We start from the raw sequence: 121,896 nt of genomic DNA, 5'->3' as shown, positions 1-121,896 counted from the left end.
ACAAGATTGCTGAGCTCCAGTCATTTTTGTATGCTGGCATGAGTCGGATGCAGCTCCATGGGACTTCAAAGAAAAGTACTGGCATAACGCTAGGAGAGGAATGGGCTGTCATTTTATTAGAAAAGATGCAGATTAGATAAAATTGTGAATTGATATGATTCCAAGTATGTGGGGAGCTGGCATCAAGGGCTGAGAAACTAGCAAATTAAAAAGGCCCAAAGAGAAATGAACTGGATCCCCAGGGACTGCTTATTCTTTCCTGATAAAAATGATCATTAAGAAAGATAAACTTCCTAAAACCAGGCAGTAAATATAATTCTGGGCAGATTGTAGCCAGCAGTGCTTGTGGCCTAGTTCATGTATGTGTGAATGGGAGATTAGGAGCCTAAATGCCTTAGGTTCTTTAATGCTGTATAGTGTAGTAGCTGTGGGTAGGTCAAGCTCGAAGAGTGCCTGGCTCCCTCCAGCACCCCCGCATCCCTTTCACTGGTATGGCTGACCTCTTCAGATGGTGAATAGTTTCACATGTCCTTGTCAAAAGCTGTTCTGAGCATTGGTAAAGTTCTGCTTCAAAGTTGGTGTTGGATAAAGGCAACATAGCAGAGAGGGATGAAGGATGTTAAATATGTGTCAGTACTGCTCTGAAGGGCTGGGAAGGATACAGTGCACAGCCTTTCAGGGGCTCCTGTTTCATGTGGCTCCTGCCTCTTCTCTCAGTAAACCTGAGGGACACCATGTTTAATAATTTTGTGTTTCCATACAATTTGATCAGGGGATGCATAGTTCCTGCTACAGAAAAATAAATACTATTCAGATTGACTCTTTCTAGGCAGGAAAAGCCTAGAATCAAATAACAGTGCAAAATCATTGCACTGTTTGAAAAAAAATATATATTTTTTTGTTTACAACAGGGGACATCAAGGAGGATGCCTGATATCTACCTCCAGAGGTCCTAGAATCGATTGTGGAAGTTTCCCCATCATGCATAACCTTGGACCAAGAATCTTTACAGTGAAGCTCCTGCAGCCATGCCAGCAGACCCTGTTTTGTGGTTTCACGAACGCTTCTGATCTTCACAAGTGTTGAATTCAGAAATTCTGCTGGAACAATGATAGGTCAGTGTGATGGGGATAAAATTGAATCTAAAGTTGTTTTGATGCACAAAGATAATTGGGTGATTTGTTAGTAAAACATTAAAAAAAAAAAAAGGAAGAAAAGTTACTGAAAAAACGTGGTTAAAACTCTTAAAATGGGCAAAACCTTGTAAAATTTAGCAAATTGTCCATGTATAATATTAATACATGTTAAGAACACATTATACATTGTATGCATACAATCAGCTGTTTGTGTATTGTAAATATATCTTCAACAAGGGGTCTTTGTAAAATTTTAGTTCTGAGCAAAATTATTTCCCACTTGCTTTTATTGACAGCTATGTGTCAAAACCTCATGGTTACTGTCAGAAATATCAAACTTTACCACTGTCTTAGAGCATAGGTTTATTAATTTACACAAATAAAGAAGTGAGGATGGAGGAAAATCTGTAGCTAAGATTTTTAAAAAGTTGGAGGTCATTTTGCTTTGTTCCAGGGCTGTGCAAAACTGTAATATGCTTGTCAGTTAAACTGGCTTGGGGTTGTTTACCCATTCCGGGCACCTAGCCAGCCCGACTTACAAAACTGCAATTATCATGATTGTTAGGAATAGTTCCACTTCTCTAGGATTTCTTCTCCCTTGCTTCTTTTCTTCTTTGAGGAAGTCTTAAATTTTCCTGTCAGTTCTGAGGAGACCCTAATTTTCCCCTCAGGGGTTCCCACAGAGATGCAGAGGCTCTCCAGCTCGGTGACAGACATCCTTCCAGATGCAACAAGCAAGAGTGTCAATCCTTGGGATCAAATCCCTGCTGGCCCCGGCCAACAAAGCCAGGTCTTGCTGCTAGGAGACCCACAGTGTTCACTTTTTTTTTTTTTTAATTTTATGGTTTAATGCAGAATTTCTAAATATATGTCTAATTTGAAGGCTGAGAGGCTTTGGCACTTGTGTTGTTTCTCATTTATGGCCACACCGTCCCTGTGGCAGTTGCTGGTGGTTTGTCCACAAACGCTCCTGGGGTATTTTGAGGCCCCTCCACAAACACGAATTGGGAAGACAGAAGGGCACCAGGTGCTGGGCACCCAGCAGCTTTTGGGCTGCAGGTGCTGTGAAGTGCCCACCGTTTGAAGGCGCTCGGGTAACATGGTGTTTACTGCGCTGTTGCCTCCGGCCTCGCTGTCTCCAGGAAGAATAAGCAACCGCTTCTGTTGGGCTCCTAGATAACTCCTTTCCAACTCTTCCCAGTCTGCCGCGCTGGCTAGACGTAGCGGTGGATGGCTTTCGTTATCAGGCAGAGCACGCGGGAAGGTGCAGTTTCATGTTGCTGGTGTGAGCTGGGATCGCGGCTTCCTTCACAAGAAAGCCTGCGAGGTGGTGATAGCGTGTTGACGTAGCGGGGAAACCGGGCAAGTCTGTAATCTTCGCCGTGTCGTACTCTGCTGTTTTATCGTCGGTGATTTGCAGGGTCAAGTATGGCCGCAGGCCAGGCACGGCGCATGGATGCCCTTGCGCAGCTCTCGAACGGAGCTCCTGTTGTGCACAAGAGGAAAAACAGATGTAAAAGACCCTTAATCTCAGCTGTCATCCCCGCAGGGCAGCTGTGCCTCTTCCGTGTGTTCCGCGTAGGTTTTGGGTGGGATGCTCTGATTCTCCTTCGTCTGCGCAAGTGGTTTTAGTTTGTGATGAGGCAGTGGTCAGAGAGAGAAAATCCAGGGGTTATCTTGCTTGTGCCTTGTGATGCTGGGCTGCTGCTGTGTCTTCAGTGATAACCCGTTTCTGGGAGCTGCTGTGGGTCCCTGCTGTTACTGCCGGAGCCCTTCCCAGGTTGCAGCTGCTCTTCATCACTATGAACTTAGAGGAGCACTAGGAATGGTAGAGACAGGACAATAATGATTGCGTGTCAGGTTATTGCGGGTTGCTGGCCAGAAATTTTCCGTCAGGATGTTTCCTGGGTTCAACTTCTTGGGGTACACAACTCTGCTGAGGATTTCTGAAATCTCTGAATGTAAAGTCGGAGGCTCTGTGTATGTCTTTTTCTAGACACTGGCAATATTACATTTATTTTCAGCCAACCAAACTCTCAGGAACTTCTAGATGATTTTTATGGCTAATCTGTTGAATTATTTGATATACGTTAGTGTTACGGACTGCTGTATTACTTGCTTACTTGCTTTTGAAAGTTCAGTAATCAGGTGATATGCTGAGAATCGGTGATAACCGGTTCAGTGGCAAAATTACGGTTTTAATGCTTCTGTGTCAAGAACAGTCTAGAGGCAGATGTGCCACATCGCTTGTTCAGCAAAGGTTGCTCCCAAAGCATTAACTTACCACATGAGCATTGGGTGGACCTACCCTGTTAGGAAGTGTAGTGGAGGAACCGAATGGCATTTTAATGTAGGCTACCATATTTTACCTACATATAATGTGGGCTACCAAATTATACCTACATATAATGTAGGCTCCTCACGTATTTTTCAGGTTTTGAGGTATTTCATGAACAGCAGTATTGTGCGCTTACCACTTTTTTTCAAAGCTGTGTTTACAACCAATTATGTTTAAACTGTTCAATGTCTGTGAAAAAACTGTTTGCTGCGCCACCGTGTCTAAATCTGTAGCAGAACCTAAGAGGACTGAGTGCATGTGAAGAACTGCTGTCACCTTCATCTGAAAGGCTGGTAGTAAGGCTGGGGGCGTCTGCTGGAGCGGAACATGAACTGTAGGCCTTGGGGTTGCATCTTTTTAAGGATTAAGTGCAATAGCCTATCTTCATGTGCCAGGACCTTCCAGAAGCATTTGGGATCTTAAATAATTAATTGTTTATTCTACTTCAGAGCTGGGTTATGTAAGGTCCCCAAATTTCCTGCTTTATAACATTAGGATTAACAATTTGCAAAGATCTTCTGTTGAAGGATTTGGTAACAGTTCTGCTGCGCCACGGAGTAATTATCAGGAAGTTCAGATGCTTATGATTCTAGGGGAAAATAAATCCGTTCTCACGAGCTGAAATAGATTGTCCAAAATGCCCAAAAGATTGTGGAGTTGTTGCCCCTGGTTCTTCTATCAGACTGGCTGTTGTGTTTTATTTTGCTTCAAGAAAATTGATGTCAAGACCTGACTTTTTTCTTTCTCTTCCCTTGGATGCATGGACTTGTGTCATTTCTATCCATAATAGAATTTTCTGTCAGCATGAATTGTAATTCCTTTAGATACACTTTCAATTTTTAATGTAACTTCAATTTTATTCCTAGATACCATATAATGCTGGCTTCAGAAATACTTCTGTGGATGTTACGGCCCAGCTCTTGAGATCACAAAGTTAAGTCTGCAGACTCCTATTTTGATGTGATCAGTCTTGAGACGCCTACTAAGAAACAAGCAGAAGTGGATGAGGTGCCTTCCCTTTGCTTTCTTATTTTCATCCCCTTGATTCAAGGCGTCATCCAGTTTAAAAACTCTCAGCTTCACATTGTTTTAATTTTTAAAATTGTTATTTAGCATTCAAAATAATTCTTCCAGCACATAAATTCAGGATTTATCAGGTTTCCAGCTTAAATCCCACCACCCCCTTTCTAAGCACAAAGCCCATGGAGGTGGAGGTGTGGTGGAGAGAAGAAAAAGAAGAAATATGGGGATGTGCCTGTCTTTTGACATTTGAAACATGGAAAGGAAATTGTTGTTTGTTGATTTTACTTTACATCATGTAGTGCAAGCATGATTTCTGTAGAAGTGTGTGTCTCAATTATTCCTGGCTTAGCAGGTGGTTTTAGGTTTGTTTGTTGGTTTGGTATTTTTTTAATAATACTGTTTGATTTAAGATCCCAGTCCAACCTGACAAGCTCAATGAATTCCAGAAATGTTGTTTTTGTAAGAAGCAGTATCTGCATTTCACAGAAGTTGCTACTGGCAGCAGCCAGTTTACCCAGCACATGACTGGCGTGACTTTGAGGGTGGCCTCTGTGAGTGCCTTTTCTTACTGAGACAGATGGTACAGTGAATTTAGTGAAAATTAATTAGTAAGGGGGAGGCAGGGAAGACAACCAGGACTTTGAAGATTGTTTATACTCTAGGTTTTGTTTAGCAATAAGAACTTTTTGCTGGAGATGGAAGTAAAGGGTTATAATGAATGGGTCTTGGAAAGCAGCATCTAGGAAACACTCGTTTATTACAGCATTATGAGTTGACTTCTCATCCTGCAGAGTTATGTAGTTGCTCTATAGTGGTGTGTGTTTAATAAGTTATATCCAGAGGACATAGTAAAGATGTGTTACATTTGACCCAAAGGCTCACGCTATGTGCAGTCATCTTGAGTAGCTCACATGGTTACATTTCAGTATGACCACTGGTGGCTGGGTTACTGTTCAGCTTGACTGATTGAGGCAGATCTTGGGAAAAAAAAATTCAAAATTTCAAGGAACTGCTGAGACCAAAGCAAAGTTTCAGGTACTGTAAAAGGCATGGCTTTGTTTTGGTTAACTATTGCAATCCTGTTTATCCTTGAAGAAATAAATTCTTCTTCTTTGAACAAGTAACATTATTTATGCTTTTTAACAGACAGGGTAAAGATGATCCCCATCTTACCTGAAACTTGTATGTCGATCTGTACTTCTCTCTGTTCTGGGTGATTTGGTATCACCCAGCACAAGATGTTGGCTTCTCAAAGATAAAGGATTGCAGAGCCTGATGAGCCTGCAGTTCCAGCCACAGAGGTTGTTTGATGGATGACTAGCTAGCTAGAAAACAAATGCAAGTTGGTTGGGTTTGGTTTTTTTTTTCCACACATAGTGGTAAAGCTTAGAAGGGATCTCTGGAGGTCATCTGGTCCCACCCACCCCTACTCAAGGAGGGCCACCTACAGCTGGTTGCCCAGGACCATGATCAGAAGCTTTTTGAGTATCTCCAAGGATGGAGTCCCTACAGCCTCTTTAGGCAACCTGTGCCGGTGCCTGTCACCCTGACAGTAAGAAAGTGTTCCCTGATGTTTAGAGGGAACTCCTCTGTTTCTGTTTGTGCCCATTGCCTCTGGTCTTGTCACTGGGCACCACTGAGAAAAGCCTGGCTCTGTCCTCTTTGTTTTCTTCCTGCAGCTCCTTTTGACTTCTTACCTGCTGTTTCTTGGTGGCTTCTAATTCCCCTTGTTTGTTGTATTTTTCCTTGTGCAGGAGGGATGAGGAGGACCAAAAGAACTCCGTCACCATCATCTCATTTTCTATTGCACTTCAAAATCTTTGCATATCAAACCACTCTCCATCCTGTGAGTACCTCACGAGGTAATTGTATTTTGGATTTTGTTTGTTAGTAAGTCTGGTGCATGGCTTGCCAATCATGTCCCTCGCAAGTAGGAAAAAAAATGCAGACTTGTGAGCAAAGTATTTTCTAGAGAAATCAGAGTGACTGTACAGGACTGGACCATGATGATTGTGTGCTATACAGGGCCTCTCCTCCTGATACTTCTTCCCTTGGAAAGAAAAATTCACCTGTGTGCCATCTTCAGTATAACTGAGTTCCCAAGCTGTGTGACTTAAGGTTGCCAACCCAGCCTCTGCTACAGCCTTGTGAGACTGCCTGTGTGTTGACAGCTGCTGACAGTTCCTTTAGGATGGAAAATCATAATGCAAACTGTAATTGAGTTGAGGTATCTCCTCCTTCCTACTCTCTTCAGCAGCATACTTGTCGTGTTCCAGATGAACGTTAAGTGCCTCAACTTCCACCAGCAAACCCAGGGAGAGTACAGGCTCTATTGAAGAAAGTCTCTCCTGTCCACTCGGCCAGAAATGGTTTGTTTGCTGCCCAGTTCCTTAGATGCCTGCAGTCTTGTTTTATCCACTGTTTGGGTAAAGTATGAAAAGTATCGGTGTAAAGTTAAGCAGTTTACAGCTCAGTATGACTTTAATCTCACCTAAAAAGATTACTTAATTCCCCTGAACCTTGTTTTCAGTATAATGGTGCATGGAGCAGTGTCTTTTAGCAATGTCAGCAATCCAGTGAAGGACTCACTGAAGGAAACTGCTTCACATCCTGGATTCATGCAAATTAGGAAGCTTGAACATGGAAAAGACCTGTAGGTGAGTTCAGATCTTCAGATTACCTCAAAATACCTTTTGTTGTAGGTTGGCTCTCCCAGTGCTAAGACCTTGCTGTGCTTTATTTACTCAAACTAACATATCAGCAGAAAGTGTGGTCAAGTGTACACAGGTGGCTTTCAAACAGTTCCAAGTACATTCAACCCGTGGCTCTGTGGTCCCGTTTCTTGACCAGGAGAAAAGTTCTTTCATTTACTTCCAAAAATAAACTTCAATGTGATGGAACTTTTGTGAGGAAGGCATACTTTATGGCCTCAGTGCAGTCCAGTGGCCAGTGCTGGTCAGTTTGCTGTTTGCTAGTGCCTGAGATGTTACCTATTTCAGGAAGAGAATTAGAATGTCAGATTCCTACACTGCACTATCAAGGCTCCTGTGCTCCTTTAAGGTTTTGGCACCAACACTGACAGTTGCCTTACAGTGTGTCTCTATGCTCTGTAAATAATTAAGCAGATTGTGTAGTACAGGGATGCAATCAAGCCAGTCTTGATAGGAGACTTAGGGGTCAGACTAAGAAGGCTAAGCCAGCTGGATTTTATGTTCCAATACCCTTATTACTAATTCTACTAGCCCCTGACTAGACTTCTGACACCCAAACAGATGTGATTTGCCTTCAGGCCTGAAGGAGGAAAAAAATGAGGAAAATTTCTCCCTTGCTGGGAAAAAAACCCCAAACAAACAAAAAATCCCAACCATACAGAAACTTTCTGTATCTTCAGAAAGATACCGTTTCTATGTTCTTACATTCACCTGAACCCAACAATTCACGATGCTCCAGAATTCCCCTAGTACAAGGTGTTCATACATCACTACTAGAATCAATTGCTTCTGTGAGGCTGGGACTCCAAACCAGGTGCTTTAGAAGTGATGGTGGCTTCTGCAGCCTCCCCAGCCTTCTCCTTGAGCCCAGTCAAACCCCTGTGGCTACAGCTGCAGTCAGTCATCAGAAGCTAAAGCTGATGCTTCAGGTTAGTTTATCTATGCAGTACTGCAAATTTATGTAGGACAATACAAGCATCAGCAATGAACCAGGCTGGACAAAGACCTATGTCTCCTGTGAAGAAAAGCTTGGAAAACACTCATGTAAAAAATGTCCTAAGTCATTTTTTGTGATCTGTCAGGCCTTCTTGCTTGCTAACTTTTCTGGCTTTGTTCTATTGTGGTTTTGCAAAGACTAAACTAGACTTAACTGTAACTGTCACACCCATCAAAGGATACTTAGTGACCAATCCTGAAAAGAACAGGGCAGTATTTCCTCCAGAAACAGGGTATCTCTAGTCCAGTATGTAGGCAAAACGTCTACATTACTTATTCATAAGGACATAATTTGTTAATAGTGTGAAGTTAGTTACTGCTTTTAATATAAAGGTTGGGCAATTGCACAGTGACTCTGATAGTGTATGTGAATTTGTCTGAACTAAGGACTTTTTCCACTGAAAGGAATTTACGTGGTCACCAACTTACATCTTCAAACTGTCAGCAGCAGCACAACAGCCTGACAGATAGTAACACAAAAAATGAAGCAAGTAGAATTTTTTCAGTTGAATTGCCTGCACCTTCAACTGATTTAATTCTAAGTATCTCTAGACCCAGTCTTCTGTTACAGTGAAGTTCTTTCATGTTTAAAGAAAGCATAAATAATCCTCTAGCTGAAACAGATGCAATCTATGCCCAAATACTTCTTACAGAGGCCAGAAAAGGGACCTTTTATATAAATTTGAGTTGAACTCCAAAAGGTTTCCCATTACAGAACTGTAGGTAAGGTATCTTTCCTTCTGCCTTCAATAAAATCGAATTCAACTAAGGAATTTTCACTTTACCACATCACTGTAGGAAAAATGACCCATTTTTAAGAGATTCCAAAGAAATAATTACTTGAATTTTTTTTTTTTTTGAACTGTAACAAAATAATGAAGAGTAGAATGACTTCCTATGTCATCTTCTCCCATCAACTTCCTCTAAGAGAAAACTTCTACACAGTTTACAGCAATAAACTGATTTTCAACTTTTCATTTAACGGAAATTAAGAGCTTATAGAAGTTTAACAAAATAAAATATTGAAGTCTTTAATTTGAAAGATTTGTTTCAGCAACCCTTAAATCAGAAGTATCTTTGAAAAAGACAATTATATGAGAGAATCACATTTAAAATGTGTTAAGAAATATTAGTTTTATTTAACCAGTTTTCACAGCTGAATATTTATTCTATAAAAACTTTACAGATTGTACAGTTTATATATAGTTCAAACTACTAGAACAAAGAAGTAGGTCCCACAGATGCAAAAATACTGTACCAATCCAAGGTAAAGGCAGATTTACACACTGTACAGCTCTCCACTGGGAAGGGGAGGTGGGTCAGTTCCAAGTAAAAACTTCAAAACTGTACAAAAATAAGGTTTGATTTCTTTTTCATTCTTCATAATACATTCATTAAGATTGCAAGCACAGATACCCAAGTAATAATAGGTATCTGCGGTCAGGAATCAATAACCACTCCTGAAAGGAATGCAAAATAGGTCTATTTACACAGGGCACTCTTACACCATACTGTATATAGTGTATATTTAAAATAATAAAAAAGCATAGACAAAGAACATTAAACATCTAATATAAGGTAGTTTTTTTTTTAAAAGGAGTTTTTTTTTTTTTACTTAATAGTGTGCCAAAAGATTTTTAACTTATTAAATAATATATTCTAAGTGAACCTAAAATCTATGAACATAAAATGCATTTTTGGTGTAATACATCAATTAAACCAGCAAATAGGAAAAAAAAAAGAACCGAAAACAAAACCCAAACTGTATATAAAGTAGTATTCTCACCCAGCAACAGAAGCACTTATGTAGTTATTTAAAAAAGAACCAAAAAACAAAACAAAAAAAACCAACCAAACCCAGAGAGACTTTTAAAAAACCCACTAAAACTAACTTATAACTTAGGATATTCATACATAAGATATTCAGTGATTCACTAATACTGCAAAACAAGCTTTTTTTTTTTTTTTTCTTTCTTTTTTTTCCCTTCCCCCTTGCTTTTCCCTCCCACTTCCCCTTATTCCCCTTTCCCAAGAGACAGTGGTTTCTTCATGCTATCTGGGTAAGAATTAAACATATTCCTGCCCCCTTCCTCCCACCCCTCTATACCTCCCCCCAAAAAAGGACAGAGTGTTTTCTTAGCATTAATCCTGAGCACACTCTCTTTTTGGGGATACGTGTGATTTAAGCTTAGGGTTTAATTCCCAAAAATTTTAGAATGTTCCATTACTTGAGGTATTTTAACCTTCTTCTGAGACAGTGCCTTGTATCTTAGCTGACTCATTGGGCAGTGAAAGTAAGGGCTGGCTAATACCCGTTTCAATTCTGTATTCTAATGAAAAAGAAAAACATGATTCCAGACTTCCCTGCCACAGAAAATAATGCAACACCATTCACTTTTTAATCCATTCTCTATTTGATACAGTACTAGCCAAAGATAACAAAAACTAGAGCCTTTAAAGAGATGTTTGGTAGTGCACTCTATCTTTTTTTTTTTTAGCTTGTGTGTGTGTGTCTACATACACACTGTCACACACATACTACCTTTTATATATATATATATATATATATAAAAAAGAGACATATATATGCACACACATACACACAGGTGTGTGTATATATATCTATATGTAACAATCGGGGAGAAAGGAGTTTTGTTCAAATTTAAGTGATACAGTACTTTTAAACCCCTTGACAATAAAAGGTGGGGGGGGTGTCCACTCCTGTTCCCAAGCTGAGCAAGGGGTTAGTTTATATAGGTTTTCCTAAGATGGGCATATTTTGCTTGCCCTGATGTCCAAAGAAATACAATTCCAGTGTCAACGGGCATCTCATCAGAACTCATCAATCTTCTTCTGCAGATATTTTAACATTGAGTCCATCCCTTGTGCTGAGCCCCAGATTTTCTTCAAAACTTCACACTCCTTTTCATTTGCTTGTTCCAAGTCCACCTTCATGATATTACGTACTAAAGCTTTGGATTCTTCAAGTACCTAGGCCAAAAATGGAGTTGGCTTAGTATTATGAGAACTGAGCAACACGTGTACTTACAGGTTTATATGGATGAATCCTGAAGTTGGTCATGAACTTTTAAACTTATCAATTCATGGACATACTATGCCCCTAGGAAATGTTTCTCAAGAGTATTTCTCATAGTTTCACACAGGATTTCCTTTATGCTATACCAGCACAGTTTACAACTGCATAAAAATGTGGAAATAATAAAAAAATCTAAATCATAACTCTCTGTGTGTGTACATATGTATTTTTTTTTTTACTGATAACTAGAGAAACCTCCAACTCCATTTTGGTGAAGGCTAATCATAACACTGTTATCCAGAACTGCTCTAATGACCTTGAAATTCTTGAGCATTTAAAACAGACTGAAAAATCTCGTTTGCTTTTCCATTTAGAAAACTATTAATCTGTTTCAAAGTCCAAAATTTCTGATGTACAGAACAGTTAATTTCTGCTGCATCTCTTCTCATAAGAAAGCACTGAACACCGGTAGTTTCAGCTACCTTGTGCAACTGCCAGTAGTGCACACAGCCATGAACGCACTAGGCTTTACTCATAAAACTAAGTTCAACATAATGTCAAAGACTGCATTTATTTCCTTGGTAATTTAAAATGCAACTCAAGACATTAAATTATAACTCAAGATTTGTGTGTTTCTGTGCAGTTCTTAGGGCAACTGTTTACACTGTTGATTACAGTAAGTTGGACTTACACAACTATGTTAAAACCAAAACACACTGCAGAGTCCAATGCTGTTTTAATGTTCTTAACCACAATGTGCTACGGCATATGATAAAGAAGAGTTAGATGCAAACTTTAAAAAACATCCTCAAAACCCCAGAAACAAAAAGTTGTATAAGAATGTGTTAAAAGACATTGCTATACTAAAATGTGGTCCTTATTTCATGAAAATGGTCTTTGTTTAGGACATAATGATGTAGAATAATAAGAACTAATCTAATCATAAAAACGTTTTGTAAGAAAATGAAGGAAACTTACAACTGAATTACATGTGACAAGTTCCTTAATTCGAACCATTACTTCTTGTGTGAATGTTCCTGGCCAAAACACTTGAGACACGAGTCCTTTGGCACAAGCCTCCTGCGCAGTCAACTTCCTTCCACTGAACAACATTTCATTGGCCTGAAGGGATAAAAAGTTACTTCTGGTATGAAATGTAATGAGACAAAACTCATTAAAGGAAAAATGTTCAAAACAAATAAGGAAAATGCCTGCACTATTTGAAATAGTTTTATTTATTATAGCTCTTCCAACTTTTAATTAAAGAAAAATACTTGCCTACAGATAGCTGGTCAGTGGTGTTGACTATACTACATGTCAGTAGTTATAAAAATACAGAGGTCTATGATTAAGGGTTAAACATGAAAAAAGTCTTTTGTCATCTCCCATTCATGAATGTTCATTAGCTCTAGCTTTCTTGCAGTATTACTGACTCGTTAACTGTATATGTGGTAATACGTTATAAAGCCTGGCAGATCTGTAAAACAGCAATGAATACATCAGCTTGCCATTTATAATTACATTAGTTGCAGCACTGAAATCTTTGCTAAAAATCTACTTTATCTGTAAGTTATAAAGATAATCCAGTTTTGGTAGTAGATCTGGGAACTTCAGTTTTCATAGAAAGGAACAGTTAAATATTTTACAACTAAAAATGTTTTTTAGTACTGAAAATGTTTGAAATCTAAATATATGGTTTATTTTCAGCACTTCTCAAAAGTCTTCAGCAGTATTTCATTTATGATGCAACATTTAAAATAGCTGGATCATCTTAGAATTTGACCTCCAAAACTCACCGGTTTTGGAGCGGGACATGTTCCAATTTCTGATTAAATTCATAGAACATAACCATTCCCATCTTATTCAGGGGTTCAATACTGAACTGCCAAAATCTTTCAAAAGCTGATTTAGCAGTCTTATTAAAAAGAAACACCAGTATTTAAAGGATCTTGTACATAGCTTAAAGGTACAGAACAGTACTACATTCTATACAATAAGGAGATCTCTAGTTCTGTAAATCTTTTTCATCTGTAATCAACACACACCACTATTTATCAGCTTCCCCATTAAAGCTTCATCCCACAACTACTTATGCTTTAATTCTACCTATAGTGAAGTTTCTTACAGAGTCAAACTTTTTGTCTGCAGTGACATCAACCACAAAAAAACCCCCAAAACTTTTTACTGTTTCTTAATGACTAATTTACATTGAAAATATGGCAAAGCCATTGCTGGACTCTTGAAATAGGGAAAGTAAGGCTCTTATAAAACACCCAAACCTGACACGTATAGTATTTCTGAGAACAAAATTCTGTGTTTCTTCATTTTTTCTAATACTGGAATTCTTGGTAATTATTATAGCAACTTCAAGTTACCCAATTACTGTAGGTACTGTTCTAGTATTGCCATTTCACACAGGAAGAAATCTGAACTCTCAGAAGTCTATTACTCGCCCTTTTGTAATGAAATAAAAAGCCTGGGTTCTACGGCAGTTTAGTTGCTGACTCCCAACGTGTTAAAATAAAAATGAAAAGAGGCTTCCTAGGATCTTTTACATAAATTTTATCAGCAGTACATCTCTCCTAAGTTAATATGGGAAGTTGTGATTCACATATTTTAGTTAAAAAAAAGAAAGCCTCACACTAGAGGTACAAATTATATACCCCTATAGTTGTACCTTCTGTGAAAGCAAAAATCAAATATACAAGGTTGATTAACTATCACAACTACACCTCCTGATTTTCCAGGATATAGGTGAGTAATACTAACCTGAAACACTAGCGAAAAGATCAGTGACATACACAAGTATGTCTAAAACAAGGAGTCATTTTCCTAAGGAAAAATTCTTCCAAAAATAATTTTAAAAGATACTTAACATTTATATCAAAGATCAAAAATGTGAAGTCAATCTAATTGGGAGTTAGAAAAGTCAGAACTTTAAGTCAGCTGGTCAGGTCTACATATTCTTCACATGTATCTTTGGTAGCAAGGGTGAAAACAAATGCTAGAAAACCTTAATAATCTTTTTCTATAACTCAGTAGCAACTCTTGAGTTCTCCTGAATGTGAAAAACCATGAACGATAATGGTGCAGTTATCTTATTTCTGCCAGCTGTAACACTGCATTAGCAGAAAACCTCACATGAAATGAGCACTCCCATTACTGTTCTGTTGACAAGTTTTGAAGGAAAATGTTTTGCTCTGGCATCTTCACTTTTGATCTATACACAATATATGCTGGAGTACACTGCTAAGTAAGTTTTAATCCTATAATCAATCACAAATTGTATCTGCTGTGAAAGTTAACACACTTGGTGGTTACTTTCCAAGAAATGCAATACAGCAACAGAAACGAAGACAAAAATATTTCATTAATACAAGACTCTCATTAACAACCTACATTTTCTACTCATTCTGTCTTACTCCTTTCACAGAGGAACATCCTACAGCCCTTCTCTTACAGTGAGTGCTTTGAGGCTTACAGGAGACCTTTACGGAGCATCTCAGCTCTCGTGCACTATGATCAGGAGGCAGCCCGACACCCTGGCTGTCATGTGGACTACAGGCACGATGGGATCGTGTATCCCTCATCACTGACACAAGGGCGTAAGAAATACTGCCAAGCGTGCTGGAGGCTGACAGGGAAACCCAGCATGTGAAGCCTGATCATGCAGCTCCTGTGCTTTGCATCCAAGACCAGAAAGCCAGCCGAAGAACTCCACAGCAGACGCACAATAACGTATCTCCCCAAACAGATGCTGCCTTCATCTCTATTCTAGATTATTTTCAAAACTCAAAAGCCAGGTTTAAGAATCCTTCCAAAATTCTTGGTATTCCCAATACAGTATCGGTTTTGAATCCTAAGGTCTGGGCTTCAGCTTTCCTGTAACAACAACCTCTGTTGAATGTGGTCTGTGGAAAAAACCTCCCTCCATGGCAGACCTGCTCACCAGCCAAGACTGACCTGGTAGGGAAGATTATTTCCAACAATCTTGCGACTGAAGATTTTTACGTAACTGCTGATTATAAAAAGAATGCACCGAATCTGACAAGAGTTAAATGTAGGACTAATATTGCCAAGCTAATACACTTGCAGCAAATTTTAGGATGCATTCAGAGGCCTCCATTCCTTCTTTTGTGTATTTTTCCCCCCCCCAAACACTTCTCATATCATTCATACCATCTCTTCTTTCTGCTGACTTCTATCTCCCTTTCATAGATAGAAAGCACACTATTTGATCAAAATTTTCAGTATGGATTCTGAACATAATTAATGAAATCTGCTGATTAAAGTCCAACTTTGTCCCATACAGCACTGACATTGCTACATTGCAGAGGGTTGAAGATAGTATGCAAACAGTGGCCTTTCCTCCCCCTCCCCTTTTGCACTGAAGATTCTGGAATTGTTATCACTAGAAGCTTTCAATTTAAATCTTTATATTTTAAACCAAAAGCATTCACACACATGAAAAGAGTTTACTAGGGAAGAGCTTCTTGGATTTTTTTTGTACATCTAAAGAAAGTAAAAGTAACAACCACAAGTCTCTAAAGGACGGGGATGGATGGAATGGATGGATGAATGGATGGATGGCCAAATAAAAAGGGAAAGGAACAATCAGTAGTTTGAAACATGCTAAGATATTAAAGATACTCTTATAATTATTAATCTATTTCAGTTACCTTTTCTGTTCTCTTCTAATAACTTAAATCCAGACATCACACAATTAGTCATTAGATCTGTTCAAACTGATGTTTTTAATATATCAAAGTCTGTATTTTTACATTGATAAATACTTACAGGGAAAAACTGACTTTTATAATAAACAGTAATTTAGAAAAAAAAAGGTGTAGCTACAAGCACTTGTTTTATACTGTTACTGTTTAAATTGGAGTGGGACGTAGGTCAGTTTTCAAAGAATACAGCATAAAAAAATAGTAAGAAACATGAAAATAATGTAGGTAAGATATTTTAAAATAGCGTTTTGTTACATTTGCTTCTTTCATCTGACTGGAAAGCAAGAAAAGGGGTACTAACTAACATGTAGTATGTTTTCAGCAACAATGCAAAGCGTTATTTCCCCCTCCCCCCCATCTTGTAAATTGAGTGCAAGACAAAAAAACCCAAATCCTTCACAAAGGTGGTCTGGGTTGAGTATTTCTTGCATAGCACGCTAGCATTAAACATCAACAGAGAACTACCAAGCAAGGAAGTGCGACACGACTTCTTGAGAACAAGTGCACGAAAGCTGACTTGCTTTGCATGAGACTGCTAATAGCTGGTGACACAGTGCTCTGCTATGTAACAACACTGAGTGCAGACCAGCCCGTTCTGTGCTGAATGCAAGACACTGGTGTGGCTGGTCCTCATAAGGCATCAGCTGGGAAGGTGTGTCCTGGTATGCAGGACACAACCCTTCTGCCACTGTCACAGGGCTAAGGGTGCTCGTGACGCGGGATTACGTCCCATGCCTGCTTTCTGTTCTGTGCATGCAGGTGGGGGCTAGTTTGTAACAGCATGGAGCAGAGAAACTATAAATACTTGTTTCTCATGAAAGTTTTTCATGAGAGAAAGAAAAAAAAAAATAAAAAAAGACAACACAGCAAAGGTAAAAAGTCTTAAAATCACTATGGATTATCACAACTGCATTGTGAAGCTGTCAGCCCCTACCCTTCAAGCTACTTACAGAAGCCAGGCCCATTATCCGAGGGAATGTAAGGGATGAACATCCATCTGGACTTTGTCCAAAAGTAGTGTATGGTGTCTGAAACCAAGCCTTCTCGTTAGCCCAAACCACATCACACAGAGGCAATATAGATGCTCCAAGTCCAATGGCTGGGCCATTTACTGCTACAATGATAGGCTTCTTAAACTGAATAAAAGTATTCACAAAATTCCTGAAGAGAAACAGAAACATGCACTCACTACATGAGTAAAATACACCAGCCCTTGAAAACTCAGTAATAATTCATCTCCACAGTAACATCACTTTCAAACCCAACCTGATCACCCTCCACGATGAGGTGGTTAGCTTGGTGGGCGAGGGGAGAGCAGTGGATATTGTCTAACTAGTCTTCAGAGTGAAGCTTTCAGCACTGCCTCCCTCCACAAGACCCTGAGAGTCAAGCTGTTGATGTATAAGCTGGATGAGCAGACAGCAAGGTGGACTGAAGAACGTCCGAATGGCTGGCCCAGAGCGTGCTGATCAGTGGCATGAAGTCTAGTTTGAGGCCAGCAATCAGTGTTGCACCCCAGGGGGTCAGTGCTGGATCCAGTACTGTTTGTTCAATAACTTCATCCATGATCTGGATGATGGGGCAGGGTGTACCCTCAGCAAGTTTGCCAATGATACAAACCTGGGCTGATACACTAGAGAGGCATGGTGCCGTCCAGAGGGACCTCGACAGGCTGGAGAAACGGGCTGAGAGGAACCTCATGAATTTCAACAAGGGGAAGTGCAAAGCCCTGTATCTGGGGAAGAAAAACCCCAGGCACCAAATATATGCTGGAAACCAAACAGCTGGAAAGCAGCTTGGCAGAAAAGGACCTAGGGGTCCTGGTGGACATCAAGTTGAACTTGACCCAGCAACATGCCCCTGTGGCAGAGAAGGCTTACAGTACCCTGGGCTGCATTAGGAGGAGCATTGCCAGCAGGCTGTGGGAGGTGATTCTTCCCCTCTGCTCAGCACTGGTGTCCAGCCCAGTGAAAGAGAGATGTGGAGCTACTGAAGACAGTCTAGTAAAGGGCCACCAAGATGACTAAGGGACTGGAGCATCTCTCGTGAGGAAAAGGCTGAAAGACTGTTCAGCCTGGAGAAGAGCAGGCTTGGGGGGGATCTCATCAATGTGTATAAATACCTGAAAGAAGAATGCAAAGAGGATGGAGGCAGGCTCTTTTCAGTGGTGCCCAGTGACAGGACCAGGGGCAATGGGCACAAACTGGAACACAGGAGGTCTCCTCTGAACATCAGGAAACACTTTCTTACTGTCAGGGTGACTGACCAGGCAGCCCGCAAGGTTGTAGAATCCCCATCCCTGGAGATATTAAAACCCCCTGCCTGGACATGGGCAACCTGCTGTGTGACCCTGCTTGAGCAGGGGCAGGTTGAACAAGATGACCTCCAAAGGTCCCTTCCAACCTCAATCATGCTTTGATTCTGCAAAAGCCTAGTATTTCTCCCAGCTCAGCAAAGCACAATATCTGGGCAGGTGTGGAATTAACACCCCTCCTACAAGCAGCAGCTGATACGGCACTTGTGGTATACGCACATGCCTCACAGCCCCCTCTTAGAGGAGGCTGCAGTCAAACCTCACCTCTGGGCACCAAAACCACGGTTATAGCCCTGCTTGGTCTTCACTGTGGTTATGTATGGCACTGGTATAAGGTATCCATCTACATTTTTTTAAGTGAAGGTTTATAGATATAAGTGAAGATGAGCAAAGCATTAATGAATATTTCTAGGAGACAGCGCTTCTTAATAAATAAATTTGCCTTTTAAAATTATGAACAAGCCATAAATAGTAGAGTATCACACACATCTGTAAGACTTCCCCGCCTTCACCTTCCCTCTCTTGGTTGGTCATAATGCTACCGGTGCTAGCCTATTAACTTACAAAAGCATATTCCCATCCTCATTAATCAACACAAAAATCACAATTCATTCCAGTACTCACAGAGCATGGATGCTTAAGTGCTTCTCTGTTCTCAAAAAGCAAATGCCTTCAGGAAAAAGTAAGCATATGTTTGTACATACGTACATGTACACATGCATTAGACCAAACAGAGACTTCTAAAACCTCAAAGATGAGGTGCTGACATTTGTCAGTTAATAGCTACCATACATAATTAAGAAGTTGTCCATATTTACTTCAAGTTCATGACAAATTCTGATTAGAATACAATGTACAACACACAGTTGTCAGCACTTGTAAAGCACTCCTTTGCTCTGAATGACAGATGATTTTTCATTTCATTTTTTCAGTATTAGATGCTGAAACATGGGATTTTCATCAAAATCTTAAAAAAAAAAAGGGATTTAGTGGTAGTTTTAAAGTTTGCTCTTTATCTGCACTACAGGTTTTTGTATTTCTGCAAAACAGGACATTTTTACTATATTGCATCCATCGCTAAAGGTTTTCATGCTGCTTCTTAGCTCATTCTAGTGAGCCAAAATTGATGAATGCAAAAACATTTCTGGAACCATCTTATTCAAGCTGTCATACAGACATCCCACTCAGAGACTAAAGATAATTTTAATCATATCAATATTCCAGAGAGGACCATCTCCAGCATATATATGAAATATACCATTATTATATTTGAAGACAGGATATGTAGGTGTTTTAAGTTATCTTTATCCATTTTATTAACAATGAATAGTAGGTGACAAATCAGGCTTCTGGAAGGGCCTGAATTAAGCTAGGGACAGAAGCTTGGCGTTAAGAACCTCTGTCCCCGGCTGCATCTGAAGTCACTGCGTAAGCAACTTTTACATGGAATGATTGAAAAATTTCCTTTGAAAAAAAGAACTATTATCATCTCTATGAGCCAACTGTGCCTCCAATGAAACAGGCTTTTCACATTACAAGGTCTTTTTTAGCGACATTAATAAATATTGATAATGATAATAGAACATAGGTCTCTGAAGGAATATAGATACTCTGGAAGCATATAAGAGATAATCCAAGACCGCAGGTCCTCAAAACTGATGTTCAAAAGATAAGCTACTTGTTTGTACTGTTAAAACATGTCTCTAAGATCCATACGTTTTTCCATATATATTCTTCTAGTTCGTAGTAGTTCCGCTCATTTTGTTTAATTGTTAGGTTTGGTACCTAGCATTGGGATGATGTTCACTACTATTAATCTACTCCTTTAGAATATCCATCGTTCCACTGCTCTGAATGTACTACGTGAAGTTAACTCATGCGATGCACACCTTGCATTTGTGAGATGTTTCCTGAAACCCTATGGTTGTTTAAGTCTTCAACAATTAGTTTCAAGTGGAGAAGTATTACTACACCACCAATTTTCACAGTTAAATTTTAGTAGTAAAAATAGTGAATGATGTGTGAAATGACAACCCAAATAGAAAGGGACAGGGAGTATAAAAGAAGTGTTGCACGCTATATCACGTAACAGGTAAATGTCTTAGATCTTGTTGAATGACAGGCTTTTGAAATAAGATAAACCAAGGCAGACTACAGTATGAAGAATACCCACTCAGATGACTGGAGATAATCTTACATACCTAATAGCTTCTGCCATCTTAGTGCTTTCCTTTTTTCTATCATCTGTTAAACGTCGTATAAAATAAATAAAATCAAGACCACAGCAGAAAATGCTACCAACTGCACTGAAAAGCACAAGTTTACTGTCATCTGCAGCTGCTGTGTTCAGTGCACTTTGGACTTCCTTCATTACCTGAAAAATCAAAAATTCATTAGGATCTTTGTATTCTATCATTAAAAAGTAATATACTGTTCTCCTCCTTCCCCTCCCCCTCCCTCCCCCCAGATCTTCAACATCTTTAATTTTTACTTAGGATCCACTCAACCATCATACTGGAAAAGTTAAACGGTTTTTCATTATCCAAAAATAAGAAAGTTAAAAAAAGTATTAGAAGCTTTGCATTTCAAAAAATGTAATTAGACTAAGATAATGAAATCATTAAGAAAAGATCTATTAGATTTTATCTGTAACTAAAACACTCATTCAGCATTTCTGTAATTCGGACAGCAGATGGCATATGCAACCAGTTCAGAAAAAAAGAAGAGTAATTCAGGCTAAAGCTTGTTTCAAGTTGCACTATGTAAATCACCACATCTCATAAAAGACAGAATATCTGCATGTTCAGATAACGTAGTTCTTAAACTCAGCTGAATTACACTTAAAGTCTGTTGTATGTGTAAAATCTTGCAAGCAACAACCTGAATCTTCCTGTGTGTACATCTGTGCATACGTGAGTCATAAATAAGGCAAGGATTTAGAACTCCCCCAGCACACTTCCCCCCCAAAATCAGAATTGTTCTGACCTCTGGATTTAGTGAATTATTTTCAGATGATTTTGTTGATAGCAAAATGTGTGTGAATCCATCTTGTTTTCTGACAACAATGTCTCTGTACCGGTACGCACTCTCCGTTTGTCTCACACTGAAACGTAGCCTTTTATCAAAAGGTTGATCTCTCCTGTCATCAATAAACCTTCGTTTGCTGGCTGTCACTCCTGTTACAGATGTCTGTATGTTGGTTGTACCATTGGCTGCTAATGCTTCCATAAAGGTGGATGTACCTGGAAAGGGTTTAAACAATAGCATTCTATTAATTACATTTTATTAGCTCAGCAGTTTAAAAATCCGTATTAGCATGAAAACATGCTAGTCATATTGAGAACACAGTAAATATGAAACTCAGCCCCCTGGAAGTTACTGTAATGCTACAGAAATAGACACTGTGCACAGAGCAAAACTGAAGTGACAAAGGTGTCCAACAATTCATTTTACAGTTGTAAGACAACACATGTTAAACAAGCTTAATAGACCACATACTCATTTTTAGAAGGAGGGAAAGGTTTATTTAACATTTCTAATACCAATGCACTTCAGTAGGTTAACACTCTGCTTTCTCCTTTTTACAACATCTTTCAGTCGTCTAACAGCATCAAGACTGCAAAGAGAAAGCAGGTGGCTTTTGTTTAAAACACCGTGAGAAGTTAATATATGAAAGAAAATGACACAAAATAAGCTAAATAAAGACTCTAATTGACAAGATCATATAAAACATAACACTCCTTAAAGGAAAATGGAAATGAAGAAAATACAGACTATATGTCTTTTGAGAGGGAAACAAGACCCATGCAGTAATGGGTATTTTAATAGATCCATAGACAATGAGATATTTCTTAAGTCTAAACAATTTTTGCTATTAGAATTGGCAAATAGAGCATTATGTCTTTCTGGTTTTGTTCCCAGTCACTTAAACAGACAGAATCTGAAGGCATGCAAGTAAACAGGCCATTCCTCATGACACAGAAGGGACAGGTTTTTCCGTACTCCACATTAGAAACGGAATACAAAATAATTAACGTTCATGAGAGAAAATAAGAGAACATATTGGATCTAGAATCCATCTCTATGTTAAAGTCTTCATGTAAAATCTTCATAAAGTTTGTCAGATTAAAGTAATGGAATACATGTTGGGGGGAGGGGATGGTAGGGTTAAAAAATGTTGGAAAAACATGTTACAGGCCAAGATGGGAAAGTTTTGAAAGCCTGTTCTTGAGAACTGAGGTCTGAGACTTCATTAAAATCTACTGGAAACCCACAGCTCTTATCTCACTAACAGGTACTTCAGAACATCATGCTATGATACCTTAAATTTTTAAGTACAGCTAAACTGCATATAAGTTGTTAATTAAATGCCATCAGTGGATCTTGCTTAAATTGTCATTCTCTTTCTGAATAAGCTGTGGTTTTAAAATTCTAATATGCAATGCTATGATTTTTAATTTTTGTTTGTCTTTACAAGATACTACAAAGACTTGTAGGTCCAGTGAAGACATTAAACAGGCTCACTTATATCACTGGAATATCCCATGTCTCCACATTTTAACTGTATTCAAATGTTGCTTACTTTGACCTGCATGAAGCATGAGAGAGATATTAAGAGAAAGGCGAATGAAATTAAAATTTAGAACATTATACATTTTTCCATTTGTATTTCAGAAACTGCCTTCAGCTATAAATGAAGTCTCCATATCAAATATTTTCAAATAAATCTTTGATTATGAACCTGTTATGATTAATTAGGCAAGTTGTCTATCAAAGGAACTATACAATAATAAGGTTTTATTTTACTTTTTAAAATCTTTCTTGTTGTACTAATGATTTAATTCTCTTACCACTTTTTGTGAAGTTAAAAGACAACAAGATTTTTCAATTGTTTCAAGTGAAAAGTAAGAAACTCAATTTAGTTTGTGATCAGAGGTGAACAAAATGAAATGGAAAGTTAATATTTGATGTTGTCACAAGTTTCACATTTATTCCTAAATTTTTCACAGCCTATCAGATTCCCTTTTTCATTTCAGCAGAATAAAGTTTTTATTTGATGCATACCAGAGGAAGTTGATGAGGGATGCTTTCAATACTTTTCCCTTGTAAGCCACACTATGTTGATTATATTCCTTTAAAAGAATTCCCTTCAAAGAGAATTTGCAGGAACACCACTGTTGCCCCGTATTTCATCAGCAACACAAGGTGAAATGGTATCATTGGCTGCAATGGTTTGATTTTCCATAGGAAAGGTAAATTAACACAACTGAAATCACCTCTGATTGCTATACCCTGATATAAGACTTTATGGCTTCTCCCCTAGCCAGAGTGAAAAACGTGGAGAACCAGGACAGCACAATAAACTAGACTAAGCCAAAAAGAGTCAGTAAACTTGTGTAAGAGCTTTAAGTAGATCTTTTCCCACGACTCATACTTCTAAAGACTTCCTCAAATATCAGAAAATTACTTTTGAGATGTAAGAGGCTATTATTATACACCTTGAGAGATAAAACTTCTGGCAAGAGAGACAAAGATGTAAGCACCACCAGCCGCTTTTCATGCTTACTGAATTGGCAAGAGACCACCTGAGTTTTTACACAAACTCTTGTCTGCACTTGTCAGTAGTTGCAGTTTCAAACCCCAAACAAGGGACAGCTGCAGTTCAGTGGAAGAAATCTTCTGCATCCAACTCTGAAGCACACTTTTATCACACCTTAGACTGGAATCATAAACCTGTTGTTGGCTTTAGAAACGGCCTCTGTGCAGGGAGATCTGCTCAGCTGGTGTGGATTAGAAAATGGCACCAGCAGAGTTAAAATACATTTGTTAAGTGTTTGTCCGTATCGCTGTAAGTTTGTGACCTTCTACACCTTAAAGCCTAGGAGGCTTGCTCTTTTGGCATTCAGTACTCAAATATGAAGAGACAACTCAGCGATGTAAAGCAGTACCTTCGTGCTGTATATAAATAGGCAAAGGTTGCATCACTGGGCAGTCTCAGACACGTGCTGCAGCAAGCGAGGATGAAAATAAATTATAAAAGTGCCAGAGAGAATGAACTGCATTGCCATAGATCTCCTCACATGAAAATTTTGTCTTGAGGTTACTTATTTTCAGGTTAGTTACAATTATATTTTACAATTTTAAAATATAGATTTCATAAGAAACCAAAGGCAGTTCTGCATTTTAGTGCATGAATGGAGATAGCATATCAAAGACTAACAAAACACCACAGCCCTCTCTTTCCAAGCCCTTTTTGTTTTTGGAAGGTTCAGTTTGAAAGAACAGTCAATTTACCCTGGATATTGTCAACTATTGCAGAACTATGTTTAAGAGGTAAACAAACAGCTCTTACAGTTAAGAAAACCCTTCCAACTGCAAACTGTTAATTAGTGTAATGTGGTCTTCTCCAAGGTGAAGACATACTATTACTGTGCAAAGCTTCACCATACAGATGGAAAATGAAATTAAGAGGACTATTTGGTTTCGCAGCTGCTGATCAAAACGCGGTTAACAGTCACCATTTTCATGCAGCTGCTCTTAGAGGGATAAAATAAGCTCCATGCAACAGATAAGAAAGGAAATAGTCTTAATCAAAAGGAAAACAGATACAAAATACAGAAGTTGGAAAAGGTGCAGAACAGCAAAGGTATCATCAACCCCATTCCACTGGCATATGACAGAAAAAAGCCACCTCTTCAAAATACAAAATGCCAGACTTCTAAACAGAGTTAAAACCCAAAACAAGTAACACACAACTTCACAGCAATCCAAAAGCTAAAATCCCAAGCTCTTCTCTGAGCTATTCGTGCCTCACTGTTATGGTCTCCCACATTCTTGAGAAATTCAGTTTAGCTTACATAGCAAGCCTTAAACACAAACACTCCCCCTCTCTGCAACAATACTGGGGACACATCCAAACAGGTGCTCTAAAAACAGCCAAGCCTCTTTTGCACTCTTCTTTTTGAGTACACATGAGGTACTTTTGTGTACATGAGTACACAAGTGGTGGTACTTTAATTCAAAGGTTTGTCTGACAGCGTATGCTCTTTCTGAAAGGCTTAGCACAGATGTCTAAGGAACAAGCATAAAATGGGAGGCGTGAACGATGCTGAATATTTTTCCCAGCTCCAGCCACCAGAAATTTAGCAGTTCCTCAAATCTGCATGCCCAGAACCATAGATTGCACCCAAACCCATATAATTAAATCCTTATGCCCCATGGAATGGTCCAATTTACTTCTGAACCCACTATGGTTTTGTCTTCTGAAATATCTTTTGGCAGTAAGTTCTGCACCATGCACCTTTACTTTCTTCATCCTTTTCATCACATCACTTCTCCAGATTGATTAGTCCCAATCTATTTACTCTCTCTCCCTCCAGAGGCCAGCCCAAGCCTGTCATTCTTCTCTGGGCTTCTTCTTCCTCTTCTACTAAATCTTGGAACAGGGTCAAAAAATAGCACACAATATTTAAGATGGGGACTTATAATGTGGCATATCTGAGTCTTCTCTTTTGTCCTCTACTCTTTTTCTGTAATAATTTCTAACAATTTATTTGTTGGTTTGTTGTTTTTTAAAAAAAAAAAACCTAGCAGTGAGCAGATATTTGCAGAAAATGACCCAAAACAAACCCAATGCCCTTTTCCTGAGTAGTAACACGAGTCGGGAACCAGTCACTGTCCAGGCACAGTTTTGCACAGAAGTGTGTTTGTCCCCTCCTCAGCACTTGGCGTTCATCTGCACCGAAAGTGATCTCTCATTCCAATTAAGTCTGCAGTGGTCACCCACAGGGAGCTGCAGGGACCCTTACACCTTTCCTGTACCCCCATGTACCAACCACATCCTCTCCTACACTAAGAGACGAAATGATTAATAAGATGCTTCCCACTTGAATAAGCAAATGAAAAAACACCAGCAACAATAATTTCTTAAAAAGTGTTAACTGCAAAAATAACACTGCAATTGTAACTGATTACGATTCAAGTACCAGAGAGGGAAAAAACTCTGACCTGCAAAATGGATTGGGAAAAAAAAAAAACCCAAAACAAAAAAGAAATCAATTAGTGGTAGAAGCTGCTTTTTTCCAAAGTCCTTTCTTTACTTTCACTGCTTTATAGTCCCCTGTATATATAATCCACAAGTCTTCATGTCAGTTGTCCAGTGCAGGTTGGTTTGTTGGGTTGTTTTTTTTTTTTTTTCTTGTTTTCCTTTTGTTTTCTGCCTACAAACAGTGGTGTTTTGATGCATGTTCATATGTACTAGCAAGCCCTAACTGTAAACACTGTAACACTGCACTACATCAAATACTTCACACGAGAGGCCAACCCCAGACAGTGATATCACAATGTAACATAGTATGTAACAGCTTCCAGTATTTTTTCCACTTCTGCATCAGCAATTACACAGAAAACATTTCTTAGGATTTCAGTGTATTGGCACAGATTATAGAAATTAAAAATGAGGGTTCTAAAAAAACCTACATATGTGCCCATTTTTTGTCTGAGTAGATGTATTTACGGCATTTACATTTTGGAAGCAAACAAAAGTTCCAGCTTCCTTTGAAATGTCACTATAAATATTTATAAGAAGACAAAAAAGGTCCAAATTTATTGTACATTTCACCTAGCATACTGTTTTGCCCAGTGTTTCTGGAAGAGGGTGCAGAAGGTATACATCATTTATGAAAGAGACACTTCAGTTAACTCCTTCCAGATTATGGTATTACAGCGATTCAGCAGACAGAACAGTGCAACCAGTAATAAACTGGGCACCCCCCAGCATTAGAACAGGCATCCCCCAAGATGCCTGGGAGGAGGGGTGGGGAGAGGGTGATACTCCTCAAATTATATGGCTGCTGATCAGAGATACCCTGCTGGTGCTGAAACCTTCTCAGCTGTTGGGAGGGAATGTGTGTGCGTGCACTGTAACTTTTCCTTTTCTCATAAAGTTAAGCACTTCTTGATTCTGTTTCAAGGACACAGTTTCAGAGGGAACCATTAGATGTTCTTCAGTCACCTTCTGTTCTTTTTGCAAGTATGTCACCTTTCCACACACAAGAATGTAGGTTTTGAGCACAGATTAACCAGCAAATTATTGCAATAGTATTTGGTGGAACATCACCAACAGGTAACTACAACTCATCAGTGCACAGTCCTGCAGTGGCTGGCAGGCTTGATTGTCTATGTCTATCTTCAGTTACTAGAAAGCCCTTTCTCATACCCCTTAATTCCCACTCTCTACCATATATTTTGTATAGGTGTTAATTTTAAATGTCACTTTGAAACAATGCTCCTATAAAATTGACATTTCTTACAGGACACTGTTGTTATGGACAGAATTAACACGAGAAGAGAAACACACACACATATTTACCCTTGAATTGCAATATTTCTCCACTCAAAAGTTTTTCCATCCTACACCAATTTTTATCTTGGCTGCCACATAACATACAGAGTACTAGGATCTATAGTAGTCCTTTTTTCTCCTTTTTGTAGATGTCCTGGTTTTGGCTGGGACAGAGTTAATTTTCTTCCTAGCTGCTGGTACAGTACTGTGGTTTGGGTTTACTGTGAGAATGATGTGGAGAACACACTGATGTTTTAGTTGTTGCTGAGCAGTGCTTACCCCAAGTCAAGGACTTTCCAGTTTCCAATGCTCTGCCAGCGAGAAGGTGCACAAGAGGCTTGGAGGAAGCAGAGCCAGGGCAGCTGGCCTGAACTAGCCCAAGAAATATTCTATACCATAGAACATCATGCTCAGTATATAAACCAGGGGGGCTTGGGCCTGTTGATGGCTGCTTGGGGACTAGCTGGGCATCGGTCAGTGGCTGGTGAGCAACTGTACCGTGAATCACGTGGTTATTCTTCGGTTTTATTCCTCCCTCTCCTTTTCCTTACAATTCTTATTACCACTACTATTATTATATTTTACTTTATTGCAATTATTAAACTTCTTACTTCAGCCCATGAGTTTTACCCATTTCCAATTCTCCTCTCCCAGCCAGGGAGTGAACAAGTGGCTGCATGGTACTTAGTTGCTGTCTGGGGTTAAAAGACAGCCAATAGCTTTCTCAGTTTCTTTTTATTACTTACAGCATCAAATACATATAAATGTGTACAATGATACTGTTAGGAAGAGGGCATATTACTGGTCATAATGAACTTTAGTAGGGTGTAGGCTATTTAATTATTTTTGCTTTTGAATGTCTTTCCTTCTCAGAGCATGAACATCCATGTAAGAAACTCATAATGCCAACTAAAAATGCAACTAATCAGAGAGTAAAATTCTACTACTGTAGTGGGCAATCAATACAAGAGAAAATGTCATTCCTCCACCCTTCAGTTAAATAGCTTTACTTTAGTCTGATTATTTTAAGTCATATCAATGGAAATAAAAGACATTTTACACACTGTAAAAAGATGAGACTAACGAAATACTAGACCAAACACTTGTTAAGACCATGCCCATAAAAACAAGGATAACATTAATAATATGTAGTTTGGTAACAAATATTTTTAAAAGTCTGGTAAAGTTTTACTGCCTTCAAGGAGGAACTATGCATTTTTATGCATAAGGTGTTAAGGAAACTTTCCACAGTCTTAGAGTGGAAAAAACCCACCCTCCTCCTAACAATAGCAAAAGGCTTTCCAAATACATCTGCATTCTTATTATTTCACTGGAAATATATAAGCAAACACTCCTCAGGTGAGCAAATTACTTTCCTCCTCTATCATGGCATCAATATAAGTCAGGATTGCTCTCTTCCCTTCCACTGCAGTTTTCAGCTCATTTTGGAGTGATTTTTCTTTCATTGACTCTATAGTTGGAATACTACTGACAAATAGAAAACAGTGCACATGACCATTATCACAATTTTAGTTGTTATTCAAGGCAGCTATAAGGAAAAAATATATATAAAAACTCCTAAACACCTCTGATATTACTCCAGTCAGGAGGTCTGAGCCATATTTCACAGTAGCACACACCAAAGTATTTGATGGGGGAAGCAACAAAAAAACCCAGTATTTCTTTTCTCACAAATACGTACAAATAAGAAAAACCTTCCCCAGGTTACAGACTTCTTTTTGAGCCTTTTTAATACTGGGAACATTTAATCAGGAAGAACCCTCCTATCTTGATATTCTTGCAGCTGCAGGTTATGACACTGCAGCGTTCGTTTGAAATGCTCTCAAATTTGAGAGTTAAGTAAGGACATCTCTTGGGGCTCATCTACAGAGGAAAGCTATCGCAAAATAGGCTAAGGTTTAAACCTGAAGTATACCCAGCTATTTCACACTAACTCCTAAGGTGAACACATTCTATATTAAGGGCACTTCATTGCAATTTAATCCAATCCCCAAAGTAATCGAAAAAATGGCTCTCTTCCTGTGGAGTAAGAGTGCCCTAATGTAAGGCTAGCCTAAAACAGACACTGCCAAAAGACATCCCAGGCAATTTCCCGTATAGACAACATATGCCATGTACATATGACATAGTTCTTGTAAGGACATCAAAACTTTCTGAAACATTCTAGCTAAATTATTAATGAGATTTAGACTGATGGGTATAGCACTGCTACGTTGGCAGAATACTCTCGTTTACCTTCTTTTTGAACACAAGATGTTAGTAAGTATTCACATTTCATTCTTATCACATAGATGAGGCTTTCAATACCAGAGTTTGCAAGAGCTCCACTCACAACTGCCCCCCAAAACATTTGGGATTTCAATGCAGAAAAACAATGGACAAAGATGTCTAGAGGACTATCAGAGGTTCAGGACGCTGACGTGTATGTATTAGGCTTTACTGAAGACCCCAAGCTCTGGTTATACAGAGTATCTGGCATGAGCATCCCTGCTGGGAAGAAGCATCTTTGTTTTTACCATCTACCTCAAGGAGGTACCTGTGTCTTTCCAGCCACTGTCTAAATGTCTGCTATTAATAGAAGATGTCTCAACATCTTGAGGTTTATTCACCAACAGGTTCAGGAAGAGACGGCCAACGAATACATTACCTAAAGCCATATGAGATGGCAGCAGAAAGGCCACCTCCAGTCACAAGTACACACAGATGTGTGCCTTAACATGGCCAGCTATACCCTACACTTGGGTGACCTGCAATACGTAACGTTGCTGGCTGCTACTAACATGAGCAGCAGCACCTCCTTAACAGAAATCACCAACCCTGACAGAAATAACTGGCTGGGGTGGGATGGGGAAGCACAAAGATGCCTCTTGAGTCTCCACCTGAGGCCTTTGGGTACCTCTTAGAAAAAAACCTAAATATTGTAGTGCAGGGTGTTTAGTCCTGAGCCTTGCACTTAAGCAAGAAGGCCACTAGCTCCTCCAGCACTTCTGCAGACTGAAAGTCTGAAAGTTGTGGAGGAAAAAAAAAAATATCAGAGCTGGACCTTGACACCATGGGGAGAAAACATGGATGAAAAGAAGGTTAGAGGTCTCAGGGAAGTGTAAACACAGCTCTAGACTCCTCTGACAAATGGCACATTCAGAAATGCATAGGCCAAAAGCAGGTTCTTAGTTTTGATTCAGAGGTACTTTCTGAAAGACCCTGCCCTTAGGCAAAGCGCACAACTGCTATTTACACCACATCTAAAGAGGCATTCTGAAATTGTTCTAGAGGCAAACTCTCCGCCAGTTTTCCCAATATTCTGGGAAATAAGTCCACATTAAAAGCAGGATGACCAAAGGTATTTTATCTCATGCAACACATGCTAGGTATTTAGATGCTCTGAACTAAAAATGTAATTCAGAACAGTGTACCACCTTGCTGAATTTGCCGTTTCATACTGATGACGAGGAATAAATCCCAAACATGATCTATTGGCAAGAGCCGAAGTGAGGTATGATGGAAAGGAGTAAGTAAATACAACCTGTGCTCTAAAACTGAACCTGTTTTCTCCTGTTTATTTTTTTGGCAGTACTGGCTAGCATCAATGAGTATGTGAGGACATGCCTGAACTGCAGAACTCACGGAGAATATCCAGTATTCTTTATTCCTCCTATAATAATAAATAAAATTTAAAAATAAAAACCAGAGACAGTTCTAAAGCCAGCAGGAGTCTACAAAAAGATTTGGATCAGATGCTTTGCATGAGGGAGACTTATACGATATCCTCCCTCAATTAGGCTTTGTCCTGTATCACTGCAGGCAACTGCTAGAAAACACTGGAGGCATTTGTCTTCACATCAGCTTGCCCTCCAGCTCGACCCCAGTACAAATGGTATGGTTCTCCACACTGTAGGATTTGCAGAGATAGCAAAAATCTTAAACATGGCCATGAGTCTTCAGAAAATGCCCATCATAAGAACACATTTTCATCAAATTTTGACATCAAGAATATAACTGTAAACAAGCAAATAAAAACCCTCAACCCATACCCAGGGCAAATCACAAGAAAATAAGCACAGCCGAAAGCAGTGAGCAGAGAAGGCAATGCTCCCATCCCAGCCAGCAGCTGGGAGGAACCGGGGGCAGTGAGCTGCCCTTGCACAGCAGGACGGGTCACACACACGGGCAGTGCCTCGGTGCATGCTCCTCATATCGCTGAGGGAAGCAGTCAGCTTCTCCTCAAGACCTCAGGCTTTCTACTTCATTGACTGTTGTCATATTTATGAACAGTCTATCAAAGTGAAAAAATATCTCGCAGACAAAAAACCTAAACTGATAACTTCATAAAGCACTAATTAAGTAGTTAACACATGCTGCCATACATAGGAAATGGTGCAGAGCTGTGGACGTGGCTTGCCTCTGGCTACAGAGCAAGTTAGTATACAAAACTGGAGTTACAGGTGGTCCCAATCCCCAAAAGCTACTTTCCCTTGTAAAAAAATGTATTTCTTCTTTTATGAAGTATTGGATCCTTTTTTTTCTTCTTCTTTACAGAAATTACTGGTATCTAGATTAAAGTACAAGTAGCAATACTGATACTATTGCTAGACAGAAGAGATAGCTACAGAAGCAATGGAATAAACACTATGACAAACCAGTTAAGGTCTATCTCAGAGTAGGACTTCGCAACTGCTCTCAACTGTGCCAAAACCAAGGGAGGCTTAGTTAAGTACCATAATGCTTGTTGCTACATAAAACCAAAGTACGAAGTGTATCATATCCAATGTTTTACACCGATCAAAGTGTGCAGTGGCCTCAGAGAGAATTTTATAGCTTGTATAGCTGGCAATAGGTAAGTAACGTTTATTTGGCTACTTAGATATGGAGGTAGGAGCACATCTTTTCACAGGAGTCATACTGGTGTGATCACAGTTCAAGAGTCAATTTGTAGATTTTTTAAAAAAAATATTATCACTGCAGGTGCACGGAAAGAGTTGGGTCCATAACCTGATAATTCGAGAAAGCAGGGGAAAAGAAGTGAAGAAGAAAACCTCCAATTGCTACAATTCTGAACTCCAGCACTGGAGCCTCAGCTGTTCAGCTGCAAGTCTGTACAGCCGTGCCTGGACTTAAATTTACTAAGAGGTGGTTCATGGGTGACAGGCTCCAAACATCTTTAGATACAGCAGGCACCCAAAATGCTGAAAGTTGCCTTAGGAAACAATCCATTAAGAACACACAGAGAAACCAAAAATATCAGAGGAAGTCACTACATAAAAGAAGAATTACTATTGAGTAAAGCAAAGATCATGTACACAAAAATAATGGGACTAGTACATAACTAGTCACAATTGTGAGCTCAATTTTAATTTGGAAACCATTTAAAGCATGTCATAGATGACACAAAATAATAGACTAATTACATGACTGGTTGTTTCCTGAAACCTGCCAGGAACCCACCTGTTCAAGTCAGATTCCAACCACTAAATAAACAGAATGAAGAAAATAGAAACAGGACAGTATTGGCAAATGGAATTTAAATTTAATTTCTACCAAGATGAACACTGTGCAATTTTAGATAAATGTGTCATGTAAAAAGATTTTGCATTAAATACTTCATACAAATAGCAAGATACCCCAGTCATAAGGAGAGGATGTATAAATGGAGCTAAACTTATACAGTAATTGAATTATTTTCTTCAGGGGTGAGATGTAGCTTCAGTTAACTCCACATGGTTAAACAGGTCAATAGGAACTGAGGGGAAAATAGAATATGCTATACTTACAAGAAAATAGGAAGTAAAGAACACTGGGAAGAATACAGGGAGATGCTAAAACAGATAAAGAACGGGTATTAGAAACGCAAAGTAAAACTCTAAAGTTATCATAGTTACAGATGCTAAACATAAATTATTTTTCCAGTGTTATAAAAAAAGGAGAATTAGACCAAAAATAAGAGTGAAATGTAGTGTAAAGTACAAAGTCAGTTAAAATATTAGTGGGAAAACCAGCATGCCATAAAAGACCAGAAAAGACATTAACAAATGACAACTAAAAGGCTTGAACATGGCGAGATTGCTGACAGTATTAAAAAACAAAAAAAAAAAAGAAAGAGACAAATGTGATAAGTCTATATGGGAAATGTTTCATAGTAAGTAAAATACCTCTGAGATTTGCTTGCTTAAAGACTAGCCAATTTGGAAGGTACTGTGAGTACTAAAATTTGTATTGATGTAGTTTCAGACAGAGTTGGAAAAAAACTTAAAAGAAAAAAAAAGAAGCCTTAAACCTCTGCAGTTTAATTCTGTTTGTAAACAACACTGCTTACAAAGTCGTGTTTCAGAAGTGTCCTTCCAATTAAAACCTGCTGGATATCCAAAGCAATACTCAGGAGAGCTATAATGGATACTGCAGAGACATTAAATCTTCTTACAAGATATATTTTACCAATATTTTGCAGTTTCATACCATTACAGAACATGCATCAGAAGCCTCCATATCATATATACTTACATCAAATGTAAATTTCAGGATTTTAAAATAATATCTCAACACAGGAGCAATCCTATTTTGCTCAGTATTGAAGCTGTATACATAGAACTATTCTTAGCGATGCAAAGTTGGAAATACATCAAAAAGTATTTTTTTTCTATCTAAAATTAATTTTACTTTAAAAGATCCTAAAATGTGGAAGTTTCTATTGATGTCAAAAAGCGGAAGCTCTTAACAACAAAGATTTTAGGGTCACTCTATGATATACAGAGTTCTAATAAACTCCGCATCTCCATTTGATCCCAGAATACGTTGCTGTATCACTAGTATGTTGCCATAAGGTTAACTGAAACAAAAATACTGGTTATAGTTTTCTATTCTGTTATTATCTATACACCAACATATTGGTTATTTACAAACCCAAACACCTTGTCCATTTTTAATTACTATGGTATATGATTTTTCCAATATAGCTACATCACAGAAGATACCACACCATCAGATGTTTTCCCCCACAGCTCAGTTAAATTAATACCTCAAAGGAATTGATCTTCAAGGTGTTCTTTTGAACCATTGTACTTAACAAACATGCTGCAGTAGAATCTTTTCCATTAATTCTTTAACAAAATTACATGCTTACTGAAATTTATAAGAGAATCAATGTTGTGTTTTGTTTAAAAAAAGAAAAAAGTTAACATTTTCCTCTCCTTCCCACCGCAGCCCTTCCCGTTTCTTTCGAACCAGGTAAGAGACTACAAGCAAGCAGCAGCATGATGATATGCTGGCTGAGATCAGACCAACACTGAAAACCTATTAGCTAAGTTCACCCCTGCTACAAGGGGGAAGAAGTCCGCTGCACATCTGTCCTTGGGCTTGATTGCTTTGCCAGCAGACTGGCACTCCACGTAGCAAGTTCAGGAAAATCAGCCAAGGAGCTTCCATGAGCCATGATCTGGGCAAGCAGCACATACTGAATTCCTTATCAGCATTTAAGTACCAATGTAGTTTACATAACATGCAAATTAAGATTTGTTTCCCTTCACTGCAGTTTCTCCCCTATATAGTCTGTCAGACCAGAAACAAGTCACTTATCACAGTTATTTCTGTCTAACCCAGAAACAAGGCAGCTGGGTTCCTTAATACCTTCCCTCCCTCCACTGATACACCCGCTGAACAATTCCACAAGAGTTTCCAAAGTTAAACCAAATTCCAGTTTAAGACTGTTTACCATCATCAGTGTTTCGACCCCTTCTGACTTTCCCAGACTTAAGACAACTGGAATCCTAAATCAAGTTTACGAAAAACATTAACTTTAGTTCAACTACAGCAGAGTATCTGGGCAAAAGTATTAGTGTTTTCCTACTCTGGGCTCATTATTTGGACAGAAATATCAACTTATGACTAAGTAGTAAGAAATGAGTAATAAACTGACATAAACAAATGAAGACATGCCAAAAAAACCCCACAAAACCTGACAAAATTAATTTAACAGCAGGAACAAGCCAAACATCTATGCTGGGTGCACTGGGTTAGCTTTCAGCTTGATCAGTCCCTGAGCGTTGCTGCCGCTGACCAAGCAGGGAGGCAAGAATGTCTGGGGAGGGGGTGGTGACAAGGGGACAGGAACACGGAGAGCAACATGAAAAGCTTGTCTAAGGACAACAGCAACACATTTCTCTCCAGTTTAAATAATATACTGACTAGCAGATAACAATTACAGAAAAAGAGTAGGTATTTCCTCACGCAAACCATTTAATTATGAGATTGAGTCCCAGTATTGTGAAATAAGCTACAACATACTGATTTATCTGCATAGGAAACAGGCAGAATTGGAGTCCTCAGAGAACAGGTCCCACTGTAGTGCTACGTACTCTTTCATGCTCTACAATCTAAAGCATTTTAAAAAAACCCACCTGCTGTGAATCTGTCTTTTAATATTTCAATTACGTGCTTACAATAAACACTGAGATTATGAACTACTTTTGCAACCGTAAGGTGACTTGTAGTTTAGAACTGATCTGTGCACTAGTTTCTTTATACTGTAGAAAACACCCCTGAGATGTAAACTAAACTTTCCCAAACAGAAAAAACATGAGAAAAAAAAAACGGTTGCAGGTATCTGCAAGGGAATATAGCACAGTTCATTGCTGCCATCAATTTGTAGTTTATCAATGCTTACCTGGAGAGCAAAGCAATGAGAAATGTCACAGAAAAGAAAATGGCATCAGAAGCGGGCAGGATGCCCTGCTGAGGCACGAGCTGGAGCGGGCGGTGGGAGGTAAAGCCACACAGCCGCTGAGCCTGCCAGTCTGCAGTGGGATGAACGGGGACAGTCAGAGAAGCGTGACTATGCATCACCTCCTCCTCACAAGCAGGGACTTCCCTGCCTGCTAGGTCCAGCACGGTCCCAGCAGCATGAGTTTTGACTGTAATAAATTCTAGAGTAAACTGCGTGGAATAGGAAAGGAGACTAACGTTCAAGATGAGGCTCCACAAACCAGTCCAACAAGTGCTCCACTAAAGCCCCTGGAAAATGTTGTTAGAGAGTGCCCTGACATTTCTGAGAGTTACATTAGTGCAATACGTACTCAAAAAGCCAATTTGGGATTGTTTAGTTGCCGAGTTTTGTCAGCTTTTTGAAGGACACAGAAAACAGTACAACTGATACAGCCTCTAAAGCTGTTGGGAAGGCGTTTTTTTTCCTAAACCAACAGCTACAGTAAATAGTAGACTTCATGTCAAAACACATTCCTCCTCCATGCCATGATGCGTTGCCCATCATTTAAGACATGCAGATGTGGTGGTGCTGAGGGACATGATTTAGTGGTGGACTTGGCAGTGCTGGGTTAACAGTCGGACTGGATGATCTTAAAGGTCCTTTCCAACCCAAGTAATTCTATCTTTACCAGCCCACAGAAGAGCTTGTTTTCAGAGAGAGACTCACACCATGCTGCTCTGCGTGGTTCTCTCACAACTGCTCCTTTCCAAAGGCAAGTCTTTCACCATGCATTGCTCTGTGCATACCAGCCAGCAAGCAATGCATTTCTTTCTCTTTTAGGCTGGCTAAGGTTTAAAGTTTAAAATTTCCTCTTCCTTTTCATCTAGCTTATGTATGTTCCCTTAACATACAAAACCCAAATATGATGATGACCATGAAATAGGAAGCAATCAAGTGGATTTTGGCTCTGTAAACTGGAGACACTGGTGGCTCTTCTGCTTTCAGATTTACTCCTTCTGTGTAAGATCTTTCAAACTGTTCTGACCAAAATAAAGAAGCTGCTTCAAAATAAAGTCAAATGTGTATTTAATAAATTGGACTAATTTGTAAGTTAGGATTCTGCTCTTCCCTGCTCTAAGCTCTACTTCTGTGGCAATATCTATTGTTAAAAAAAAAAGAAAAGTTGCCCATACCCATTCAGGAGTAATGTAAGTATAGTACTTATTACTAGCAGTAGTTTTAATTCTTTTGCTGTATGAACATAAATATGTATTATTCATGTTAATTGGAGCAAAGATAAATAAGAAACATAAAGTTTCCAAACATTAATCCAGTATTTAACTCACTAGATTCTTGAGGAAACTTATAATTGAACAAACCCAGCACTATATCCTACAGGTTGATTTAAAATTAATCGTAACTTTAGTCCCATGTGTTTAGCTAAAAGCCAGAAATTGTTTAATCTTAAATGCTAAGATTGGAAATATGTTTCCTGCATGTGGTAAAGGGAAACCAATAGTTTGAATTAATGCCTAGGCTGTTTCAAGATCACTCTTTGAAAGGCTCTATCAATTATCCAACTCTGCTTTGCTAACTTAAAAGAACTGCGTGTCAATGATCACAAGGCTATTGAAAACAACTACTTTCACAATAATTGCCTTTCCAAAAACACTGCAGAACAACCATTCTCCAAGTCAGGATTCCTCTACAAAACACAAAACATTTGTACCATACAGGATCACTAGTGAGCAAGTGCTGATTGCCCTGTACAGTCATGCTACACAACCAGGCAAAAAACCAGGACCCATAAACAAAAGAGCTGCAGTATGGTCCAGTTAAAATAACATACATCCACTGCCCTGTGTTGCAATTTTACCTAATCATATGCCCAAGTGTCCTTTAATGTTCTGATGCAACCAAATTAGTCAGTAACAAGTAAATTCAACCTAGACTCAAAGCAAAATGAAAATCCCCCATTTTGCAGTCCTCACAGGCAAAAACAGCGCAACAGAAAACCAAGCATCTCCAGAGACACATGAATTATTTTCACTGAAAACTCCCCATATTAAAACTCTTCCCCTACAGCCTTGACTAGCTAGAATTACCAGTATTTCTGATATCCCAAGAGCACTGACAAAAGCAGATGGTATCCTGACTTCAGCCCACTACCTAAACCACCTTCTGCGCCACCGGATGACCCTCAGGGAGAACCTACCTCCATTTTGCAGTTTCTCACTTTTATTTCTGCACAGTGACACAACAGCTACTAGCCTTTTTACTCACTGGCACACGCTTTAACCACAGAGCTACAGGTGTTTCCCAGTGACTCTGATGGATTCCCCTGCATGTGAACACGATTTGACTGAATCAACAAGAGCATCTGCAGAGCAGTCTGAGGGGAGGGGGATGGATTGGATGACAAAGGTTTCTTCTAGCCCTATTTCCTAGCATTCTGTGATGCATATGTGATTGCGTAATGTGGCATTTACGCCTTTTTGTTCTACCTAAAGGCAATTGCTTTTCAACAAGCTAGAATACAAATACAAAGGTAGCTGGACCAAAGGTACCAGGTGCTGATTAGCAAACTGTGGACAATAGTAGTCGGATTCTCAGCTAACTGCTGCTTTCAGTCCTGATGGGAAGCAATCTGTCTGCGTCCCTTAATGAACCCTGGGGGGGGAAAATTCTCTGCTGTGGAGATGCCTGAATATTTGTTTGGGAAGCCACAACCACAGCTCCAGAATGTCCTTGTACTTCTGCTTGTAAAGCTTAGGGTCTCGTGCAATGTAAGGTCTTCATAAGAATGTTCCTATGGATTGGAGTCTCCATTCTGTTTCTGCAATGACCTCATTGATGTGAAAATTACTCCTGTTTTATACATTATTTGTAAAATACTTCCCCATCAGGAGACTAGACTCTATGACTGGGTACAAGAAATGATAGCCTTCTAACAGTTTCAAAATAGTAATGAGAAAAATAGCCTGTAGTAAGGAAACTTCTAAATGATCAGATTGAAAATGACAATCCCCTTTTCTCCAAGGGTAAGGAACGCGAACAGTCATTCGTCAGGGGAAACCATTAATGTCCTTGGTTTCAGCACAACCAAAATACTATCTAAATTAAATATGGATGCTATTATTGGATAAACTTTGTGCAATACCTTTTGGACTGCCCAAGGGAGTTTATGGCCAACTCCAGGAGTCATTCTCTGAGATGACCTTCTGCAATGCTTGGTGTTAAGCTAGAATTTGGAAAGGTTGCAGCAAGAGAAGTAAGGCCAGTCTGACTCCTCTGATATCACTGGCATTTAAGCGTGGACCATAGTAAAATCACCTTTCCCCTGATGTGGGTGAGCCAGGAAGATCTGATAAAATAATAGCAAGAGCGGACATAAAGAGTTCAAGAGCACGATGTTGCCCTGGCTTACTGCATTTATTGAGGGGGGATAACAGTTACTTTCTGAGGGTATTTTTTCCCTTTCTTGGACCTACAGCAGTTTTGCAACCGTCTGTTTTGTCCAGATTTGTGAATGCTGAAAGTTACCGAATCATCCAAAGCATATTGGGGTGGTGGCGGGGGAGGGAGGAAATCAGGTTTTCCATCAGTCTCAGCTGAAGGGGAGCCAGTTCCCTCTTGAGGGGCTTTCAGGTTCCTCCTTTTTTTCCCCTAAATCAAGCAATACTTTGTCAGGGAAACATCACCATGAGCCAGAAGAGCGTTCAGTAGCTGAACAAGAGTTGCAGGAGGGTCTTCCACCCTGGCAGTGCTTTTGGCCCTGCACCAGTTTGCAGCTGCTGTCCCAGGCTGGCAGGCAGGAGGTGGCAGACACAGAAAGGATGCCGCAAGGGCACAGAGTCACTCTTCTACAGTGAAGCACTGAATTACATTACAGAAAGATAGAAAAGGCTGATGAAATTTGTCAAGAAGGAAGGGGGCGGAGGGGAAGGGAGTTGAAGCAGAAAGAGTCTTTAGCTGTGTGCCAGCAGAGGCAGCCACAGCTGGTTGTAATTTGGTGAGCAGCCCCTTCCCCACCTGGCCTGCCCAGACCGAGCCTCAGCTGTCCCCGCCGCAGCCCGCACAGTCCTTCCAACACAAAAGAAGCTGGTTTCACAACTCACTCCCCCTAAAAAAATAAAATTAAAAAATCTTTTTAAAGAAGTCTAGCTAGTGGGTGCAGTATTTCCATGCTGAGGAGATGAGTTCACTTAAAAGGAGACTGCTTCCTCTGCTGTTAGCATCGTTAGTGGGAAACATTTGCAGGCGCTGTCACAGGCATTTGCAAGCCACGCTATGCTCAGTGTGGGCGATCTTCAGGCAATGTAATGGATAAACAACGAAGAGGGGTTTTGCCGAGTGTGCACACAAACATTTTTAGAAAAACTTAAAAGGTGGCCAAGTCTGAATGGATTTTAACATGATAGCATCTCTGACACAAAGAGGAAAGCTCTGTTAAATTGCAAATCACTGCACAAAGGCTTGTGTGAGGCGCAGACGATGCCTCCTTCGGCTGTTAAGATATTCTGAAAGCAAACTGCTGAGCAATGTGTGACAGAATATGGGAATTCCTGTCAACCCATACATTTCTTCCATATAATTTCCTCTGATGCAAGCCCAATATTCACCACAGAACTTTCTGCTATTGACTTTTTTCTTTCCTTTTCCTTTCCTTTATTCTTCTGGTAACAAGTTTAAGTTTCAATGATAGATTTTTCTTCCCAAAAAGCTAAAACTGCAAGCCAATAAAATTTCATTGCTGTCTCAAAGTTTAAATACTGCAAGTAAGATGGCTAAAAACAAATCCAGCCCCAACAAACATGACATATAGCAATGACTCCCTGTTACATTTTCAACGGAAATCTACCCATTCATTAAACACTGCTGTCCACTGAAAGTTAGCCTGTGTGAACATACGCACACGCTAAAAATTCCATGTAAGAGTTTGTTTTTATTTTGTTTTAAAATTTCTTTCTGGAAAGGATGTTCCTTTATCTATCAAAGTAAAACATGTTAATTTGCACTGAAAATTGCTCCTTCTCATCTTCTTAGCAAAGCTGCATTTCTGATTCAAGAGTATCAATTATTGTTTAATTCAATTTTTGTATTTTTTTGGCCAGTGTAATTGATTCTTTTACTACGTAGATTTTAGTATTAAACTTCATCAATATCATTTAACATTGTCTTATCTAATTTACATCTATAACCTATATTTCAAAAATTGCTTTTCTTATCTCTTGGCAAAGACTCATTTCTTGGTCAATTTAACGATGTGACCACATTAAGACCTATTTTCTTTTACAAAATATGACAAAGTACATATTCTTAAGTATTACTATAAAACAGCAAAAGTGAAATCTAATCAGACATGAACAATCAGAATGCTTTCTCCACATATATATATTTATCCCAACCTTGATATATTGTGAAAATCAGTCATCCAAAGCAAGTATTCACATCCCTACTGGAAGTTCCAAGTGCTGAAGTTTCATAAATAAATAATAATGAAAAACCCATTTAAGAGTAGTCCATGAACATCAACATGAAATTTAAGAGTGAAAAGGGCCAGCGCAACTTGGAATGCACTAGCCAGACTGTATAACCTTAAGAGATGAGAGGGTAAGAATGTCAATGTTATGGCTGCATCAATATTATGGTAGTCCTAACCACTACAGCAGTGGAGAATAGATGGAATATTACTTCTGTTGTGCCTGTAAAAGCTGCAATAAAATTTATGTAACAGAATCCTGGGCATTTCAGGCAAACACATTTGGTCACTGTTTGTCTATGGAATTCCTTTGGTTTATAACAATGTACAATGTTTTGAAAGAAAGATACACAGACAAAGAAAATAAATACCCTCTAAACTTTAAAATATTTGTCTTCTAGCTGTTAATCTGTTCCACAACTTAAAATGCCTAACAACAGTTGTAAGACGGGGAAAAAAAAAAGTTCCTAAACCAACCACAAATACTCAAATTCTAGAGGAATCCAAATATTTTAAAGATGGAACGAAGACCAAAAAAGCAATGTAAAAACCGTCCTTCTGTAGGCTTTCACGGTAAAATTAACTGGCAAAGAAAGGGGGCTGTGGGACAGTAATCAGCAGATGAAGCCCAAGTATTTTCTGCTCAGGAAACTTAGGTAGATTTGGGGGAATAAGCTTTTAAAGTAGGAGTTGTTTTATTGAAATTTTTACTTGGTGAAGCCTGTGGCACTCTTATTATGAAATGTTCCTTCTCATCTTACAGAGTTTTACTGTTTAAATCCTTTCAAGTAAGCTAGAAATTTAAGATTAAAACATTATCTGTAGATTCATTTCTATCCCGCTACTGTTCCCTATGCCTTTTCACTTCATAGCAACTGAAAAACTGTTACACAGTAAGGGCAAAAACCAGACAACCAACCAGCACCAAAAAGTAAAACCTTACCATGGAGATTGTATTGAAAAGCTAAAACAGATAGATAGAAAGTGTAAAAATAACGTACAGAGAAATAAAAAGGATAAATCTGAATTTAGTATTGAGGTATCAGATAAGGGTTTTTTTTTGTTTCAGTAGCTATAAGCATAGGACAGTATCATAGTATCTGCCTCTACTGCAAAAGAATAAACTGACAAATAAAAAACACCCACCAGGACTTCCAAAAAGCCCCTAAAACACATCTCCATGTCTTCACAAGTGAAATCTAACTTTTTTAAAAAAACACAAAATAGACTTTTGAAGAAATATTAACTTTAATGGAAAGATCAGAGTATGGTAAACTATTGGAACAATTATAAAGCAATTCTTTCAAATCATTATATAATAAATAAATAAATAATATACATAAAACAATTGTAAAGTAATTATTTGGAATTAAATCTGATAAGGGATGTCAACGACAGCAAAAAGGGCTTCTTCAAGTACATCAGTAGGAAAAGGGTGACTAGAGAAAATGTGGTCCTGCTGCTGAATGAGGTGGGTGCCCTGGTGATGAAGGACAGAGAAGTCAGAGTTACTGAATGCCTTCTTTGCTTCAGCCTTTTCTGCCAAGGCTGGCCATCCAGTTTCCCAGACCCTGGAGGCAAGAGAGAAAGCCTGGAGAAAGGAAGACTTTCCCTTGGTCAAGGCGGATCACATTAGAGATCACTTAAGCAAACCTGACACTCACAAATGCACGGGCCCCGGTGGGATGCACCCCAGAGAGCTGAGGGAGCTGCAGATGTTACTGCTAAGCCACTCTGCATCATCTTGGAAAAGTCATGGAGGACGGGAGAGGTGCCTGAGGACTGGAGGAAAGCCAATGTCACTCCAGTCTTCAGAAAGGGCAAGAAGGAGGACCCAGGAAACTACAGGGGTGACGGAACAGCTCATCCTGGAGGTCATCTCTAAGCATGTGGAGGAAAAGAAGGTTATCAGGAGCAGTCAACCTGGATTCGCCAAGGGGAAATCATGCCTGACCAGCCTAACAGCCTTCTGTGATGGAATGACTGGCTGGGTAGGTGAGGGGAGAGCGGTGGATGTTGCCTACCTTGACCTCAGCAAGGCTTTTGACGCTGTCTCCCGCACCTCCCTCACAGGTGGGCGCAGGCAGTGTGGGTTAGCTGAGGGACAGCGAGGTGGGCTGAGAACTGGCGGAATGGCGGAGCTCAGGGGGCTGTGCTCAGCGGTGCAGAGCCTGGCTGGAGGCCTGCAGCTCGCGGTGCTCCGCAGGGGTCACTGCTGGGTCCGGTCCTGTCCAACTGACTCATCAGTGACCTGGACGAAGGGGCAGAAGCGCCCTCAGCAAGTCGCTGACGATACAGAGCTGGGAGGAGCGGCTGATCCACCCGAAGGCTGCGCTGCCATTCAGCGAGGCCTGGGCAGGCCGGAGAGCTGGCGGAGAGGGACCTCATGGGGTTCAGCAAAGGCCCGTGCAGGGTCCTGCCCTGGGGAGGGACAGCCCCGCGCACCAGCACGGGCTGGGGCTGAGGGCTGGGAGGCAGCTCTGCGGGGAAGGGCCTGGCAGTGCTGGTGGGCAGCCAGTTGCCCGTGGGCCAGCAGTGTGCCCTGGTGGCCAAGAAGGCCCACGGGACCCTGGGGTGCGTGAGGAGAAGCGTGGCCAGCAGGTCGAGGGAGGTGATCCTGCCCCTCTGCTCGGCCCTGCTGAGGCCGCACCTGGAGTGCTGGGTCCAGTGCTGGGCTCCCCAGCTCAGGGGAGACTGGGAACTGCTGGGGAGGGGCCAGCGGAGGGCCATGGCGATGGTGAGGGGGCTGGAGCACCTCCCTGGTGAGGAAAGGCTGGGAGAGCTGGGCCTGTTCAGCCTGGAGAAGGGAAGCCTGAGAGGGGACCTTATCAAGGTCTGCAAATACCTCAAGGGCGAGTGCCCAGAGGCCGGGGCCGGGTCCTTTCAGTGGTGCCCAGCCACAGGGCAAGGGGCAACGGGCACAAGCGGCAACACAGGGAGCTCCGTCTGAACGGGAGGGAAAACTTCTGCACCTCGAGGGTGCCGGAGCCCTGGGACAGGCTGCCCAGAGAGCCTGTGGGGTCTCCTGCTCTGGGGACATTCCAGACCCGCCTGGATGTGACTGTGCAGCCTGCCCTAGGAGACCCTGCTTCAGCAGGGGGTTGGACTAGATGATGTCCAAATGTCCCTTCCAACCCCAACTGTTCTGTGATTCTGTGAATTAATGACCAGAATTACGCAGCTTTAATCATGAGAAAATCAAACACCTGACAGTGACTTTAGTGAATGCTTTATACTGGAAATAAGCAAAAAACCTCTGTAAGAAAGAATATATCCACATGTGCCCATAACATAAGATGACCTATGTGATACTGAAAGAGTACCATTTCCTTGGCATTTGCTTGTTTTAAGTGAAAAATCTAAATCTCAGGAATGCTACAATTAATTGCCTATTAATACAGGTTACTGGAAAAAGCTTATAAAATTGCTAACTTTATATTCTGTAATGCAAACAAGACAGCTCTACCTCCTAGCTGGAACCATCTTTTTATTTGTATTACGTACTGGAACTATGTCCAGAAAAGTAGTTTCAGATGTGTCATGGGAAAGGCATTGATGATATGCTCTCAAAAAACAGTGGTCAAAATCTCTTTTTTCCTTTTTAAAACACTTTACATGTTGTAGGCCACAAATCATTCCATGATTTGCTACCAAGCCTTATTCCCACAGACTGAATTTTACAAGAATCACATAAGAAAACCATGAGAAGACTAAAAGAAATGGAAGAGGCAGCAAATCCCTTTAATGCTGATGAATGAAATTAGTCTTCACTGAGCATAACTGTCTTCACAAAACTTAAGGATTTACATCAGCCTGGTACTTCTGCAGCATTTACTTCCAACCTAAAGAGCTGTCCAAATGAGTTCACACTGAGCTTAGGTCCCTGGCATGACCAGACAGCAGAATAGTTGAGAAGCAGAGATTTTCCCAGCACTTAATAAACACAGTCTCAGAGGATCTTATTATCCTGACCTTTAATCAAAAAAAATTTATGAAATAACAAATTCATCAAAATTCTGTAGTTTTAAATTTAAGGTAGAGATACGGAGATTATTACCTCTTAGATTTAATCATGTTATTAATTCAGAGCAACAGGCTCAGGTGATAAAATTTGAATTCTTCCTAACTTAAGAAAAAAAACCCAAACACTTGATCCTAGAGTCTGACCAGTAGATTTTGTGGGCCAAAAAAGCCTGTTAACACTGACAATAAAAAAACCAAAGAATATGGCTTAAAGAGGATTTCATCTTAACTCAGATATAACACCCTCCTCCCCCAATTATAATTTATTACCTATAGACCACCAAAATTCCTAACTAGTTTGAATATGTATTACATCTGTAGCATTGCTGATCTGTGAATTTACAAGGCAGGAGTCCCTGAAGTGCAGGAGTGATTACAGAATTGGGCATCAGTGCTGCGAGTTTTATGGGGCAGATAATATTAGCATACTTATTGTTAGACACAAATTCATTCTCAGCATCATGTGACATACACTTCTAGTGGTATATGTGCACATCACCACAAATTACACCGAATAAATATATGAAGAAGTCTTAGAAAATCCACATTTACGAATTATATTATGCCACTTCCCTCAGAGGAACACTAGAAGAAAGTTATCCTACTACAGCTTTCACATAGCAGTAGTTACGATTTGCCACTGACAAAAGCAAAAGCAAAGCTACAATTGCATGCAACCACAAAAGATCCCAAATTAAGTATTTCGAGCCAGTCTATAAACTAAGACAAGTTTCTTATTTGCACAGTGAGCCAGGATACCTCTCCTGTCACTGTCTCATGTCAAAAGGATCACTCTACACTCCAAATTTTCCAGACTACAGAAACTCTTAGAAAATTATATTGCTCTTGAAGGTATATTGCCTCTTTCTTCTTCCAAAACTTTACCTCTTACAGAACTATAAAGATCCTTGTAATCATGCTGTGATAACCCATAATCTGAAGCATATATTTAAAACTGGAGATGTGGCTTTTTATTTGTCAAATTGTTGCACAAACATTTGAAATCTGGGTCTTTATTGGTACCTTGATGAAAAGAAAATAAAAAAGTACAGGACAAAACCTACTAATTATTTTTCTTAAACACAGACAATATGTCATTAAATTTAACCGTAAAATATTCTAATCATTCTGAGTGGTGACTCCGTCAAGGTAGTTCTTAAAAAGGTTAAAGTCACATTTACCTTGCAAACAAGAAAAACCCAACATGGGCTATATTTGTCAACTTTCTACAATATGTTTAAAACCAGTAATAGTCAAAGGTTTTCAGGAAAGTCTTCAGGTAATGCTTCATTGCTTATGACGTTAAATAGATCTACAAAAATCATTGTAACAGTCTTAAAGTGAGAAGCTTGTAAGGCAAAAAGACAAATGGGTTTTGAGGATATGCATGCTGTTTCTTTAAGACTGAGACAGGAGGCCAGAGCCTGAATAGGAAAAATTCTTAGCAGAAATTCACTTAACTGAAGCACTGACAATTTATAACTAGTGATTTCACTTATTATGCCTTTTTTTTTTTAATCTTAACTAGGTATTTTTTTTTAACACAAAAAAAGTTCATAATTCTTTACAGTTAGCCAACAATATGGAGCTAGATGCTGATTTTCTTGTATTATTTCAAGCTAGAAGTGATAAAATAAATGCTGAAACGCATTCTTTCAGTACATACTGTAGTATTATTTGAATTTGTGAGATATTTTGAGAGAATTTTCCCCTAAGCTCTGAAGCAAAAACCTTAATTTAAATGAGCTGAATCCCTGTAACAGGGCTACTCATTCACGTACTTAGAGTCAAAGTGATTTATAAATCATTTACCTTCACAGAGAAAAAGAGATTAAAATAGCTATGGCACTGTATTTAGAAAAAGGATGAGGACTACCATCTGAAACAAATACAAAACATAATAAATTCCCTGGTTTTACCTACAAAGTCACACCCAAAAGACTGGGAAATACTTGGGAAAATAAAGCCTTGTAACTGTGATGAGGAGGAACAAGCATAAACCCCAAATAATTCAAACAAGTAATGCATAATTTTCTGGAAATTTCTGGAGCTAAAAATGAAAAAAAAAAAAAAAAAAGTGCAACTGGTTCAGAAGTGTCAACTACTGAAACTGCAAGTCACTGTGCAATGAAAGAGTCAGTGCACTATAAACACTGGGATGGTTTCCCATGGAAAAGAGAGGCACTGCAAATCACTCCTCCAAAATCAATACTTAAAGTAACTAAAATTACAGAGTCCCTTGGTCAAAACATGTAGTTAATGCTACCAAAAGGAAATTAAACCAAATAAAGTTCAACGGTCCAAAAAAATGAAAATAAAAGTATGTGTGGAGTAAAAAAAAATTTAAAGGAAGAAAGAATTGAATTTGCTGTGTTTTGCAAATATATGCAAACGACATCTCCTGACCAGACTGAGCAAACAATGCACTGTGTAAAGACATTATCTACAGATCTTGGGCTGCTAATATCTAGAGTGATCTTAAAAATCTGATAGGCAAAACATTCTGCATTTGTAACTGATTCAGGAACAGCACACACTTTGATTTACAAAACCTGATCAAAATGCCCAAACTCATAAATTAAAGCAGCCCAAGGTCACACTTGATAGCAAGATGGACAAACCTTTCCTGTGGCAGTTCAGAGGTTGTTATCACACACAGTCCACCCAGAGGGCATGCGAAGATCTTCTTCGGGAGAGGGGGGCACAGCTTAACAGCCCACAGGCACTACTCCTTCCCACTATGAAGGGGAAGGTAGGACTGAGCTCAGCCCAGTCCTGCACGTAGGCAGTGAAATGCTGGGCCTTTCTGGTGCTGGTCAAAAACCACAACCACAATCTAGCAATCTCACTGAGTGGGGGTGAGGGAGGCAGGGGGGGAAGGGAAACAAAAAGAAGGAAATAAATTTTCTTCCCGTAGTGTGATATATACTGGTGTATATTCAAATAGGGTATTAAGCTGTGCTGTGAACCGTGTGACTTGCCTTTAGCACCTTCCTTTTTAGCTTCACAAGGATAAAATTAGGAATTCTGCAGAATCTAGGAAGTGTCACAGATGCTAACATCACCCCTAAGTTTGAGAAACAGCAGAACAAGGCTAGGAAATCTCAGAAGGTAATCATAGCTCCTGAACGAGACAAGCAGAAAAAGGTATGCCATGACAGAGCAGGAGGGTTACTGGGGCAGTGGCTGTAGGAATAGATGGGGGATCTGATGCAAAAAACCCAACTTAAGTATTACACTCCCATCTGCAAATATACTTGGACCACCACTGTTATTTTTTCAGTAAAATTTTGGCTCCTGCTGTTGGCCACCTGATTTTGAAAACACCCCCCCTGCTCCCCCCGCAAAAAACAACAGCAAACCAACAACCAAAAAACCCCACCACAAACCCACCCAAAACCAGCCGCCACCATGGCCACCCCTCACACAGGCTGCTTGAAATCAAGTAAATGATCTATTGATGGGGGAGCCAGGTAGATTGAGTAGCTGGCTTTTGGCACCGGTGGCATAACAAGATAAGAAATTATTGTCTAAGGGTGATAACCACTGGGAGGTGAGAGAAGCTAGCTAAATGAATGGTTGAAAAAAATATATGCAGAAACATTATTACTCATACACTGTCAGACTAAAAATGCTTTTCAAGTAGAAAGGTCTGCCTTGGGCCCAATTCTAGGCAGTATTTTTTATTCAAGACTTGGGTAACAGAAGAGAAACTATACTTACAAAATGAATCAAACTGAAAGGACTGCAAGCTTTCAGAAGGGGAGGATCACATTTCTAAATTATATTGCTGAATTTGGAAGATGGCTTGAAAAGTGAATTTTTACTTGTACGGAAGAAAAAGAAAACACGCACTGAAAATGTGGAATAACAGACTATGAAGCAGAAGAGAGAAAAGTTTATTGGGTTACAATCAATCACAAAGTGTACAGCAGTTAACGATGTAATGTAAAAAAGGGCAAAACCCAATTCTGAGGCACATTGGTAAGGAAACATCTCATGTGCAATGAGATGATACATTCTACGAAGTACTTGTGAATTATCTGCTGAAACAATCGTACTTTGGGCTATCCACGGTTGATCAAAAATGGCAAGAGATTTAAAAACAAGACATACGAGGAAAGATGAAAGGCACAGGGTCTTTCAGTCCTGAAGAACAACTATGGAGACCTGACAGCTGCTCTACAGCATGTGCAAGTCAAATATGAATTGTTCTTTGGAAGTGACTGGCATTGGTCAAACCTGTATTGGTTAGAATATACTGGGGAAAGAAAAGGAAGAGGACTTTTCTAGTCAAAGCAGTATGAAAGGTGAGTTAGAGGTGGTTTAATCTCCATTACGGATGTTCCTTAAGAACAGCTTATAAAACCCCTGTCAGGGAAGAAAAGCACTCGCACAATTCTGCCTCAGTACAAGGATGGACTAAGCCGATCAGCATCTCCTTCAGTCCAAGCTGCAGCCCTAACAACATCCCTGAGGTTTAAAAAAAAAATATCTGCTTTCCACATGCATAGTCCTGGTTTCAATGCTACCATATTTTGAAGAAAAGCTAATATTTACCGCTTCAGTGACACATTGTTCTACATGGCTCTTAAACTTAAGATGTTAGGTATTTCTAAATGGAGAAAAAGTGTTTGATTAACAGTCTTACTATAAACACATACCATCTTGCTAGTTTGAAGCTGTTGGTAGAAACCTGTACTGCTAAAGACAGAGCCAATGAGGGCATTAACTCTCTAAGAGATTTAAACCAGCTCCAGAACACACATCACAGAATTCCCATCTGGTAACAGCATCTACTTTAGCAGGGCTATTGATTTCTCAAAATCTCCAGAGTTGTAACAGAGACTGTGAGGTTACATGTCCACATAATGAAATGATTCAAACATGACTAATACTGAACAATTACAGGGTCCGAATACAGTTTACAAGGTTAATTTGACTATTTGATGAGGTCAGTGGGAGATTCTCAGAACTAAGAAAGTCCCTCTTTGCCCCCCAGAATCAGACTCCCAACGGTGAAAGTGAACAAGCAAAGACTATTCAAATTTTGGTTCCCGCAGTCTACATAGGACGGCATGACACATTAGAAACAAGCACCTAATGAGAGCTGATGATCTTACTTGTGTCGTATTTAGCTACCTAATGTGTGGCATTGCCGAAGTATAACCAGATTATTCTTGGAGATGCACAGTAAAGGATGAGGGGCAATGGAAACAAGTTATAACTAGGGAAATTCTGATATTCTGACATCAGGTTAAAAATAAAGTTCATCAAGAGGTAGTTGGGCACTGGAACAAGCATCCCTAAGAGGTGTGGAATCTCCACCCTTGCAGCTATTTTAAAGAAGCCCTGAGCAACCTTTATAAGGATATCCAAATGTCTGATGAGAAGCAAACCAAAAAAATAGGACGTTAAGCACAAGACTGAATCACGTAATTTTTTTGAATAACCAAATACAACACAATATATTCTGTTCATTGGACTACCTGCTAGATCTTGGTAATGATTCCTATTACAGAGCTCAGTAAAGAATAGGGACATATTTGTCTGTTAAATACTGCCTTGTAAAATTTGTTTAGCTTCTGTCTTCCTGTGACCATCGGACATTAGTCTAATGAAGTCAAAAGGCATCTTCCTTCATCAGGCAGTTCCAAAAAGTCATACTGACTAATGGCCCTGGCCATATTTTGCTGGGTCTGAATTACAAACTTTTGGCTGAAGCAAAGTTTCAAGTCAGTTACTTCCATTCTTACCATCCTCAGGGACGCGGCTGGAAATGTGGAGAGTGGAGATGACTAAGGGAAATAGTTATTAACAAGGCTCTGTATTAGCTTAGTTGAGATACAAAGCAATCTTTCCATTGTCGTAAAAATCAGTTCAGAGGTTTTTATGTTCATAGATTAGATACTGGCTGTATTTGAAGAAGCTGTTTAGTGACATTGCTTGTCTCTGTGAGGGGGGTAGCAGGCTGGTATATTGCATAAGGGTTGTAAGCATCTAAGAGATCGTTAATTAGGGGACCTCAGAGTTACCTCTGTATCTCTACTTGTTGTAATAAGGGCTTTTGCTCAGTGGAGAAACCAGCTCTGAAATACTTTCCCCATCACTTTAGCAGATGGCTTTAGCAGGAAAAAATATATAAAAAGAAGTATTTTGAAAATACATCTAGGGCATGCTTCAGTAAGCAGCAGTGCCGGTTTCAAGATCCTCCTCTGCCCAAGGGCTGCTGTTTCAGCCCCTGCTCAGCCCCTTTAAGTGGGCTGGCATAAATTAGAGGATATGGACAGGAACAAGCTGCCAAAACCATGGAGTGATAGGAGGGACAGATAGAAGGGAAAAAGACATTGTGCAAGCAGGTATAGGAAGCATTCTATTTAATGTTTAACCACAGTACTTAATTGGAGGAGAAGTATAGCTGGCTTGGGCTAGGTTGCCAAATAGAAATCCGTGGCTGTATTTCTCCTTCCCCTCAAGGAAGTAGTATAGATTGAAGATTCTGAAGAAGCTGCATTCAATAAACAGAATGAAACTGGAGAAGACACTTATGCAAGGCACAGGAAAAAGAACCGGAACAATTTTAGAGAGAAAAATCCATTCTTTTCGCCAGGACTTTTCCCACCTTTGCGATGGTTCAGTACAGGGAACCTGAGGCATATTCCTGAAACCAACTTCTAAAAATTTTAAGTTTAAAATATTTTCCTTACTTTTGCAGAACCTCATAGCCTAGACAATGCAAGTAAAAAGCAGTGTGTGAGACCCTATCTTAAAATCTATCTGCACTGGATCACTCTGTCTTGGATCTCCTACAGCTATCTTTCCAGACTACAGCTCAGTTTGAGACATGTAAAATTAAAAAATCTGCCTGGTCATATGCTACTCTATAGGCAATTGCAACAAAAACAAAAACCCCACAAAAAGACCAGAACAAACCAAATCAACCCCAAACCCTTTTTTGTTAAAAAGAGAAACAACAACAAAAAATACTTTCTATAATTCCCTTGTATTCATAATCCCCCCGTATGCCAACCCAGCTTTCACATGAAAGAGAAAGTCCAGAGTTTATGCTGCAGAGGTTTAGCAAGGAATCGTCTTGAGCCCACCTCTATGCTTTTCCTCAGTTGAGAAGGACACTAAAGGGAGAAATTGTTAATAGTGAAAGCAAGCCCTTTACCAGGATGACTGCGACAGAAGTTTTAATAACCAGCCCACACAGTTTGTCATTGTCAGCACACTCAGGCATTCAGGGAGGCATAACAATCTGCATGGGTCTTGGTGGGAAGAGCAGAGGTTGCCAGAAGGAAGTGTTTGGAGGGCACATTACCAGGGCTAGGCTATGTGTACATGGCTGAAACATAAGCTGCTTTTCTGCAAGCAAGCTCTTTTAATAGGAATCCAGTTTATTTATTCAGAAGCAGATGGCATCCTCTCAAGATGTTATGCAGAACATGACACACAAAACAAGTATTTTCATCTGAGCATATTTTTTCTAATCAACTCCCTGCTATTCAGCATTAAACGACAAGCAAAAATTTAGTCTCTAGAGTCTGGTAATACTCTAAGCTAACTCAAGCTAACTCAGGATATAGCAGTAAGTGATGAAATGTAATGACTTGTAATACACTGGAGCGCAGTCTAGATGACCCCAGTGTCTTTTGACTTAAATATTACATAAGAAAAGCATTCCAGCTGTGGGGGGAAAAAAAAGACAAATTGCAGCCTCCATGCTGATGAGCACGTTTGACAAACAAACCCCATGACCCAAGGTTAGTCAGAAGTGCCTAACCCAACTTTTTGTATTTATACAAAGTAAAATATAAGGCAAGAAACCCTGTCATAAAATACATTTGTAATACTGCTATGCAATCATTGTATTGTAGGGTTCTGTGTGACATTGCTGATAACTTCCATAATATCTTTTTATGTAATTCCTCCTGAATCATGACCTTTAGTCTCCACTCATTGCAGGCCTAAGCAACGACTACAAAGACTTGTGGAAGGATATCATGTAAAAGAAAATGTTACCGCTACACACAGACAAAACATAACTTGGAAGGAAGCCAAATACTACACCCTCTCTTGACCCTCCCTACTCCACACCTCAAGTCTGAGACCACTGTGTGCCACCTGCATGGTTTCCTTTTGATAAGGAAGTCATACATATCAAAGTGTTTTGATACACAGAGGTTCATTTACCACACAATAGTACAATGCAGTACACCAAAAGTGACTCATCCTCTCATTACAGCCTCATACAACACATAATTAAAATATAAGGGACTCCTACAAACTAAAGTGATTTTAAAATTTTTTGCATTAAAAACATGCATAGTCCTAATATTTTCCAATAATTTAACAATTTACTGGTTTTGTTTTTAAATAAGAGCACGCTGAAAGAATACTAATAATAACTCAAGGAATTTCTATCTTATGCACTATACCAGGATGGTCCAAATCCAGCAGTCACTGCATTCACATCCAACTTTTAAGGTCCCTTTCCTCTCCTGCCAGTGTGTCCGGCTTCTTTTCAATGCCTCCCCTGCACCCCTACCCAAGATCATCACCTTCCACTCTCTGTGGAAGGAGGTCCTTCCCCCTCCTCTCCCTCTCCCATACAAATACCTCTGCTTTCCATTTCTTCCACCACCAACAGCTGCTCCTGCACACACCATCCTGAGACTGCTAACCCACCCCTCGGGAGGGGACGGGCCTGGCAGAGCTGCTGCTGCCAGGCAGGGCACCCAGTTGCTGCAGGAGGCATGGGGCAGCTGTAGCTGCTGCTAGCAGCTTCCCCCCCACAAGCAGGAGCTGCAAGCCTGGATCCCTGCGAGGAAGGGGTAGGGAAGGACTTCAGGACTCTGACTGCACTTGCTGCTCAAACGCTTCTCCCATCTCCTTTGGGAAAGGGCAGCAGACCCCAAAGATGGATCCTCTGGGATTAACTCCACCTGTGACCTGCCTGTTGGAATCCACTACTATGTGCAGTTAGAGATGTTAGGGGGAAAAAAAAGAAATTATATCTTTTGTCAAATTTACTGCATGTCAAGGACACATGTACCCAAAGTTCTCATGATCAAGAATGATAAAATTTACAAAATCATAGTTGTATTAGCAAGAAATTTTGATATCCCCTTTCTCTTCTTATAAAGGTAAATTGAGTAGGTAAATCCACAACAGTTTTAGTGTGAATACTCCATTTCGTACCAATGACTTAGTCTCACTTTACTGTGTTGTGCCTGAATATGGGTAAAAGCAAAAGAAAAAAAGTTAGGCATTGTTTAAATGTGTAATTCTTATTTTTAGAAGAGTCTGGGCCATTATTATTTAGATCATTTTGCCTAGCTCAAGTATCCTTGAGAAGATTAGCCTGCATCACTACTTCTCCCCTCTCTGCTACATCCAGAATGCTGAAAAGACTTAGCAGATACATAAATACCATTGGAGGTTGCCAAGGAAAGTTGAAACTCTAATTGTTCGTATTTGTGCAGTTTTTCTTCTTTAGTTTTTCATATTGAGGTGGATTCCCAGACACTCTTCAAACACAGCCAGTCTGATTTGATGTTCTTTTTCCCTTTTTGGGGATGTATAGCTGAGATGATAACTGAGAACCCTAAGCTCTAATAGCTCTGTATGAAGGAGCTGCCAAGCTTCCACCTCCCTCCTTAGTCTGGCTCTCCCACAACTAACCCTACAGATATTCTATATAGCAAACTAGACACAACACTAGTGAAAACCTAGCAAACTAGCTGGTAAGAAAGAGTTATTCAGATCTCTCTTCACCTCTTAGCTTTTTCCTACAAAAACCCACAAACTCTGAATGTGCATCTCATGAGATACTAAGATAAAAAAAAAAAAAGGTTTGGGGTCTGGGCCTCCTGCCTTGAAGTAAGTAGTAAAACTAACTTGTGTACTGGGCCAGAGATTTTGTACTTTTTCAGAGGCAAACCTGTTACTATTGGGGGGGGGGGGGGGGGGGGGAATCATGGTTGGCGTAAGTGAATGGTTACAGCAATTGATGTAACTTGGAGGCACACCGGAAAATGTAATCACTGAGAAAATACTTACAGGTAACTGGAATGATGCTGTCCTGTCCAATACTGTAACTGAAAAAAAACCCAAACCAAAAAACAACACAAAACCCCCCACATTTCCCCTCACTTACTAAAAATGAGAAATAATGTTATCAAGTTAGTCACTTTTTGGCTTTAGTCTTTTAGTTGATCCCTGATGAGGATAAAAGTCAGTTAGGATCCCTGTGCAAACTAGGGAGCTTACAATTCACCAGGGTTATGAAAATTCAGCAGTGGAGGAGGGCCTTACTCCCCCCCGTTCAGAGAAGACTAGCGTACTAGAGACTAGAGTACACTCCCATTCTCATTGATGGGCTTTACCTCAACTCTAGATATTTTTTTCCATGAATGTAGATACAACGCGAACAAAATTTCAATTGCATATTTTTCTTCATAATTCTTCAGCTTGTTACACCACATTTAAGTATACAAATTAATTTTAAATGAATCAACTAAATGCCTAAGCATTAGAAACTTTAGAAATCACTGAGACAGTGTCATAGAATCACAGAACGCCAGGTTGGAAGGGACCTCAAGGATCATCTGGTCCAACCTTTCCTGGTGAAGGCATGGTATAGACAAGATGGCCCAGCACCCTGTCTAGCCAAATCTTAGAAGTGCCCCATGTTGTGGAATCCACCTCCTCCCTGGGAAGACTATTCCAGTGGCTGATTGTTCTCATTGTGAAAAGTCTTCCTCTTTTGTCCAGTCTGAATCTCCCCAGGAGCAACCTGTAGCCATTACCCCTCCTCTTTTCTTCGTGACTCCTTGTAAACACGGAGTCTCCATCCTCTTTGCAGCCACCCTTTGAATACTGGAACACGGTGATAAGGTCTCCCCCAAGCTGCCTTTTGTCAAGGCTGAGCAAACCCAGCTCTCTCAGCCCTTCCCCACATGGCTTCCTGCTCCTCTGATCATCTCTGTGGCCCCTCTCCAGCCTGTCCACATCTTTTTTTGCACAGCAGGGACCAAAACTGAACCCGGCATTCCAGGTGCGGCCTGACAAGCACTGAGCAGAGTGGGATAATGGCTTTTTATCTCTGCTGGCAATGCCCTTGATGATGCAGCCCAGCATCCTGCTGGCTTTCCTTGCCGCGGCAGCACGCTGTTCACTTGCATCGAGCTTGTGTCCACCAGGACCCCCCGGTCCCTTTCCACAGAGCTGCTCCCCAGCCTGTGCTGCACTGCTGGATTATGTTCTCCCAGGCGCCAGACCTTGCACTTGTCCTTGTTGAACTTCCTCATTTTCCTGTTAGCCCACTCTTCCAGCCTATCCAGGTCTTCCTGCAGGGTGGCTCTCCTTTCCAAAGTGTCCACTCCCCCACGCAGTTTGGTATCATCAGCAGACTTCATCAAGGTACACTTGATCCCATCATCCAGATCACTTCTGAAGATACTAAGCAGCGTTGGGTCCAGCACCCACCCCTGCGGGACCCCACTGGTGACAGGGTGCCAGTTTGAGCTATTATCACCAGCCCCTGGGTGCAGGCAGCCAGACACTTCCCCCCCACCGCACCGACCACTTGTCTAGACCCTCACACATCGGTGTCTCTAGGAGGAGGCTGTAGGAACCTGTATCAAAACCCTTGGAGAAACCCAGGTAGACATAGTCCACTGCTCACGCCCCAGCATCAGCCGAGCAGGTTACTTTGTTGTAGAAGGCGATCAGGTTTGTCAAGCACCATTTGCCCTTGGTGAATCCATGCTGGCTATTCCCAATCACGTGCTTCATTTGACTTGTGATAGCCCCCAGGAGGATTCATTCCGTAACTTTCCCAAGGACACAAGTAAGACTAGGGGCCTACAACATCCTGGATCCTCCTTTAAGCCCTCCTTGTAGATGGGGGGTGACATTAGCTTTCTTCCAGTCTTCTGGAAAGTCCCACAATCTCCACAAATTCTCAGACATTATGGAGAGTGGCCTCGCAAGGACGTCAGCCAGCTCTCTGAACACCCGTGGGTGGACAGTGGCAGGGCTGAGCTCCTGTAACAGTTCCCACACCAACTCTCCCTTCGCTGATGGTGGGTCTGTGTTTGCATCCACCTGGATGTTTGTTCCCAGGGCCTGGGGCCCAGCAGTGCCGGGGAAGGCAGAGGGGAAGAAAGCATTGAGAACCTCTGCCTTCTCAGCGTCGCTGCTGACTAGTTCACCTCTCGCGTTCAACAGTGGGCCAGTATCTTCCTTCTCTTTCTGCTTGTGGTTTACGTACCTGAAGAACCCTGTCTTGTAGCTTTTGACATCTCTGTCCACCTTCAATTTGACCTGAGCTTTTGCTTTTCTAACTGCATCTCTGCAAGCCCTGGCAAATGCCCTTGTAGTTCCCAACCGGTATTTGTCTGCTTTTCCAGCGCTGGTACACCTGTCTTCTGGTTTTGAGCAGACTCAGAAGCTCGCAGCTAAGCCAAGGGGGTCTCTTGGTCCATCTACTTCCCTTCCCTTTAAAGGGCATGAACTGGTTTTGTGCTTCCAGGAGAGATTACTAGAAAAACTGCCAGCACTCGCTAGCTCCTTTATCCCCCATGGAAGCTTCCCATGGAAACCCTCCCAACTGAGCTCTGAGCAAGCTGAAGTTTGCTCTTCTAAAATCTAAAACCTTTGCCTTAGTACCAACCTTCAGCATGCTCAGCAGGATCCCAGACGCCACAATACTGTGATCACTGTAGCCAAGGCTACCACTAACGAGATACTACGAAGTAGTACTGTAAGTAATTTGTCGGATCAAAACGTCCATTTCACAGTATCTAACTGATGTAAACAAGACCAATCTGAGGCGCAAACAAACATTGGGCAGAGCAGTTCTACGATTTCACAGCAATTTCTGCAAAATCTAAATGTAAAGAAAAAAGCACACTAAACCAATTTACCTACCCAACCTCACCCCTACAAAAAGTTTTTACTCCTTCTAAGTGAAGCCACAAAACAACTGGAGCAGAATTACAAGAGTATCTGTGAAAACTGGACACATACCAAGGAACTTACTGACCTATAAACAAGGTCTGTAAAAGTACACAACTAGAAAAGTACACATCTCATAAACATCCCTCTGCAACCAACAGAAAACCTCCTTAACTGCTGAGGATTGCCAGGGATACTGGAGTATCTCAGTTATCATCTGAAGGCTCCAACAGCCTCCCCAAGGGCCTTCCCTAACCCTGATGCAGTGCTGCCAAACTCACTCCTGCGCACATCCCTCCTCGCCGGGCAGGGGGACAGCGGGTAACGTCCCTTAGGCGAGGGTGCTAGGATGACAGCAGGGCTCAGCCAGGGGACAGAGAAGCCAATGAGCCCATACAACTGGGGGGGAGGGGGAAGAGAGAGATAGATATAGAAATACATAGTCAAACTGTAATTAAAACCCGTCAAAAATTGCCCCGGTATAATGGATTTCTCTTTTTGGATTCTTCAAAGAATGTAAAGCCTATCCAAAGAGTATATGAAGTACTTATAGCAAGAAAATAGGCTAATATTTAAGTATCTTAAAAATATATATTTAAAAAACTAACACATAAAAGGCTGAAACATTTGAAAATGTGACCATTGAGTTTAACTAAGTTCTTAGACTGTCATAGCATAGCTGATTCTTACACTGGCTAAATATTAAAATATTAGACAAAATTACAGAAAAAGCATAAAGATGTTAATGCCAGGTCAACTACAGACCCACCTACTGACCTTTACACCTGTTTATCCTGAAGTAAATTTTGTTTAGCATTACTCCCACCCTTTTAAACCTGAACACATTTAAGTATATGGCCTATTCGTATTACACTACCCAACTAGGTTTGTAATTTATAATACACAATAGTTCAGTAACAAGTTCTTCATATTACACTTTAACTGAAAAGAATCTAGAGAGCTGTATTACTTTCACTGGGGCCTAAATTTCACCTGCCACAATCTAAAACAAGTATGATAGAAGAAATTAATTTGGTATCAGACTTCATACCAAGAATCTGAAAACAGAAAACAAAATAATTAAAAAACCCCTGAGAATAAATGCAACTCTATTATAAGAATTCACTGTCTTCAAAAAGAAAGCTCACACAACTGCAATTATGTCTTCCATTATTTTGTTTAAAAAATTATCTATTATTTATATGCATAGCATCTAATAGAGCATGGAGTGCTCCTTAACATTTCATGCATGAATCACTAATCTACCAATATATCTTTTTCAATAATAAGATGACATTTCAAATTTCCAGTTTGAAATGCCAACAAAACATAAACAGGGAACCCTTAAACAAGAGAACAAGAGGAAAAACGATTTCTTGAAGATGACCACTGTGCCAGAGTAAAACTTAATACCAGAAGAGAAAGGACTTAAGAGCAAAGTATCTTAGCATACCACTGTAACAAGTCCATTTTCTTCTCAAAGTTTCCCAGCAAGCCAAAAAATAAAGATCAGCGAGGGATACCGATTGTTCTGGCTTGTATTACTTTACCAGAAGACTTCTAGATTGACCTTTAATGTTAGCTAGCTACACCTGTGTTTGGAAATGCCAATCAAAAGAATCTGATTTCCAAAAATGCAGAGCATGAGCACTTCCCCATGAGGTCAATAAATACAATAGGTATCTAAACTGTCAATTGGGAGGAAAGAAAAAAAAGTATACCATTGATTTCTAATGTGTCTTGAAGGCACTCATGCTTGAATAATTTTACCCCTTGCTTTCAAAGCTTATTAAATATAATATACTTGTTACTTTTTCCTTTTACTTTACAACATCTAAAGGGTCTGTTGAATCTAGCATTCCAGAAAGAGAAAGAAAACCTTTGAAATAAACATTTCCTCTGATTCTCAAGAGCAGAAACATCAAGTAGAACTAAATCAAGCTTGGAAACCCCTCATTTCAGAGTACTTATTCCAGAATAGGTCCTGGATCCTAACCCACAGTTTGGGCAGCCACTCCATTTACTGTCATCACTATCTTAATACCACATGATCGTTTAAGAAAATGTATTCTCTGACAGTATAGTTATTACAAAATACACAGTTTATTATTAATGGTAAGATTTATTTATTGATTGATTTTTACCTTTTTTAAAATGGAAAACTCTCTGCTTCCTACAATAACATGAGATAAGCAGTATGTTTAAATTTTTTTCTCCTTCTACCATACTTAAAAATTGGTTTTGCTGCTCCATTGTGCTCAGAAGGGCAATTTCTAAAAACAGCCCCAACTTAACTGACTATACATGATGCAATAAAGCTAATGGAACAAAAAGCACCATCAATGTGCAAAGCAAAGCAACAAGAAAACAAAATGTCTCACTAGCTTTCAATAATAGCAATCAAAAATGTAACCTGTGTTTTGTACAAACTTTTAAATATTTAAAACAGGTTTTCAAGCTAATTGCCTACACAATACTTAAGTAAAAATAGATGATTCTCTAAAGAATGCAGAATAATCTGTCATCCTTTGTATTCAGAAATGAAAACAGAAAAGCACAAAATACACAGTGAATTGTTCGAAATGCCCATTATTGGCACATTTTCCTGCTTGTACTAACATAAGAAAAAACCCTATCTTTGAATTCCTCGGTGAAAGGGTTTTGTCAAGCACTGCCACAAACACATCTTCACACCATCACCAACTTTAAGAGAAGCCCTAGCAGGATATTCTTTCCATATGTGGAAAATTATTTTAAAATTACCTATGTCAATGAAGTTTTATGCCTGGTAAAATAAGTTAGCTGTATATTTACAGTTGGTTCCAACTCATTCCTGTATCTCTCAAAAGTGCCCACGGAATTTGAATCTGTCCAGCAAGCAAAGGGATGAGGGGAAAATACAACGTAACAGATCTGTTTACACTGGAGGGCTTTTTTGCGCTGACTAAAAGAATGACTGAAAATCAGTATTTCTTTACTTAAAGCATCCAAATTGTGTGGTGTTTTTTTTCCCCCAAATGATTGTTTTATACAGTTCCCTAAGCATTTTTTAAAGGACGTCATATATGGAACTAGAATAGAGAAAGGTACTTCACAGTAAGGACCTCAGCAGGAACCAGACCAGATCTCCACCTTATTACTGCTTTTCCAATGCTTGTCTTAATATTCTAACAGGGCAATGGTTAGAATCTCTGAACGACTGCACAGTATAAAAGTAATTTCATAAAGAATAGTTGAGTGAATTAATCCATAAATAGTAGTGTCTAACAATGCAGAAAGAGCTATAAAACCCCCTGAATTACAAATTTCAGGTATGTTACAAAACGTTTCCTTACTTCTAAAGCAAGTGAACTTACATTTTTTGTAAAATTATACCATTCCTATAAATACAGTTAATTCCCATTACGAATGCCTACCATTTTTCAAAATGGTCATTATCTCTTTATGTCTTGGACTCAAATCTGTATTAGCAAACAGTTCTCAGGACTAAATGGAAGCCACATCAAAAGCTATTATCTTTCTGGTTTGAATGTGACACCCTTTGATTTCTTTAGATGTCCCCTTGTCTTAATCATTCAATTCCAGAATAGAAATTTCCAGCTATATCAGTCATTATTTCATTGTGTCTATAATTGGTCTCTTCTCTAAGTTTTTTTTCAGTATTCCCTTCAGATACATTATTTATTATCACTGTTACTACTACTATTATTATTTATTATATACTTCATTCCTGTTGTACCAGTTTTCACCAATGGTTTCGCCTAGATTCTCCAACTGTGTATACATTGGAAGTCCACTTCCACACATCTCACATGTTAGTAGCCTGACAGGCTGCCAGCTGGTTTCTCTACTCCCTCTCATTCTAGCCCAACTTAAGAATGATACAGCAATCCAGGCTGAAATCTGAGGGACGGCAGTGCGAAGGCATGGAAGACACAATGCCAGCCAATACACCAAACCTGACTGAAGAGTAATGACGAAAGTGTGTGATACAACAGAGAAACCTTGAGAGCTTCCTAATCCAATAATAGGCCAAGCCTTCTTGGACTTGCCCTTAGCAGTGTGTAGGTAACTCCTATCTGCATCCCAGGTTCAAAACTCTGTTTAGGAGCCAGCAAGGAAAACAATCAGTCAAGTTATCTTCCTGCTGTTCATCACTTTACTTAGCCTCCCACTTTAGATATGCTCCTCTAAAGCTTCTAATTTCTTACGTCTTCAGGAATAAGTAAGTGTTTCTTCGCAAATTTTGAATCTTTTCTGCTCACTGCAATTTAAAAAGATCACTAATAAATATAAATAAGCACAGATGCTATTACAGAATCTTATGACACCCCACTGTTAACCTTCTGACACAACTACAACAAACCATTAAAAGCCTTCCCTGTTTTCCACCTTCCCAGCCAGTTTCTCAGTAGCCTTTCGAAGCACAACTACTTTCTTCAGTTGCCTCTTTCAAGGAATATTTTCAAAGAAAATAAATGACAATCTGTACTTCTTTATGAATCTTTCACAGAGATGTTCAAAGAACTCTTAACACAATAGTAAGATGCTCTCTTTCCTCTGTTTCTTCCACACTAAATCTGAAGACCTTCCCAGTTTTCAGTTGTGTTCAAATAGATTATGCTAGTTCAAAGCACTAACGTTTATGATTTTCTTTCGTTTCTTTAAAGGCATCTAAAATATAATAAACTCTAAAGCATTTTAAATTAAAAATACTTGCTAAAGAAAAACCAAAAGCTGTTCTATGTATTCTAAGATTGCAAAATTAAGAAAACAGTTACTAGAGTAGAATTAACTGTTTGATAATTTGTGGCCTAATGCATTTTAATGTGTGTTCTTAAATACTTATATATGCAATATAAATGGCATGTATAGCAGATAATTTAGATATCTTTGTTTGATTTGAAAATATGCGTACCGTATCACAAAAGTATGGCCTCTGTATTAATTTTCTTTTAAATAATAGTACTTTGCTATGTTATTATCAATAACTCAAAGCAGCAGGTTTGGATCATAATTATGCCAGTTTGAATGCTGCAACTTGTCTGGCTGGGTAGTAAGTACAGCTATCCCAGGGCAACACAGGATCCAGCTATTCATTAGTTCTCATAAAAATGATATTTTTGTAATCACCTGTAAATCGCAAAGCTTTTTTTTTTTTGTTATCCAAGCAGCTAGCTTTAAATTTATTTATTTTTTTTAATCTCAGTTTTGCACCTCCTTGAATCTAACATTTTTCTCTCTTTCACAAGCATTCATGGAAAATAACTGAAAGAGTTTGTTTACTAATTCTATGATATTTTATCCCACCTGTAACAGTCTATTTGTGGACTTTTTATTTTAAGTAGATACTGTGATCTAGGCAAATCTTCCCTGAACCATATTACGATTGTTTTGGTCCGTTATTTACGGATTTTTGTATCAGTCTATTAAGACTGATCTTCTTTGCAAGACAACACAGATTCATAATGACAATCTCCTTAGCAAACATGCATTCTATCCACTTCACAGCCTTAACAGAGACGGGAGATGTAACTTTTTAAAAAACTGAAACAGCAAGAGACAAGAAGTGTTGCTGGTTACTCTGCCAGGCACAACTGCAAAAGGCACAACATGAGTATTTCTGATTGCACTTCACACTTCTGCTGTATTATCAGAAACTGTTCTGAAGTTCTACATTTTAAGAGCGGTAGAAGAAAAAAAACCTAGCTCGAGATTTTTGTTCTATCATTCAGTCTGACCTTCAACACATTTTCTCTGTGCAGATTTGCATGCAAAGTAGGTTGAAAGCCAGCCTTGTCAACAGAGCCTTTGCTTCCTTGTGCTTCACCTTTCCTAAGTTTTTACATAGCAGGTATGACAAACGTCCTCAGAAATTACTTTTGTCTCGTGTTGGTACAAGTACTGTAGGAGGATGTGAAAGCTGATAGTTACTGACCCCATCTGAGTAGTCAAGAGAGATTTAGACTCCAGATCCTTAGTCCATGTAAGCCAGTGCAGTGTCAGAAGAACGGCACAGCTAAGAGCTCTATGTTTACCACTGGGCCAGGAGGTGTAATACAAATTTCAGTGAAAAATGACAGGGGTTTTTATCAACTTAGATTGAGGATTTCATGTCCAAACTGAGTATTTCTTAAGAACTCCCCACCCCTACCCCCCCAGCCCTTTTTTTTTTTTTTTTAACATACATTTTATCCAGAGTTTCTCTATTAGTTATTCAGGGACAGAATTAAAACAAGGAAAAAGCATGCCTCTGTCTCCCTCCCCAGGGACACATCCTTTCCCTCATTGTCACTTCCAGAAGGCTGATAAAAATAAGCCTGTACTTAAAGGAGCAGTTGACTAGGCCATATTATAACCGGGGGTTGGGGAGGCAGGGGAAAGGAATGGGACCACTCTTCTCAAAGTAGCTACATTTTACACCAGCTTAGCTCTATCAAAAGCTACACCAATGCAGCATCCCACCGAAGCATCTCTGTCCTAAGTAGTGGAGGATGGCAGAAGGCAGAAAAAGGAAGAAAGCACTCACTTATGTTCTTATGTTATGAGCACTTATGTTCTCAAGAAAACAGCCTTAAAACTCAAGCAAACGCTGCACTTAAATCCTCAATTATGATGATGGTAATCTCTTGACATAAACCAATATGCCCCTGCAGAAGAGAGATTTTTCACAAGTTCTCAATCCTGCAGCACCATGTAAAGTAACAACAATCTGGACCAGAAACTGCACTAGCAACAAGGCAGAGGGGTGACAAAACCCAGACCAGTATGGAATAACAGATCAGTTTTCCACATAATACCGACTATTCGGTCTACCATATCACTTAACACCTTTGCATTTATATTGAGCCAGAAAAATACAGATAAACAAGACACTGGCAATAATTTCAGAATATTATTTTAGTTAAGAGTAAAGAAGCTGAAGATCTTGAAAATGACTTAGTAATACAGATGGAAAATTTGACAGTAGGTTAAAATGTTGCAGTACAGTGCATAAGGGAAGTATATAATGTGAACTCTTAAGGAATAAGATCTAAATGAAATGCAACTTCTGAAAAAAAAACCCCACAAAGGTGTCTTTAAGGTTGATTAAATGAAAACTGGTTTACTTTTTACTCTTAAGTGATTTGCTAAATGCATACACAATCAAAGATAGAAAATTACACACTGCTGCATTTGACGAAGAAGTTTAACCAGTGATTTCAGAAGTTAGGCAGGGTTTACAAGGATTTTAACTCATTTCATAGGCTTTTGTTTGTACTCATAAAACACTTGGTTGCTTTCCAGATCACTCAGCAGAGATCAAGCCACCCTTCAAGTGCAGTATACAAACACTGAAAAAGGAAGTTCCTGTCTTAGGGCTCTTTTGCGATTACATTTTACTACCTAACCAAAACAAAAACAAACAAAAGGAGGGCTCAAAGCTGCTTCTATCTTTCCAGGATGCTGAAAGGAAATCTGAAAAACTTTAACACAGCACCCCAACTTTCCTTTAGTTGTACTGTCCACTCTAATTCACAGAGCAATGAATTTCTGCAACTCTCCTCTTCATTTTGCTTTTTGAGAGGCTTATGTGCATAGCTTGTGGTCCCTGGACAATTAATGTGGTTCACACCCAACGGCACCTTTGTCAACTGCTATGCTCTTCCCATGGGATTCTATTTAGGGTGGCCTAATGAGTTGTGCTGGTGACAGTAGTCTGCTCTTCATGGAAAGCCCAACACCCAGGCACATAGGGGGAGAGGGAAGAAAGTAACTGGGAGAGCTTGGGAGGGAACTGGGTGAGCTCCCTTCACCCTAAGGAACAGGCGGTGGCTGAACACCTTCCAGCTCAGCTTGGTATTGTATTGAGAATGTATGTTCTCCCCACTTCCAGTTGCCTCCATAAGCGCTTCTACACTTGCTTGATTCCTATTGAGACTAAAGCTATCAGACGCACTTAAACAACAGACGCTATTTTCCTTGGGCGTTAGAGCAGCTTTCGGTTTTCCGAATCTGTGGTTTTTAATCTCATAAGCTGCTTTGGGTAAGGCACAGAACAGGTAACAAACAAAACTCAATTTCAGTCATTTTTTTTTTTCCTGACGCCTGGCTTTTCTTTTGGTGCTAATACCATTGTTTTGAGATAAAACCAGCACCATTATCCAACTGAAAAATCAGCAGACACCCTTGTTCTTTGTAGGGTGATATACCGCAATAATCTCTGTATTGTCAGACAGCCCACTGCTCCTGCAAGTTATTCAGCTGAACTAATACGTGCAAGGAGGAGATGCTAATGCCACTGTGCACACTGGTGGTGCTTGTCTGTCTCACAAGTGATGTAATTCACTGTATTTCTTGTATTTCTTCTCTTCCTGTATGCCAGCCACCACCCTGCCTTATTCTAATTATAACAACATATGCAGCTAGATGTGCTTTTCTTGCTCATTTTATACTTTGAGCTTTGCATGCCTTTCTGCCCCAAATCTCCTTTCTTGTGGCATTTGTTCTCAATTACATCCACATGTTGGACACTGTTAGCTGAATAAAAACAGTAGCAACCATAAGGTGACCCAGAAAAAAACAATACTAAAATTTGCCAAGCAACGGTATCCACCTGGTTTATGGTCAAGTTTTGCAGATGAACAATCAATTCAGTCTTTTAGTCCTTTCGAAAATTGCAAGACAACTCTCTAGCCTTGTGTGACTGGCAGATTAAATTTCCTTTACAGTTTCACTTCTTTTGTACCCTATTACAGAACTTCCCTGGATATTATGAGCGTACTGTGCCTAAAACATTTGCATTAAAATTTCAAAGCTATTTTTTCATTCAATTTTGATGAAGGAAGCTTTCAAAAACTTTAAAGGTATCAGAACCCCATTGTTAGACATGAGACCACTTTTTGTCTTGCCTAGTTTTGAGTAATATCCATTGCCTGTAGGCGCCATTAACATCTTTTCCATAACATTTCAGTTCTTCAGCGGTGTTTTCCTGTTAATTCATCCATTTCAGGATCGCTTCTATTAACTTTTAGTAACAGCTGATGATGACCACATATTTCAGAAAAACAGAACTACAGCAACGTTCATTCAGTGACCCATTCCCACTTTTTCCATATATCATCCTTCTTAGACTCGTATGCAGTATATTACTCCATTGTGTCTGTTTTCAAGGCCAAGCCTTTAAAGTATGAACATTCAATACAATGGTTTCCTTTGTTAAAAAATATACTTTGGATAGCAGCTAGATTTTAGTGTGCTGAAACCACCAACTCCCAGAGCAAACATCACTGTTATTTTATTCCCCTGGTACCCCTGCATATTTGAATAAATATTTGCAGGTTGCCTTTTCTGAGACCGTAGGAACTTTGGAACAAGAACGGCATCATGGCAGTTTGTCTCATGAAAAGCAGGACTAGGTGCTACAATAATGCTAATATTTCCAAGTAATTGCAATCATGGGATTTTCCTATGCATACGAGTTTTTTTGCATGGTGTGTACTTTTATTACAAATGAAATTAAAAAAAATATAAAATCAAGTCTGGGGAAAACAAAGAACAGACTAAATGCTGAAGAGTTTCGCCATCCTGAACTAGGACTAAAACCAACAGGAGTCACACAATTCAAAAGCAGTCACAGCAATAATCTCAACAGTAAGAACACTGTTTTCATGTTAACATTTTAAATTATTTTTCCAATATTACTTTAAAAAAGTCAAAATCAAATCAGCTTTAATTGAAAAAGTTGTCTAAAATTTTTTGAAGTGTAATAGAATTACACTGAACTGAATTAGAATTTTTCAGAATTATGCTATCCAATTAGGATTTTGTTTTGACTAACTGGGTTTTTCCAACAAAAATTTTTTGACAAAAAAAAAAAATCCCTAAACTAGATGAAGTAAAAAGTTATTTTTCAAAACACACTTCTGTCTTCCTGACAGCATCCTCCATGTGGAAGTAGGAACTCTTACAATTAACAGAAGGTGTATGCGGAGGAGGTGGGAAGTTTGGAAAGAATGCTCCAAATGCCAGATCTATCATCTGTATTATTAATATGTCAGATCTGGTGCATATGAAGATGAGGGTACGAAATTGATGGCGTTTCTGTGCAATGAATATCTCCCTGGTTCCTCATGTGGTGTTGAGAATGTGATGAGGTGTCCATTTAAGACAGAAGGAATGTCCTGAGTAAGAAGCAAAATGGGATCCTGAACCGTGACAGCCCCTTGCAGGGGAGGGAGGGAAGCATCAATTTACTACATTTTTAATGAATAGCAGCGTGAAGCTAAAAACAGCAAGGAGAAGAGTACAGCTTTAATGAAGAGACAGAGAACGTGTGAGCTCGGGAAGCTCCAAGGCCAGGCTAGCTCTGGGTGACAGGGCTGCCTCTCTGCGCTTCTGTCTAAATAAAGGTCCACTCTGGCCGTGCAGAATGGCCGAGTTGGAGCCTGGGCTTCTGGAGAAACCTATCTGTCCAAAAAATCCTAAAAAGCTAGGAAAACCGACTGATGTCAGACATAAATGCAAAGAAAAGTATTTTTCTTTTGCAACTTTGCTTCCAACTTTTACAATCAGAGAATTACTGTGTAATTTGGATGTTACCCCCAAAAGTGTAGCAGATGAGCATAACCACCTGCAAAGCCATAATAATTTGGGTATTTAGCATCCGTTTCCGAGCAGACTGCACAGCTCAGCTTGGGGATTGGCACTGGTGTATCAGAACAGAGAGGGAATGCCTCAGTTTATGTTCTTGTACTAACATCTCTCCATCAGCAGACAGAAGGTGGAAACATATTGTGTGGTTTTGGGCAACCACATATTGTGACTATCTTCTTGGCTCTCCTCTTTTTGTTCTACACCTTAAGATCTTGTGAAAAGAAAAGTATGAGGAAAATCCCACATTGCCATCATCCCTAGGGTCAGCCGACAGCTTTCATTGTTAGTTGCCCAGATAAATGCCTAAGAAGAGCTGAAGGAAGTGGTGGCAGCTGAGGAAATTGTAACATCTCAGTGAAATGGATAAATGCACCTCAGCTCATGTTTTATGTGTCACTACCATTCCTGTGCAGGTCTTCCCACTTCCACGTAATGCCCTGTAACTGGGCCCTCGCTGTACCACCATATTACCAGAGCGAAAGGTTGGTGGGAATGATTTAATCATTTCTGGTGACTGATCTACCCAAGAAGGTCCTTTGTTTTCCTTTTTTGTTTCTGAACGCTGTGAGGCAAAAAAACAGGACACTGAAGGCAGCAGCGCTTATCAATCACTCCACTAGGAACCAACACCACACTCCAAAATGCATATTAATTATCACAAAACCATCACATGTGCAAACACACTCCTCTACCTCACCTACTCAGAAAACTCACATACTGGCACTTCTTGCATTTTCCCCTCCAGCTTTGTTTACATCCTCTAAGATTTACATTCCTTCTTCAGCCCATGCAAAGGAAGAGATATTCCTGGCATCCGCGTGTGCATTACCATGGTTACCTAGCTCATCTGCAGCAAAACGGGTTGGCCCATGACCTGACACCACAGCTCCAGGAGCACACCCCTGCCTTGCCCACTGCTTTTCAACCTCTCCTGCTGCAGCTGTTTTTCCAGAAAATCTGAACGCAAGCAACAGTGGAGCACCCAACGCAAATTCTCCCAAAGTCTGCAACACATTTTTTGCCTATTTAGTTTGTGTCAGTCATTTTGGCAGGCCCAGCCCTTGATTTCCAAGCAATTTTCCCAGCGAAACATCATGAATAGCATACCTGCAGACTTTACCCGCTGCATTTTATTTGAGGATGCAGTATTACACTTGAGAATTTAGCCTCGAAAGCATGCTTACAAGAACATCTGCGACTACACAACAACCTGGATCTGTCGGGGAAGAACAAGGGTTTGGAGCACAAGAATGAGGACCACGAAGTCTTCAACAAGGGTCTCAGCTGGGTGGGGGGAACAAACAGCTTCCTCCCACAAAAGCAGTTTGGGTTTTTTGGTATCACAAATTTTACAGTAAAGTTGAATGAACTGTCATCTACCAAGATATTAGCAAACCAGGCACCAAACCTAAATAAGCTCTCAATATCAAATGAGGTATAAACAACAAAATATTGATAAAATATAACGAAGACAGATTCAATCCAGGCAGAAGGCATATGTATCTCCACAACTGGTTCAAATTTTCGCTGAAACAAAACTTACCAACTTCATTTTTTTAAGCAACAAAATCCTCACAAGTTTTTTTCCAGGCAATATTTGTAACAAAATTGGTATGTAAAATGTTATGAAGAATCCCTGTTCACACTGTTCATCTATTTCCATAATTAATTTTTCTAACATTCGTACAAAATGAGACTATTTAAATAAACTTAAAGCAATGATATAATCTCTGCAAATGGTACACTGAATAGATGTACCACACAATGTCAAGGCAAACACAGGTGTATTTTATGGTGATTCTGAAAACACAGATACCAATGAATCTCTGCAAGGAAAGCAAAAGCTGGCAAAAATCAAAATGGCTTTGTAGTCATATAGTTATGTAAAAAAAAGCTGTGAAGCTCTCCAGACTTGATTTAACATGGTTGAAACAGAGCGGGTAATTTTTTTGCATCTGAACAGCAAAAAAGATCAGTCAAATGAAAAATCCACACAAAAATGACCGACTCGTACACATACCTTTTCCATTTATTGTTAATGCTGATGCAATTGTGGCTGTTACTGGCACTGGCAATTGTGGCACTAATGGATGTATCCTTGGCCGGCTCCCCATCCTAGCACGCTCTGCACCAGGTCCTAATAAAGCTCCCACTGGTTTTTCTGCTGCTACTTCTGGTGCTACAGAGTCTTCTTGATCCTGCTCTATATGGTCCATTTTATCCAGGCTTTCATTCTGGAAGCCATCAACTGTTGTCCGGCTCTTAATTGGACTTTTGGGCACTAGGATTTTAATACCTGATTTTGCGAGGTCCATATTTTTCCTTCCAGAAAGAGACGGTGAATTGTTTTTCCGGAACTTCTGGGTGGCAGAAAAGAGTTGATTATTTTTTGACTCATGATCTTTACCCATAACTAAAGATTTAGTAGATGTCTTTGAAAAAGAACTATTGGTAGATCTAGAAATTTGTTTTCTGGCGTTATTTGGAGAGGTCCTGTTTGTCCTGGTTAATGTGCTTTCTTTCTGCTTTTCATTGTGGCGTCTGTTAAATTCATGTATATATTCCTCACAATTAACAAGGTGCTGTTCTGGCTCCCAAGTGTCATCTTCACTGTCGTATCCTTTCCATCGCACCAAATACTCTGTTTTTCCCTTCTTGTTTTTCCTCTTGTCAACAATTCTCTCTACCTGTTAAAGGAAAATTAAACATTAGACAGGGGCAGATATACATCTCAAGTGAGCAACCTGCATGCAAGTCATTTGTTTGTAGTTCTGTAATTCTGTATCGTAGCTCTATAGCTGACAGTCTTTCACTGCTGACTGGAAATTCCTCTCTTTAAACTTCATCTGTTTACTTCCACCTCATAAAAGATGTTCCGAAATTGTTCTTCAGTAAGTGTTTTGCATGCACAAAAATCAGAATATGACACATTACAGTTGACAATCAGCACTGGCCCCAGCAAAGTTTTGATTCTAACTTCAACATGGATAGGACTTCCCTCTCCAAATATAGAGACCATGTTTAAATATGCTATGTAAACACAGTGAGTTTACCTTACAAAACTTATCAATTTGATATTGTTTGAATAATTTGCTTGCTTAGCATAAGCCATACACGAGAATCTCTTACTTACAGTGAGCTATCCTTTAGCTACCAGGGACAATATGGTACAGCTCAGAAATTGGGTCAAATATGGAAGATTTTCTTTAGAGGCTGTTCTTCTTGTGAAAACAGAGAACTTGTTTTGGCCAGAGTATTTGATACACATACTTGAACAAATTACCATGCCTCACTTATCTGCAAATAGAGATGGTATTTATGTCACAAGTATTAAGCATGCACATGCTCCAACTGCACATGGGACCCACAGGCTAGAGGAATTCAGGCAGTGGGGTAAAGCAGACAGGGCAGACAGCAGCAGCTGCAGGAACAGAGGCTCATGCCTCATACCAAAACTCATGCCAGTCATGCTAGTCCGGCAGAAAGGGAATTCTTTTACAGAAAAGAGATGTAAGGGTAAGGCTAGTCTCAGGATTTCTCCTTTTTATTTCATTTTCCCTACCCAGGCTGATCTTTCTGGTAAATCCTCCAGCCCACTTCATTTCACTTATGGGACCAATACAGCTTTTTTCCCCTTGTCTATCTTCCTTTTGGTTATTTAAAAAAACCCAACTACAAAGCAAACAGAAAATCAACAAAAAACCCCAAAAAACAAGCAAACAAATAAAAAAACCCCAACAAACCAACAAAAGGGGAGGGAGAGATGAGACTATCACTTATTAATGTAACTGGTAGCCCCTCATGAACAAGGACCACGCAGGTAAGCTAACGTGACATGTACCGAGGAGAAACTCTGACGACTAGTGTGTTAAACAAACGGAATGTCACACAACGGTTTGGAAGGATGGAAGGAAAATTCAGGTATGTATGGTACACATATATATGGTACACATATATGGTATGATTCATTACCGAATCATATGACTGTTGACGACAGATTCTCTTACGGGTGCACTTCAGTTTTATATGTGGCATATTACCATAATGTACTGCCTGGTTTTCAACACTGAGGTTAAATGATTACTATTATTATAATCTCAGTAGCAATATAACTACATATTGTACAACTTCATGCGACACCCTGCAGGTATTGTACTATGCTGTCCTGTCATTAAGATGTTGCACAGCTCTCTTTGCAAAGGTCTTAAAAAAACCCAACCAAAACAACAACAGACAAATAAAAACCAAACACAACCAGCTCCACCTTTACCTTGTTACTCAGTTGTACAGTTCAATACATTTTATAGAGAGTAATAAAATACAAATTGTCCAAATATTATTTAAGAAGTTAAAATACATTAAACCTATCTTTATTCTGGTTGTTCCATTTTTTAGTAAAGTTACTGGACTTAAAAAACCCATGCAGCTAGAAAAATGAAACTACTCTTTTTCCATGAAACTTTATTAAATAACATCTTAATAAAAATGCTACCCCAAATAATAAGTCATTATGTAGAAATATGCCTTCAAATTCTTTTTCATAGAGACCTTCAAGTATTAAGCCAGAAATGGTAAATTAAAAAATAAAAACAAACTCACAAATCAAACTTGGTCTGCTGTCAAAATGGCAGTTACTGTTATAGTCTTGCTTATCCTCTCTCCCTCTCTCAACCTTCTAAAATAGATTTAAAAAAACTATTCTCAGAGAAGGATAGAAAGATCTCTGCTACTAGCAATTTTTTTAGGTAGGTATTTTTATTTTCTCGCAGGAAATCTTTGTAACAAACAGCATCGATTACTGTGCACAAAGTTCTACTAGCATCTTTCAATACTGAAAGGCCACCCATTAAGGACATGCCCTTTTCAAGTAGGAAGCCATCCCTCTCATCCAAAAAACCAGACACCTTGCAGAGATAACAGATGAACTCTAGAACAGGAGACGCAAAAATCCATTCCCAACCCGATGATTTATAGAGCAAACAGAAATGCATAAAGAAGACTGTTATATTTAGCTGTATTGTCCAAGCCTGCAACAAAACCTAGTCTGACACTGCTTTCTGATTAAAAGGAGATTTTTTTTTCCCCCAAGCCTTTAATTCTTCTTGAAGACATCTTATTTCTGTTTTATTTACAACACAAAAATTACAGCAATTAATCTGTGATACACAATTTTTCATGTGGTTCAGAGTTTTAGTGAGGGTCTTTTTGGATTGCCTCAGTTCGATTATAGTCTAACTCCCCTAGGACCACCTGAAAAACTGCTCAGGAGTATTCTGCCTCAATACTTTTGCTGATGATAACAGCTACATTAAGTGTTTCTCATCCGGATTTTGGAAGAGGAAACTGGAATGCTTCCACAATACACACAGGGTTTGAGTATAGAACAGGAATAGGAATATCCATCCTGAACTGGTGGCTTATTTAAACTCTTCCATGGCAAAACCAGAGACTGCAAACCTGTACCTTTCTTTTCCTACTGAAAAAGAAAGCCTGTCTGATTTGCCCATTTCTGCTTTGGGGTACAGTGGTGACTTGACATGAAATGCAATGCGAGACAATACTGACGATTTACATCCGAAGATTAAAATGAGAAAAAGAATCTAACTGGGTGGGGAAACAAGTCTATGTCCCTGCTTCCCGACAGACACATCAGTTACGGTGTGGTTCGATGGCACGGATCACCTGCTGGAAGAGCCAGGTAACATCCACACAGGCGGTATGGCGTCTCCCCCACCATCATAACCCTGGAGCCCAGCAGGTGCGTTTCTGATCCTACGCCAAGTTAGTCAGAGTTCAAAGCTGGCAGAGCGCCCCTAAGCACCAGGGGAAGAGCAAGGCCGTATCTTTTGCCATAATCACGCCAGAAAAGTTGGTGAAAACTAGTTCGTGCCAACTACCATTTCTACAGCATCAAATACCTTCTGCCATGGGGTAATATTTATTTTCAGTAATTAAAATGCTGTGTACTGCCAGGATTTGCCACCGATGGTTAGTTTTCAAGTTTTGTAGAAGAATCAAAACAAAATGGAAAATGATAGGAAAAGGGAAGAAAAAACAAGTGTGAGAGAAAGTTACCAGGCAAACTATCTGGCTGGCAAAAGATAACATCTCCCAGTTTATTTTAGCATGCCAAGTTATCACTTTCCCCACATGGGGTACTGATCAATGATGCTCAAAAACTCAGCCAGCAGAATAACTGACAGAAAAACAATGCCCTGTTCAGAGGTATAATCCAACAGTGAAGTGCCCAAATCATAAACCCACGCACCGAAATTATTCCTGAGATTTTCCACCTGTAAACCAGCAACATTTCCCATTCTTCCATGAATGCGGTGAGAATTGGTTCATGTCTGCTTCCTCTCCCTGAGAAAGGAGATACTTTGATTTTAATTGCTTTTATTAGCAAAATATATGGCATCTACACTTCTTCAAAAACTGGACAGGAACCAGGTAAGCTTGCAGGCCAAAGTGCTGTTTGGCTACAGCTGCACCAGGTGAAAACGGCAACGCTGCAACTGCTCCTCCCGGTCCTGTGCTTAGAGACAACAGCTCCTCCCCATCCGTCAGCACAACTTCTTGTGTAATTATTCCCTAATGCAGTTCTGTCAAAGTGACCTGGTTTAGATATTAAGAATACCTGAGCTAAGGTAGGCATCCTGAAATAACTGGTTGGGAGAGCAGCTGCATACGCGGTATTTTCTGACACATCTAAGTGGACTGCAACTTTCAGCAGAGGAAAACAAGCACCTATGGGCAGGACAGGTACTGTAACCTCGTCGTTCTGCTGCGGTCAGAAAAAGGACACAGAACCCTAGTCCACGATGAAAGATCTTTAGTTCAGGTCAATAAGAGCAAGCATGAAATTCAAAAGGATGTTCTCAGTCTGAAGCACTGTAATTTGGGTACGTTTGTAAACTTACATAAGGCACACTCTGTGTATGTGTATATAGGTAAATGTCGTATCTATAAAGATCATACTTTACAGAAGATTTGAAGAGATTAAAGGTACAGCTGGGGGGGGGGGGGGGGGCAGGGAAACCAGAATGAGCAAAATATACATATAAGCAGGCACGTAAATATTCAGTGAACGCTGCCTTCTTTAGCATAAATCCATTTTCCATTCCCATCTTCATCTCTGTCAAGCTAAATTAATTTAAAGTTAACAGAATGCAATCTATTTGACTTCATACTCTATCTGTTGTCTGTAAAATATAGGCGAAGGCCTTGTTCTGTTAGCTGCAGGCTATGTTTACATTAGCGTTTTGGTTCAGAGCAGTAGTGTAGTTTAGAAGCAAATCCTTCTCCCCTCTGCGCTATCCCCACTTACTGTGCAATGGTTTTGTTCACAGACCAGTTTTTGTATACATGATATGGATTCTTTATGGAGAAATATAAAATGGAAATGGAGATGTACCAATGCAATGGTATTATTTGTCATGCTTTAGCCCCTACAGGGGCACACAGGTCCAACCAAGTAACAGCTCTGTACAGTTTCAGCGCACTTTGTGGCATGGATAAATATTTGATCCTGAGAGGCTCCACTAAATCTAGTCCAAAATAAAAGTGCTGCACAGCAGAATATTTAGAGGCGGCAGTTACAGCACCAACTGCTTCACTCTACTGATTTTCTTCAATTGAGCCAAATTACTACTGTAGGCACTCCCCAGTTCAGAGACTGAAGCTAGAATAAATGCAAATCTTAAGACACATGTATGTGTTATATGTGTAGTCACCTGGGTTAAATTGAAAACTATTCCGTGTAGAAATGGGACTTCAATGATCATCCATAAGAAATCATAAATGTTTATGAATGACTGTATCCTCTATTTATTAAAATCTTGCAGAAGTCAATGATAAAAGGTAATCAAACGCTTGTTACTGTAAATAAAATAAATGCATTCTACATGTAAAAATGCAGCACACAACATATAGAAACAGTTAAGTGCCAAGTTTTGCTTAAAGTACAAGGAGAAAGCAGTTTTGGGAAGACAGTTATTCAAAAAGAAATTTGATGAAGATGTCAAAATACACCTCAAGGTCTGCAAAACGTGCACTAAAATCTTCCACGTACGTGCTTTATTAGATAATACGTCATTTCCAGTAGTATGACTTAACGCCAGTTCAGAGCATTGCTCACTGCAGTCAGCACCAGCAGGTAAATTTTATAAAACGGCTTAACACACATACATTCCGAATATGTATTTTTATGGTCTACGTTCAAATAACATAATTAAAAAATTACACTAGGATACTGTATAAATTCTAGAGTTCATCTTCACTGCAGCTCAACGCTACTCCATTCACGTTAGCCTGAGAGCGAACGTGTAAGCCTGCAGCCACATGCTCCTGGAACTGACTGATTTGATTAGCAGGACAGAGTGATTGGATTAACAGTCGATGAACTGCTGTAAACTGAGCCTCTGCATCCTTATGGCATGACTGGCCAGTGACTATAGGGCACGGGAGACTCTGGCTATGGTAACAGCTGTATTATATACATTGTTCTGGAAGCCAGAGCTGTAACAAGTACAGATCAGATGTGGGCAGATTATTGCCTTTCTGTCAAATTAGCTACAGCAGATGACACAGCTTTTGTGTTAGGTTAGCGACAGCTCTGGGATGAGGGGTGACACCTGACCTGGCCCAAGGCCTGCCAATACAGAGTTCACCCACCTGACTGCCTCCTGGCAATGGGGACCAGCAGGATGAGTTCACACAAGATCACTGCTTTACAGCCCGCCCTCACTCCCAAGCTCCCTTTGAGGAAGCAGCGTGCGCAGTGAAGTTGGAGCAAATTAATGTCTGAAAGGAGTCACATAAAGGGCTAATACACGTCCAGTGGTCCTTCATGCTAGCAGTGCAATAAAGAGAACTGCGTGCGTGTCTCAATCCTCCTTCCAAAAATTCAGTAACTGTGCTAAAAGGAATACTAAGATTTCTTTTTCCCAAGCTTTACTTCAATGTGACTGTCCATTCCTTTAGGATTCCTGGACACGAGTCATGCAAGAGCTAACGCTGTGGCTATCTGCAACATTCAATTAATATACTGGCCTGCAGGTCATAATTAAAGTTTTAATTCACCCTCTGTGTAAATTTCTAATCAAGTTGCCTATAAAAATACAATTGTCTCAGTCAAGCTCATAATTTATCATGAACTTGATGACTTACAGCCTTCCATAGTCTTAACAAAGACAATAGACAAAATATTTTAATTACCACATTCTCATCAATGCCAGCGGTTCCAGGGAATTGCAGCTGTGGCGCGTGCCATGTGTGGCTGCACAGCCTCCCCCTGAGAAAGCACTTCAGGAAGTTTTATGCCTCGTACTGACATTCAACAAGTATGATCTATTGAAAAATACAGTTCGCCATCAGAAGAAAGATCTTGGCAAGAAGCCTTTTCCACAGAGGACATCAGGGAAATGGGTGGGGAGGGAGGGCCTGCGGCACTGTCACATCGCTTTAGAGAATCAGCACACTGGAGAAACAGTTTACCTGAGATTCACTTCCTCACAAGTCACTGCTGATGATTGATGCTAAAACATCAGCATCACAGATCTTTCCAGAGACAATTTACGTAGACATAATCACAGCAAGCTCTGGTGCAAGTAACAGCCTACTGCAGCATTTATCAACTACTTTACCCTAATTATAGTTATCTAGCTATTGCGAAAGTGGTTAGAAAATCTTACTCTCATTAACTCACTGTTTGTAACTGTTCTGACCTTTTATTTACAGAGATAAGACAGACTTGCACATTTTCTACTTTGCACAAAAGCAGAATGAAAATACATGAAAAGCTGTTAACATGTGTACAAATACCCAATGTAAACAATGCCTGCAACAATGCATTCTTACCCAACATACACTGTTTTCCTCCTTTTGAAAAAAGAACAAGTAGTATCAAATAGGCTTATCTTCTTAAATGGAAATGGCCCTAATAAGAAGAAACTATTAAAAACTACTAGCATTTGATTTAAGATATGCATTTTGGGCAGTAAAAGCTACTGCATAAATATTACTGCGTTATTAAGTTATTAAAAAATTTCTCCTCACTAGTTACTAGCCCATGCCAAAGGAAATTCCTCCCATCTTCAATTCATTTGTAAAAGCACTATCCCAGGAAGCAAATCCTGGATCTTGTTTTTTCCCAGGAGTAAATATTCCATCTGCACTTTCTAATTCTGTTGCTGGTATCTATCCACTGCAGTCATGAAAAGTGCAGGTCCCAAACTTGGCGCAGTCAACACCATCCCAAATAAAAAATAAAGACAACGGAATTGTATATTTATTATTGGCAGCCCTGGCAACATGAAAGACAAAACTCTCACCCAAAGATGATCATTTTATGTGATGTGATAATTTGGGAAAATGTAGTTACACATTAGAGCTACCTCACATTAAGAGCTTCAACAGCTTGACCACTATTTATGTAAAGGATAAGGCCAATAGAAATATTGTCACTTTATCCTTCAGCTATAATAATACAGACTAGCAGATGAAGAATACGTCAACATTAAGCATCAAGACTAGAGACTTTTGCTTTCAAAGCAGGAGAAACTGAACCTTCAACAGTGCTCAAGGACAGACTCTATAAAGACAAGTGACTGATAAAGATTCAAAATATTTTACCTAAAAAGAGTGTTGTAAGGAGGGAGTAGGTCACAGCAAAACTTCACTCCAAATATGTTAGAGAACATTTTGTCATGGCTAAGCAAACTTCAGAAACAGGAACTGTAACAAGAAAGAGGAGCAGGAAAAAGAAAATCACAGGACAGTTGAAGAGTGAACTTGGTATGCTGTACTTAGCTTACATAATTCCACTTAATTCCACAATAACACTTTTTTCTACCAACACCAAATAAGGTTTTTCAGTAGCCTACTGCTTGCAGGAGGGACAGTGACATGAATCTCCTACTGTAGATCACCTGGCCAAACCTCATTAAGAAGGGACATAGACCTCACACAAGCTCTCAGAAGCCTACTCAGTAGCAGTCTCATCCTCCTCTTTTCTCTTAAAGGTCCTGAGGTGCTTGTCCTAAATGAAGATTGCAGTGACAGCTTTCTTTGGGATCACTGTATCCAAGAAGGCACAATGCACAGTTACAGCCTCCTACAAGGCTCCTCGCACCCCTGCACCAAAAGCTGATTTCAGCAAGACATAATTCAAGCTTCTGGATACAAGACCATGACTGCATTTTTGTTTTCAAATACAGCAAAATATACTCAACAATTCCAGACCACAGTTAAGAACAACATTATTTACTGACTCTTCCTTTGTTCCTTACCTCGGCTCCAACACATCCTAGAAGAACGTGCTGTATGAGCACGGGTCCCAAGTCACTCTGCCTGCAATGTGACTTCTCTCAATACTCGATCTAATCCCATCTAGAAAAGCTGGTGATATAGAAATTTCCCCTAATTAATCAACCTCAATGCTGCACAGCTGCTTCTTAGTTCTGACATTCTGTTTCTCTATGGGATTTATTAGCAGATGAACTATTTTTGCAGTTCGAAATAGGCATTTCTCTGTTTCAGGTCTCAAGTCCCTCTGTCTCCCTAGCTCTTAGTCTGAACCTAAATTCTTGTTTCTTATTTAGTAACAGTGCAGCTTCCATGACTCCACTCTCCCATTTTCTTTTGGAACCAGGCTGTGGGGTACAAATAAAGCTGTGGGACTGCTGGTAGCTCTGCTTTGCAAAGATTCTTCCAGCCTGCAAGTTTTTAAAGTCTATTTGCAAAAACAGGGAAGTGTTATAATGTTCTCCCAGTACATACTTTCCTAACAACAACAAAAAAATTCATGGTACGTACAAGTAAGTCCATTATCTTTTGCACGCAATTAACTTCTTACTAGACCCACACATGGTGCACTAGTAGTGCAAGTTTTGCAGTAAGTATGTGCTCAAATTACTTTATTTCACCAGTATTTGTAACTTTAAGGGGTTCCTAAGCTGCCTCCTTTCATCCTTCAAACATGCCAATCGGAAATAAATCTAGCCTACATTGTATCACAGTTCTTAACATACATATACACCACCCTGCTGGCATAATTTGCATGAAAATATATTTCCAATAATTACGATTTTCCTGAAATGTATCTAATGCTTTAGGCATGATACACACTGTTTAACATGAAATCACTAGTCACTCAACTTCATACATTGTTACTACAAGTCCTGAATCAATGGTAAGAATTTCTTCTTTTGTCTTTTGAAAATACGCAGTATCCTAAACTCCGTTATTTACTGATCAGATCCACCATCAGTTCATACGTGCACAAAGTAACAGACACTAGGTATTAATCCAATTACCCTGATGTTGGTTGATAAAACATGTTGTTCCATCTCAAAATCCCTCATGCTTTGGCAATGACAACAAACAGCATTAGAAACGAAGTGTTTTAGGCTTTGAAAATGGCAACTTTATTAACAGCAGCTTGTGTTGAGGTACTTAAACTCATTTTTCAGTAATTCAGAATTTTCTAAAAAAGCAGGGCAGCAGCAACTTACTTTATTATACATTGAACAAGAATTTCTGAAGTGATATAGATATAAAAATCTTCTTCAGAAGAATATTCTATTTGCTGTCCTCTGCAATGAAGTAAGATATGAAGGGAAAGTACACGCAGTTTCCAGAATCAGGTAACAAAATAAAAAAAGTTGTTACTCAAAAGACCTCTTCTTGCCCATTATTTTTGTCCAGAAAACATTGTCTCAAAATTGGCTGTAACAAGAAGTAGCCAATGTGCTCTTGATAAAACACTTCAAAAACTGAGCCCTTTAAAGTCACAATGCAGATAGTAAAGAAACCTAAACTATTTTTTTCTGTAGATTTCGCCAATGCTCTTTTAAAGTCTGTGGAAAGCCAGAGCTTCTTCCTAAAAAGAACCGTGGCTGAAATCTTCATTTAGGCAGAAATCACATGGCACTACAACTTGTTGAAGTCCACCCTCAAGAATAAAGGAACCGAGAATTACCTTCCACAAGCGCTAATTTCCTCCTCTACTGGCATTCAAGTCTTTCCCTCTGAGGAAATGTCAGATAAAATAATCTGTCAGCTTTCTACTGTTGCTACAAAAACATTGTAAGTAAGCTAACACGTACTGTTTTGCAGAGGAAGAACATATTTTTCTGTATCTTCCACCAGATATGGATACTGTATTGGCTTTTGGTGCCTCCTCACCCACCTGCTGTACTCTACTTTTAAGGTAACACTTCATCTGTCTAAAAGAGCAGCTCTTGGGAAAGTAAAAAAAATAAATCATCTCTCATGCCATCTCCTTCAGTTTCAGTTGCTTTTTATTCTTTTCCCTGTGTCTGTCCCTGGCTGAATCTGATACTGCTATTTGCAGTGCTTTTCCTAATCCCATATCATAGCTTGCTCTCCAAATAATGCCTTGAGGATTATTTTCCTCATCATTTTAAACTGTAACAGCGTATTAAACGCTTACTCATTTCTCTACGTTCAACACTGAAGTAATTTGTAAAATAACACCGGTTTTATTTTTTTAAAAAAAATTGAAAATCACTTTAATCTATGCAGCTGCTCATGGTACATTCACTGTTCACAAATAGGGTTTTTGCTATACAGGAAGTATTTTAAGTTACGCCCAAACCTTTCTTTTTGCCTTAGTTAACACGTACAATTTCACTGACAAATCTCAAATAATTATTTCTATACCATATAGGCTGTACAGAATAAATGACTGTCTCGCCTCTCTGTTTATGAAATAGACCAATTCACTTAGGTGTGCATGGAGGATCAAGACTTAGCCATGCAATACACTAGCATCTATTTTCCCTTTCACTACGTCTTTTCACATTTAAGGTCAGTTTAAATATGCACTGTAAGTGTGAACGCTTCTAAACTTAAGAGCTGTTTTTCATATACAATATCTTGACATTACTGTCCTTTCTCCATTGAAAAAAACCCGATATCCACGCTAGCGCCACAAAACAAACGTAAAAATTCACATAAAATTATCTTCACGTTGCAACATCAGCATTATTACAGATTGCCTGCCCTGAGAAATGGTAGTCACAGCCCAGTGTCAGCAGCAGGGAACACTTCTCCTGCACAAGTAACGCCGGTCCGTTTCTCTGCACAAACAAATCCTCAAATTCAGGGAATGCTCAGCCAAGGTCTAGCACCTCGGTTTTCCAAATGTCTAGTCTTGGTAATCCCTGCCTACATAACACAGAAATAATTTATTTCGAAACAGGTTGCCAAATGCCAGGAACATGGCATTACGCTTCTTTTGCCACAGTGCAGTTACAGTAGCACCGAAATACAGAAGCATCTTTCGCTTTCAAGCTGGACTGGAAGTTCCAATTGGAATTCCTTTCTCCCTATACATTCGTCTTTACACCTGGCATTGTTACTGCACACCTACACTGCAGCCGAAGAATTTATGCTGCAAATTCCTTTCCAAGAATCCATCTGTTTCTTGGACAAGTTTTTTTAAAAAATCTTCTGAACTCAGGGTCTTCTTTAAAAAGTCTGCCTTTTTTTCAGGTGCTGGTAATTAATCTAGTCATCTGTTGGCAATGTCCAGTATCACCTGTAAAATTCAAAATAGCTAGTGGTTAACCTGAATATGTTTTAAACCATACCTTTAAAAAACAGATGTTTGCACGTTAAAGGTTTTTTGAGATAGTTTTTGATAGCATTTTTCATACCTTAGCACCGTAAAGTACAACCGGTGCTACTCAGCACAGGATTTAGTCTTATCTCTACAGTCACTCAAAAATTAACCTGAATTAATTGATACTGTTACTGTTACAGTGGTGCTACAGAAAAGATAATTGATTCTCTAATAAAACAAATGCAGAAATTCAGATGCAATCCAGAGCACTAATGATTTTGTAAAGGGATTTTCCGGAAACTGTGTCCAAACTGCTGTACTTTGTTAGGTAGCTCATGAGCCTGCATCTTCTGCACGTTGCTGCTTGACTAACACAAAGGTTCAGCTTCTTCCTTGCTATTTTTACTATTACCAATCCATCACCGATTAATTTAGACATTAATTTTAAGGCTATGATTTTCATTATACTGAGTGAGATTAGTCATGCCATCAATGTGAGAAAGATTTTTTTAATCTGAAATCACACAGTGAAGTGTTAAACATCTTTTAATAATTCCTTCAACTTTTTGTTCTTTTAAAAAGTGCTTTCCTCTTAAAATGTTTTGGCTTTTTTTGTTTTAAAAGGCATGTTAGTAATGCATGTAGTGTATTTCTGGGGAATGTTAAGATTTGTTTAGGTTTCTTTCCCTCTCAACAGATGAGGTCTTATAAAAAACCCTTCCTTGTTCTCCTAACTGTAATCCATGACAACAAACAAGGACCTTTGCTTCATATTCTGTTGAATCTGGAACTTGGCTCTGTTACTGTAAAGAACATAGCTAATACCTTCCTTTTCCAGAAAGTAGCAATGTTGTGAATTAAGCTGGTAAATGGATCTGCCTAAAAACAAATACATTCAAAAATGTTTTGGTTTTCAGCTGGTTTATTATGCAATCATACGCTTACATGATGCAAGTGGGAAAGAGAAGGAAAAATAAAAAGTGGAGATACAGCAGTGGTGAGTTTTTCTGGAATAACAAGAATGTGGAATTATGGTGAAAATTGCTGCAGCTCTGTCGCAGCAGGTTTTATATGGGTTTGTCATGAACACAAAGGAAATTTAACCCAGACAGGGACCCTCAACCTGAAAAAAAATCAGACGTGAGGAAGTTACCTGAAGCAATGCATTATTTTTGGAGATTAAAGACTAAATACTGAAGTTTACGCTCATGACAATAATCACAAATTGTATATAAATATTAAAGATAATGAACTGCATAATCAAGAATTCTTAAAGACTAATTAATTACATTTTATAGGATACTGGAAAGTGTATTAATTAAAACCTTCCAGTTTCTTGCTTGCATATGTTTGTCTTTTGCTCCTTGTTTTTGAAATGTCTTCAACTATACCAGGATGCTACCACAGTTTTGAAAAGTCCGTCTCCTTCAGAAGCCTTTCTACCTGAAGTCTTAATCATTTGTTTTATGACATGATTTTTTCACAGTAATCAAGTACAGTGCAGTGTCAAAACAAAAGATTAGGACTTTGTCTCTTCTGTGTATTCCTTAGCCTGACTGCATGTTTAAAGAAGTCTTGCTTTCTAACACCTAAAACAGAGGATGAGTAAAAATGAAACCACCCCAATGCAGAAGACAAAATAAAATTTTGCAAGGAGCCTATATTAGCACTCCCCATAAATGCAAGAAGGATTATGTGATTTTTTTCATTTTTGTGCTGTAGACTCAATGTCATTTTAATTTGTCAACTCACATTCAAAAATAATTATTCAAGAGCTAGTTTGGAATCTCCATTCAGAGAGCTCTGTTTCAAAAACAAAACACAATGCATGACTGCTTCCAAACTAGAAAAGCATTTAAGTCAAGCCTCTTTATTTTTTTAAAAAATCCAAATATTCAGATGCCAATTTCTTAATTAAATTATTCTTGTCGCTTCCAGAACTCTATGACATCTCACTGGAGTGAGGAGAAAGGGAAGCAAAACAGACTCCGCCTCTTCAATCCTATAGGATAAAGTTACAGATGAACGTGAAATTTCATTTCAGTTCCCACTATACACAAACAGCCAGTGCTACTTTCAAAAAAGAAATCTGGGGGAGAACAGTTTTTCTTCTAAAGGATTTTGTATGCATCTGTGTGTATGTACCTTAGAGACACGCTGCTAACAGTACATTAATTTATAATGGGATGCTTTTTTTCCTACCTGTCAGTCTATGACGGGATAGGAAAGGTAGACTTTCGCAGACCAACTACTGCTAGAGCACAAATTTACTTTGCCTTTTTTTTCCCAGCTTAACACAAAGACAGCAACAGCCCTTTTGCTGAGTGCAATGTGTGTTTTAGAAGCAGTGCCATTAGCCATAACATAACTGTTTGAATCTGCCTCCTTACATCCTAAAGCACTGCTGCTGGTTCTCTCTTACACCTTCAAAGCTTTCCCTGTCTAAAGCAGGGCATCCAGTTTGCAGTCTACATCTTCTTTCTGCACCTGCCCCCCCCCCCCCCCCCCCCGCCCAAAAAAATAAAATCAGGTTCACCAGGGCTTCCGTTTCCCTCAGAGAGTTCTTCCAAGGCAGCGTATGTTTACAGCAGAATACTTATTACTGCTGTTTAAAATGTGACCATCATTTTTAGATACCATGAAGGATCCATTCACATTATCCAATTGACTTACTAATAGTTGGATGCAGCAACTGTGAATAGACTTCATTTTGAAGAAGGGTGATGTGTGTATTTATGTAAAAAGAGAGGGAAACTGAGAATTTAAAATGCTGCCACGAACTAGATAAGTTGCTCTAACGAAGTGGAATAAGTTCTTACTTAAAAAAAAATTAAGCCAAAAAAATAAAAAAACCTTTAAAAAGTTGCAACCAAATTTAGATAAATTCAGTTTGACAGCTAAAAGTAGGAGAAATAAGATGGAAACCACTGACCGTGGAAGAAAGTATTGCAGTATTATTTGTAATTTTAATAAAATTAATTGAAAGTATTTTACTGCTGATTATTGGGGGAGAGGATTTACTTTGTGTTACACAGCAGTGACACAAACATAAAATTAAATTGCTGTGATTCTCTTCATCAAACAGTTTGGAGCCAGTTCTGAAGAATGAAAGTGGTAATATCCAGAATTAAAGAGAAATCCTTCAAGACTTTCCTAAAGTAACAGCTGACATTACAGTTCTGCTGACTTATTTTAAACAAGTGTCTATGGGATGGAAATGCTCGTATGGGTGGAGGTGGACAGACAGGACGAACAACTTCACAATGCAGCTTCCCAGAACAGATGGTTCTCTGAGGGGCTTCAGTTTTGAACTCCTGATATTTGCAAGGATTGGTAAGTTGAGCTACACTACTCTGTGTAAAGCTGTATCCCCTGCTGACACAGGCTTTAGATCTCAAAGACCCTAGACAGATCTTTATGAGGACTGAGGGCTTTCCGAGTTTGCTTTTGCCTTAATCCTTTTTCCAGCTATTTTAGCTCACATACACACCCTCCTCAAATAAATCTAAAGCTCCATCTTTCTTTGTACTACCTTGCGCCACGGGATTCTCCTTGCTTAAGCAGCCCACCACAAACATGAAAATGCTGTTGAACTCTGGGGACCAGACCTTTTTCTAACCTGGAAAACCCCAAAACACAATCATTGAACTTTTTGAAGTTTGCTTGGATTCCTCAAGTACTGCATGGTATAAACCCAAACACTATCCACATCACGTGTGCAGGTGTCTCTCCCTCTTTCTTTGAGATCAGAAGATTTCAAGTAACAAGAACTACCAGAAGTTTGTTAACTCTTTCCGAAGAAGGAAAAACTGAACAGACTGACTCTCCAGTCTGGGAAGAAGAATGAGGCTGAGGTATATGAAATGATGAGTAAGAAAATGAATAGGAAATATTTCCTATACTACCCGTAACAACAACAACAAAACGCAGGGGATATCTAGTGAAAAAAAAAATGTTTAAAAATAAAACCAAGTTGCAGAACATATTGCCACATCATACAGTGGAGGGATTAGATGAACTCATGACCTACATATCAATTATAGATTACTAAATACCGAGTGCAAACTGTAGCTCAGGAAACTCTTAAATTACAGCTTCCCAGTAACGAGAAGGGTATGCCAAAGGAAGAGTCACTCTCTGCTGTCCTGCAATTCTTTATCCATTCATTACTGTCATTTCAAAACAGGACACTACCTAGGTGGATCCTCAGGCTAGTCCAGTAGAATATCTTTTACGTCAAGAGCCACTCAGTATTTTTAAGCAGAAAGATGAGTATTAATACTTCATTGACAATAAGGTAAAGAAGCTTTATGGAAAAGCCAAGGCCACCAGCAGATCAAGTACTTCAACTGCAGTAGTAGTTTTTATGTTCCGTTTCATTCAGACCCGTGGCAATTTGCGAGTCAGGGTTACATAGATAGTTTGGAAAGTACAGATAACACAGAGATAACTACTTGTTAAATTTAAATGTTGTCAGCATTTTTCAAATTAAATCTTTTTTTATCAGTAAGGCAGTTTTCATTAAATCAATGTTTCCCTGGGGGATGTAAATTCTCCGGAAAGTTTTATTTTCTCCCGTTCAACAAAATCATAAGACACTTTGTTGTTCATTGTCTGATCCAAGTTTGAACATCTCAACATGATATTTAAAGCAACTCAATGCACTCTGCTTTAATATAAGTTAAAGCCAATTTAACTTCCTTTTCCCACAAAAGTTCCAATTACTCCAAAGGTTACTCCAATCTCCTAAAGCCCCCACTCATTTCAGACGATCACAAGATCACAAGCCCTTCGATGCAACTCCTCTGTCATGCAGGCATGCCCTCCACCTGCCTGTGCAGGAAGCACAAGGCAGACAAAACTCTCGGTACATTCTGGGAGAAAAAACTTGGCCAAAGAGCCTCGTTCATTTGGGTAAATAATATATTGAGGCTCCTAAATGACAACACCCTGAAGATGATAACGCCAGTGGCGTAACGAAGGTTAAAGCATCAAAATTCCGCTCAACTTCAACATTCCCCAAAAAAGACAAGATGAGAATTTCTACTGTCAAATAGTTAATTTCACCAAGAAATTCCACCAAGAAAAAGCCCCACTGCCCTCTGTTGTTCCCCCCAAACCCAAACATTGACTCTTTGTCACAATTTCCCTGTGTTGGAAATTCTAAGCTTAGATTCTGCAGCCTGCTCTTTGCAGAAAGGCTTTCACTGAGGGCCCTGATGTTTGAAGGTTAATTTGCTTGCAGGAGGTCAAAGCAGAAGACACTTGAAAACATATAATGCTTAACACACAGGTAAAATCCAGATTACACCAGACGTCAGAAGGGAGATATTCCATACATACACAGCCTGCTATAGTCTCTAGACTTAACAGGCTCATTGGAATTCAACCAATTCAACCATACCCTCCATATAACAGGCGATATTCAGGCAATCGCATAGCTAGGATCCCAATGCCAGAGACCTGTGGTAATGCAAAAGCCTTGCCTTCCAAATGAAAACAAACCAAACCACACACACACACACATTTCCATAAGAATACGTTAAAAATACCAGCATAACTAAGGCAGCATAGTTTAACACAACGATAGGAGGTATTTTTCTTTTAGTATGGGCACTGGAGCCAGTTCAAGCCGTTCCTGCTCTTTGGACCCTCCCCCCAACATCAGCACAGGAGTCTTTTAGCTACACAGTGAACAACTCCGGGAAACAGATCCTGCTTTAAAATGTCCCAATAAAGAAAAAAAAACAAAAACCAAACCCCAAATTGTTTTCCAGTATCGTGTTGCAGCATTATTGCTTCAAAGCTTTGCCATGCACAGGGGCAGGAAAGAGCAGCCAGGCACAGGAGAACAACTTTTTTGGTTTTTTGGCACCTGTGCTAACTCACGCCAACATAACATCAGCTTTAGCTGTGGTCTGATGGAACAAAATGAAGGCTCACAGATGCTTACAGGTAAGGTTTGTGTTGCAGGTAAATGATAAAACTATCACTGAAACAGGCAGTCATCATTTCACTGTCTCTCTTCCCCATCCCTTCTATCAATTAGAGGGATACTGCAGTCCTGAAGAATCAGATTAATTACTTTACTCAATGGAAAGCTAGTAATTCCAGGGAATAATTGTGTTATTTTTCCTTCTATTCTTTTTTTTTGTTTGTTTGTTTTTTATCAGCTAACAGGCATCAGAAAGGTCTCTAATTACTTTGAAACCAAGAGCTTTGATGGTAACTAGAGGACGAAACCAAAAGCTCTCCTTCAAATGGGTCCAGTTCAGAGACCTTGTTTGCTTTGATGACCTTCGCAGGCATCAGATGGAGCTCCCACTGAAGATAGCTAGCTCCTCCCTGGGATTGCAAGGATTAAACTCCTCCACTTGATGTGATTTGACAAACCCAACGACTGTAGGAAGAAATGGCACCACTCAGTGATAATCAAACATAACCGTCCTTGTGCAGATACCACGGTGTCCAAAGCCTTCTTGTAGCGGGTCACAGAACACCTTGTCCCCCTGCCCCAATACACTGTCTTACAGCCTGTTTGTATCTTCCCTCCTCTCCTCTCTTCCTCCCCACAATCAACTGCCTCCTAATAACTGAGCCCATTAAAGATTAACTAAATTATTAAGTACTACAACGTTCCTACCCATTCAGCAAATAAAACCAAAGCCTTAGGAAGGTCATTTCATCCCATCACCCAGTCATTTCTCCAGCCTTCCTGTAAGGGAAGTTTCAGGATAAAGTATCTCCGCCACAGCCCCGCTCTCCCCACCCCCAGGGTGTCCCAGTCCCTTCCCTTGGGAATAGCGCTGCCATTCATATAGCGCTGATCTCAGAGGGAAAGGATTCAGGAACCTTTTACCCCCTGTACCCTCACCTGGTGTAAAACTCCCCAGCTCTCCGAACTGCCTCACCAACAGATCGCCTCTGCAGCAGCATCCACGGGAGGCAGGAGACGGTGGTTTGGGATGGGTGGAAAAGGAAACCACAGTCGCCACTCAGCTCAGCTTATAAACTGTGATGGAAATGCACCTTGAAGCTGTCCATCCCCACCTCCTATTGTCTGGATAGGTGGGTCCAGCCCCCAGTAACTGAGGACCTTTTCAGACCAGGAGTCTCCTGACTCATGAGTCATCCTGCATTTTGCTGGGTAGTTAACTCTACGTTGGCTTTCTCAAATCAGCTGAATGAGTCTGGTGGGGTTTTTTTAGTGCTGGTTATCAGAAAGAAAACTAACAACTGCACCCAGAGAATAAGAAATAAACCGAACTACACCAAACAGAAAGCCAAATTTAAAGGAGAAAATACAAGAATGTTTCAGGTACTACAAATGGGCTAGAACAAAGTTCAGCTAGCTCTTGCTCAACCTGCTTTTTAAATTTACTTTTCCCACTCTATCCTTCTCCTCATCTAGCCACTAATCAAATTTACTTTACCTCAAATTTGTTCTGACTTCCTTTCCTGCTCTTTTTAACTCCCCTGGACAGACACACAATGTGGAAATGAATAAGATCAATTTAGTCAGAGTTGCTTTCCCCTGCTCACTTCAATGGTCTTTTCACTCCTCTTCAACCCTATCGACACCTTCCAAAGATTCAGGGTCCAAATTTGTTTCTTCCATTACATTTTGGGAACAAATCCTTTATGATTCAGTTTGTTCAGCTCATTCTGGGTATACTCTTCCCTGTTGCACCAAAGAGGTACTTTAACAAGAACGAATAAACTCGGAGGCATGGGAGCAGCAGAATGGATTCACTGGAGGAAAAAAAACCCGAACAAACAAACAATACTAAGACCATCACAGTTTTTAATCCTGGTTCAAATCAAGGTTTTCTGCTCCCTTGAATCTTAGATTTTAACAGCAGCTGCATCCTACATGTTAAGGAAAGGCCCATTTTCACTGGTTGGTATTGCTCAGTCAAAATGGTAAATAGGATCTTTTAATCAAATTCAGCAGGTTTTGCTGAACAGGATGATATATCACTCACATTTATTAGTGTGATGATAAAGGTGTGAAAAGATGTATCTGATTTTTTTATTCAGCCAAGAAATGTGCAGTTCTTAATCCTAAAAGAATTAACAAAACTCTGAATATCCAAGGGTTTATCTACTTACAAGAATTTGTACTTGTATGCAAACTAAAATTTAACTACAGTGTATGAAGCTTACCTTTCTGATTGCTTATTTTATTATTATTTAATTAAAAATAGGTTACGCACTTACAATACTTGGTTGGGTTTTGTTATTTTTTTTTACTTAACATGATAATATAAATTCTTCTGAGAAAGTTATCAGTAACAAGGAACTAAACTTGGTTTTGTGTTTATGCTTCAAGATTTTGGAAGTAAAACATCTTAACCCATACCTATTGTTTTATTTAGACAAGAATATATATTAGACATTGATTTTTGAAATCCAAAATGTTTTCTTAACTTTTAATAAGTTAATTAATTGAGACGGTTGAATAAACTGAAATGAAGAAAGTATCTCTGTGAATCTATAAAAAGTTTGCTACCACTGCCTAATGGATTAGGTACCTAAAACTCAGGTTTACTTAAGCTCAGCGTATGACTGATTACATTATGTAGTTCTCTGGCAGCAAAATATTTTGTAGCATTTTATACTTCTCTGTAGTTTTCTGTACCTTGGCAGGTTATAGAAAGTTCAGCCTTTAATATAGGTATCATATTTATGTATGTTTTTCAATAAAAATACTTATTTAAAAATATACCTAGCCATATCATCACATATTCAGATTTTTATATTGATCTGTATCTTATTTGCTAATCTAGCATAGTATTTTTAATTTCATTTTCTGCCAAGAAGAGATTTCTCTAAATTCCTCAGATGCAGTTTTCTTACGCTACCCGAGTTACTATATCTGTTAAATGTTATTACTTCACTGCCTAAGCCTCTCTCTCCAGAGAAAGAGAAGAAGTTATAGTAGTAAACATTAGCTAAATTAAACTCAGACCAAATTCTAAATTTAAAAAACAGATTCAGCCAATTTTTCAGACTAGCAGTGGGGAACTGCTAATGCACAACAGCTGGGGACAGCTATTTAAATCTAGGAAACGAACAACTTAATTAGGGAAGTATGTTAAGGAACATGACAAGCCACAAGTACAGTATGTGAGGATTCATTCAGATAACCATTTTCAGATCTGAGAATCAACATACGCTCCTTACACATATTATGGTGAAGTGTATCTGATACATGCACACCTCTGTAACTGCTTCTGGCCTAAAAATCTACATACATGCATGTTTCAGCCATGAAAAAAAATTTATTGAATATATCTTAAAATTGTCTGGAAAAACAGAGTCTAAAGGATGGTTTGCCTGAGTATGCATTTCCCACATACGCAGAAGTTGCAGGATTGGCATTGCGTGCTTTTAGGAAACAGAAGTGGGTATCCTACTACTTAGCAAGGCACTGGCATTTACTTTATTGTGAACTGTTTCCAAAAAGCCTCTCCTTAATGGTGCATCCAGGTACTATGGATCTAAGACAACAGTATGTGCTTTCGTATTTAAAGATTAGTGTGAGAGCAAAGGGTCAAAGATAAATTTATTTAGTTTTAACTATTGAGTTTTACATTTAGTGGTGTGGTTCAATCACACCAACACAGTTTGTGAGATATTTTGCTGACTACCAACAATGCTAACACATGAAAATCAGCAGAAACAGATCTTACAGTGACACCAGAGGAAACCTAAAAAACCCATTCAGCTTGGCACCTGCCAAACAACTTGAAATCCTGCTGGGAAGCACTTAAGTTACATAGGTGATCCAAAAAGATTTAAAATACAGCATGAGAAGGAAAAGGGTAGAAAGGACTGGAGGAACAATAAAGAGTACACTCTGAAAATAACATTGTTTAAAAGGCAGCCCTGCATCCCTTGCTGTGTTCAGCTCTCAAGGTGGAAGAAGAATAGATGGTGGGGTTTTTTTAGTAAGAGCTTAAGGAAATAATGATTGAGAATAAGGATTCAAGCAGAAGGGAAGAAGGAACACTGTCTCTTAAAGAAGCCAAGTAAAAAGAAGGTGAGGATTAGGATACAACGAAGGCTACAAAGGTTCCATGTAGAAAGTGCTGTACAGCAGTAGTTTGATCAAAAAGACAAGCAGGTGGCTTTTAGCACTGTGTGCAATAACAAATTTTAAAGTGACTTGGAGGAGAAGGTGGGAATAAAATGGCCAAATGGAAAAGGAAGAAAAACCCTGCGGATGAGGAAGTGGGCTACAGCACTGCAAGCACAGCTCAGCAGTACCGTGGTTTGAGAATCTAGATGCTAGCTCCTGGCTAAACTCAGTCAAGATTCACAAAGGACCAAAGATGTGCTTAAGCTCCAGTGAAGACTGCGGTCTAGTGGATCCATGCTCAGACTACAAGGAACACTCAGATTTCACTGAGGTCTACGCAAAACTGCTCAATGTATGTATAAAAATGATTTAAGCAATTCTGAAAAAATTAAATGAGGAAAAGGCTATTTTGAGAAACAGCACTATGCTATCACTTTTTCACTCAGGCTAAACAAGAATTATTCCTACAGTGGAACCGGACAGCACTGAAATTATCATCATCTTTAAGTACTGCCTTCCAGAAAGGCATCATTTTTCTCAAGAAAAGCAGCTGGATATTTTGATGTATCGTTATGGTGGTGGCATATATTCTTCTGAACACCTCCTCCCACAGCAGCCGGTCTAAGGTCTGAACTTGAGTTCTTGACTTAAGGGAACGTTTTGCATTATTTGCTTTGCAGTACAATCCGTACTGTGATTCCTAGCTTAAGGATGTAGAGCAGGTGTAACCAGGTAGATGGACAACTATATTTCATCAAATTTCTCCACAGTCTGGCACTGGCGGAGATTTGAGTACTTCCCAGTAATCTTTACTGCCTTCTTTATTTTATTATTATGAAGCCTTTTTGAGCACTAGTCCTCCGCAGCATCGACTGCATTTTGAGAACACAGTATTCTTGAGAGGGTTTCTCAGATTCCAAGACACTTGGGAAGACTAGAAGAAAACACATTGTTAAAGACAAAACAATTACATGAAGAAAGGAATTATCCTTGGAAAAGAAATGGAGGAGTAAGATTCAGAAGCCTTATGAAGTGTCTGACTGAACCTCCAGGACAAAACAATTTTTCATACCACTGAAAAAATGACAGCGCCTTGCAAGCAAGCTTTTGCCACCTCACCATGTACATATGTTACCACTGGGACCCAGATGGACTTTCTTTGAGAGGATGTTTAAACGCAAGAGCAGAAATGAAGCAGGTACTAAGTGCTAGCAGTGAAAAAGCAATCTAGTACTGTGATTTGCTCCTAGAGGAGGTCACTGACCTGCCTCGGACAGCACCACAATTACAAAGCATTTACAAGTCAATTTATTCCTTTGGAAAGCCAAACAGCAGAGTGTGAAAGAGCTTCCTCAACACTGTTTTGTTTTCTATGGAAAAATTAGAAAAATATGAGAGTAAGGGACAACACAAAGACCAGTTACAGCCAGATGTTGAAGCTGGAAATTCATCTTCCATTGAATGAACAGAAGCCCTTTAATGGCAGCTTTCAGGAAAGTCTTATTCACTGGGTGACCTGCTACCTGCTCATCCTCGCTTCCTCCCTTTAAGAATCTTTTTTTTTTTTTTTAAAAAAAAAAAAAAAGGACAACTTTTTTTGAAGTTTCCTTCTGTTCCTTCTCTCCCACCTCTGTGCTGGCACAGTTGTGGTGCAGATGCACATTGTACCCATTCGGAAAACTATTTCTGCTGAAAAGCAGACCAGGGTAATATTTATGTTTTAGCTGAATTTCTGAACCTGGTTCACATTCAGCCATAAAAACAGATGAGCCAGCACAATGGAAGAAAGTGCACTGGGAAAAAAAATCCCAAAAAACCAAATGTTGTCTCCTCCCCCCACTCTATTCCTGCTGCTGTACTGACTTGATATATATGAAACCTACAGGCTAACACTCAGATGGGGAAACACTAGTTTTATATCAAGGGAGCAGAGAAATATAGGGAGGCTAAAGGCTGACATCACCCCCATCCCTATATAAACCCCAAAAGAACCTGATCATCATTATCCTCTGCAGTCTTCCAAAGAGCAGTAAAGCACAAGGCAAATCAAAAGACCACCTGGTTTCTTTTCAGGCCTAGCAGCTCGTCCCCCACATAGACAGCAAAGGATGTCACAAGAAAATGGGGCTCCCTACAATGAACTCCTGTTCCACACAGTTCCTCGTTCCTCTACTTTAGGAGAAAGTAACCTAAACATCAAGCCAAGGAGATTGTTGTGCTGGACACTGTCCGCAGAGATACGCCCAGGCACGCTTCAAATGCAGAGTACAGCTGCTGTTCCGTAAGGCTATCAGAGAGGTAAACTGAGGGAGGGCTGCCTCTGGCTTACCATTTCTAAGCATCACCCTGATCTTGCTCATTCTGGGGCAGTCCACATCAGTCCTTTATGATGCTTTGTTTCTCATACCAGGGAAGTTTTTAGATATACGTCAGTTCACAACAAAGGATGAGAAAATCATGTGTCTGAAACATTAACTAGTATACCCCTAGAACTGTATCTCCAAACAATTGTTCCGGGCATTTTTAAAGCAGGCTTATTTCTGGCAATACCAACGTGCAGGACTGAGACACACAGATCACTTGTGGTTGTTTGAAAACTGCCTGCAGATATCAGGAGTTGCTAAGCTATTCTCAGAGTCAGCAAGGTACTACCAAAATGTACCAAGTCCAAAACGCATGAAGTTCTTTCGATGTATGGCATAATCAAGATATTCCTGAGAAACATCTGTGCTGTGGTGTTCTTGAGAATCTGAATGGAAAAAATTACACATAAGATAGCTGAGAACGGTAGGGCTGGTTATGTAAAATGTGCTTCTTTGCAGGGGGCAGAGGCCCTGAGGTGGAAGGTGATTTAAAAGAAAAATTCCTCCCTCAGTGGTGACACCAGTTTTTGGCATTTTGTTGGGGACATGTGTGGTGGTGTGCTCCTATAAATGTTCTGACATCTAAGCCTTTCCATCATTAACAGCTTTAAATTAGGTCTTGATCATCACAATTTGAAGTCCACCAAGGCAGAAAACTCCTAGTCATATAAGGCCATTTTTTGGGTGGTCAAGTAGTTTCCAAAATGGAAACTAAAAGGAATTGGTAAGGAAGATTAGGAAAAGATTAGAAACTGAGAAAAATCCTCTGGTTTTATTTCCATATATCTACTAACAAATACACCTCCCAAAGAGAAGATTTGACTGTTAGAGGAGGTGCAGAGGGCAAGCACTGCTGCAGCTGACAGTGAATACACATTTCTGAGTTTACGTGTAAATTAGCACTATGTTCCACAAGGAAAAGAGCAGTCTACTGTCTGATGTTACTGTCAGCATTCTCAGAACTTTTTACCAGGACAAAGAGACCTTTCTCTTTCCATACAGTTGGTTTCCAATCGCTCAGCCCAATTACAAAATCTTGTGTTGTTATAAAGTAGGCACCAGAGGGAGACCTGCACTTTAGTTCAACTATGAAATAATGTTGGCAGGAGTCATTCAAATATGGATAATCAAAGCCTCTTGGTCAATACATCCTAGGTGGTTCCAGGTGAAACTGTGGCTAACGGGAGCACTCAGAGAGGGACCGGTGTTGGCAGTCTTCTCTTTTTTAATGGCCCAAAAACCTTAAGAGTGCTCCACGAAGAAAAGCAGGTTCCCAAATTTCAATCTGTAGATGAGCACACCTCAACCAGTTTGCCACCCGTGGCCCCAGCTTATCATCACATCCCGCTGACGGTTCCCACTTCTCAAATCTTCTGGCTGAGCTGCGTATGTAAGAACTCCCTAAACATGTCAGTCAAAATAAGCTAGATCAGCTTAAGTAATTTAAATAACAAATCTTTCCTAACATGGCTCAATTTGACCGAATTGGATTAGGGACAGCTCCCATGAGCAGCTCAGCCAGCAGAGCAGAGTGGGCAGTAACCCCAGGTAGAGGGCAGTGAAGAACGCGTTGGGGTGCACCTGCTCCTCAATCGACAGAGCTACTGTTGAAGGAGGACTATAAATATATATATATTGTAAGCAAGTTGCTATTGTTTTCTAAGCCTGATAGGGAGAGAGCAAAAGAAGCTATATGGACGGGAAATATATTATTCTCTTAAAAACAGGTAGTCTTAAGTTCAGGTGGGGAAAGGCAAGGGGCAATGGCTTCTAGGAAGCAGACAAGAGCCCAGAAGACTGATCCCCTGCACATGGAGTCCAGCATACTAACTGGAATCCATGTAGGTAAAGGAAAATAAAACTGTTAATATGAATGATAGCTGTTTTGGTATGGAAAAAAACTACTGACTCCTTACCTATACAGCTGGATACAAGGTTTATACTTTTGATAACCAAAACAGTTATTGATGGGAACACAGAAATGCTCATTAGAAGCACTCCCCCTACCTCATATTTTTTTTTACTATCCAGAGGGCAAAAAACATCAAAACAAATCCTCAGCTCCTCATATGCATTCCAAGTTAAGAAAATTATTGAACAACAAAGAATACAGAGCAAGTTCTAGAAGAAAATTGTAATTTGACTGCTCTCATGATAAAACAGGCAGTCATAGTCAATAAATTTCTAGAACATTTGGTTTTTATGAAAGTTTCAGATTGGCATTTTTAAGTAGATACAACTCAAGTTTTTAATGAACAAATTCATTCTAGGTGCTCCCAACTAAAAATACAAAAATGTTGGTGTTTCAGCTACAAAGTTGATATACGTTTAATATAGTTTTGCATGCTACTGTAAAGATACTTCTTTATAGGGAGTTGGTAGCGAAATAATGCCAAATTTAAAGTCTCCTTACCGTGGCAGTCTCTTTCAGAAGTTATACCACCTCCAAAGTTGCCAGCAGCTTTTGAAATACAACTGAACTGTCCAACGCTTTTCCAGAGCGGCTTAAAGCAATACTCATGGGGTTGCCAAAATTTAAACAGAACCTGCTCTTGGAGAAAACCTGGCCTCAAATTAACCCTATTAAACAAAACGGGGGAGGGAGGGGGGGAAGAAAAAGTTGGGGGTTGTGAGGGAGGAGAATTTTCAGATGAATAAACTCCCTAAACTGACTGAAATCCGGAGTGCCGGTGTTGGTAGAGGGAACACCCAGCTGAGAAGGCGGGGGAAAGCAGGGTATCAGCGTACATTGCCTTGGAAATATGTGGGAATCTCTAGTCCTTAAGAGTAAGGACAAACAGAAGAACCTAAACATGTCAGTGCCAGAGGTTTTGCTTGTGGCTTATGCTTCTCTCCTGGGAGCACCCAAGGGGAAGGACCCCTTCCCACTGAATTAATCCGAAAGGGTAGATTAGCTGTGCACCTTCTAGTCCTCTTTTAATTACAACTGCAAACAGTTTTCTTCCCGGACCACAGGACCCATGATCCAGTCTATGCACAAATTAGATACAAATAAAGAGAATTAAAAACTCACAGGCAACCATAAATTTGTCATTTCCTCAATCTATTGTTTTCGAATTTGTGATGTAAATAGCCATCTTTTTACAATGTGGTATAAATTCTATAAAGAAAAAAAAAAAAAAAAGATGCTCAGGCATACCCCTTGCCCTGGGGAGCTCACAATCATCTTCTTTGCAGGGGTACAAAAGTTTTATCAGATTTATCAACTATATATGACAAAGGGACTAACCTAAATATTGTTTCTTTACATGCACATTCCTTCATCAGGCAAGCAAAAGCAATTATCTCAATTTGGTGGGAGCTGAACTTGAAATGTTTTTGTTTTTTTTTTTTTGTGGTAACACATATACGTTGCCAGTTAACTGTATCATGGAGCAGATTGGCTATAGTTTCGATTATACTGCATCACTTTTTTTTTTTTTTCTTTCTATCAAACAGTTTTTCTACAAAGTGTAAAATTAGTTATTTAAAAAGTTATGGTCAACTACAAAAACGTGCCCTACTATAAGGAAGGTTTGTGTGCGTGGCTACACTTCCTAGTTCATTTCCACGCAGAATATTCAAAGGTATTCTGTGCTGTTCTCAGCCTGCCACCAAATCATCAAGCTAGTTATCACGAAATTTAGTACACCATGCTTGCCCTCCATTTTCCATCGAATCCATTAGCATGGGTGCAGGGAAGTGGTAGAAAGGAGAAGGAAAATGTTAGGCCTGACCAAATTTCACCATTTAGATACATACAGCGACTACACTCAGTGATTGCAAAAGTGGAAAAGAAACAAAAACTGCATTCTGTGCAATTCATAGTTATTTTTCCTATTTGGGTCATGTTTTCCTAAAATGTGTGAGCAGCTAAAGCCACATTACAAAGAAGGGCATGGTAATTAAAGAGGTAAGATGCTTGTTTTCTTCCCAAAGGATGCAGTACACACTTACGTACGTACACAGGGTAAGCATAAACTCTATAGCATGTCCCAAAGAAATAATTTAGAATTTAGATACACAACATGCAATCTTGAGGCATACCACAAAACAAAATTCCGAGATTGCCACAAAGAACTACCTAGATACATAAGCCTGTCTACTAAATGATGCTTATTTTTAAAGTTAAAATGGATTTTCCTTGACATACCATTTCCCATCATACGTCTTTGAAAAGTGAGATACTTAAATTCTAAGATAAGCAAAGGTCTTGAAAACAGCATATTATTCCTTCAAATATTTTTCAATAAGATCTTAATTATATTACTAACACATCTTTTGAGAATCTTAACCTGCAAGACCTAATTTAGGCACAACTTTAATCTTAGAAAGCACTACAGTAATTTGGGGACCTCTATCAAAGCAAACAAAATCACCATTCAAACCAGAAAAACCTGGAATTCAGGAAATCTAATCAAAGATTTTCTGATAAAGATTTTAGATGCTCCAGTCAAACGTCTGAAAGGAATCCAGACAACACTGAACTCACATTCTGCTGTAAAACTGCCATTAAACCGGAATAATTTTTTTAAAACCACAGAGGTGTTCAAGAACAAACTTCTGGAAAACTGTATCTGTGCCATTCATGGAAAGTAGGATTTTATATACAGCCTTAACTTTCTTTCCCCCTTGATCATCACAACCTTCACTCCACATACAACTCCTGCTTTTTTGCCCACCTTTAGCGCTTCTCGACTTTACCAAAACCATTTGAATGTGGCAGATAGCGACAAGAGGCAAAAATCTACATCTGAACTGTTAAAACCAATACAGAAATTGCACAAAATAAACAAAACCTGCAGCATAAAGGGATTCTGACACGTTCACCTCTACATTCATCAAAGAGAAAGACCTACTTAGTCTTTTTCACACTGTTTGTGAAGTAAGTTGAAGACTAAGCTCAATAGCTGTGACATGGTTAAAAATAGCTGTACAGCTTAAGCACGGCAACTCATACTGCTCCACAGGAAGAATTATTCTCCTGGTCAAAATATTTGCCTTTTCAATGAGCTGAACTTTCAGGTCATCTGTTAACAATGTAGATTCTTTCCTGTCTAGAAGAACTTTATTGTCTCTCCTTTAACAAATAGCAGGGTATTGTTCCCAGCTGGTTGCTAATTCACACAATTACCACGTAAAGATCTTTCAAAATGCTATACAGAAGATGCGTGTATTGCTTGGATAATCACATCTTTTGATTTAATAAATCTCATACTAAATTCCTCTGTAATGTGAAATAAAATGTAAACCCATCTTTATTTTATCTTATCTTCTCCCCACATCCCCAACCCTCCCATTCCCTTCTCTTTTCAGCCTTCCCTTCAAAAATACAGACGCACATTACAACTGAGAACAGGGTGCTTTTGGTGCTGAAAACACTTTTGCCAGAATTTGCAGATGACCTGTGTGAGTGAGATTTAGTTTGCCTTCCTGTATAACAGATAATTTTATTCCAAAATTCCCGCATCAGGTCATCATATTGTACTTGAACTAAAGGCGTCTTTTTGGGAAAATTCACAGCTTTTTATTGCTGACATGTCCAGAACATCATTAAATAAATTGTTTTGATAGATAACTACGTTCAGTTTTAATTTTTTTATATTTCTAGAAGAAATACACCCAAGTTCAGCTTTCATCTCCTGTATTTTGACATACCATTGCCTACTACACCTAAAGGACGGCTCCTTCGGAAATCTTTGCCCCATATAAGTACTTACAGGACACCGGTCACTTCCTGAACTTCCCTTTGCTAAACTAAATAGACTGAGCTTCTCCAGGCTCTGCATACACATCAGCGTTCGTTCACTCACTTGTTTTTAAGGTTTTTAATTGCCCTTGACATGTTTTTCTGAATCTTTTAAAGTTTATCTGGGTTTTGGGTATTTTTTGCATCTTCAGCTCAAACAGAATGTGATTTTCTAACATCTCATTACAGCTATAGAGCAAAACAAAAACACACCTAATTCCGCCTGAGATTCCCTATATCCATACCAAGGGACTGCACTGCATTTTAGCTGCTGTGTTGTATCACTGAATGACTTCTTTCCAAAGTGCTACTCTCCATCCCACATGTATGATCTTACTGTCCAGACAGCTACATTTAGCTGTATTAACATACGTTGAAATGATCCCCGTTCACTAAGTACAGACCATCCTTAGCACTTACTAATCCATCAATTTTTTGCATGTATGCATTTTACCACAGATTATGTTCTATTTTCCTCCAGATCATTATCTAAATCCTCAAAGCAATGGGCTGTGAAAAACATCTATAAAATCCCAACATGATCGTCCTTCATCTATTACTGCTTTATGATCTGTCAATTAGCCAGTGTGAAATGTATTTAATATGGGCCATATTGACTTAGCAAAGAGCTAGGTTTAAAAAAATCAGAATACCGTGCAGTCCTGCATCAGGTGCCTTATGAAAGATTACTATACCTACACGATTATCTTTATCAATCAAAAACTTTCAACCTCAGCATAAAGAAATAAAGAGACAAGTTCTAGTCATCACGAACAGCTGATCAAGCAGTGACTCTGCTTTCCTCAATTTTCTGCTAAGAAAGTCTCATTCCAGCCTTTCCAAAGTTCTTTCTGTGATCACTACCAACTTGTCCTGTCCAGTATTTATGTTCTATCCTGGCACGTTCTATCTCATGTACACTTCTATGACAATTAAAATTAAACCAAAACAAAATGCAAACCCCAATACCTTAGATATCTTCAGTTAGCTGGGGTTTTTTTGTTTGTTTTAAATCCTGATTCTTGTAGACTAAAGAAAAAAAATTCATTTGCTCCTACCAGAATAAAGAAATATTTTTTTAAGTCACTGTAAACCGTGAACACAACATGCAGATTTTGGCCAGAGAGCAACAGTACTTTGACTCACAGCATATTTTTTAAAGAGTCATAGAATAACACTTTTTGCAGTATTACTTCCCAACTATTATTGTCCCTATCTAGTAGACGCATGCGGTTACTAGCGTTTTTTTGCTCTCAATAAATAAGATAATTTTCGTATTGTTCTTAACCCCACTGACACAAACTTTATTAGTGTCTATATAGTCTACTACGAATGGTCTTTTTGTTGTGACAGCTCACAGCCACTACTGCTTATGGCGTTTTCTCTGAATCTTCATTCATTTGAACCTTCACCTCTGCCTCACTATGCTATGGCAGTGTCATACCTATCCCTAATGACTTTTCATTGCAAGAATTACAAGTCCCCTGGGTAACCTTTATTTTTAAGTAATATAACTTTGAGACAAAATTGTTTTCTTTGTGTTTCCAGTAAAATCTGTATTAGACTATTTTTAGGAAATCATACATTTAGAAAAAGTGATTATCTATTATTGGCAAGGCCTGTACTGATTAGAGTAGGTTCAAATAAGGAACAATAATTATCAGTGCTGATTGTTTTTGTGGAAGTGATCTTGTATTTAATTTCATTTTGGTCAAAGAGTAAAACTGAACAGAACAGAATTTCTTATTCTCAGAAAAGTATGATAAATGACCTGCACGTATTTGAAATGCCAGGAAAATTTTATTAATGATCACCTAATATAATCACTCTGAAATAACAATGCATAGTTCCTTTGCATCTAGACATCTAAAAAAAGATTCCTCTGTCACATAAACCCCAGGAAAATGTGCCTTTATCTCTATAAAAGGACCATACAGAACATTCTGAGGCAACTTTATATCCTTAAGCATACACTCTGTTTAGTTGCTTTTACCTTACAAATAATCAAAAATAGAATGCAACGTTTTAATCCTTGCTTTCTGGGTGTAAAAAGACCCCAGTGCCTACGCCATGCTAGCTGTTAAAAAAAAATGTCAGAATTGAACCACAGAGGAAAAATGGAAGGGGCAATAGCGGCTTGATTTTATAATTTGTTTCTGGTCTTAATACGAGGTGGCACTCAATAAAAACTGGCACAGTGGAAATCTGTTTGACTTGGTAATTTTCACATAAGTAGTCTAAAGTGTTCATTGTTTGTTTTTGGTTTTAAACACTTCGGTGGCAAGTAAATAACATTGAATGTATTGACTGACTTTCCAGATGATGACCAACAATGTTTTTTAAACTGACTGTAGTTTTGTTTTGTACTTTGAAATTATTTACTTAATAATTTGGATTTTTTTTTAAACTAAATGAAGCATAATGGCTGGCAATGCCATTAAATTGTACTGGTTTAAAAGCAAAGTATAGCTTTTAAACTTACTGCTATATGCACCTGTTAAAACAATGAGTCACCTGAACATACAATCATGCAATCTTAATTTTTGTGTGCTACATCCCTGAAATAACCAATATTTTAACCTATTTTATGTTTTCAAACTGCATACAAATATAGACTACATTTGTAATAAGTATATTAAATCTTTCCAATAAAAGGAAATTGTGTTCAAAATGCTGAATACATAATCTAGGTTTTTTATCATCATATTTAACATTTAGAAATAATACATATCTTAATTATTAGCTACACCTAAATAATTGTCAGAATATTTTTGCTTAATATAAGTAAAATTAGGGGCCAACACACATAGGGAACGAAGAACACTGGATCTGGGGCACTTAAACTACTTGGCTGCTTTATAAATTTTAACTCCATTACTATTCCTACGTTCCCAAATCCTTCCACTATACAGCACTTGCCTTGTAGTCTTTACTATAAGTAGATATTATTCTTTCCTAAGCAGTTTTTATTTATATATTGGAAGGAGTCAAAGAGCAACGCAGTTTACTTTCCTTATCAGTTTTCCCACCTTCACAAAAACACATTCAAAGTGAAAATAATTTGTTCCCGCCCATGAAACTGAAACCAAAAGTAATTAAAGCGTAAGTTTTTCTACCCAAAAGATACTGACAGCACTTACACTTTTAACTCTAATTCCATTGGAAGGGCTAAAAATAATCTTTATGAATATCAGCATTTTAAATGCAATGCAGCTAAAAGGGAGCTCAGCTATGAGGAGACATCCTACCCCATCCCACTCCCTGCCCATTGCCCATCCAGTGAATAACCAGAATCCTTAGAAATAAATGATGCTTTTAACTACGCCTATATGTATGTCACCCCCATCTCCAGACCGGGGTTGTGCAACAGCTTCAGAGCATAATTATACTATAATCAAGGTGGACAAGGAAAAGAACTGCAGAGGTTTTATTACTCCTGTAGCACATTAGAAGTAATGAAAAGTTCCAGCAAGCTTTGTAACTGCTACGCTCAAAATTCAGAGAATTGTTAGTAAGTAGCAGTTACACAGTACTGAGAAGTAACTTGAATCCCAAATACTTGTAAGCAGTCGTCTTCCATTTTCACATTAAAATGGCAGCATAACCAGGCACTAAAACCACACAGCACAGCCCCTTCTGCTCTGGAAGTGATGACCCCATCACTCGAGTGCCGCTGCACACGCCATCCCTGCGCAGTGCTGCATCACCCCCAGGTGCAGAGGGACACAGCTCTGCCAGCCAGCGTCAGCCAAGGGCAAGAAGCTGTGCAGCCACACTGCAAGTCAGTCCCACCAGTTGGTCCAGCTGAAAATTAAACAGGCAGTTTGACGGATGCTTTCTTGTTGTTTTTTGTTTTGGTTTGGTTTTTTTTAAATAGAGCCAAGTCATTCCTGCAGCCATCTCCCCAGTTTTTTTTCTCCTGTCTCACTTCAACTGTGCCGTATACTCCGGCTCCTTTACTTGCAGTGGCACCTCTGGAATTTCAACCTGAGTCAAGTCAGAAAACTGCCAGAAAATTCTCTCCACAAAAGCCGCGGGCAGCCTTCAGCTAGGCAGGCTTCCTTAAGCAGCGCTCACCTGGCGCGGCCACACAAACCGGCGCGGGTGCGAAGGAAGGGGGACAATGAGTGGCTTGGTGGAGGCAGCAGTGGCAGCGAGCAAGGCTCGCGGCACGTAATGTTCCCTTAAGCTGTAGAGAAACAGAGCCCTCGGACTTCCAGTTGAAAGCAGACAAGGAACAGATAATCTCTTTTCTTAATCTATAATGTTTCAAAACACCACGCCACTCAAAGGAAAGAGGAAAACTGACACAAACACTACCAGGACACACAGATTTCTCCCCCCGGTTCAGGGCTCGCTCACTGAGGCCGCTCCCCTGTGGGCATCCCTTGGCATCCCAACATCTCCGACGACCTTCCACACCTGCTTCACCTTCCACACCTGCTTCGTCATCCTGGCAAATATGGGTACAGCCACGCGCTGCACCACACTGAGGAACCGATTCAAACAAATAAACAATTTTGCAGCTGTGTGGTTTTGTTTGGCCGTTTTTAATTATGCCAGATTGCTTTTCCAATCTTCACAGGCGGCCAAGCTGGTGGTGGGGCTCAAAGGAAGGAACAGCTTGGTGGTTGGAAGAACGACGGTGCTGAAGTCAATTATAAAGCACTGCCACCCAAACACTTTCTGAGATTGAAGGTAAAACAAAGTAAAATACAACAACTACAGCTTAAAAACATCACTTGATCAGTTACGGTCACTCAGATAACAAACCTCAACTTATACCACAGTAACTCAGTGCTGTGCCTAAACGTTTTATACCTCAACAGCACGATCCCTTAACAACATTCACCTACTAACACAGTTTACAGTCCCAAGGGAAGGCCTGTAATGAATGAGGAGTTGGGTGTTATCCTGCATTGTGTTCAGAAGACAGTAGGAAAAGGAAAAAAACCCTCAGTACTTAGGAGGTCACATTTAAATATATCTAACTTGACTAAACTAACCTGACTAGCCTTTCCATACCTCTCTGTAGAGAAAGGGGATAAAGTCTGATGATCTCCTAGAGGAATTTCACTTAGATGGTCTGAATGGCCTCCTGGATGACACTCATCACTGATTACAGAGGATATCGAAGATACCCTGCATGCTAGTTAAATACCTCTCTGCAGTTACTCCCACCAAAAAGCAAATGAAACCAAACCCAAAGGGAGACAGGTTTGTCTGTGGCTTGTACTTGTAGCTTAGCTTCTCTCTGTAAGACCCAATCAGCCTTCTCTACCATATTCTAAGATGTTTTGACAACATTTACTTGGGGGGAGCCAACCAACCAACCAAAAATTAAAAAAACCATAACAATGAAAAAAAGAAAAAAGAAAAAAGAAAAAGAGAAAAAGAAAAAAGAAAAAGAAAAAAAAAAGAACAAGAACAAGAAAAAGAAAAAGAAAAGAAAAATGAAAAAAGGCTTTATTCTGCTTGTGCTTTGGCTCAGGGATTCAAATTTTACCAGGGAGATGAGAAAATTATTAGCAATCATTTCTGAAATACTCAGCCTGACTAGAATGCTCAGTACTAGACTAACTATGACAGAGGGAAGGGAGAATTACATTTTTCAAGACAGCATTCAGGTGTCCTAATGATGAGGCCCTCCATTTTTCCCGAACAAACCCTGCCTACCCATCTTTCTACAAAAGATAAGACAGTTCTAGCAGGATGTGCTATATAACAAAGTTCCAGTTTCTTGCTCACAAAAATTATAAATCATCCTTACTTTACAATCAACAGACAACTAATTCCACACTGAAAGTGTCCATTTCTGAACAAGTCAGATGAAAAAAGATCTTTCTGGTGGCTTGACTGAAAACAAGAGAGATGGGTATTGGGAAGACCCTGGGAAGGTAGAGCTTCAACACTTGGCAAAAGGGACAAAAGAATGAAAAGGAAGCATCCATTTACTGAAAAGCAGAACATAAAAATATCACGTGGTTCCACAGCCCAACCACTACTTTCTTCTGCCCCTTCTCATAATTTACTATGTCTCAGTGTACTTTCAGACTTCATTTAGCATGTAAGATCTAAAATCCCTTCCCCTCAAACTGATCACTTCTAGTCACATCTTAGTTCAAGCTTCGTAAATATAAAGTGTACAGAAGAAAAATAATAAAGAGCCAAATAAAGCATTATTTTACTAACAGAACAGAATAAAAGAATAGAACCATATATAATATAGGTTAGAATAATAACTCTTATTAATTGCCATTATTTATGAAAACATCCATCATGAACAAGCAAAAAAGCCGAAGGATGTTATCTTTTACTTGACAAGAAGAACGTCATAATACAGTAAATTATTTTGTGTGCATGCAAGAAATCAGGTTTTTTACATTTAATAGCTTTTATTACAGATATATATATTCAAGTGCAGAGGATTAAAATCTTGAGAATAAACTAGGCTGTAATTACTTGAGTAAGGACTTTAACATTGAATAATTCACTTAACAATATATTCAAATAACACACAGCAATAAAGACAAGAACTTGCCATTTTACAGACCTATACCAGTAAAGAATGATTAACTGAGACCTTCACTTGCACTGAAAAAAAAATAATCTCACGCTGTGTAAGTGTAACCTGACATCTGTCCATCACTCACTGCTTTTCATGAGTATCCAAAGTCATGAAGAACTAGAGCACAACAATTTTATCTGGATAAATGGAGGAAAATAACATAGGAACAGGTATAAATAAGTAACAGTAAAGTTTCATCTATCCCTGTGGGTGGACAAAGACTTAAAGTTCATGGGGACAGAAACCATACCATGTCCTAGAGCACATTCTCTCTCCTCACTAAATCCATGTTTTGCCACTAATGGCAGCAGAGACAACGACCAAAATACCATCTTACTCAATAGGCTTCTTCTGCATTGTACCAGTTTCAGGGCAAAACTGAATTTCAAATTGAAACTGATCCTTGTAAGGAATTGGTTTTAAAGATAAGGTGTTGTAATGATTTATCTCAATAAGCATTTTCTTAAAAAAAAAAACCAAACAATAAAAGACAACCTTGCTATTAGATCTTACTGATAAGGAAGTACAGAAGCATGGCACGGTTTGCATACAATTATGATACATGCATACTGTTGATGAAAAAAATCAGCAAGATCCCATCTTTGTGTGGTTTTAAAGATTTGTGAAGTGGTAATCTTTCATATCCATTGGGTTTCCGTAGACATGGACATAAGCTGTCAAGTCAACAACTGCTTGATGAACTAGCTTCCATGTTTTAACACTCCTACAATATTACATTTCAAAGAAGCATCCTTAAATACAGTAATCTCTGCCTTCTCATTCAGAACCTAATATTTTATTCTTGGGCAGTTTAAATAAATAAGCACCAATCTCAGGAGATCTGATGAGTACAATGTGGGAGAGAGGAAAAACAAATCAATTAAGGAGCTGCCCTGATCCGAGAGAGGTGCCTCCAATATGAGTGAAATAGAATCTGGAACACCGATGGACCTTTTGAAACAGGATGCTACCTTATTTGCCATCAGCCTCTGGGAAAAAGTTATTTGTTGTAATTGATCTTCAATCCTTGATGACCTGGGTAAAAACACAGCTTTTCCCAACATTAATCCTGTGGAAGTCATGCCTCTTGAAAGTCTGATAATAAACTCATCCTAGACTTCTGTATTACATTCTCTTACAAATGTTTTTTTCAAAATTGAAATGAAATCGAGATTGTGGTCTTTACTCTCCCACTCAACATGACCCCTTCTGTACAATCACATCGAAACACAAAGTACATAACACTAAACATATAAACCAGACAAAGGAAAGAACAATTGCAAAAACAATTTGTAAGCTGGGCTTTAACCTTCTCTAGCCACGTACATACACTATAAACAACCTGGTGTGCACAGACAGCTTAAATTTTAACTTTGAAACTTCTGACCTCACTATATCGTAAGTGAAAATTTATTGACTCCTGTATAACTGCGCTAATTTAAAACTTCTGTTGCCCTTGGGAACGTTTGGACATCTAGTTATTCCTTCAGCTGCAAAGTATGGTGGCGAGCTGTTCCTGCAAATGCCTCCGTCTTCCAGGGGAAGAAGCTCTACAGCATCACTTTCAGGAAGCATTAGAAATCGTTTACTGGAAATGCTCGCTCAACTGACTGTTGGGTTGCTTTGGGTACATCTGTGTAGAATAACTATATTTATGATCTAATCGCACAGAAAAGTGCCCTAAGAACAAAAGCTCAAAATTCTCAGTCTGGTGTAAACAACATTGCTTTTACTTCTGTTTCTTTTTTCTTAGAAAGCACTGATAATCAAAGATCAAGTTTGGTCTTTATCTGTGACCCAAACAAGCAATAAAAAATGTGCCAGCCTTGAAAACATAAGGGGCCATCTAAGAGTTACAGCATAGAGTTACTGTATGGCAAAAAGCCTACTTTCCTTGTTTGAGGAAAAGTGTTCTGTCAATCTTCCCAGTTTTGGAAAGATTATACTCCAGTACAATCTACTATGGTTTACACTTACTCTCACAAAAATAGTATTAGTTTCAAATCATCAGGTTAATTCCTAGAATTATTATTACAAGCACTGTTACAATTTGTTTTATTCTGTGGCCATATTCCTCTATAAATTTTCTAGGCTAGGAGTCTACTCACACAAAGCAGTTAGTTAGACCTTATTTTGGGATGCAGACCTTAAGGACGTGAAGTCTCCACTGAAGACTTTGCAGGCATCTAGAGCATACGCTGCTCATGACTTTAGATTTCACTGAGTTGGTGTTTCTGTTTTGTCTGATCACATACCCTAACGACCTCTTCTTGAAAATTAAAATCCAAGTTAATACAGAGTTCAGTAACAGCAATGCATTCAGTGGTTAGGACTCAGAAAAGACTTGTACAAACACCTTAAACTCTACCATTTGAACAAGACCCCAGTGACTGTTTAGAAACATTGTCTGGAGAGAAACGATGCAAGCTTAGCCAGACGAACAATTGTGCTAACACAAGTGAGTGACCTGGCAATCGCAGCACACTCCCCGCTCACACCACGCCCTGCCAGGATCAACAGAAACATGCGCAGCATCGCTCTTCCCACCGACGTGCCCGCCTTCACCCAAGCCTGCAGCCACCATCTGCCAGCAGACGTGCCCAGGGAATGAAGGTGGCCTCTGAAGATCTGGGGAGCTCAGGTCACGCTGCTGACGATTTATAACCAAGGCTGAAATCTGGTCCCACCAAAACCAGCCACGAAAGCTCCCAGTGATTATCGCTGTGCCACGTTTCCCATTTTTTGCCTCTACAGTAAGACACTATGGACCCACAATAGGAATCAGGATGCTGAACTGGATGGATCTTTTGTGTCAATAGGTATAGTCTTCCATTCTCATTATTTCTTAGAGACACAATCCCAGGTCTGTTAGTTTTAACCTTCTAAGTGACCCAGCCACTAAAATATGATGGAAGAGTCACGCTGTGCTAGCACGAGCTATATTTTATACATTTAACCGGGGAAAATCAGGTGCTGAAATCAAAACACAACAAACCAGCCTGATTTAGCAACTAGCCAAACTATAATCCAGCTAACTTTCCCAAAGTTACATTGAATTGTTCTAGATTTCCTGAATCTGTATCATATGTCTACCAGTAACTGGTAACAAAAATGTTATCAATATAGAAGCAAAGTTTAATTGAAGAACTGTGCTTTATGGGAGGACCTCCAAAAACTACAGACTTCTGAATATCCACTGAATACAACATGCAACACATCACAGTGTCAGGGAAGTACACTGCAGTTAAGATACAGTCATTTCAATACTCTGAAGAACATACCTCTAGGTTCTCCTACATTATATTTGCAAAACGCCCATCTAACATTTTTCAGTGATAAATATATTAAAACATACTTCCCATAACTTGCTTTAAACTGTGGCATCTTCAAACTAAAGCCAAATTATTATTCTCTAAACCAAACAAATTTCCATAAACCGGTGTTTTACAGTAAGTGAAGATGTTTAGAGAGGTATTTAAATGTCTTTGCAATATGAAAATCACAGACACTTAAAAAAAAAAGTACATCTCCTTCCTAGCCTGTTCATCCAGGATACTCAAACCCCCACCCCCACCCTGGGTTTTGATTTTTCAGATGCTACTGTGACAATCAGCAAAGCCTGAACATTAAGACCTAATTTCCTTAAAAGCTGTGGAACTTTCAGAAGCTGTGGGGACAGAAGAGTTGGAGAGGCACAAAAACAAATGTGGTTAGGCCACTTAGAACACATACCTTATCTTCTCCCACACAAAAAAAGAGAAACAAAAAAACCATCAGACATACCACGGCCAAGAAGGAAGATTTGATCGAAGCTGCACTAATTTATTTTATGCGATGCAATTATAAAAGGCGAAGCCTCACGGAAGAGTCACAACAAAACTAGTAGTTACAGTAGTTACTTTGTTTCCTTATTCAGTAAAACAAATACACAGTTAAAAGATACTTAGTAGTTGCCTTATTTTGCATTTTATGCTAGCAAAGTCACCTCAAAATTATTTAAAAATGTAAATCTACGGTTAAAAAGTAGTTTTCATCCATATCCATTCTGTGTATTCATAAATATTCATAGATTCCTTGAAAAAGATCTACAGCAGGTCACCATTAAGGGACACATGTAAATCTTCTGAGGATGTTTATGAAAACAGTAAATATTCTTGCCTTTATAATGTATTGAACCGGTAACATGCCAATTTTCTTTCCCTCTAAGTAATATGGAGAGAAGTTCAAAGGAATTATTTCAAAGAACACAAAATTCTTGTGTGGTAAATATTAAAAGCCCATCAAAAATTAGAAAAATAAAAGCTCTTCTTAGAGAGATACTATGGCTTTGGAGAATACATTTGATAATGAAGAATACAGAACTTTAATTTTAAAGATATTTTCTGGACTAACAACACACTGTCAGAGAAAGCAGACAGTATATTTAATATTAAAATTATTAATACTTTACTCAAAGATAAGAACCCAACGACCCTGTATTTATTGACAAATAAATGCCACCCCGCCATCCAAAAAATCAAAGGCACAGAAGACGTTAGCAGGGAGAGAGACCTGTGCATGCCTTTCCACCCGGCACATATAGTCTGTGGAGCTCATGCTTCCAACAGACACCCAAACCCAACACACTGCCCAGGAACACCAGATTCCGAATTTGTTACGCAGGAGTAGGAGTGGCATTGTAGGTCTGCATACCAGTTACAGCCAACAGATTGACACATCCACCCGTCACATATTGAAGAAGTCATTCTGGTTCTCGAGGTTTTGTATCAAATAGAGTCTTTGCAAGCGTGGAGTATTTATCAGAGAGAGATGGAAACCATAACTGTTAGTAACTTGGTTTTTCTACCTCTTTGGCCGAGGTCAGACACTCTGCAGCAGTCAGGAAGAAATGATGCTGCACCTTCTGAGGAGTCAGAGGGACACGGTATCACTAACACTGTGCCAGCCACGCCGACCTCCTGAGGAACAAGGGGCTGTGGCATGTCTCAGTAAGTCCTTTGTGTCCAGTAATTTCTCCTCATTCAAGAGGTACTGAACGTGAGCAGAGTGGAAGCAATCTTCTGCGATAGTACAGTCCTGTAAGTTGGAAGAAATTATTTCGCAATTCTAAACATGACTGGCACGGTATTAGCCCATCTTTGACTGAAAAACTCAAGAAACTAAATGGCAGTGCGCTGTGAAAGAGACTGTGAAGGTAAGGATTACCAGAGCCTCGCATGCTTTGTGGATGGGGCATCTCTCCTCCTCTCCTCCTTCCTCTCCCTCCCATCCTTTTTGTTTCCACGATGGACATGGGCATTTCAAAGCAAGTTACACAGAAAAAAACAAAAAAAATCTATTTTTTCAATATACCTATGACATATACTTGTATGTACGAAAGAGTTTTGTACATAAAACCTGCTAAAGCATCACCTATCTGTGAACCATCTGCCATCCTACAGAGGACCCAGGCAGAATGTCATTCCCTTGGCTGCGGGTGTTTGAGCGCTGGGAGCAGCCACCCGAGCCTTGCCAGGCCAGCGGCACCGCAGAGGGCAGGGAATGCCGCAGGAACCCCCGGGGCTCCAGCATCAAGAGGCAGCAGAAGATGGGGCACCAGACCTCCTCAACTCTGTCTAGAGCTCTGGGCCAGGAGATGGGAAATAACTCACGCTGGTGAAAAGCACCATGACAAGGGACATGTTTGACAAAAAAAGTTGAGTTTCCTGCACTAAATGTGGTGGCTCCTTTCCTGCAGTACTCTTGCATTTGTGCTCTGGTTTAAAGAAGTGAAAGGCACTAAAGTGGAATGAACAGCTGGTCCTCAACTCTATTTTAAGTCAGATGTACAGATCCTAAGGGGTGGAAGCAAACCAAACAGGTCTGATGTAAATTCCTAGTCCTGTTTAGTTGGCTAGGGTTAGTCAAGCAAGTTTCTGTCTTTTACCTCTTCTGAAACAAGGAATAACATCTGCACCACTTGTCAAAATAAAATCGGAAAGATTCAGGCATGACAGCTCGATGACTTTATGAACAAGTGTCAGTGATGTTTAGCCAAGATCTCAGGAATCAACACATCAGAAACAAGCCATGGAAGATACAGCCCCAGATATCTTGGACTTCCTTCAAGACACACTGAATTAAAATAATCCATTTTGAAGGAGAAAGAAATGGCTATTGCCCCTTTCTTATAGTCGTAAGAAATTACAACAAACTCCAAGCTGTGTACTGTAGATAATAGGTTTCATTTAAGCAAAACAAATATTTAAACCTTCCAGTAAACACACACAAAACACGACGAAGATCTGATCACTGCAGGGTCACTAGGGCTGTGAGACACACTTTGATTTTAAGTGGGTAATTCCCATGCAGTATCAAATTTTCAACTAAATGACAGCGTTTCTCCTCCAGTTTTCTATACCCATGATTTAAAAAACTAGCACGGTAGCTGAAGAACAGCCCACAGGATCACTTTCTTTGACTTGTGGCCACTACTGTATAAACAGTTTAAATTTTCATGGAATACATGCCTTTGTGTCTTACTTAGAAGGTGATCAACCTTGACATATAGCTTAACGCAAGGCCACAGAACTTCAGCCAGTTGCTCATGAAATTAATTTCAGTCTGTAACTTCTCTGTATCTGTAAATTTAATGTTAAAGGCTTTAGTTCTAAAAATAAAAAGAAAAATACTGAATCATCGCTGGAAGTGAAGTATCACCTTGAGAATACTAGACATTGGGATGAAAACAATACATATCTATTTTGCAAGACACCTGATTATTTTTTTTTTTAAAAAGACGTTTTCCATTCCATAAAACATACCAAAATGTAGAATTTTGGACTATAGGACTTTAAATATGTTCTCCTGTAATATTTTAATGGAAATCAATTACGTCACCTTAAACCACTAGTTTTACAAGCAATGTCAAGGTGAAATACAGAGTGAAGAAAAGACAGTGATGCACAGGTGCACTTGCAAATTTCACACAAACTGTTCTGCTTACTTCTTGGTAAAACCCAGAAAAAATATTTTCATATGAGTATCAATCACAGCCCAAGCCTAACTACAGTTACACAAGTGGATCCAGTGGGCCATGTATACCACCAGCTGAACCACTAATTCTCAGAGAAAAGATGGAAACACTTGGTCATTTGATCAAATACAATCTCCAACAGACAGAGAACTTCAATGCATCTCCACTGCATTTAGTAGACAAGGAGTTATTGCATTTTCTAAGAAAGAGACTCTTCCAAACTCAGCACTGCTTCAGCATTTGTCTACCAAGTACCATTTGGTACTTCTGACCTGCTGGCTAGCACACAGCTGTCCTGGGCAGTACTTTTATGACATCACGTCCACATGTCATCAAGCAAACTTGTCATGCCAACCACAATTCAGGATGATTTCAATCCCAGACACACTGCAAAGGTCTGCCAGAGGAGGTCAAGTGATTTGAGTGCAGAGAGAGCAGTCTGCTTCCAAATCAACCTTTTAAATGAGGCAGGTATCCTACTTCTAATTGCTCCAGTGAAGATGACCGGAATAAGCAACAACCTTTCAATGGGTGGAAATCCGTCAGTAAAGCAAAGCAAACTTGTCACAGTGTAAAAGACAGCAGCCCCACTATTTGCCGAAGCAGCCGTACAAAGGACATTCCAGAAGCCACAGTAATGCAGACAGCAGCAGGCACCCATGAAGAAAGCTGCTGTAAGGTGTCAACAGCTACTGAAACACATTTTTGGGAAAAAACTCTGACAGCACCTCTTCTTATGTTTTCCTGTCCTGTTCATGAGTTTCTCCATGTCTGTCCACTTCAATTAACATGTTGTTGCTTGAAAAATCAAACTTACAAACACAAAACCTACATTATTTGCCTCACCCAGAAAGGTTGGCAACATTACTACTTGTTTCACTTTCCATCTAGAAAAAAAGTGTCTCCAACATTTCTCAATCAAAAATTTATATTTTCTCCAGATCTTCTCCCCCCCTCAAGAAAAAGCAGGTAATCATTACCACAACCTCTAAAATGCCTGGAAACAAAGGACATACAGGATATCCAGCCAACCCAACAAAGTCATCCTTCCAGCACGTTAGTGTATTTCAAGTTCCTGATCTTTGAATTCCAAATAATTGGCCTACAGTTCAGCTCCCCCTCTCAAGAGAGGATATCCAGACTAAAAATAAAAATCACCCCACAAACAACAAGTGAATCCATATTTTTTTCCTAAAAAAAAGGAAAGAAAAACAGAACAACAGAACTTACCTTCATTTTTATTGCTTATAAGAGGATTTCTCATTTGTACTTTGGGAGAACCATGACACATATCAGCAGTAGTCAGCATTCATACTTAGTCTAACAATCACAAATAGATGATAACACTTTTTTCAATCAGGACACAAGACCAAGATTCAGAAGGAAAAATGAAGGTGTAAGAAAATGGCACTGGATTTCAGTCACCAGATTCAACGGATAGTGTATGGCATGAATTACAAAAAGAATACCCATGAAACAGAAATAAAGTCCCAATCAATAACATGGACAGTTCATAGAAGTTTAAATTACCTAACACGCAACATTTCAGGCCAACTTGCAGTTATATACTTCCCAAATCAGTGTTCAGTATATTTAAATTATTTATTATTTTATGATTTTTCAGGCATGGCTATAAATATTACAAGACAAAACTTGTCAAAAAATGAAGAGCAATTTAGAAAAAAATGGCAAAATAGACAGCTTGACCACATCAGAGTCCAAAAGCATTAACGATTTTAGCATCTCAAATAAACCTTTCACTTACACAACTAAAGAATATGTCTGATTTTTACAATAAAAAAAAAGTAGTTTATCACTTCAGGCATTTTGTGGAAAAGGCTTTTACCCGACAGACATCACACACCGCCTGCCCAGTGAGGACAGCCACGCTCAACTGACTACTGAGCCTTCTGCACAAGTCAGCATTTCACACACAACTTAAGACAAGTTAAGAGAAGAGGAATGAGCAGTGGTCACTCTTAACCTCAGCCCAACATCCAGCAAACAGAATTTTTCTGGTCATTTTTTATGCCTGTCGAAACCAATATCCATCTTTGATCAAATACAGCGACACACAAAGAGCAAGTATTGGCCACAGGACAGTCCACGGGACCAACTACACAAGCCCTGCAGAACTTTTTCCAAAGTCAAAGCAAGTTTTTGGCAATCCTTTCACAGGCAGAGGAGAGAAACTAAATTTCTCTCCTACTTTCAGGGATGATCCCTTCAAGATTGGCTTAAGCCACATGATGAGGATGGGGAAACTTGCCAAAGCAATTAACCATGATTTGTCTGTCTCGGGGAATACAGGCCTTCGGTCTATCAGTTCAGCACCTCCACTCGGCAGTCAACTTGCTTAAAATATAAGCCCACCCAGGGCACTTTTCACTGGCTTCTATGGGGCTGATCACCCATGGCAGCACAGATGTAACTCCATTAACGGGAGAAATACGTGCACCAACGGTACAGTAAGACATCTTCTGTCAAGTGTCCTGAAGGCTGTCAAGTCTCCCTTTGACCTTAAGCCTTCCAGCCTCTGGATATAAATACTTTTTTTTTTCTTTTTTTTTTTACCAAAACACTGCCTGGATGTGTATCAACTATGAGATAAAAGCCTTTTTTGGTTTTGGGTGGCCACTTCTTCACCCAAAAAGACAAGAATGGCTCCAAAACAACAACGGCTTTTCACTCCCAGGGATGACTTCTTGTAAAAATAAAAACAAGGAAGTTAAATCCAAGAGAACCATAATGCTTTTCAATTCAGGGCAAGGATGTGAAATTGCCACACGTAAGACAGGAAATTCAAAGTTAGGCTGTCACCTCATCCCCTTCTGCCCCCCGAACCTCCCTCTCCCGTCAGCACCCCCCGACCACCTCCCGAGCGACAGTGACGGATGGCGTGTCACAGCCTTAACTTTGAATCTTCCTGGCTTCCCTCGCAGCCTTACCCGTATCGGGAGAGCACGAAGAGCCGAGGAGCTTCAATTTTAGTATTTTGCACCCCCGCAGCTTGCCAAGGCGCAGGGATGGGAGCGCAGGACTTTGGTACAGACACAAATCCAGGAGGAAAGCCCCTCCGCGCCCCCCCCCCCCCCCCCGGACACATGCAATAACTCGGCGTCGCACACATTTTTGCACATTTTTGCACACCGCCGGGCTCGCACTCCGGCGTGCTCGCTGCCGGAGCAAGTGGCGGCTGTCAGCGCTGCTCACCCCATCCAGCACCCCCCGCCCCCCACCCCCTTCTCCTTCTGGAGTCAAAGTGTTGTGTGAACGGGGGGGGGGGGGGGGGGCGCGGGGGGGGGGGGAAGCGCAGGCCACGGGTAACACTTTGCCGTCTCCTCCTTTCAGTCACATTTCCGTCCTCCTCCAGCAAAACTGGGGAGGGAAGGGGGGGCGGGGGGCCAGGCTGGGCGGCGGGGGGAGCGCACACACGCAGGCGCTGGGCCCAGCGGGAAGGGGCAGCCGCAGCAAGTGTGGGTGACAAGCCCGCCGGCTCTCCCGAGAGCAACAAAAAGGCGGGTGGGGTGGGGTGGGGTGGCCGGAGGGGCCCGGGGCAGGGCCGGCGCTCGGGGGCTCTTACCTCGTAGAGTTCCTCGGAAGCCATGCTGGGGAGCCTCACAAGGTGGAGTTGGGTGCTGGTTTGGAAATACTTTGTTTCAGTTGGTGTCCGTGTGGCCTCCTCCTTCTCTTCTCCCTCCTCGTCTTCTTCGTCTTCTTCTTCTTCTTCTTCTTCTTCTTCTTCTTCTTCGTCTTCTTCTTCTCCTTCTCCTCCTCCCTCTCCCTCCTCCTCCTCTTCCCCTTCTTCTCCTCCTCCTCCTCCTCCTCTTCTTCTTCCTCCTCCTCCTCCTCCCTGCGCGTCTCTCTCCAGCGCAACTAGCCGCTCCGCTCGCTAAATGCCAGTGAGGTGCTGCTGCTGCTGCTGCTGCTGCTGCCGCCGCCGCTGCTGCCGCTGCCGCTGCTCCTGCTCCTGCTCCTGCTGGTGGCGGCGGCGGCGGGGCTGCGCGCTCGGCAGCTGCGCAACTCGCTCGCGCTCGCTCCCCGGCCCTGGCGCTGCCGCTCGCGCAGCCCGGCGGGCCGGCACGCGCGCACGCACACACTCAGCAGCGCACACACTCGCCGGGGCGCGCGCGCGCGGGCACACGCACACGCGCGGGCACACGCACGGGCACACACGCACTCACTCGCACACACGCACTCGCGCACGGCGGCGGCGGCGCCCCGCACCCCCACCCCTCCGTCCCCGGCTCGCTCGCTCGCTCCCTCCCCAGGAACACTAATCGAGCGCAGAGCGAGCGCTACACGCAACCACTCTGCCTCGGCTCCAGCCGCCCCCGGCACCATCCTCCTCCTCCTCCTCCTCCACCTCCTCCTCCCCCCCCCCCCCCCCCCCCCCGCTTTGATCTCCCATTGTCTGCTCAGCTGAGCCCGGCGGCGCGCGAGGGGCGGCGGGGCCGCGCGCGGGCGGTCGGGGGCCGCGGGACGGCGGCGGAGCTGGGGGGAGGCGGCCGCGGGGCGGGCACGCGCACACCCGGCACGCGGGGCCCACGCACGTGCGCGGCCCTCGTCGCTTCCCCCAGCCCCCGCGCCCGTCCCGCCCCGGGCCCCGCCGCGCCCCCCCCCGGCCCCCTGCCCCCCCGGCTGATCCCATTGCCCCGCGCCGCCACCCCGGTGAGCAACGTCGAAATGCCGCGGCACACGTGTCCCTCCGAACTCCCTTGGTTCCGTGCCTCGGCCACGAACCAGCGAAGGACGCGGGCAAACCCGCACGGGAACTGGGCAGCCCTCGGTGGTCGCTGCCAGTGGCGCGGCTGTGGCTTGTGTCTCCCAGCTGACCGCCCTTGCAAAACCGGGAAGGCCCCACCAAGGCCTTGCTGGCATGACGGGTCAACAGAAAGTAGCTGAGTTGTTGACTTTCTTAGGAGTCCGCTCCTAGTTACACCACGCAACTTGTTCTTACCACCTCGTATGTCATCTGGCGGCGTTTCACAGGAAATTGTGCAAATAAGGTGCCATGTAGTCAGCCATTAACTTGATGAATTGAAGGCATCGTTGTGCAAGGTAGATGTGATGAGTTACTCCTTCAAGAGCAGATTCTGCGAGACAGACTTTCTGATCTCAAAAAGGGCTGAAAGGTGGGATGAAACCAGCACAGGAATGCCTTACTGTGCGTTCGGTCATACTGAGGCATTTGTTCCAATGAGCATTTCCTATTCCATACCACACCAGGAAGCCATACTGTGGCACAGAACAGCACGAGCTAAAGCAGAGTTAGTTCCTCACATTCGTGTAATCAACCAACCTACTGAATAAACTAATTTTTGATCAAGATCCATCTTTTTTTAACCTTTTTTCTTTTTCCCCCCAAAGTCCTTCAAAAATGTTTCTGGAAAGCCAAGAAACTCCTCAGCCTTCTAGTTTGATAAATAATTTTTGGACCATAGACCAGTAGGTACCCGTTCAGAGAGGGTTGATCCATTTGTGGACTTTGGATGATTTACACAGAATGAGCTGGAGATCCCTTTCTCAGACTTGGTTAACCTTGCCATTCTTTGTGACAAATACATCATGTCTCCCAGGTCAACATCCTTCTGAATAACTGAAATTCTAGTACTGGACTGCTAGGTGGACATCATTTGTGCAGGTAAAACATCTAACAACTCATACTTTTCATACTCTCCTGATTTCCTAAGTAGTTTATGACAAGGTATTAAAACCACTTCCTGAGATCTTCAAAAGCTAGGCTTAATCTAAGTGGTAAAAATGCGGGTCGTTCAGTGACAGTAACAGGATCATTGACAGAAGGATAGGCCTATGTAAGAAATGGAGATGTTAAGGACTAGGAACTCTGCAACTCCCTTCTGGAGGTGAGCCAGAAGGTGAACCACCGTTCCGAAGATGTGGTCTGAATCCTTTTTGAGCTGTACATGGCATGACATCGTTGCTGTAGCCACCCTTTGAAGGACAATCTTTTAAAGTAATTGGTATTCTTGTTTTAGCAAAGACATGGCAGTGGAAGGCATTGATGAAGATGTTACTTTGCTTGCAAGGCATAAGGCTAGAACACCTTGATTTGTGCT

The 121,896-nt window shown here is 39.9% G+C and overlaps 1 protein-coding gene and 1 long non-coding RNA gene across 16 annotated transcripts; one reads left to right on the top strand and one right to left on the bottom strand.

The window, feature by feature from the left end:
• The first annotated feature begins 916 nt into the window (after nt 1-916).
• Nucleotides 917-15,752, top strand: LOC119144242. 11 transcript variants are annotated; one of them, XR_005103028.1, is made up of 7 exons: nt 1,147-2,714; nt 4,341-4,482; nt 5,875-6,049; nt 6,252-6,343; nt 6,523-6,928; nt 7,028-7,154; nt 14,675-15,752. It is a non-coding gene; the product is annotated as an uncharacterized LOC119144242 (long non-coding RNA). The 11 variants fall into 11 exon arrangements; XR_005103024.1 differs by having other exon boundaries at nt 1,150-2,714; nt 6,752-7,154; XR_005103021.1 differs by having other exon boundaries at nt 1,151-2,714; nt 6,252-6,359; nt 6,752-7,154.
• Nucleotides 9,313-119,564, bottom strand: CDYL (chromodomain Y like). 5 transcript variants are annotated; one of them, XM_037379283.1, is made up of 8 exons: nt 119,400-119,564; nt 71,471-72,137; nt 33,421-33,465; nt 21,274-21,530; nt 20,490-20,662; nt 16,925-17,135; nt 12,220-12,363; nt 9,313-11,195 (listed from the first exon to the last, which is right to left on the bottom strand). In XM_037379283.1, exons 1-8 carry the CDS (start codon nt 119,421-119,423, stop codon nt 11,037-11,039), a joined length of 1,680 nt encoding a protein of 559 aa, XP_037235180.1. In that variant the 5' UTR covers nt 119,424-119,564; the 3' UTR covers nt 9,313-11,036. The 5 variants fall into 5 exon arrangements, with proteins under 5 accessions (XP_037235180.1, XP_037235181.1, XP_037235183.1 ...); XM_037379284.1 differs by lacking the exon at nt 33,421-33,465; XM_037379286.1 differs by lacking the exons at nt 33,421-33,465; nt 71,471-72,137.
• Between the last annotated feature and the right edge of the window lie 2,332 nt (nt 119,565-121,896).

Source organism: Falco rusticolus, chromosome 3 (genome assembly GCF_015220075.1).
Source record: "Falco rusticolus isolate bFalRus1 chromosome 3, bFalRus1.pri, whole genome shotgun sequence".
NCBI classification, from domain to species: domain Eukaryota; kingdom Metazoa; phylum Chordata; class Aves; order Falconiformes; family Falconidae; genus Falco; species Falco rusticolus.
Note: the sequence above shows the minus strand (reverse complement) of the source record. Positions and strands in the feature narration are given on the sequence as shown.

Excerpts from the sequence above, each read along its gene's own strand:
- CDYL (XM_037379283.1), bottom strand. The coding sequence starts at position 119,423 with ATGGCTTCCGAGGAACTCTACGAG. Across the intron at positions 17,136-20,489 it reads AAGATGGCAGAAGCTATTAG|GAATTTTGTGAATACTTTTA; the intron begins GTATGTAAGATT and ends GTTTCTCTTCAG. Across the intron at positions 12,364-16,924 it reads GGATAATGGGCCTGGCTTCT|GCCAATGAAATGTTGTTCAG; the intron begins GTAAGTAGCTTG and ends TTATCCCTTCAG.